Source organism: Amblyomma maculatum, chromosome 4 (assembly GCF_055883805.1).
Source record: "Amblyomma maculatum isolate TAMU_Amacu chromosome 4, ASM5588380v1, whole genome shotgun sequence".
NCBI classification, from domain to species: domain Eukaryota; kingdom Metazoa; phylum Arthropoda; class Arachnida; order Ixodida; family Ixodidae; genus Amblyomma; species Amblyomma maculatum.
Genome location: NC_139347.1, coordinates 163,051,936 through 163,162,065, shown reverse-complemented (window position 1 = coordinate 163,162,065; position 110,130 = coordinate 163,051,936). Strand labels below are relative to the sequence as shown.

At 46.2% G+C, this 110,130-nt stretch overlaps 1 protein-coding gene across 1 annotated transcript; it reads left to right on the top strand.

Moving 5' to 3' along the window:
* The first annotated feature begins 44,397 nt into the window (after positions 1–44,397).
* LOC146193392 (putative glutamate receptor) lies at positions 44,398–105,563 on the top strand. Its single transcript, XM_084600537.1, has 9 exons — positions 44,398–44,439; positions 45,662–45,762; positions 47,280–47,370; positions 48,808–48,966; positions 51,919–52,066; positions 80,067–80,284; positions 82,252–82,538; positions 104,581–104,803; positions 105,534–105,563. Exons 1-9 carry the CDS (start codon positions 44,398–44,400, stop codon positions 105,561–105,563), a joined length of 1,299 nt encoding a protein of 432 aa, XP_084456663.1.
* The last annotated feature ends 4,567 nt before the right edge of the window (positions 105,564–110,130 follow it).

Here is a 110,130-nt window from a genome sequence, read left to right as displayed (position 1 = left end):
ACACAAACGATCGTCTATTTCCGTTACAAAGGAACCTTTCACCACTTTGTTTAGGCTCGCATCGATGCACACGCACCAAGTGCGATGACCGCAGTACTATAACTTTCGTTCACAGCTATCGGTTTGAAAACCGTGTGTACCCACAACGTTTCGCGCATTTTAGAGAAGATCCGAAGTAACATAACATATGTGAATGTCAAAATCATCTCCACTTGGAAATTAGAGACGTTTTCGACACCCACGTATATTATGTTACTCTGAAACTTATCTCTGCCCATATGTGGTGTTTCGCGATGCCTGCCGCCAATACTATTGCACTATAACTGATTTTACTATTACAAGTGGTAATTCACTATCGTTAGTAGAAATAAAAAAATACTCTCTCGTTAAAAGAAGCGGCACACGGTCAGGCAAACAAATACCTCACATGAAATAAAAGACTGGTCTGTTTAAAGCTGACCCTAGTATGAAACTTCATCCTACTCAATTTCGTATTGAGGGGCATAAGATGCTGAGAGTATTCGCTTAGCAAAATAAAACTGGAATTTCGGGAATACTAGAAAATGACAGGGCATAAAGAAAAGATGACAAAGTTTAGTAGAGATTAAGCGCTGCGGCTCTAAGATTGATCAAAGAGTGATAGCCGGGCCCTTCAGAAGACAAATATGATATTTTACAAAAAATTTAAAAGCACTGCAGAATCTGCATTGAAGTAATGCGAAAGCACAGATGCTGCTGTTGATTGCTTCTAGTTGCTTAATTCACTTCTTGTATACCTATTTTAGTCTTTGGTACATTCAAATTGCGCACCAATTCATTACTATGCCCTTTTAGTGCATAGCACTACTAGCCGCAATTACAGATTTCGCCGATGTCTGTCCGAAGCCGCTCACTCTCTATCTCTCTCCTCGTGAACTTGAAGTGGAATAAAGAGAAGGTGACTACGTGCGCGTCTCGCGGCTTAGCATTGAGGAGGTGGAGCGGCCGCAGAGCAGTAGTAGAAGCTGCTCTCGCTCTGTCCATCCATCTCTCCATGAACGTGAAGAGGAGGAAGGCAAAGTGGCGACGCCCGCATCATGCAACTTAACAATGAGGGGGCGGAGCGACCGCATGGAGTAAGACAGTGGGAGAGGGACGTGTCAGTTGCGGACGTGGCGGCCGTCGCTGGGCAGCGTTATACGAGCGTGTGTGCGTTTGCTTCGCGTCGTAACGGATGAAGCCGGGATATCTGGCACTGCAGGGCAGGTTCGCCGTGATCGACGTGCTGAAGTACAACGGTTACGAAGGCATAACCGGAAAGCCGGAGGCCCATAAATCGACAGTTAACTTTGCGGGCTTTTCCCAGAAACTAAGTGTTCTCCGCGGGTCCTCTGTAACGGGGGAGATTCCGAAGGGGCCGCCAAGCTCAAGTGGCAGCTTGACGCGAGTTTATTTGTGACGGTCGCTCATGCGGCCGCTTTTCGGAAGTAGTATAGGCACACATGAAAACGGGTGACGCCGTCAGTTTGGTCCGTTCCGATTCTCAGAAAAGTCGCGCTTCGACCTTGCCGCGAAGGAGGCAAACCAGAGCAGTTAAAAAGAACAGCGTAAGCGCAGTAGTTCTTGGTTCGGCGCTAACTGCTCTGTCCCTCGGTTTGAGGGCAAAGGGCGCGGAGGCCATAAATCGCGGCCATAAACACGGGCTGGGAGAGTTCGCGGCAGAGGGAGCTGCTGTCGGTATCCTCTCGGGAATATGCGTGGGCATACGTCCCTTTGAAACCGCCGCCTCCCCAACTTATCAAGGGTAGCGATCGGAATGTTTCGGCCTTAGGTTTGTCTGTTGTGTGTTTTGGAAGCGCAACCGTCGGCGCTGTTTGTCTGTGACTGCTGGCCACCTCTTGCGTGAGCTGAGGGAAGATGTTGGAGAGTGTAAATCGCACATGTGTGGGGTAATGCATGAAAAGTATAACGGGGATAAGAGGTGCTACGCACCTACTTGGTATTTGACGAAATATTCAAATCGGCCATATTTTTCGGCTGCATGACGTTACACCCGCTACGTCACATTAATTCACTTCTTGTTTGCCCATTTTAGTCTGGTATTTTCAAATTGAGCGCCAATCTCTCCCTACGCCCTTTTATAACTGTATTTCCGGTTTCGTGACATAACATCCTTGACGTTACAATAATTCACTTCGTGTTTACCCATTTTAGTCTTCCGAACTTTCAAATTTCGCGCCAATACATTTTTATGCCCTTTTTCGGCTCTACGTCCGGTTGCGTGAGGCCACATTATTGACGTCACCCTTGACTGCCTTAATAACCTACTTTAGTCTTTGGTACTTTCAAATTGCGCCAATTCCTTCCGATGCCATTTTTGGCTCGAATTCAGGTTGCATGACATCACATCCTTGGCGTCACCTTAATGGACTGCACTAACTGACTATTTTAGTATATGATACAGTCAAATGTGGCGCCAAGCCATTGTCTAATGAGATGATTTTTGCCTTTACTTTTACATTTTTTGGCTCTAATTATTTACCTAATCACCTTATAGGCGTAATTATTTTTTCGGGCACAGCATTACGCCACCCTTAATCGAGTGACACCACTACCACTTCTCAATTACCTCTATTACTTCTCAATAACTCACAACTGCTGCGGACACGATATTGAGTGTTTTACCGCTACTTAATTACCTAATAACATATTGGCCTAATTAGCTTTTCTGGTACAACATTACGCCACTCTCTATCTATTGACACCACTCATTAACCTCTACCACTTCTCAATTACAACTGCTGCGGACACGATTTTGCTGATGCGGCCTGCCGCTTAATTACTGATTTATTAAACAATTTAGTACTTTATACATTCAAATGTGGCTCCAAAACATCGGCTAATGAAACCATTTTCGTCTTTTTTTACATTTTGTGCCTCTAATTATTCACCTAAAGTACCTATTAGCGTAATTAATTTTTTGGACAGGACATTAAGTCACCCTCTATCGAATGACACAACTCATTAACCCCTACCACTTCTCAATGCATCCCAACTGCTGCGGACACGATTTTGCGTTTAGCCTCTCAATATTACCGAATTAACCTATCGACCTAATAATTTTTTCGGACACAACAATAAGTCATCCTTTATCGATTGACACCACTTATTACCCTCTACTTCTTCTCAATTACCCGCAACTGCTACGGACAACTTTTACATTTTTTGCCTGTATATGATTTTCGAATTATCTTATGGCCTAATTATTTTTCCAGTAGCAACATTATGTCATCCTCTTTCGATTGACACCACTCATTAACCTGTACACATCTCAATTACTCACAACTGCTGCAGACACAATTTTGTGGATGGGGCCTGCGGATGGGGCTTGCGGACGCAGCGGACTGCGGATAGAAATCTGAACATAGCGAAGTAGTGCTCTGGCGATAATAAAGACTGAAGGTTCAAGTGGCACTAATTTCTTGTTCCATTTAACATCTCACTAAGCATTGCTGCTGTCATGCGAGTATGTGAAGGGATTTGAATATATGTAATTCACAGGGCAAAATGATCCAATGGGTACTTCTGCGTTTTCAGTCATTTATTTCCTTACGTTGAGAAAAGAAAACATATTTCAACTTTGAATTCGAAGCATTGAAAGCAACAAAAGTTGGATGACGCTTATGCTTCGGTTTTGAGAATTGAACGCGATAGCGTCTAAACCTCAATGCTTTGAAGAAGGTGGATTAATGTATAAGGCTTTGAATCGGGTGGTGGCTCTCGTCATCTGTTGCGGCAGCGCCGTACGATCGAAGAAAATTTCCAATCAGTGCAGGATCGTAGGTAAGCAAAGCAGAAATGACGCACTTAAAACTTAGCTGACAGTCACAAGGCAATGCATACAATACGTTCACCTTTATTCGGAGAGAAGCAATGCGGTTCAGCAGCGGAGAGGTTGCGTGCTCACCTCGCACTGCGCGAAGAAACCGCGGTCGACTCGGCGGGTTTTCGCGCAAGTCGCATTGTGTCCGTACTTTTTCTGATTTTTGCATCACAACCAAAACGCCGAAAGCGGCTTTCCTGCGACACGGGGTCCTAACGCTATCGAATTAAAACTTGGTCACACATGTGAAATCAGTTCTAGTTTCGCAGTTATTTGGGATGTTCAAACATTCTTCAAGGTTTCTTCGTCACAGTAATCAATAGAACCGAGACGATCGCACGCCTTCATTTAGAATTTTTAAAAGTGGTAATGATTTCAGCTAGTTTACCAAATATCAGTTTACAGTACCGGGTTAAGTGCAGAAATATGGGAGAGGCCTTCGCCCTGCAGTGGGTATAGTCAGTCTCACGAAGATGACCAAATATCAGCAGTGTTAGACGGTGCGAGTAAACCAAAAGGCAAAACTTCAAGCATGGATGTCACATTTCTACGACAAAAATAGCGCAGCAAAGGCTGGGCGGCGCACCTTGTCAGCCGAGCTTGGGACTACTGCCAGCCATAAAACGAGAAGGAGCAGCGCCATGGTGGATACCACGCGGAAACCGCTCTGCAAGCGCACGGAATCGCCAGAGCAGAGGTCCTGCGCCAGCCAAAAGCAATCCAGGTGCGACAGCAGGTCGACCAGCCGCTTGAGAACCTCCACGTCGGAAAGACGCTGCCGCATGTGTACCCAGCCTGTGTTTCCGTACGACGGCCGCGAGCTCGCCTCGCCATCTTTCGGAGCACTGTCCGTGCCGCCACGCGAAGGCGAGGCGCCTCCGTCGGCTGGTCTGGTCGGAGCGTCGTAGTTGGCGGAGACAAATGGAGCGAACGATGCCACAGCGCTGGCGGCAGCCAATAGCGTCGACCCGTGACGAGAGAGCGCGTCCGTGCTTCGCATCTCGAACGCTAGCAATAAAGCGTTAATGACATTGTCTTAAAAGATCGTCACGCTAAGTGAATTACAATGGTAAACACAAAGTCCTGCATCTGAACTTTTAAGGCGAAAGCCTTTAACGGCTCATATTGTTTACCAAAATTCTATCACACTTTTGTCATGCACTAACCGTCACATTATAACTAGTAAAGACCTTCAGGTTAGCGCTACCGCTAATCGCCACCTCCTACCGCTAGCGGTGCGCATGCTCAGATCACCCTAATGTTGACAGATGGCGCCATGTTCCCGACAAAAGCCTGTGGACTCGACACGCGGGGACAAATCGAGGCATGCTATGTTGGCGGCACGCGGTAGCGGTAGACGGCCGCGGTAAAATGTCGCTAATGTTGCGTCACACCTAGTTAGGCAGCAATTTCGAAAATTTAGTAGCAGGTGTGTGGTGGAACTGATGACGTCATCGACGTTACTCAATAATTTAGTAGTGATGATACCATAATATTTATTGGTTATTATTTAGTTATTAAAACCACATTGCACTAAGAATCGAACCTCCATTCCTCGGATACCCAGCTGAGCGCTTTCACCACTGCGCCGCGCCCGGGATTTTGAAACGCATGTCATTATTGTGTTTGTCTACCGTCACAATGTTAGGTAAAAATAAATAAATCCTGTCTCCACCGGGAATCAAAGCTCCATAGCACTGTGCCGCTCGGCCCGTAATTTTTTTTTTTTATTTTTGTGAAACACATAATTCTTCTTTTCCACCGTGAGGGTAATAGTGATTACAATTACACCGTAGTTGCACAGGTTGCACAAAGTGGGCTATGAAGGGGGGCCCCTGGTGGGTCCGATGTAGGCAATGCAGGACAGCCCCGATGGGCTCAAAGTGGGTGCTGCAAGAGGGGCCGACGTAGGCCTGAAGGGAGATGTCGACAAAGCCCCGATGGGCCCCACTAGGGACCGATGCAGGCAGCCCCGCATTGCTAAAAGGGCACATCCCGCCAACTCCCCACAATGGTCCTACTTTGGATATATCCGGGCTGCCGCTGTGGATGAGCATTTATGTTTTTATTTTGGTTAGCCCCTCAGATAGTGACATAGAACCGATACGGGCTCTATAGCGCAAGCCGCATTTGGACTTGCCCACATTATTTTCATAGGGGTCCGACGCAGGAAATTGATGGGAAGCCCCTACCCAAATTTTTCCAATAAATATTTATGCACATAACTAAGTAATTATTTTATGCATGGCTGCCCTTTTTAAACAGCAACAAAATAAATTTTACAATAATTCACAACATTAATCTAGCCTAGATGACTTCGTGTACATCTTGTTCAGGCTATGGAGATGTGTGTTCCGAACAGTAATATTGTGCTGAGTGTTGCAAGCTATCCACAGCAACCACATTAGGAGCAAGTTAACAATCAGTATGTTTTAGTAATTTGAGCGAATTTTGCACATGCGCGAGAACTAAAGCAACGTAATATTGCTAACCGACTAAACATGGCAACAACTGGTATACAAATCATCTATAATAATATTATGGGGCAACATCAAATGCAAATAAAGGTTGGAAAGAATCATTACACAATTGCACGCCGCCTTTTAGCCCCATTGCGGCCGATGTGGAACCTACAGCGGTTTTCTGTGGACAGAACCAATCGGGCTGGGCGTTGTTTTTGAACCTAAAGCCCACTTGCTGTTGCACGTGCCTTCAAATTCCCCACAAGGGACCGATTTTGATATCATGCGGTCCGGCCCACCTTCCAGCCCCATTACGGACCATGTGGGATATAAAGCAATTTTGTGCGGGCAGCCCCATTTGGGCTGGGTGTTGTTTTTTAACCCACCTGCGGTTGCACGTGCCTTCAAATTTCCCACAAGGGACCAATTTGGGTACAATGAGGGCACGCCCACTTTCCAGCCCCATTATAGCCTATGTGGGACCGCCCACTTTCCAGCCCCATTATAGCCTATGTGGGACCTACAGCGGTTTAGCTAAGGCTGTCTCATTTGGGCTTCATGAGGGCTTGCCCAAATCGAGCTCTTATTCATATTTCACCTACCCTCAAGTAACCTACAAGGGGCCGATTGGGGCAGCATGTGGGCATGTCCGTTTCTTTTGCCCCACAACGGCCGATGTAGGTTACACAAAAATTTTATGAGGGCAGCCTCATGTCGGATCTATGAGGGCATTCCCATAAAGAGCCCACATTTAGGTTGGATTGCCCTTAAATATCCAACAAAGGACCCTTGCGGTCTGGATGCAGGAATGTGCTCTGCATTAGCCCGAGCAACATCGCTATGGGACCCATGCAGAAGGGACATGGGCAAGCCCAAATGGGGCTTGTCCACATTTGCCCCATCGGGGACCGATGCAGGTTTTATGGTGGTTGCTCCAGCCCCACTTGCCTACATCAGACCTACTGGGGCCCCACATTCTGGGCTATCTGGGTAATGATAATGGCAATGATGACATTAGCAATTATACTGACGGTGCAGTTTAGTTGATAACTATAATGACAACAAACTTGACGAACGGTGCGTACCAGCAACGCTTCAGGCTTTCGGATTTCTGCAGTGTGGATTCTATAGTGCTCTCGAAATTTTATTCCAGAGAGGCGCACAGGCACGAAGATAAATAAGTTCGGTCATGACCTCTTTTAGAACTCTAAATGCCTGCTCAGGGTTCACACCTGGCATGTATTAATGATGTACAATTTTTGTTTGAGTGTATTGTTGTGTGTCTACCCCCAGTTGGTCTTTCTATGTATAACTAATATGAGCATAGGTACAGCAGCAGATTTCAATGGTTTCATGACAGTAATGTGACGCCGCAATGAGTTCTATTTACTATGGTGCGACATTCACAGTAAAATCCAACCCCACGCACCTTCGATGTCGGAGCTCGGCGACGCACAAGTCGGGAAACCAACCGAGTTGCAGGAAACATTTCGCAAGGAGTCGGCCATGCGCAAGGGCTCGCGCATGGCTACGCTAGACGCTGTGTTTCTCGGGGAGGACAACGTGGCGAGCATGGGAGTTTTTCCATGGTCACCTCCATCTGTGGTCTCGCGCGGGCTGTCAGCTGACGATTGGCAACTGGCGCTCGGCACGACCAACACGGCGGCATCCCTGCCTCTACCGTCGTAGAAAGGAGACTGCATGGCTATGGTGATGCCGGTGTCCAGCGCCGAGTTTGCCTGGCCAGCCGGCGGCTCGTAGACAACGGCTGTGGCTGAATCCCGATGCGAAGCATGCCTGATAAAACGTATTTCAGAATTTGGCCGCTCACACCAAATATAGTGCAACAGATCTCAGGTAAGCTCTATCCTTTCCGTAAGGTGTCCGCAAAAGAGCAGCATTGCTAACAACTTCTAATAAATGGTCGAGGTCATGTTTGAACTCGGTTCCCGCTAGTTAGGAAATCACGTCTCATACCCAGAATTGTTGTACAAATTTTGAAAATTACACGCTGAACCTAATCTTGTACATATTTTATAAGTTAAGCTTAACATTCAATATATCCGCCGTTTCTTTCTTAGCAGGCTCGTAAGTTCTGCTCCTCGCAAAAACCGCACCCCACTGTATTTCTATGACGCAAAAAAAGAACAGCGCTACAGACGTGGACGGAGGTGAAGAACAAACAGGACAGGCGCTAACTCGCAACTGAAGTTTACTGAAGAAAAACAGTATAAATAACCTAACCAAGCAGCACCAAACCACACATTAAACAAAAAACCAAATCATGATGACCCCACACACACACCACAGTCAAGAAACCCAACCTCATTATCTGTTAAAGCGATTGACGAATCACTAACACATTTTCCACCCAATTGCATGATATGCCTGGCCTCAATGATTTCCGGCTACTACGGCTACTCTTTCTCTCTTTTCACTTTCCCTCCCACCTTCCTCCCTTCCCTTACGGGGTGAATGGGGTGTCCACAAAAAACAAGTGAGGCAGTTAGCGCGCCTTTTTCTTCCTATAAATTAATCAATCTCTTCTGTCTGCACGAGGCAGCGGAGGTGGCTCAGCTACAGAGCCAGTAGCAGGCCCGTGCATTTTCTTTTCCTTCTTCCTACAGCCACAACACCAAGGCAGGCTACCTCGTCATAGGCAGCTCGCCCGACAGTTGCCTCGGAAACGAGGAGGGAATTGCGTGGAGAATATTACAAGAGGGAAATCATATAAGCCCCTTCTGGGCATACGTGACAATTTCTAAAGAGAAAGACCATTATTGTATAACATGCGGGGAGAGGGGCATTCTAGACAAAGTTATTTTCGAATGTGCTGGCCACCCGGGCACCGAGCAAAATATAGAGAAGCCTGGGAGACCTTGCTTCGAAGCGAGAACCGCGATGAATGGCAACAAGCCATCCGCCTGGCGACTGAGGCCATGAAGCAACAATGTGTCTTCCCCATACCTTAGATCGCGAGGCTCCTGAGTAGGGCTCCCTTAGACCTGAGGGCCGGTGGTCCAAAATAAGTCTAATTTCGGGGGAAATAAAACGTTTTGATGATGACGCTGATGATACCAGTTGTCCCTGTCAGGCCTCATGTTACCACCATGGCTTGCCTTTTTCTACTATCTTAAGCTTACGTATCAAACGAAACGCTCGTTCGGGTCCTGAGCTAGCATGGCAAAGCCCTGTCCATTACTGTGGTCCAGATGGGCTCCCGTAAGGGTGTTCTTAGTGGGACGAGGTATGTGCAGATGGAGGTGTCATCCACGTCACCAGTCCCCAACTACTTACGCGTCGCTGGCCATCGCGTTACCTTTGCCTACAGAGGTATGCAGCGTGTTTACCGGAGCTGTGGCTCCTCGGACCGCGTTAGGGCGCAGTGCTGAGCGCCTTTGTGTGGTCGCTGTGGTGTCCATGGTCACCAAGGTGAAGGCTGTGCCCTGCCCTGCCGACGCTGCAGTGATGACCACCCGACAGTGACGTGTCCGGTGCGCCGTTCCTACTCGGATGTAGCGGCAAGTGCGTTTCCTCCACTTACATCCATGAAGCCTACAGAGCCGGCCCCATCTGCCAAGCCATCTGAGTCGGCTAAAGGCAAGGAGGAACTACAATTAGACTCTGTTGAGGGCACGACATCAAAACCGTGGCCGAATTCGACTCCTGGTACACTGGTGGAAGGAACAGCCAGCAGTGAGGACGTGCCATTGAACAAGCATACGACTGGTCCATCCCAGCTTGAGATTGCTTGCGCGACCGCGGCTAACGCTGCGGTGTCCCCCGGATCATCCTGTGAACTTTATGCTATCTAAGCAGCTCCTGCCACATCGTCACCAGAACCTCCGTGCGCGTCTAAAATTTGCGGTGTTCAGGCCGAGCATGGAGTTCTCGGAAAGAAGGTGCAGTCGGCTTATAAGGCTTTGGCTCCTTTGTAAACGCGTGGTGACCACGGAACGCAGGCTGGTTTTATCATGAAGCTGGCGTTTCTAAAATTCGTGGAGCCTTGAAGAAGCAAACGGGACGTGTGAAGAAGCTGCAGGCCTTACGAAAAGACTTAAAGGAGTCATCTGAGGTTACAAAAACAGCATGTGTACGATTCCAGCAGCTCTTTCGCCTTGGTGTCTGACACTCCCCGTCGCTTCCTACGCTCCAACGCGGAGAGCTCCAACGAGAAGAGATTAAGCGCTGTGTTTCGTCGCCGACCTCAGGATCGGACATGGCACAAGATTGTCCGGAGGAACAGCCTCTCAAGAAGTCCTGTCCTTCTTCTGAATGGCCGAGAAACTCCGCTTAATGCGAGTGCAAACAACGTTCGTGATGCCACCTTAGAGTGCATCTGCCCTAATGGCTTTCCGACCTCAATACCTGGCATGGCATTAGGACTGAAAGTTTTCTTTAAACGCCCAGTGGTTTCGTAATACGGAAAAGCAAACGGAAAGAGCAGATTTGGCTTTCAGAAAAAACTGTGATTTCTTGTGTCTTCAGGAAAGAAAGTTTACTGCTATTTCTGATGTATTGGTCTTTAGGCGCGCTTTTCATTATGAGTGCTTCATTGCGTTCGCCGCTTCGCGCTCGAGTGGCGTAGGAATTGTGGTGCTAAAGAGATCGCTTTTACACGACCATCACTACACTTATGACGGGTTTAGGCATGGCGTTGCATTGCTTATTTTCGTCTGTGAGGTTGCGCATCTTGTGCATTTATGCTGCGGCGGACTCCAGCCTTAGTAATTACTTCTTTAAAGGATTGAATGTTTACATTTTAGACAGCCGCCATGTAATAACAGTGGATGATTTTAATTCCTTTATAGACTCTTGCGTAGATGTTCAAGGCCCTGGTCGAGGGCGACCAACTTGGAACCACGTGAACTGCAGCGCCTGGTTCAGCATTTTGCGCTTCTTTATGCGCACCAAATCATGCATGGGTCGCATGTCTGCTGCACATGGCGTCGTGGTTCATCTGCGAGCTGGCTAGACCACGCATATGTGCCTCAGCCCTTTTCAACGTGTGTCGGCTATGGATGTTGTAACCTTGCCTCAGACGCCCATTCATAATTCTGACCACCGGCTAGTCATGCTCAGTCTTTCCTCTCCTAGCGTTGGCTCATTTCTTCCGTGGCGTTTTGATGTGTGCGTACTACACGATTCGCGTTCGCGTGAGACCTTATCGCGAGCTTTACGCGTCACGCTTTCTGACAGTGCTGAAAATGAATGGGACACGCTCAAATCAATTTGGCGCATGCGCAGTTCGGTAGAGGGCCGTGCATTATGTCGTGGCGTGTCTCAGGATCTGGTAGACACGGCTCCGAAGATCCGCATCGCACACAGAGCGGGTTGGCATTCCCCTCTGATTGGCGCCTGGTGCGACGAGTTATATAACCGGTATCAGTGCCTTTCAGCGGCGACCTGGCGTGGAATACGTAGTCCATCTGCACATCCTGAGATGCTTCGATTTGCGCGAAGAACTTACATCCATAGCTCAGCGCTCAGCGGAGGTCCCCATTCTGCGTCCAATCAAACCAGGGATTGTATGCGTTTCTTGACGTACTCAATCCAACATTTTAGCTGGGTTGCCGCTGTCAGCCCGGAGATGCATGATGTGCTTTGTGCACTTCCCTCTTTAGAAGAGGTAAATACAGATTTAGAGTCAATGAAGAGTGGGTGGGCTTGATGGGCTTCCTGTGGAATTGGATTTGGTTTTCTGGGACGTTGCCGGTCCAGCACTGACCAATGTTCTTCGATAGTGTTTTGAGCATTTATAATTCCCGGCCGTTTTTCGGAGAGGAAGAATAATTTTCATACCAAAACGTTATACTGGGTCATCTTGTCCAGAAGAGTGGAGGCCGAGCACCCTTCTAAACGCAGACTACAAGGCTCTCGCAGCCATCGTGGTTCGGCGCTTGAGGGGTGTGATGGCCTCCTTAATTGGTTGCTACCAGGTGTGCTCTGTTCCTGGCAAGGAAATAGTTTTTCGTATGCCACTCGAGACATATAGATTACACACAGATGCTTAGCTAGTGGCATCCTTGTTTCTTAAAGCTGTTGACTGGCTAGAACATAGCTACATATTCGGCGTTCTGGATGCTTTTCGTTTTCCGCGAAATTTCATACGCCTAACTAAGAGCCTATATAATGGCATTCAAGGCACACTGGCAATGGATAGGTGGAAAAATGCCCCTTTCCCTGTGAGCCGCGGTGTCCGGCAAGGTTGTCCCATCTCGCCTCCTTTTTTTGCTCTCAATTTTGAGCCTTACTAAAGGGCGATAATTACAGAGCAAAGTATCCTTGGCCTCCCTCTTCAAGAATGTCGCTCGCTGCTTGTGACTGCTTACGCGGATAACATCACGTTGTATCTGCGTGATGAAGCGAGCCTGCGGCTCTTCCTTCATCTTTTTGACAGATACGGCAAGGTGTCTGCGGCTACTCTAAATTTCGAAAAAAGTAAAAGTAAAAATTTCGCAAAAAAGCAGGCCAGACGTGCGCCCTAATGGTGCCCTACCAGTTATGCACAGCGATGCGATCTGCGAACTTGAAATTGATTATGAGACACGTGGGATACCAGCTTCGGTGTGGACTTCCGTCTTAAACGAGGTGTGCAGCAAGGTGACTACAGCCAGTGCATTTGAACTACCCATGTTGGACAAGCGCTACCTTGTCCAGATTGTTTTCTGCGGGCGAATATGGTACCTCGCAATGTAATGTATCCACCTCTCAGTATTTTGCGTTTCCTTCAGTCTCTTGTAAGTTCATTTTTTTGGGCAGGTCACACGGAACTAGTATGTCGTGCGGCACTCGGCCAGCCACGTTCGAAGGGTGGGTTTACCTTCCCTTCTTTTTCTGCTGTCTGCTGCTGGCACTGCGCTACCTTCTTCGTTTGCTGCAGGGCGATGAGTGCCCAGTGCGGCTGCTTGCCTTCTATTGTTTTAGGCACAAGTGTGAGGCAGCTTGTCCCTGACCTACCACTCAACAGGGGCCCTCAGGCTTTCCGGATGTCTGTTTTTTATTCGTCTATGGTGGTATTTCGGCGCCACGTCCACCATGTCAGCCCGGAATTAGACATCTCGGCGAACAGAGTAGTGGAGTCAATGTGAACGTTACTACTTCTCCTGGTGTCTGCGGAACGTAGGCGAAGGGCGGATTCCACTTGTTGGTTACCAATCACAGCGTCGTTTCTGTCAGAACATTTACGTGACTTTATGTGGCTTTTGGAGTGGGAGATTTTGCCTACACGAGATCGGCTGCAGAGATGGGGCATTTTGCGGACCGCGCAGTGCCCCAACTGCCCACTTCAAGAATCCAATCGTCACATGGCCCAGCAATGCGTCGTTGCTCGTGTTTTTTGGAGGGCAGTTCATGCCGGTTTCAGAAGTCTAGGTATTAACCGATTTCAGATAAATGGTAGATGTCCTCGCGGTCGCTTTGCACGATTGTTGATTGCAGCTTGCGCTTTCGCGTTATGTCGTAATCGTTGTGAGGCTGTCGCATCCAGCCGGCGCCGACGTGCGCTTTCCCTTGCCCTGACGCGTCAACGAAACGAGACAGTAAGCTTTCCGGTTGAGGAACTTTTCTACCTTGGAAAGCGGGAGTTCGTTCGCCAATGGTCTTGCCCTTTTGTTTCAGGGTGGGATAGACATGTCCAGGTGGTTTTTGACCCACTTTGGTACCTGTTATATTATGTGATATTTGTCAACTCACTACTGTATACATCGCAACACACATGTGTTATACATACTGTGCATGCGACTGCTGTATATGTTTATATCTATTTTGTTTGGCAAATTATTTAAAATGTATATAACTTCATGTGCATTGCCATTCACAATTATATATATTGTAACGGATGAAATGGTTTTAATGCAGGTGAACGGACGCACACGGCTCAGAAAAACCCGGAAGAGTCTGCGCGCCTCGCTTCCTCCGCTTCTTCTTCTGCTCCTTCTGCTGCTTCTCAGTGCGGTGCTACACGGCGTAACAATTCCTCCCGGGCAATCGATTCTCGTCCTCGAGAAAATTAGGTAGATCGAAGATGGCAGCTCTTCATGCGAGCCACCTGAACAACGTGTGTCTTCCGGGATTGGCGGTTATCCGTCGTGGCTTTGGCGATAACGTAATTCACGTCATTCAGTTGGTCCAACACGACGAAGGGGCCACCGTCCTTGCAGAGGAACTTCTCATATAATCCTCGCTTGCAAATAGGCGTCCAAAGCCAGACGTAGTCTCCAGGGTAGTAAGCAACTTCACGATGATGCAGATCGTAGTGTCCTTTCGAATGATTTTGAGAAGCCAGTGTGCGTAAGCGGGCTACACGACGGGCTTCTTCGGCACGGTATACTATCTGGGAAACTTACGCATCGTTGTTGGGGGAAAAGGGAAGAAGGTGTCTAAGGAAACGTGGGGAGTTCTTGCATAGAGTAAATAGAAAGGAGAATAGCCGGTAACTTCGTGATTTTCATTGTTATAAGTGTACGTCACATACGGTAGCACTGAATCCCAGTTGCGATGGTCAGACGAGACGTGCAGGGTCGTCCACTTCTAGCTAGAACACGGTCACTGCTTTTAAAGCAACATTGTATCTGACGCAGGCAGATATCGATGCAAAGCGATGCAAGCACACAGAGACACGGATGTGCTGCTTCACATGGCCAGCCACTTTAGATCACTGCGTGGCCGGGTCGGATGCTATGACACCTTGAAAGCAGTGACCGTGTTATAGCTAGAAGTGGACGAGGCTGTACATGGACAGCATGGTTGTCAAGGTGCGGTTGGTGCGCTCGGTGAGACCGTTGGTCTGCGGATGATACGGTGTCGAGTGTCGGTAGTGTGAACCACAAAGTCGGAGCATTTCTTCCACGACATGAGCAGTGAATTGCCGACCACGATCACTTATAATAACACGGGGTGCGCCGTGGCGAAGAATAACGGAATGCAAAAAAAACGACGAGAAATCAGCAGCTTTTGCGGTAGCGAGAGCAGCGGTCTCCGCGTATCTGGTAAGATAGTCAACGCTGACGATAACCCAGCGGCAGCCCTCCACAGTCTTTGGAAAAGGACCGAGCAGGTCAATTTCAATCTTTTCAAAAGGTGAGGTAGGTAGCTGGACGGGTTGTAAAGGTCCTGCCAGCCTGGTGGTGCGTGCCTTAAGTCGCTGTAATTTTTCACATGTCGCAACGTATTGCTTGGTGGTCTTATAAATTTGTGGCCGATAAAAACTCAGGCGAATTTGGTGCAGGGTACGACAGAAGCCTAGGTGTCCAGAGCTAATATCTTGCATGGCATGCAAAACGTGTGCACGGAGATGTTTGGGACGACCAAAAGGAGGGCAGCACCGTCAACTGAGTAATTTTTGAACAAAACACCATCTTCGATAGTAAACTGCGTCGAGTCTGCTCTTCCTTCTGCCTCTTGTATAAGAGGCTGTAGGGAGGCTGTAGGCTGTAGGCTCCTAGCGGCTCGCCTAAAGGTCGCCATACTAGGAAACGTCGACGCGACAGAGGCTAAACACCCGTCGAAACCGTCTTCATCGTTAACGGAAGTCGCAAATGGGTGCCGTGACAAGCAGTCTGCATCACTGTGATGTCGTCCACTCTTGTACGCGACACCAAAGTAGTATTCTTGGAGGTGTAATGCCCAGCGCGCCAGGTGATCAGATGGATTGCGAAGTCCGGTGAGCCTGCATAGCGAATGGTGGTCGTAACTATGGTAAAGTAGCTTCCATATAGATATGATCGGAACTTGTGCACAGCGAACTCAACTGCGAGGCACTCCAATTCGGTAACTGTGTATTTCTGTTCACATTTTGTCAATGTGCGGTTGGCATATTGCCGCGAAGCCTTCAAGGCTGTATTTGTTGTTTTTTACCAGCCGCCGGCGCGTATCAGTCCCGTAATCTGTTTGTTAATGCTGGAGATCGCGAGTCACACCTTTATCAGTTTCGTTGTAGCGCAAGATGCACCGAGATCTGTCTCGAAGGTTCCGGCCACTCGGGTGTCTTTCCGCAATGTTCCAGCCCGTGTTCGTAGCTGTTTGCGACGTTATCTAGATTGTTCTGTGCAGCCTTTAAATTGAGCGTTGACGAGTGTGATGAGCATTCTTTGTCCGAAGACCGACGAGCACGTTTGTTGCTATCGCCGCCGCCGAGTTGCTTAGTTCGTTTGCGGGCGCAAGTCAGCCCAATAAAAAGTTTCTTCAGTGCAATTATCGACCCTTCATTTGTGTCGTCGACCTTGTCATCCCTACGTGACATCTGGTGGAGGTGCTGCCTTTGATCCTTCAAGCGAAGACCCAAGCCGTGTTCCTGTCGCCCTGGAAGACCAGCCTACAGGTCACCGAGCCAGCCGCCGTCTTCAAGGCCTACAACCCGAACACGGTCTGCTGCCTGACCCCATTCGACCTCGGAAGGCATCGACCGGTTGTTGTCGTCCAACCCTGTGAGCCCCCCTGCTTCCACGGACGACCGGATGAAGATGCTGGAGACTGATGGACCTTTTCGACCGTGTAGCAGAATTCAACGGCTGGAACGACGCTGCGAAACCCAGGCAGGTGTACTTTGCTCTTCAAGGACATGCCCGAATTTGGTTCGAAAATCATGAGGCAGCTATATGAATTGGGAGATTTTTAAGGAAGCGTTTTTGACTGCCTTTTCAAGCATCGTTAGAAAGGAAAGAGCCCAGGCCCTCCTTCAGTCAAGACTTCAACTTACTGACGAGCCTGTCCAGGCATACGTTGAGGAGATGAAGCGCCTCTTTCGCCGCGCCGACCCTAACATGACCGAAGGTGAGGGAGTCAAATTTTTAATGCGAGGCGTGAAAGAATCGCTTTTTGCAAGTCTTGTCCGAAATCCGCCAAAAACCGTGGCGGAATTTGAAACGGAGGCGTTTACTATCTTGGACACGTTGGCCACCCGGACGCGCCACTACGAGCGAGCACTTCAGCCGGACTGCTCAACCCACTACCCCAACGCATCTGCAAGCAGAGAGAACCTTCGGGACCTCATCCGGGAGATCGTGTGAGAGGAGCTCCGTCGAATGCTACCATCATCGCAACAACCCCAGGTGGCGACGCTCGCGGATGTCGTCCGTGAAGAAGTTCAGCAGGCGCTGGGCGTTCCTAAAGCGACGACTCGGATAGCTCCAGAGCATGAATCGGCAGCGAAAGACTATGCAGCTGCATTATGTCATCCTGCACCCCGACGCGACCTCCCAAGCCCTCGCCGCTACCATCCTGCTTCCGAATGCCGCCCCTTAGCCACCGCCCGCCAAGTCTACCAACGATCTCCAAGCCTCAGGAAATGCGACGCCTGGAGGACATCTACCAACTGACCGCTCTGTTTCCATTGTGGTGAGGCAGGACACAACCTCCGTCACTGCCCGTACAGGCGGAGCGGCCTCCGTGGTTTCGCTGTCGACGCTCCACGACCCCGTCCTGTCGACCGACCACAGGAAATCAATGACTTCCTGCGCAGTGGAGAGGACTCGTCGCCAAGGCGTCTGTCACGCTCCCCATCACCGTACAATGCCCGATTTGCGTCGCCGGGCCGCGGTTACGTGCAAGGACGGTCTCCTAGCCCCCGCAGGGGAAACTCAAGGCAGCAAACTTTGGATGTGAGGTTGCTCAACGGCGAAACGACGAAGAGCCTCCGCCGCCGACGATCTCTAACGACGATGCAACCATTTCATCGCCGCTCCACACGACGACATCGACGACAACACGACCATAGTGCAAGCAGACACCGCCGCCCAGCGAAGTAACAACGGTATGCATCGGCCATGACCTGAAGAAACGACGCAGCCGAGATCGGACACCAAGGCCCACATGCAATGCGAGGACGCGAACAAGCAACCTTGAAGTTGATGTCGACGGTCGCAGAGTCATTGCCCTAGTAGACACCGGAGCTGACTATTCAGTCATCAGTGGATCGTTGTTGCGTCGATACTTTGGGGAGTACAAAATCATTCGCCGCGTCGGACCACTGGACTATGAAGTCATTCCCGACGGAACGTCAGCATCACAACGGCGACGCGCACGCCCAGAAATTGTACATGTTTTACGACCGAAGTCATATTACGCGCGTTAACGAATCTGTGGCGTTTAAACTTTGCAGTGTTTATGTTTAAGTTGCTGTGTTTTGGATCATCGAGGCGATGTTTTTTTAAGGGGGGAGTAATGCCGCGAAGCCTTCAAGGATATATTTGTTGTTTTGTAACAGCCGCCGGCATACAGGCTTATCACTCTGATTCTGGACCGCGTATCAGTCCCGTAATCTTTGTTTGTTAATGCTCGATATCGCGAGTCACACCTTTATCAGTTTCGTTGTAGCGAAAGATGCACCGAGATCTGTCTCGAAGGTTCCGGCCACTCGGGTGTCTTTCCACAATGTTCCAGCCCGTGCTGGTAGCTATTTGCGACGTTATCTAGATTGTTCTGTGCAGCCTTTAAATTGAGCGTTGACGAGTGTGATGAGCATTCTTTGTCCGACGACCGACGAGCACGCTTGTTGCTATCGCCGCCGCCGAGTTGCTTAGTTCTTTTGCTGGCGCAAGTCAGCCCAATAAAGAGTTTCTTCAGTGCAATCATCGACCCTTCATTTGTGTCGTCGACCTTGTCACCCCTACGTGACAATATGCAACAACGTGTTCAGCCCCACTATGCAGCTGCAAAAGCACCGCCCCAAGACCGACGCCACTGGCCTCAGTGTGGGCCTCAAAGCAGAAGGGTCGAAGTGGCGCAGCAGTTGTGCTGAAGTTGGAGAAGACTTGAGCCGATTGAAACAGGATTCGCACTCTGGGGTCCACACAAATTGCGAATCCTTGTGGAGTAGAGAGGTAAGGGGGTGGTAAAGTTATGCAAAAGCAGCAATGAAGCAAAGTAAATAAAAAGATAGGCCAAGAAAGTTCCGAAGACTTTTCAGGGTGCGTGGAGTTTCGAAGTCGCGTACTGCAGCAATCTTCTGCGGATCCGGCCTGATACCATCCTCGTTGACGAGGAACCCAAGAACTAAAGTTTGTCGCTCTCCAAAATGGCACTTCTTTGAATTCAAAATGAGGCCCACTTTACCAATGTATTCAAGAACTTTATGGAGCCTCTCATTGTGTTCTTGGAAGGTCTTTCCAAAAATGATACCATCATTAAGGTCACACATGCATATTTTCCATTTGAGGCCACGAAGGATAGTTTCCATAAATCACTCTAACGTCGCGGGAGCGTTGCATAATCCAAAGGGCATTAAATTAAATTCGTACAAACCATCTTGTGTTACAAAAGCAGTCTTCTAACGGTCGAATGGATGTAGAGGAATTTGCCAATAACCAGATCGCAAATCAACAGAGGAGAAATATGACGCCAAATGCAGACAGTCGGCAACGTCATCAGTGCGAGGTAACGGGTATACGCCTTTCTTTGTTACCGCATTCAAACGACGGTAGTCTACAAAAAATCGCCAAGAATTGTCTTTTTCGTACCAGGGTCACAGGTGCGGCCCACGGACTGGAAGATTCTCGGATGGTTCCTTTGTGCAGCATTTCGTCCACCTGTTCTTGAATTATCTTGCGCTCTGCCGGGGAGACTCTAAGGTTTTTGGGGAATAGGAGGTGCGCTTCCTGTGTTAATTTTGTGCTGTAGCCGAGAAGCTGGGAAATGGCTACCCCATCCATTTGAGGCGAAGTCGAACACATGGGCATGAGTTGTCAAAATGTCTTGCAGAATACGACGTTCAATAGATGGGAGCGATTTGTAGACCATGCCCTCAAACTCAGCACAATATTCAGATTTGTCTTTCGCGGCTCCTCTGCAATCGGAAATAATTCCAACGGTATGAGTCACATAATTCTCAAATCTCGCGAGTGTCAAACCAGAAGGAAGAGGAACAGGCTCTTCAAACACGTTCACAGCCCAGAGGTATGCGCGACCATCCTCCGCCTCCACGACGGAGCGTGGGACCAAAATATTTTTTTCGCTCCATTTGAGACATCGGGCTCGACGAATATTGAATGTTTACCAATGAAGGATTCAGATGACTTCACGGGGAGAAACGTCGCCGTCATCGCAGGCAGCAGTATATCTTCCTTCAAGGCGAGAACTCCTTGATGACTTTGAGACATGTTGTCTACTAATGCGGGATAATGTTCGGCTGCAAACAAATTTCACCGGCACTAAAGTCTAAAGTCGCACCACACTCACGCAAAAAGTCAACACACAAGGTAACGTCATGCGTGGCACGTCTCAATACAACGCATTCTGTCCTATAGCACTCATCACCAATTGCAACTGAAACTTAGCACAGGCCAACCGGAACTAAAGTTTCACCCCCAACTCCACAAAACGTAGTATTTTTGTCCCACACAAACATAACTTTCTGTCGAAGGCGGTTCTTAAATGAAAGGCTCATAACTGGCACAGCGGCACCAGTGTCAACCAAAGCATCCGTTTTAACATTGTCTACACACATTGACACTTTGTTCTTTAGCATGACGGTAGGCAGAGGTATGCGTGAAATTGACCGTCCGGCGACCCTACCTCCATCGGTCGCACCACCTAGTTTCCCAGCGGTGCAGACACAAAGCGGCGACGTGAGGATGGCGAACGGGGTTGTCGCTGCGGTGGGGTATGCTGCGATCGGACACAGGGGAGTCATTCCGTGGGTGGCGTTGAAGGGATGAGGGCCGATAGAAGGTAGCGGGTGGCTGCTGCTCCCACTGGGCACCATTCGTGAAGCGCGTTGCTCGTTGGACAGGGGGTCGGGTAAATTCACGACGAAGGAAAAAGCGGAAGATATGTCTGCTGCCCCCAAGCCGTAACATACGGGTGGCTGGCGGCTCTTGTAGTTCACCTCAGGATCCCTTGGAGGCCGAGATGGGGCGACAGAAGGGTGACAAGGAGCAGCACGAGGCACTTATAAGGGTGCGATGTTGGTTGCATGGTCCGCTCCACGCCGTTGTAAGATGGTTGGCCGTTATTTTGTGCAGCCCATGGCGTGCGTTGTTCCCATACGGACCTCGATGTCGGGTGGTAGGGTGCATCCAAATGTGTACATTGCCGCTGAATATCCAGCTCCTCACGTATAATCCTCCTGACCATAGAAGCGATGTCTTCAGTCTCCGGAATGTCGATACCGGCAACAGTTGTCAGGTTTGAAAGACGGCCAAATTTGGGCGCTATGCGACGTGCCTTTAACTCCTGAAATGCTCGGCACTGCTTGGTGACATCTGCAACTGTGGCAAGGGTGTCCCGCGAAATAAGGAATTTGTACACATCCTCAGCAATCCCCTTGAGAAGGTGCCCTACCTTGTCTTCTGACATCGACCGGTTTACAATGTGACAATGTTTCAATATTTCTTCGATATAACGTGTGCACGTCTCACCGGGCAGCTGGGCCCTCTGGGAAAGCTGATGCTCAGCGCGCTCCTTCTTCGCAAGGGTATCTCCAGAGGACTTCGTAATGTCTTCAACAAATCGGTCCCAGGTCATCAGGATTTTGTCGTGGTTATTAAACCACGTCAGGGCCGTGCCAGCGAGGAAGAAGATAACATTGTACAGGCGTGCGATTGAATTCCAGCTGTTGTACTTGCTGCATCTTTCGTAATGTCGGAGCCATTTCTCAACGTCATCTTCGGGCTCACCGTGGAACGTACGCGGCTCTCGCTGGTGGGGAAAGACCGCCGTCTCTTCAGGTCGCTGTTCATGAGTCTGCGTCGTGCGGGTGGTAGCCATTGAAATGTACTGTCGAGGAGATAAAGGTGGCAAACCTGCTACACGATGGCTGCGACGAGGTATTGGCGGATTCAGAACGTTTTTACCCTGCGCCTAGCACCAAATGAAACGAATGAAATGGTTTTAATACAGGTGAACGGACGCACACGGCTCAGAAAAACCCGGAACAGTCTGCTCGCCTCGCTTCCTCCGCTTCTTCTTCTGCTCCTTCTGCTGCTTCTCAGTGCGCCGCTACGCGGCGTAACAATATCATAATCACGAACAGCTGAACTTTATTCTGTATGTAAATATGTATTTTATGTGTACTTTCCTTTGTTACTGTAATAATGCGGCTTTTCTGTTTTCGTTATTTGTCGCCGCTCATGTGAACGTCTAATGTGAATGCCCAATTTCTAATAAAACTTTTTTTAAACACAACTTTCCATATCAGTGTGTTTCATTTTTGCTTTGTTTTTTTGCACTGTTATTATTCAATAATGGAAGTTCTCACATTGCCCACAACGGAATAATAATTTGTTCAGAGGAATGGAAATGCGCCCTATATGTCACACTTGTTTCTGTTGAAACCTGACCCGCGCCGTAAGGGAAGAGCAGAAGGTAGGAGTGAAAGTGGACACAGAGAAAGAGGAGCCGTATGGTATTGGAGGGCTTCGAAGTAATTTCGACCACCTGGAGATCTTTAACGGGATCTTAGGTGGCACAGCACCCCAACGCCTCGTCGTTTCGCCTCCATAGAAACGCAGCCGCCGGCGGTCGGGTTCGAACTCAAGTACTACGGTTCAGTAGTCGAACATCTTAACCACTGGACCTCCACGGTGGGGCGGCCACAGTGATAATAATAATAATAATAATAATAATAATAATAATAATAATAATAATAATAATAATAATAATAATAATAATAATAATAATAATAATAAGAAGAAGAAGAAGAAGAAGAAGAAGAAGAAGAAGAATAAGGGCTTCACAGGAAGGGAAAGGCGCAGTATCTGTCACACTTGTAGCTGTGGACAACCTGAACCGCGCCGTAACGGAAGGGGGAAGGTGGGAGTGAAAGTGGATAGAGAGAAAGAGGAGCCGTAGTGGAGGGCTAAGGAGTAATTTCGACCACCTGGGGATCTTTAACGTGCGCTGACATCGCACAGCACACGGACGCCTCTTCGTTTCGCCTCAACAATGGGCAATCCTAAATTTGGAGAATGCCTATACAGATGCGTCCCGGACTGAGCAAAAAGCAACAATGAAATTTCTTACCCGGAACTATAAAATTGATTTTTTAGTTTTGTTTGCTTTGCGGTCTTTTCGGCCGCTTTTTGATCTCACTTTTTTCTGAAGAAAAATAGAGTTCTAAATCAAAAATACCGTGCTCTTTATTTCTTTCTGGCGCTTAGTCTTTGTTAAAGAGAGCTATTCGGACTGACAAATTATTTTATCAGCAATGATTACTCTAAAATTAAGCAATGATACAGTTCCGGCTAAACAAACAGAAATGAGTTTCAGCAGAAAAAGAGCCCAAATGAAATAACCTTTGATGACCACAGGAAATCGTATGGTCAAAACAGTTCACGTATGCGGATCATTGCTCAGATTTGCAAGTGCTAACCTTTCCATCTAACAAGGTCGTCATATTTTTCGTTTTACCTTTTTTTAGTGGCCAAGTAAGTGCACACTTGCAATGCGACTTTTTGGATGGATGTTGCCTTTATTTGATTCACAATTTATTTTTCATATTTTTGTCTTCCTTCGTTCCTGCAATTACAATATTTTAAATTTTCAAAAATGTATACCTTATATAAGGGAATCTTATACAGTACATCTAATCCATGGTGCAAGAAGGGCGCATTTACTTCCCCCTCCCAGTTATAATTCGACATTGGAAACCATGCGATATTCTGATTAATAATACTTGAAACCCGAATAGTAAATAAATTTATTGTGAAACTTTCAATGACGCTTAATAATATTCGCTGCGCACAGAAGAAGCCTCAGAGCAGCATGTCAGTGTCTCAGCAGCATGTCCGCAAGGGGATGGCAGCAATTAGCACTCTACCGCTCTAAGCAGCGAAGTTACTCTTTTTTCATTCGCGTTCGGCAACAAACGATAGTGAGTTTGACCTAATAGACGTCTGGCCATATAATTGACAACAGAATAAATAGAAAAGCTATGAGTAGAGCGCAGCTTTAGCAACGTTTCTAATGCACGCACCCCGCATCTTCAGCTCTTGGGTCCGAGGAACTTCCCTTGGCGCCTCCTGGCACGCCTGCCGATGGGCGCGTCACCGAGTCGTCCTTGGAATCGGCTGTTTGCAGCACGTTGCTGACATCTCTCCCGTTCATAGAGTGGGGCACACGGGGCGTCTGCTTGTCCGCGTAGCCACGATGGCGTCGGAAACGCGGAGGTTTGGAGCTCTAAAATGTTCGAAAAGCACAAACCTCCGTAAAGCGGTCAGTTGCGACAGAGTAACTGGCATGTAATGTTTTAAAGATCCTTTCGATTCCATCAAGCTGCTTTCAGACGCCGTGGCTACAGTAAAAGAGGCTTTGGACAACTGCTATCGGTTGGCATGATAGCTTACGTTACGCACGGAACTAAATCACACCAATGCGACAGGGGTACATCAAAGGCACAATGCATCTAGAAAATCGTTTCATCCAAATAGAATTTTCAAACCATGCTAACATCGTGAAGCACACTTATTTGGTTTTCCGTTCCCTCGAAATTAGGTTGTGTCCGAGGACAGGAATCGCTTCTGAGAGAGAATTACGCAAGGAGAGAATTACCTTCCGTAGGCTGAAAAAGAGAGGCTTATATATTTCCGGACATGTCCGCGGAAAACGTCGAGCTTTATTATTTTTTACTGGTCTTCAGAAAACTGATAACGTACGTGCGGTCTCGATTAAGTCTTCTTTCTCCCTAACTTGAAACCTGATAATAATATCGCAACAAAAATCCGAGTGGAATGCTAAAGCCTCTTGACGAGCCTTTTACTGACGTCATAGCTATTTACTGCACGCTTTATCCCTTAGTGTAATAAAAGGCTTCTTGTCAGCGACACTTTTTGAAAGTGGGCTTTCGGTTCCTAATAGCGGCCCCGCTGGGGTGGTGCAGTGGTAAGACGCCCGACTACCGTGCCGGAGTTCCCGGGATCGAATCCCGGCCTCGGCGGCTGCGTTTCAATGGAGGCGAAACGAAGTGGCGTCCATGTGCTGTGCGATGTCAGCGCACGTTAAAGATCCCCAGGTGGTCGAAATTACCCCGTAGCCCTCCACTACGGCCCCCTTTCTCTCTATCCACTTTCACTCCCACCTTCATCCCTTCCCTTACGGCGCTGTTAAGGTGTCCACATAGCAAGTGTGACAGATACTGCGCCTTTCCCTTCCTATGAACCAACCAACCAACCAACCATCCTAATAGCGTGAAAGGTTCACAGGATACGCAGAGCCAGCGAACTCTATACGCTATACGCATCATACCTTTACAATCCGAAAACGTAAATAAACGTTGGTTACCGGAGCAGAATTCACTGTCATTGAAAAGAGGGAGAAATAGAGAGGCTTATGAAACGTGACACTCATATACAGTGTGAAACACAACAAAATAACGACCTTGGCGGCCGCTTTTCGGCGGAGGCGAAAAGCAAGGCGCCCTTGTGATATGCGATGTCAGTGCAGGTTAAAGAACCCCAGGTGGTCGAAATTTACGGAGTCCTCCACTACGGCGTCTCTATAGCCTAAGTCGCTTTGGGAGGTTAAACCCCACAAACCAACTAACACAAAATAAATTAATGAAGATAAAAAGTGTGAAAGGATAGAACCAATGCTTCTAATATATTGTGGCACAGCACTTGTACAAAACGTCTGTTCTTTTCCAGAACCAGCTGGCACACAGCGCGCGACGCTCCGAGCAGCAGTAAGCAATGATGATGATCATAATGATGATGGATCTACACAGATGAAAGAGGTGAAAGTTCAAGCGCTGCGCTCACAAAAATCCCCCTGACAAGAGAGCAGCCACCGTGATCGCTGATTACAGGGATGAGGAACGACGGGCATAAGGCTTCATACGCGAGACGTGGACGATCTCTTCGGAGCGACGACTTCGATCTGCGACGGTGAGCGAGGGAATAACGCGATAGTTCACCGGAGACGTTTGTTGGAGTACTGTATAAGGACCGATGTAGCGATGGAGGAACTTCTCACACAGGCCAGGAATGCGGATTGTTGTCCACAGGAGAACTTCATCACCGGGCTAAAAGGAGGGAGTTCAATGGCGTTCGTCATACAGGGCTTTGCGCTCTTGTTTAGCATCTTGAGTGTTCAAACAGGCAAGTTGGCGACACTGGGCCATACGAGTGGCAAACTCTTCGCCCAGAGATTCAGATGTAGAAGGAGCAGAGAAGAAAGTAGTGCCGAATACTGTCGATGGTTGACGGCCATAAACTGAAAAGAAAGGGCTATAACCAGTAGTGCGCTAAACAGCGGAATGATAGGCGTAGGTGACGAAAGGTAAAACGTCCCAGTTCCGGTGATCAGGAGCGATATATGCATGGATATCATGTCGGACAAAGTGCGATGAAACCGCTCGAGGAGTCCGTTGGTCTGAGGGTGGTAGCAAGAAGTCTTATGGACGGTGTTGGCTGCACGCAGTACTTCCTCAAGGACTTGAGAAAGAAATGTCTTTCCACGGTCGCTAATGAGAATACGAGGAGCACCATGACGCAAAACTATCGCACGCAGGAAGAAGTCGGTGACATCAGAGGCGGCACCGGAGCGAAGAGGTGCGGTTTCAGCGTACCGCGTTAGTTGGTCAATGGCAATGACAACAAAATGATTGCCGTCTGACGTCAAAGGGAGAGGACCAAACAACTCAATGGCGACTGTGTCAAAAGGCACAGACGGGCAAGGTGGAGGTTGCAGTAGGCCAGCAGGAGGGGATGTTGAACGCTTGCGATGCTGGTACGATTGACATGATAAAATGTATTGGCGACGCTGGCAGAAAGCCCAGGCCAGAAGTAGCGGCTCTTGATACTGTCGCAAGTTTTAAAGTGGCCTAAATGTCCAGCAGTGGAGTCGTCGGGGTAAGCCTCCATAATTTTAAAACGAAGGGAGCGAGGGGCAACGAGTACCGAGCGTTGACCCATGGGGTGATAAACGTCGCAGTAAAGTATTCCATGGTGAAATCAGAACCGACGAAGCTGACGGCGCAAGCGACTGTTTGGGACAACTGATTCTCCACGGAGGTGAGCGATGATTGTGTGGCAGTAAGGGTCAGTCAACTGCAGGGAGGAGAAATCAGCATTGTTCTCGAGTGGAGGTATAGAGATGGGTGCAACCTTCAGGTGGCCAGCAGAAGGCTGACTCGGATGGCAGGAGGGAGAGGAGACCGTACGTGGGGCCGCGTCAGTAGGCATCAATGGACAGCGAGAGAGGACGTCAGCGTCGAGGGGTTTTCGCCCAGATTTGTGAAGGTGTATTCTTGAAGATTTAGTATGCAGCAACCCAGTCGACCCGATAAGTTCTTCAGCGATGACAGCCAACAGGGTGCGTGATGGTCTATGACAATGGTGAAGTGGCGGCCATACAAATGAGGTCGAAATGTTTGCACCGATTAAACAACGGCGAGGCACTCTTGCTCGGTAATAGTATAGGTACGCTCAGCTGCAGTAAGCGTACGACTGGCGTATGCGACGACTTGCTCTTCAGACACTGCGTTGCGTTGCAAGAGAACCGCGCCAAAACCGTGGCCACTGGCGTCTGTGTGAAGTATGGTGGGCGCGTCAGCGTCAAAATGGCGAAGCACAGGAGTGGAAGTGAGTGCCTGCTTGAGAGCTTTGAAGGCGTCTTCACATTCAGTGGACCAGGTGTAAAACGCTTGGGGAGACACGAGTTTGTGTAACGGGGCCGCAATTGTTGCAAAGTTCCGAATAAAACGGCGGAATTGTAGGAGGCTAACCAAGGAAGCTGCAAAGATCTTTCTGACGTTGGGGCGAGGAAAATTAACGACAGCCGCAATGTTTTCGGGATCAGGCTGGATTCCTGCCTTACTGACGACATGGCCGAGTACTTTGATGGTCTTACTGGCAAAGTGGCATTTCTTGGTATTCAGCTGAAGCCCCGCCTGGGCAAGGGACGTACGGATTTCAGTGAGACACTGTAAGTGCTGAGCGAAGTTTGATGAAAAGACAATGATGTCATCGAGATAACATAGGCATCTTTTCCATTTCATGCCGTGAAGCACAGTATCAATCATGCGCTCAAAGGTGGCCGGCGCATTGCAGAGTCCGAAAGGCATCACATTAAATTCGTAGAGACCGTCGGGGGTAGAAAAGGCAGTCTTTTCCTTGTCTGCATCGTGCATCGGAATTTGCCAGTATCCCGAGCGGAGGTCGAGACTGGAAAAATACTCAGCGCCTTGGAGACAGTATAATGCGTCACCAGTACGAGGCAAAAGGTAAACATACTTGCGCGTGATCTTGTTAAGTGACCGGTAATCCACGCAGAAGGGGACCGAGCCATCTCTTTTCGAACGAAAAACACACGCGAGGACCAAGAGCTCGTGGATGGCCGGATGACATTTCGAGCGAGCATGTAAGCAACTTGCTCCTCAATGACTTTGCGTTCTGCTGCTGAAACTCGATACGGCCGTCGTCGAACAATAGCAGAGCCGTCCGTCTCTATGCGAGGAGAGGTGACGGAGGTCTTCCCTAACGCTGAGGCGCACACATCAAAAGACTCTCGTTGCCGCAAGAAGACGTCTAGCAGAGCTGTGGACTGCTCGGATGTAAGGTCAGGGCTGATGGCGGCTGCGAGCGCAGAGGATATCGGAACTAGAGGCTTGGCAGCAGGCGGTAGTGCTCTGGAAATTGTGTTGAGGGGAACGGGATCGCAGTCAAAAATAAACCCAACTGTGGCTCCTCTGGGCAGTCAGTAAGAACGGCTGGAGAGTTGTATTGAGGGCCGCAACCACCGCGCAACCACGGGTGAAGGAGATGAGGCATGAGGCAAGAGCTAGGACGTCGGAGGTCCACCGAGGAGCGGGCATAACGAAGGCCTCGCCATCGAGAGGTTAGTCTAATGCCACGATGATCAGCTGCTCGAGTCCTGGAGGCAAAACGAAATCACCTGCTGCGAACACGTGTGGTGGTGAACAATCAGAGGTTGGTAATATACCGGGGTCCTCAAGATGAATAAGGCGCTCACGGCAAGAGAAGAGGGCGGACACCGACGATAAGAAATTCCATCCCAAGATCATGAGATGAACGCACGTGGGAGCACAATAAATTCAATATGATGCCGCTGGTTATCGAGATCTTCACCGCGAAGGCCAGCAAAGATTTGGGGATAACGCTGGCGGCTGGTGACTGGTCCAGGCAGGGGCAGCCGCAGTAGGAGCAGGAGACGCCTGGGATGAGCGAGCACCGTTGCCCTCATCCCTAGCACAGGACCATTGACGCAAGCGAAGGCCTGAACGGAGCTCCAGGGAGAACGGTAGGTGGGTCTAAAGCGAGAAATGGGGAATACGAATCGCACCTCCACCACTTGTGGGAGAGCACTTGCACAAAACGTCTGTCCTTTTCCAGAACTAGCTGGCCACAGCTCGCGACGCTCCGAGCAGCAGTCAGCGATGATGATGATGATGATGATGAGGATGGATCTCTGCAGATGAAAGAGGTAAAAGTTCGCGCGCTGCGCTCACAATATATTAATCTCCGCCTTTTTAAGTCATTTCCGAACGCAAGATGAAACTTAACATGAACATGCAGATAAAGAATGTTTTTCCTTTCAAAACTTGAGTTTTGTTGTTTTGTCGGTTTGAGCACCCGTTTTGATACGTATTGAGCACCCGTTAATTATATATATATAAAAAAACGGGTGCTGAAACCGAAAAAGTATTGAGCATCCGTTATATATAACTGCCCTGCCGGGGTGGTGCAGTGGTGAAACGCCCGACTACTGTGCCGGAGTACCCGGGTTCAAACCCGACCTCGGCGGCTGCGTTTCGCTGCAGGCGAAACGAAGTGGCGTCCGTGTGCTGTGCGATGTCAGCGCACATTAAAGATCCCCAGGTGGTCGAAATTACTCCGTGGCCCTCCACTACGGCTCCTCTTTCTCTCTTTCCACTTTCACTCCCACCTTCCTCCCTTCCCTTACGGCGCGGTTGTGGTGTCCACAGAAAACAAGTGAGACAGTTACTGCGCTTTTCCCTTCCTATAAATAAATAAATATATGAACCAAAACCAGAGTCTTTTTTGAGAATTCGTGAAAACTGTTGAAGCACCAGCGACGGCTATGAGAGGTGTTACATTCAACTTCTTTTTGACGGCGAGACGCGTAAATATCATAAATAATAATAATAATTATAAATGGTTCACAGGAAGGGAAACGCGCAGTATCTGTCACGCTTGCTATGTGGACACCTGAACCGCGCCGTAAGGGAAGGGATGAAGGTGGGAGAAAAAGTGGAAAGAGAGAAAGGGGAGCCGTAGAGGAGGGCTACGGAGTAATTTCGACCACCTGGGTATGGTGGCTAGAACCTGGGGATCTTGAGCTGACATCGCACAGCACACGGACGCCACTTCGTTTCGCCTCCATCGAAATGGAGCCGCCGTGGTCGGGTTCGAACCCGGGAACTCCGAACAGTAGTCGGACGTCCTACCACTGCACCACCCCGGCGGGGCGCAAATATCATGGCAGTGCCCGCAATTATGCTCAAGCATATAGCTAAGCTTATTTTTCCTGCAATTCCTACTTCTTCGCCTCACCTCCCAGAAAGCGGTAATTAACGCAATATTTTCATTGCTAATATCTTTCTTTCTCTGCGACGTTTTATAACTCTATTCCAGTTCCTATTTTCGGCCAAACATTATTCTTGTACAGAACACTTGTGTTCTGCACACAAGCAAATTGGTAGGAATATAAACAGCAATATACGTAAATACTCTTTTGAGTTAGCCTAATGCACCCACAAGCTTCAAGGTAATTATTGTGAGATCCTAAAACGTGTCCAAAACTCTGGCAACAAAGTCACAAAATACTACACCAGATTTAAAATTGTCTCCAAGTGTATCCGAAAGGAGCGAGAATATTGTGCGTGGTTGCACAGAGTGAAGAGTTAAATACAAGAAAAACTATTTCACATGGATCTGTGACATTAGGTGCCGTTATCAGCAACTGCACCAACAATCACTCTTTCCCACTGATGCACAACATCTACACCTGGAAACGTTCGAGCAAACGAACTAATACGAATCTAGAATGAGCTGATTATGCTTTATAAATGCTTCGAATCTTGTTCGCCTGTCTTTTATTAATCAAGACAACAAAGATTATGAGGAGAATGCTTCCCTTATCAAGGTGGCAGGCGCATCGGACAGAATCCAATCAAATTCTTCAGCTCGCCTTGGTCAGTAAGTTCCATGCACCCCACTCGTAATCAGATGTAAACCAACCAACAGTGCTCACACTGGCAACAGCATTAGGAAGACGTAGTAGAGTAACTAGAGAAAAAGCAGAGATATATTCTCAATCAATGTCTGGCATCTGGCACAAGGAACCAGTCAATAACGCAATAAAACGATACACAGGCTTCATGGAGCTCCTCGAAGCATATCAGAGTATCCAAAGACAAGGCCGAAGCATTCCATGGCATGGGCGCCATGTATCGAGAGGACCAACAGAGCGGTATGGAAGGTCACAAGACAAGGCCCAGCTTTAAACTTGAAGCAACAATGCGCGCTCACATTTGGTAAATCAATTGGTTTATTCGACGCGATGTCGTTTAACTGTTTTAACATCCGAAAATTTAGAGCGACACAATAGTAGGCGCAGTATAAGTTTCGACCATCTGGGATCATGCATATAAAACGGGTGCCTTGCTTTTCGGCGCCTTCGAAAAGCAGCTGCAGCGGCCGGGATTCTATCCCGCATTCTTGAGAATGGTATAGCAGAACGGACTGAGCCCTGCGGCCTACTCCTGATAGAGGCAGTCTAGAAAGTTTCCTTCCTTTTACGCCCTGGAGGTTGAGCCATGGCAGAATATTATTGCAATAGACACAGGTGATAAATTAATATGGTGCTCAATTATGCACATCGCTAACGATGGTGTGGCTCTCTGGGCGAGGAAATACCCGCCATAAATGTGGTGTACCTGACTGCTTTAGAGCTCAGTGCGTCGTCGCAAAGATTGTGGAAAGCCCCTTACCGAGTGTGAGCTGGACACTGAATTCTCTCTTCGGCCTTCCATGAAGAACGCTGGTCGATCCTAGCTTCGGCCTAGAGCTGATGACTCGTGCGAACGTGGTACTTCTTCTTTCTGGTCGACCAGACACAGCGGCACAATGAATGGAGCGAGTAATAACACCAAATTTAAGAATTGGGCGAAAAAAAAGGTGAAACAATGTGCGTTTAAAGAGCAATTTGGGTTTATTTTTTATGAAAGCGCATTATTGCGTCAGTTCCGGATGTAGGTTATTTCTCTAATCTCACTTCTTAAAGCACTTCTTCACTAAAGGCGCCACCACACACACACATAATCCTTTTCGTATAACTCTCAGACGGCTGAATTGCTGAGTGGCGGTCTGATTGCACCTGCTTGACGAGTTTGCTGCATGAAACCAGTACGTCATCAAAAGGTCATGTACGCTTGAGAGCCATCTCACCGAATCAGTAGATACCCGAAATCTAGTGGTCACGTGCCCAAACTGTCTCCTCGTCGATGCTCCCGTATCATTATATTGTACTGGAATGCAGTATACGATGTTAGCTGTTGGTATGACCGACGTTGCGCTTGCTGGTATAGCGGACACAAGCGATAAGCTGCGCTGGGTTTATTGGGCTGAACATAGCTTTGTAGATGCCACGGACAACAGCGTGCCCATGAAGCGCACAGCCGGTTAGGAGTCGCCTTTGTGTGCCGGTGGGTACAAAACAAGGCACGGAGGAGGTGAGAGACAGTACTGCAAAAAAAAAAAGAGACAATAATCGTACTTAAAACAGCCAAATTTCTGGAGTGTCGCCTTTCTTAAGAGAATGGCACTGTGCTCTACTAGCATAAAAGGCGGTGTACATCTATCATGTACCTACCCTTCATGCTAGAGGTATACGCAACAGACGGAGGAAATGTCAGTCGTTGCGTCACTTTTCAGAAATGTATCGTGTTTGATGGCGCGACTTTGAAAACTCAGTTTTATTGTGATTAAGATGCAGCTAATCCTGAACTATATTTTTCCTATCATAATGTCATCGTTAGCCTTTTTGGAGGCTTGAACGCATGGCGCGGCGTTTATTAAAAGAAAAAGAACACTGGCCATGGCTCGTCTCGTAGTGCGTACGTAAAGAACGAAGTGTGACTGATATTCTGCACATCTTTGCACATTTATTTAGCTCATCGCTACAACCAGATTCCACAGCTGGATTCGGTTAAATATCTAGGCGTTACGCATGATTCAACATTGCATTGGAGGTTCCATATTAAAAACAATGTGGTTAAAGGAGCACGAGCTCTTGGTCGGCTGATGCGAATCAGCAATAAAAAGGTTCGAAAGGGTAGCGACAGTTTATTGCTTCTCTACAAAGCTTGTGTAAGAACAACAGTTGAATTTCGTTGTATTCGCTTCTCTAGCAGTGCAAACTACAAACTTCATCCTTTAGTGTTATTGGAAAGGCGTGCACTATGTCTCTGTCTTGGTTTTCCAATATTCGTTATAAATGCTCTGCTTTATCTGGAGACCCGTATCCCCAGCTTAACCTCCCGCTTCCAACTACTCACGGTACAAACTTTCGTCAGGTCGCTAGACCCAGCCTCAGAAGTCATTCCTCCCATATTTGCACCCCAATCGACCTTTTCTTACCTGATCGTTGGCCATGCTATAAAGAACCACAAGTTATGGTAACGCAGCAACTTTTAGCACCAAGCAGTGTCGACCTGGGTTATTTGCAATGAATTGATGACACGCAGGGCGCAGTGGGCTTTCACTTGATGACATTTTCCTCTCCCATGCTAAAAATATGCGCCCAACCATTTCAAGCGGTCTTCTTTCTGATCACCTAGAAATCACCTATCACATTATTATCTCTACAGATGCCTCAGTCAACCAAGAAAAAGCTGCATTTGGCATATTTTAACAGCGTTAGACATGAAGTTATTCTGGCCGTATCCCGAATTATATTCCCATGTTTTTTGCGGAATCTTTAATTCTTAGATTGCCTCTTCACAAAATTTCATGCAATGTCACAAGTAATCATTCTTACCGATTGTTTACCTGTGTTAATCTCGCTTGAAACCTACCAAAAAAGAAAGATTTTTTGAGTCGATGCCTGCGCTTTTTGTTCCGTGTACATGTAAAGACGTCCATTTTGTCTGGATTCCTGATTTGCAGGTGTTCATTCAAATGAGGTGGTGGATTACATAGTGACATCGGCCCTTATTGCGCCTGTAGTATATCCCGTCCCTAAGTGTAGTATATTGGCAATTCCCAGGTTCAAGCGGTTCCAGCATATATCAGCGAGGCTGCAATCCCTTACTGCATACGACAGAATATCAGCATGTATCATTTAATCGGAATGTCCGTTTTTGTAAAACCAAGCAGTGCGATGTAACAATGACGCTGTTGCGGTGCAGGATACCGGACTTGAATTTACATCTGTGCAGAGGAGGGTGGACACCAACAAACCTATGTGCATCGTGCGGAGAAGTGGAATCCATAGAACTTTATTTCCTCTCATTCCGGTGGCTCAGACTTCAGAGAAGGACATACCTGCAGATCCCCTCTCTAGGGTAGGACCCTCCTTGTCACTACCCGTTTTGCAGTACTTCGGTGCGAGTGCCAAGGGATTTGCGTTCGATATTATGTGTGGAATTATACATGACTACACTATAGCAAATGGTATGCTAATCGGCTAACGTTTCTAGAAGTTCTTCCAGGTAAATTTTTCTATAAAAACTATTATGATTGTTTTTATTTTATAACCACAATTATTATAGCTCCATGGTTATCATTCTGTACATTCTCGCTTTGCGACAAGCCTGTAATTTACTTTGTGGACAACATCATACCTTCGCCAATCCGCCATGGTGGGTACGAGCATTTTTCAAGAGGTGACCAACAACAAAAGCAACAGTTATGCGACCTAGTAATTAAGCTGGGATGGTGGCGTGTTAATTTTGGAGATTCTTCTTTAAAATGGCCGAATACGCTGTTCTCTCTGTCAGTTTATAAACACATATGCATGAATCGAACAATTTAATAGTGGACTTCATTTGATTTTTGTCCACAAAATACCTAAGAATATTTCATGAGTGCACTGACCCCAGCGGTGCAGGTCTTAGCCGTGCAACCGGGCTTTTAATGTTGTAGTCTATAGTGGCAGCAGTAAAACTTTCACTCGTTTTCATCAATATTATAATAGATTTCGTCTAGACATAAGCCTCTAAATAGCCCGAAATTCCATCCTATTCATAAAAAACACAGCTACCTCTAACGCAGCTACTTCGTTCGAGAAGCTTCTGGTCTTTACCTTAATATTGACTAAACGATTAGGCCTGCTAGAGTGCGTGGTTTTTTGGAATCACTACTTTGTCCCATTTTTCATCATTTCAGACGAACATCTGCTCTTTTATTTTTAGTTTGTCGTATATGAACCTAACCTTTTTCTGTTATCTCTATTTGTTTTACATCTATTCAAAATTTTCTTTGGGTTGTTGTGTACTGTCATTGAAAAATCTTAACCTAGTGATGTATTCTCTCCCTTAAGCTTCCTGCCATTTTTCAGTATATTAGTTTTATATTTGAAGTTGAGAAGCTTGAATATAATTAATCGAGATTTACTGCCCTTCTTAGCCCTCAGTCTATGTAACCTTTCTATTCCAGAAATCGATACTCCAAGATCGTTTTATGTGTAGTCTCAGTTACCTTTTGGCCAGGTGTTTCATTATAGTGTTATGGTCCTCTTCCTCCATGCCATAAATAATGAGGTTTGATTGTCTGCTGCGGTTTTCAAGGTTGCCAACCTGCCGTAGCAGCTCAGTTAGGATACCCTCAAAGTCTTCAGTTGTTTCCTCGACATTTGCTACACGGCTTACGAGATTTGTCAGCGTGTCTAGTTCAACACAAATGGGTACCAGGGAGACATTCGTATTCCTGTTTTTCTCTCTAATTGCGCTGATGCCAGCCGTTACTTTGCAAATTTCAGCCATAGCCGCCTGCATATTAGGGCCTGGCTTAATTTATGTGTCGCCAGCAAGCAACAGCCGATCTTTCAAGAAATTCACTCAGTTAATGAATGTCGGACAGATTTGTCTTGGGCACTGCAGCGCCAACAAGTCACTACTCCGAAAACACTTGCAAACTGTTTTCTCGCCTAATACCAAAAGGGCGATGTTGAGCAGCATGTTCCCAATGGTGCAGCCGCACCCAATGCAGATGACCTGCGCTCTGCCGCATTTAAAACTGTTTGCCGTCGATGGTGTTGCTGATACCGGTCCGGCTGCACGAAATAAATGATCAGGCGATTGAATTGGCCGAACGCTGTGCCGATGTTCACGAGTTTTCTTCCATAGCTGTCGATATTTTGGCTTCAATAACAGCGCAGGTAGAAAGAAGGGACGGGATAGAGCACAAAAATATAGAGCGCTGAATTCTAACTATGTATTTCCCCAAGCATGCCATGTATATTGTTACGATGGTTGTTTGACGTCGGAGCGCTGCACAGTTCGAAGTGGCAGAGAACTCAGCTGGTCAACAGCTGGGCGTCCGGCAGGGGCACGAGAGTCTCCATGTCTTTCTCCCTGTCTTCTTCTATGCTGTTCCTCTTCTTCAGGATTGTTACAATATATACATCAGCAAGAGCTAAACCGTGAGAAAAAAGGGAAAAAGAGCAAAGGGAAAACAACACTCGTCATGATGCCAAGCATATCACCAGGAGCCTAATTCCAACCATCTAAAGATCTGAGTTCCCTCTGGCTCAAAACGACCGATGGAGTGCACAAAACACTTATCTCGCGCACGCGGCGCAATCTTCACCGCCTCGTTCATTTCTCTAACTCCCTGATCCTTATGTTTACTTTCAATAATGCATTGAATAAAAAACTGGCTCGCACGGCGTTTCCCATGCTGACGTCCACTTTTTTTGTTTTTGCTGCCATTAGGCAATGCAGGCTGAGGGGACCGTGGCTCCCTTCCGTTATTTTGTTATTTTGTTTTCTAAATCTTGTGTAAAAGCACCTGCTGTCTGTCCGATATATTTGTGGCCACAAGACAAACGCATGTGATATACTACACACTCTTGAGAATTGACGAAGTGGTTTTCATGATTAATATAGCAAGGGCTCTCCTTAGTTGCGAAATGGCTTGTTTTATTTTTATATTTTGGCTCAACGTCTGACTGCTTTTCAGTACTACCTGTCTGATTATTGGCTTGATTACTTCGGTTACTGTATAGATCAGTATGGAATTCGTCGGCCACTTTGAGTATTTTGTCCATATTCAAGATGACATTGCCCGCTTTGTTCCTTATCGCATGCATCTGATTTTTGTGTATGCCCAGTTTCCTCTTCACGGCTTTAAGCCTCTCCTGTTCTTAAGAGTAAGCTCGATTTTTAATGGATTCCTTGCCTTCGAGTGATAGGCTGACGCTATCATTTTCGTTTCTGTTTTCCCTTAGTGGGCCGGTCCAGGTGAAGACAACATTTGGGGGTGATTTTTTCCATTACGTCTGATATCTTGTCCCAGCAGGATGACACGTGACCATGACATGCAATCTCCTGACGCCCAACAAGCACCGAACAGTCAGTGCGTGGCCATGTTAGCTTCCAAATATAACCTGCCAGAGGAATTTCCTTGAGGATGACCGCGCAAAGAAGCAAACATCGACGCAGTGCGAGAGTGACGCTTTCAGTGCTGGCACACTAATTACTGTGATCTCTGATTGGCTTTAGCGACAACAACGCGGCAGCATTAGAACCTTATTTTTAGCTTCCACGTACAACCCTAATTGTTATGCACCACCACCCAACCAATGTTCTATATTCCTATAATGCATAATAGGTGAGGTTTTATATTATTAAAATTTTTCAAATTTGCATGCCAACCACTTTTCGTCTTTTTGTCCATATCCGGTCGACCAAATATCACTTGTGGTTAGCTCTGGTTAACTCTAGCTGAATAGAGAAAGCAATGGCGGAAGCTTCTTTTGCCTGCTACATGTACTACTCCCCTATCAAGCCCTATCAGTGTACGGTGCTACATTATTGGGGACACTTCAGCTTATCATTTAAGGGTAGGACGCGAGAGCGTAAGCTACCAGCCCACATATAATGTAACTTCAACCAAGCCGTATGGACGTGCCTGTGTGTCTTAGGGGTAAGGAGAATGCAAACAGTTCTGACAGGCTGATTCTGATATCGGCCTCCCATATTCAAGGAGCGACCCGATTTTTCAGCGCCTTCCCGTGGCCTAGGGGTAACGTGAATTCAAATGTCATGACAGTCTGATTTTTGTTGTGAGGATACCCTCTTCACAGCGTAGCTGCGGCCATTCGCGGTCTTGCTTTGGCTGTCCGAGTACTGCTTTCGCAATAATAAAGCACAAATTACCGTGCCACCTTTATGACAACAGCCAATCATTACAGGTGGAAGGTCGCAGGTGCTGCACTGTAACATCCTTGGGAGGTGATTGATATCAATAACAAAGGGAAAATACGTTACACTAGTATTTTCGATTTCATAGTGGCTGTCGCTGTATCACTAGGTGAAAATCCCTTAAGGGCCGTCCACCGTATCACGTGTTGATCTATTACTTCAGAGTACTTTAAATAGCCGCCGCTTAAATTAAATTCAGGGTTTGTTCCCATGATAATGCCTCTGTTACGTAACAACCGTTATGATATTTACGGAATACGCTAAGCGTTTAAAACCGCGTCATATATTAACACATTGAACACTGTGCGAGCCAACCTTGCCGCTATACCTCTCTTTTGTTCGGAATAAAAAGCATTTTCTTAGCGGGACGGTACAACTTCATTGACTCCGAAAATGAATTATATGTTCACATTCCGTAAGATAATCACTATCAGTGTGTCCTACATCACATGTCTTAGTACGAGGCTTCCTAGATGCTTCTGAGGCATCAGATTTAAGAAAATCGGCTACAATACCGCCACTGCTGTACGCAGGATTTTTTCACTAATGTCTATTTCCAACTGTTCAGACGTTTATGGACACGAAGGAGGAATTAAGGTTCCGTTCAGTTCAGTTGTTGAGTCGTGTCGTACTCTTCCTGACCCTACGGACCATATCACCACACGCTTTCCAGTCTCTCACTATCTTCCTAACATCACATAACTTCATCTGCAGCGCCTCGAGGATGCCATCTAACTACCGCGTTCGCTGCCTACCCCTTCTCCGGAGACCCTCAACCTTTCCCAACATCAAATCTTTCTCCAGCAACTCCTCTCTTCTAGTCAGATGACTGAAGTAGCTGAGCTTTAACTTTAGAATTTTACCCTCCAATAAGCATTCCGGGATTATGGTCGACAATATCTACTAGCTGTTTCGATCTTCTGGCAGTCCAAGGAACTCTCAAGAGTCTCCGCCAGCACTACAATTCAAACGCGTCAATTCTTCGGGGGTCAGCGTTCTTCACCGTCCAACTCTCGCATCCATACATCACACCTGGAAGCACCATAGCACGAGTTATACAGATCTTGGTTGGCAGTCTAATGTCTCTGCTCTTTACTAGGCGGTCAAGGCTAGCCATGGCTCTCTTTCCCAGAAGCAAGCGTCTCCTAATTTCATGGCTGCAGTCTCCTTACGGGGTAATCTTGGAGCCCAAGAAGAGAAAATCTGTCTAAGCTTCCACTTCTTGTCCCTTGATATGGCAAGATGCCGAGATCTTCTCTTTTAAATGTTCAGTTTACGCCCAAACTTCTCACTCTCTTCTTGTACGCGCATCAGAAGTCTCTTGGGTTCCATTTCACTTTCTGCCATTAAAGTGGTATCATCCGCATATCTGAGGTTGTTGATCCGTTTTCCAGCAATCTTCACTCCCGCTGAAGACTCGTCCAGACCGGCATTCCTCATGATGCACTTAGCATATAGGTTAAATAGGCAGGGAGACAGTATGAAGCCTGATCTTACTCCTTTCTCCATCAGAAACCAATCAGCAAGACCATGCCCAGTTCTGACTATGGTCTCTTGCCCTTCATACAGGTTCCTGAGGAGACAAATGAGGTGAATTGGAACTCCCATCTGTTGGAGAGCTTGTCTCAATTTGCAGTTATCTACGCAGTCAAACGCATTCGCATAATCAATAAAGCAGAAGTAGATGGGTTTCTGGAACTCTCTTGCTTTTTCCATAATCCAGCGAAGGTTGGCAGTCTGCTATCTAGTTTCTCTGCCCGTGCGAAACCCAGTGTGCACATCCGGAAGCTCCCGATCCACATACTGCTGCAGCTAGCTACCTTGGAGGATTTTCTACATCACCTGCTAGCATGCGCAATAAGCGCGATCGTGCGGCAGTTGGAACAAAATTTGGCACTGCTTTTTTTTGGAAAGGGGATCTAAACTGACCTCCTCCAATTCAGTGGCCACTGCAGGGTTGTCAAACTTTGCTGACATAATGTATACAGAACGTTAACAGCGTCATAATCGAGGTTTTGAAGCAACTCAGCTGGAATTCTATCAGTTCCGCTAGCTTTGTTCTTAGCAAGGCTGGCTAAGGCCCATTCAACTTCACTCTTCAGGACGACCGGCTCGAGATCAGCAGTCACAATCGTCTTATGTTAGGTTCCTTATTGTACAGTTCTTCTGTGAATTCCTGCCACCTCTTCTTTATCTCTGAGGCTACAGTGAGGTCCCTGCCTCGTGTGTCCTTTATCAGGCCCAGCTTAGCACAGAAGCTTCCTTTGATATCTTCGACTGTCTTATACAGAGCTCTTGTGTTCCTCAATCGGCTGTTGTCCTCACCTGCTCGGCACTGTATGTTCAGGAAGGCATTCGTATCTCTCCTTTCTATTTTCTAAAAATTCACATTGAGAACCTTGTATATTTCTATTTCCGTTTATAACTTTTTCCATCCTCCTTTCCTCAGCTATTTGCAAAGCCTCTTCAGATAACCAGTTTGCTTTCTTGCATTTCTTTTGCTTTGAAACTACCTTAGTAGCAACTTCTTGTATTAAATCAAGAACATCAGTCCACATCTCTTCAGGCTCTCTGTCTTCTAGATATAATTCTTGAAATCGATTCCTCACTTCCACAGCATAGTCTGATGGAATTTGATCCAGATCATACCTGAAAGGCCTTCTAGTTTTCTGCGTTTTCCTCAGTCGAAGCTAAAACTTTGCAACAAGAAGCTGATGATCGATGCCACAATCGGCCCCAGGCCTTGTTTTTACTGATTGTATGCGCTTCTCCATCTCTGCCGGCTAAGAATATACTCAATCTGATTCCCGTACAGACCGTCCGGTGAAGTCTATGTGTACAGGCGACTCTTGTGCTGTTGATAATGAGTATTCGCTATGGTCAGGTTGCTTTCTTGACAAACCCCTACTAGCCTCTCCCCAGCTTCATTTGGCTCATCGAGACGGAACTTGCCTGTAATTCCGGATATTTCTTCACTCCCCACCTTAGCATTCCAGTCTCCTATGAGGAAAAGGACGTCTGATGATGGAGTGCGGTCTAAAAGGCATTGCAGGTCCGCATAAAATCTCTCAACGTCAGCTTCTTCAGCAGTAGTGGTTGGTGCGTAGACTTGGATAACTGTTATGTTGAAAGGGTGACCTTGGATCCGAAGTGAAATCATTCGGTCGTTTTTGGGGTTGTACCCTAGTACTGCTGTGCCTATTCTTCTGTTTACTATGAAAGCGACCCGATTCCTTCTCCTGGATTCGTGCCCATATTAAAAGACATAATGGTCGCCGGAATTAAAATCTCCCATTTCGGTCCACTTGAGCTCGCTGATAACCAAGATATCAATGTTGAATCTGTCAATTTCTCGCTTGACGACATCCAGTTTACCTTGCGTCATAGATCTTACATTCCGTGTTGCTATGTGATATATCTCCTTGCAACATCGGACTTTCCGGTCTCTTCCCGACACATCCGCAACTGAGCGTCCTTTTGGCTTTAGCCCAGCCGCTTCATTCGTACTGCAGCTGCTAGGAATCACGCTTTGTGCATCCCCAGTAATATGTGGGACGCCTTCGAACCGGGGGGGCTAATCTTCTGGCGCGCTGTCATTAATGCTATTGTGACTGGCCGAAGGGTTTTCTTGGCAGGAAATACTGGTGTGGGTTGCCATTACCTTCTCCAGTGATTCAAATTTTGTCAGAACTCTCTGCCGTGACCTGTCTATCTTGCCCTACACAGCCGAGCTCACGACTTCATCGAGTTTCGCAAGCCCCTCCGCCACAACAAGGCAGTGATCCATCGGAATCAAGGTAGGCCCTTAATATTTAGCCTTTTTTAATTTAAACATGAAGACTGTGTACTTGCATTATCAATAAATATAGAGCTCTGCAGACTACCGCCGTGAGTGTAAACGTACATTAGGCTCGATCTAGTTACAGTTTCCGCTCTTGGAGCTGTAGACTCAGCCTATAACCTTACCGCTGAAAAACAGTCGAGCTATAACTAATATGCATGTCCAAATGTTAGTTAGGGCCAGCCGTGTTGCGACTGTGCCTGAAAAAGGGAACGTGAGATTGCACTCAGAGTGATTCCACCGTCGTTTTGTGCGCCATTATAGTGAAGGAAGTATTGATAGGCGAGAGAAGAAAATAATCACCCATAGGCGGTTGCACATGAAATGAGAGCGACATGAACATCAAAGAGAAGCACGAAATGCACTGCCACTCAAATGCAAAAGCCTGCTTACACATTCAGGTACTCTATGTACAGGGTCCGTAGACTCATGGCAGGTCCGAACAACAAAATACTTTTAACGCATTGTTTGTGGATGCGATCGAAGACTGGCCGGGGAAGATATAATGCTGCCCTTGGGCAGACAGAACGAGACTGGCTCTAAGAACTCGGACGACCTGCTCGTCGACCCGTGCGAAGGTAAGACAGCTTCTATAGTATAGCCGTCGGCGCACTGACTGTTTTTAATTACGAGCACTAATTGCGATGGTTTAGGGCTGCGTGTTCTAGACCCGCAGTGGAATAATAGTAATGTTTTTGTTATGTTTTGGCACTAAAATAGTTTTTGGAGATACCGCTATATTAAGGTATCTGGAATGATTACACTGGAGCCTACAAAATCGTCACTTAGAGCTTTATTCTGAAATAATCAAAGAAGTCATGAAGACTCAGATCACGGAGAAAACTCACATAAATGTATGTGAATGCACTTATGATTCCCAATGCGAGCCTGTCTAATAACTAGTGTTTAAAAGTTTTGAAATATTCAATTTCAATTGGTGTTATTTTCCATAAACCCTGGATGGGTCTCCTGGTCTAAACGCTGCTCAAGCAGCTAGGCAAAGGCATAAGAAAGCATTTTATTTAGTTGCTGCTCATCTTGCTCTGTTCATTCCTCATCCGTGAAAGCATATTTTATATTGGGTTATTATTTTATACGTTTAAAAACTCGCATTTAAAAACTGCTAAAGATTAGTCAAGGGGACCTTTGTGACTGAGTAGTCCCGTGAGGGGGACATGTCCGTGACATATGGTGACGATGAGATGAATAATAATGAAAGCGGCCAAATTAAGTATCTAAATATTTCGATTTTAAAAGGCTACAATACACTACAAAAGTAAAGGCCCTCAGCAGCAAAGATGAGCGCCGCTTTTAGTTTGCTCACTTTGGCAGTAACGTTCGAATTATAAGAAGTAAAAAAAAAGTTGACTTATGAGCTTCGCTCGGTTGTCTTCCAGCAAACCTTTCTAAAATAGCTCACATCACATTTCTTAATCATTAGATAAAGACTGCGCTTATGTTTTTAATGCTGTTGGGGACGTTAGCATTATTCTGGTGGCCACACCAGGCGTGATGACCTAATCATACAAATAAGAAATATATAAAACCCAAGTGAGCGAGATTAAATGCACGTATTTGACATTCGGTACGGAACTGCGCACTGCAGGTTATAAAAATTCAAAATCTGTGTTTGCTATTGATGACGACTGTCCTCAGTTCTACGAAGTGGTATTGCCCCAGAATCAAAAATAGAACATTCATTAGTTATTCTCAATTTACGTATGTTTCGTGCGGTCATGAAGCTGTAAACCAAGCTGCAAATACCGCATGGGCGTATCTTTCGTAGATCTTAAAATACAAATGCATAAATGATTGAAAGATTCACCCTGTATAGACGTTCTATGGTTATTTACACAATGCTTGGAATACCTAAATTCTTGCTTTTTTGCAGATGAATGTCAGACAGGAAGTGCTCAAAGTATCTGTAGTGCGGGTAAGTCATTCACGAACTTAACTAGTTTTTTATTTTTGCCCAGATTCAACAAAATTTTCTTCGTTTTCTGCTGCCACAAAATATCCAAAATTGCATCACTCATTCACCAAAGTATCAATGACTTACCTCCTTTATAAATTTTCTTTTCGATGCGTATGTTAAATTGTCTTGATAGGTGTAAGCTAAAATGTTATATTGCAAGTGTTTAAATAGTTTTTAGCAAGGATCTGTTTAAAATGCGGAGAAAAATGCTCTTCTTAACATGGCAGTTTCTCAAGTGTCCAAATGGTTTAGGCCAAGCGTTGATGAAAAAGCCACCAGTAAATAACCAAGGCGTATTCATAACTTGAAAAAGAGCGCTTTTGAATTACTACTTTATTAGAGTTTGTAGACAGCAGAAACGTTGTGGAAAATATTCGTTAGCAAAGCGGTTAAGCAAGTTCACATTGTCGCTCCGCGCTTGCAGGGGCACTGTTCTTTATGACTGCGCGAGAAACGGCCAACATTTGTTCAACCACTGCGACGGCAGTGATTGTATTTGCAGAATATTTGCAACAATGGACCTTACGAACGGCTGTCGTAAACCTACAATTCCTAATCGGTGCCTATCGGTAAAAATCAAAGATCCGAATGTAGTTAAAGAACTCATTCCTTTGAGTGAATCAAGTGTATCAGGGGCCTGTAAGACTGGCATAACGATGCCACAAAACGCGTCTTTTTGCTTACTTCAGGAACCGATTTTTTGGACATCGGATACGGTGTTTCCTTAAACGCGTGCTATTTTTTTAGGAGAATTTCAGCGTCGCATGCAAAAATAAAAAGTGTTTCTTGGCATACATCTTTAAACTTTCTGCCTCCTCCTTCTATCTGCGCTGCACTAGGTTTTTACACTTTTTTGTGCGGCTGGGAAGTTATTTCGGCCCTTAAAGGGGTATTGCAACGAAGATTCGAATTGAAAGCGACAATAACACATTTTTTAAAACTTTATTGTCATTCAAATGCCAGTTGCTTTACCTATAATTTCTACTGTAACCGTAGAACACACCCTAAGCGTGTTTAAACATTAAGAAGCCTTTCATCGTAATTAAATCGTGGCACATTCACGATGCGATCAACGCTAGCCTCTAAACAATAAAGGAAAGTTGAACGCTAGTGCATACTTGTTTATTGACTGATGCGGTGTTCCTTTCCTAAGCCAAACGTTTCGGCGGACCACATGCAGTGGCCCCCTTACGTGACCGTCACGTACCGCCACAGTGTACTAACCGTCATCGGGCCAATGGGCCAACTACTAGACGCTCTAACAACCAGCCTGAATATGACGTAAGTGAGTTGGCTGCATGTCATGTTTTTGCATGATTTGTCAAAACATTTTGGGGGACAAAAAGTTTAGAAAAGCCTTGTGGGGGTAGGAGGTTGAGAGCGAGGGTGCTAAGAATGGAATGTGTTCGATAAAGTTTTATCGCAGGAAGAAAAGCTCGTTATTTCTCGTTGTACAAAACTCTTAGCTCTTTCGTTACCTAGAAAATGACTGTTTTTCAGAGGTCACAGAACTTTATTTTTTTTTCAGTACACATAATACTGCAGAACACATTGCAGAATATAAAATTGCGCATAAGGCAATGCTCTTTCCAAAAACTAAAAAGAAAAACTTAGTTGCAAAAGAAAACAATTATTATAGAACACACAATAAATCTGACAATTGCCATTTTTGTGGCGAGTTGGCTAAAATATGTTAGAAAACGCACGGTATCTAGATACGTATTATTAGCAAAAAAATTCGGAATTTACATTTTGAATATCAAAATATAAATGACCAAGGAACGCAGTGTAAAAAAATAAACTATCTCTACGGCGCCGTTCCTCAGTTACATAAAGATAGCTATAAGTGGAAACAGCCTCATTTCTTATGCCATGCGGTGAGCCAGTTCCTGGTTTTCGTGAGGCTCCAAACCAAAACTGCTGCAAGGCTAGGACACATGTTGAAGCTGCGGCGGGCCTTCAGTAATGTATATTTGTGGACTAAGGCCACCCGAAATCACTCAAAGCTCGCTAGTGAATGGCTGAAGGCACTTTCCAGTCATTATCACCACTAAACGCCGAAAGATAACAAAGCCGACAATGTGATTGATATTTGACTTGCTGAATGTCTTTTGATCAAACATATTTGAATTTAATGCTGCATTACCACCAGTGGTAGCTTTTTTTTTTTCATTTTATTTTCAAGCGTGGCTGCGGCTCCCTCATTCGCAACAACACATGCGCAATAGTTGTCAATAAGGTCCATCAAAAATTATAACGTCCCCAGACAGGAAACATTTTAACTGGTTCGACAAGTGCATTGCCTAGACTAACCACTGGGTGACTCTAGCTGCACGAGAAAATATTATAACATGTCGAAATCGGCTATTTAAAGCATCGATCACCGGTCATCGATTTGGATTCGCGTCGTAACGAGAGAGTTAACTCTTGGCATATTTCAGGCGCGCCTATACCATATTAACGGACGTCTAATAAGCGCATCATTTTGCAATGAGGCAATCGGGAGCAGAATTCACATGGTTAACATCATTAGAACTCAATATACTTTATTTAGAGCGATAGCGTTAAAGGCTGCGTTGACCGAAAAGCGAGCCGCGGCGGCCGTTCGCTGGCATTGGCGTTGTGAGACACATTTCTGATGTTACAATACAGGTTATACTGTTTTGGTTTGTACCCGCAGGAGGTGTTTAGTAAATCAGTGCATCTGATAGGTTTTCACGCCGAAGTGTGCTTTTTGTTTTTCCAAAATGTGCAAGAGCCTTCTCAGTGGAAAGAAATAAATGAATTACTTTGAGCAGGTATCGAGCAACTCTCCCCGACGATGGTCAGGTGGGCGTCTGCCTTTCCAATGGCACATGGACCGGCATGGTTGGATTGGTGCAAAGGATGGTACGTTATGTGTTCCTCGCACCTCCTGTATAAGGACATTTAATCACGTTGCATGTGAGCATGAAGTTGACTAAGCTATCATATGGAGTCAAGCACTCTTATTTCTGTACGCGTGCTATCTATGCATAACATATATATATATATATATATATATATATATATATATATATATATATAGAGTGAAAGAAATTCTTAGATGTTCAGATTCGCTATTGTAACGTCCAGTATTTGTTTCGTTCACTACACTTGAATAATGAGTAAATAATAATTAGCTATTTTTTTTAATTATTGGCTTATGAGAGAACGTGTAAATGGCAAAAGTAGTAAATATTCTTGGAAAACAAATAGCTACGTTGTTTACATCAAACTAGCGTTTACGTAAAGCGATATGTTACTAGCCGAAAACGACAACTGACGCAATAAAGAAAAAAACTTCCTCGTGACTGCTGCGTCACTTTAAAGCCTCAAGATGCGTCCGAGATAACAAACCCGCTTTTCTGGGCCATGCTCATACAATGAAGCTGGTTGTACGCACTTGGCGAATGATTTAAAATAACAGCTCGTTACGTGATAGCATTTTTGAAGGCCTCTAAATAGGGCGGTGTAAATTGTACCATGATAAGAACAACAAAGGAAAAAGATAGCTGATAGATCAGCTATCCCTTTGTTTTGCATTCGGCTTCTGAGACAAAAAGGCGGAGAGAATGTTAGCGATAGAGATTAGGGACCTGCGAATCCGTCAAATACTCCTAAAGGTGAAAAATAAGAATAGCTCGGCATCCTTTTTATCTGTTTCTTCACCAACTGCAGCGACGAGCTCTCATTCCGACGCTGCAGAGATCCGTCTTTCTCACTCGCTACTGTACACAGCTTTAGCGCCAATTAAATTCTGACAGCTCTGCTTGGACGAAGAAGGCCAAAGAAGAAAGCTCTTGTAACTGGCATGCCTCACGTAACCCCCCCCCCCCCCCACCCTCCCGAGCCCAGCCCCACAGAATTGATGAATCTATGATACGCGACAATATCAACAAATAGAAATGATATGGGTAATATTGTAGCTGAAAAATTGATAAAGGTTTGACGCCTAAAAAACTTCATTTCAGTCAAATATAAAATGCTGATTTTTTTGAAATTCATTCTTTACAACTTCAGTGCTGCAGATTAACTTAGTTTGAGGTCTCACAGGTTAAATAAATAGAATCGTGCACTTGTGGTGTGCTAACATTTTTTCTCCGATGTTTCGAGGAGCAGAATCAGATTACCTTTCCTGCGAACTGAAACTGACCTAAATGAAGAATGACCTACATTGAGACAATGCAATAGGTATTTATACAGCAAACAAACAGTAAATGTACCTGAAGAATGACGTAAAGATGCTCGTTTAGTTTAGGGCTTGCCCGGACATACAAGTAACATTCCCTAACTCCTTGCTCCCAGGAAGTCGACATGACCATCATGCCGCTTATCCAGTCTTACAGCCGTTACGCGGTTGGAGAATACAGTCCTACCATTATCTATGTGCCATTTGGCATTCTCTCGGCCAGCGATGTCAGCACATCCAATGTGTTCGGGTACATACTCACCTTTGACTGGAAGGTAAGCACAGATGTTTGAAACTCTTGTGAAGAGCAGCAGGAGGGCACTGTGTGCGGCTGGTTATACAAAATAAAAAAATAGAGCATATTCAAGGAAAATATGATTGAAGAAACTCTACTAATGTTCAATGGAGAAACGTGGTTTTGGGTGCTGCGCGTCATTAGCGAGTTATTTTTAATGCCACACACCCTCGCTCTTTGGATCTTCGCGCGAAAAAAACTGACAAATTGAGTCAAGAAGAAAGAAAGCCCTTGCTGATAAAAGTTGAGAATACTGTGGTGATAAAAGATGCACATTAACTTATTAAAGTTTATATATTGCTTGGTACAATTTATGTAAGAGAGAAAGCATTTACTTTCAGCCACGTGTGTACACAGACCGGAGCCCCGGTACCCGCCTAGTCATCGGCGCGTTTTTTTTTTTTTTTTTGTTGCAAGCAAACAGTATCTCATTCTTTCTCTGTGTATGAACAGACTTTCTCATTTGCATTAGGTAGATGTACATTACTTGGTCATCAAGAAAATATTATCCAGTTACCTTTTATTTTGTAGTTCTTCAATAATTCATGTTCCACGCCGTCGACATTTCCGGATATGAAATAAATAAATGAATAAATAAATAAATAAATAAATAAATAATATATATATATATATATATATATATATATATATATATATATATATTTAATACGAAAAGAAATAAGGGAATAAAGTATGAACAAAAATAAAATAAAGGAAGGACGAGAGAAAGAATGAGAGAGAAGGAAACAAAAAAAGGAAGGTAGGAAGAAAGCGAAGAAGAAGAGTTGCCAAGAGGTGTAATTTTCTCGCGAGGCAGCACCTCAGATTAGTCGCAGGTAATACGGGTATTGCTTTCCCGTTGATACCAGCGGAGTTCATGAATGAAGCACCGCCTGAGCTTAAGACACTTTCATGCAAATTTGGTCGAACGTGTTTCGGACATGTCCACATGGGCCGGTTGTTGCATCCGAGTGGGTTCTAGTGCTCTTGAAACGATTGTTGACGCAGTCTAGGTGATCGCAGCAGCAACTAGTAACGTCCTGTTTCTAGATATATGTCGGCGTCACTTGATGTGAGAGAAAATTTTAAAAAAATTTGGAAAGAAGGGTGGAGACTGTGTAAACAGGATAAACATAACAAGGACAGTGCAAGTCGAGGTGGGGGGAGAGGTATGGAGAGACTGTAATGTAGTGCAGCGAGGGAGAGCGCAATGAACATGAGAGAGGAGGCGAAACGGCATGAATAGACAACGGATGAATAAAGTCAACTGAAAAGAGGCACGCATATTGATTGGTTGTGAACGTCGCATATGCACGCAACGCAGGAGATATGTCCTTTTTCCGAGGCTATACCTCAGGCATCCTTGTTACATCGAAGGTATGTCAGTCTCTATTATAAGTACTTTTGCTGAAGATCAATAAGTATCCACTATATCGGATACTTTGCCTTTTGCTTTTGCTGCAACAGCAGCGGTAGCATTTTGAAAATGCCGTCAAAATTAATACCCTGTAGCAAAGCTCTGTCTACCCGAAAACACCGTGCAAGTCATCGAAACGATGTCGACGCCCTCACAGCTTTTTGCGTGGCTGCAGAATAGCCAATCTGCCGAAAGATTTGGAATTGTTTCAGAAGAGAGGAAAGGTGCAGCATCTGTCACGTTTCTTCTGTGGACTCCTGAACCGGGGCCAAAAAAAGAAGGAAGGATGGTGGTAGAGAAAGCGGAGAGAGAGAAAGGGGTGCCGTAGCGGAGGGCTACAATGAGATGACCGTGTCATTTGAGCATGAATCCGAATAAAAATATAAAATACAAACAAAAAACCTCTGAGCGGCGTAACAGTTTCCAAACAGCAAATAATTTACCCACGAATCTCGACAACCTCTTCTTGTAGGGACACACATCTGGGCAGCTAATTTGTATGTTTTTTGACGCTGTAAAATGTTAACGAAACGAAAAAAAAGCTCGATACGGACAGCGACGCGCGAAGTACGTGGCGTTTCGTCTAGTTCTTAGCGCCTCAAAACGTAAAATGAACAACAACCTAAGCCAAGTTTTCCCTCTCTTAGCTAGTTTGTAGTTCGATATTGATCTCACTCGGCTACGTTCTGCGTGTCAGCTGGAGCTGAAACTCGCCTTACCCGAAATAGAGTAACCACATGAAAGCTATTTATTTGTAGGGACAGGGACGGAGGGAACCAAGACACGCATGACAGCTTTTGCGATACGCAGGCAAATGGTTTTCGCAGCTTCCACGCACGATGAGGTAATTCGCAACTACCCGTTGCAAAAGAGACATGTACCCCAGATGTGCATTGCTAATTAAAACGAAAGTGTATTAGCCCCCCTGACTTCAGATTCCACAGTAGACTTAGTAGCATCTCCGTCATCTCTTTGTTTTTGTCTCTGTTAAAATATAATATTATGTATAATATACCCCCCTCACAGATGTAGAAAATATGGACGGAAAATGAAAAGACCGTGCTTTATAGGGTAGAAAACATAGGGCTACCGAAACTTATGACACGCTGTGCTGATACTTCATAATATTCTTTGAGCAGCTTGTGACTGGACGAATTATTACGAAAGAGGAATGTGTGATCACAAAGTGTTACGTACAGTAAACGTTGAGGCAAATTGGCGCACTCGTGTCAGTTTCAGTGTACTTTTAACACTACATACTGGTCATTCGAATACGGTCACTGGAAAAAAAATATGAATATTGTGTTTGCGCAATGATTTACAGAAGAACATTTTAAACACCAAGCAGGTTTCTAACTCTCCATCGAATTCTTATTGCCGCACTCTTGCCAACTAAATCTTTGTGAATATTCTATGTAAGCCAGGAGATTTTTAGGCGCAGTACCGCTGAAATAGTCGGTAAATGTATGTGGCTAGTTTACTGGATAAACGATTGATTATCCTTCTGGGGTACAGGTGTGGGCTCTGCTTCTCAGCACCATTCCTATCCTTGCTCTCCTGATAAGCCTGTCGGAGTACGTGGTTCACAAAACGTCGTGGAAAAGGGTACTGCCCGAGGTGCACCAATGGGGCTGGGAACTTTTCGGGAATCTCCTCTACGAAAGTAAGTGTGCAGATATATTTAACTCTATTTTTTTTCTTGGCAATACACACTCGTTTTAGAGCACACCGTGTAAAAAGCTACGGCTCCAATGTTTACATTAATTTAAATTGAAATGAAGTTTGACTATCAATGACCTAATTCCTTTTTTAATAAAGCGTGCGAGTTACGGTCAAATGACTAGAACCTATCCACAAAACAAAAATGACTGGGTTCTACTTAAGTCTTGTTACACGCGGAAATTGGAAAGCTTTGGGGGCTCCATGCCTAGTTGCATTGATTATGAGCTCGTTCCGCGTTTCGTTGTTTTTAACGACGTGAAACATTAACTTTACTTTTTTTTACATACTGGTTTATTCAGTGATTTTCTCGTAATAATTTTTCTTTTATTATATTTTTTCTCGTTCTTTAATTAATTTTTGTTTTCATTTCCTATATTCTGCCTCTGCTGTCCTTTCCCTGTTATCGGCAAGTTCTCAAGAAGCCGACATAGGCTATGTCAGTGTGAATGTCAACGGTGTAATGACGCCAATGTACGTTATTAATGTATTTACTTCAATGAAGATGTTCCGTTTAGTAGAGAAGTGTATCTAGCCCAAAACGGGCTTGAGTAGGTAGGCATTCTTGGCGACTTGTTGCGCCCGAGGAAATTTAAAGATAATCGCGTATATTCTTTTTCTGGCGTGTCGATGGAATTGCAAAAACAGGTTTGGGGTGCGACCTGATTCCAGTGAACACCTCCGGCAACGCACTCCCTCACCAGAACAGGAGTTGGCCACCCTGGTGCAGTAATTGGCCGCAGCCTCTCATGATTACTTCCAAATTGGAGAAATATGGGAGAAGCCTTCGCCCTGCAGTGGGCATAGTCAGGCTGATGATGATGATGATTCTTTTGTGGTCTCGATGCATAGTGCGTACTGATCTCTATTTCTGTCGATCTAAGCATCTAAGCAGGTAATAAAGAAATAGAAATCGGTGCAGAGTAGAGGTCTGCGCGCTCAGCTGGTGAACAGAAAAATAGGTAGTTCGAGTCTTGGCGTTAATAGGGTTCACTTATTCTTAATTTTTATTGTGAGGACAAACTAGGGTGACAAGTCTTCTAAACGCCATTAATAAAACTGTGTTCCAAAGCGGTAAACTGCGTGAACTAGTTTCAGTTCTCGTGTCCCAACATACCCAAAGAATACCACAATACAGGCCAAGGTAAAAACAGAGTGATAAGAAGAATAAGAGGAAGAATTAAATATCAGATATTTAGGATGCGTTGCGAACCGGGTTTGGATATCAAGGCTCCCAGTCCATGAGATGAGAAGAGCAAAAGCCGTCTTTACTCATTATTCACAGTACATTATATAGAACAGCATCGGTACAGGGACATTAAGCTACTCGGTATACGCGACTTTCTGCCTACAGCAACGGCCACGAGGTTCCGCCACGTCCCCTATAGGCCAGCATCAATGCCCTCGACGAACGCTGTTGGCGGTCTTTATCGCCTAGAGGCAACGCTCTTCCTAATATGGGATAGCAAACCGTTTCCACTCAAACTGTCCAATCCGGAGGCATCACTAGGCGGCGGCCCGAGAGGTCCGATCAGTGAGCGCACAGGTCACTCACTTCGAATCCGCCGCCTGGCGAATCTGGCGGTGGCTTCGCCGCCGAGGCTCAGTCGCCACTTGGTCCAGGTGGAGTTCGGTTCTATTGGTCTTAGACGTTTCCTTTCAGTGCGCTGCTGTCATGCGGCGCAGCAGCATGACTCGCAAAGGGCGTCCGGACGCCACTCTCTGGCGCCAGTTCGGCTCCTGTCGCTGACCGTTGGAGGCTGAGGCTGATAAAACTTTATTCACAATTAGTGGGAGGAATAGGGGAAATCAGCTAGCGTGCCACAGGCGTGCAGACGTTTGGCAACGCCGGCAAATTCGACGGCCTTGAACTGAATGCCAGGGTCATCGCTGAACCTTAGCTTGTCCCAAGCTTCTTTAGAGGGATCAGGCAAGAGTTCTGAGGGAGGCTTATGGGCTTTGCACGCCCAGATCATATGTTCAAAGTTGTCTTTCTCCCCGCAAAACGAGCGGAAGGGGTTCATATCTTTATTTATTAAACCCGGCTGGAACGCTGGTCTGAACAGATATCATAGTAGCAAAGCTGCAAGTTATTACCTAAATGTAAGTGCGAGCGTCAATAAAACGCTTGTTAGAGAGCAAGTGAAGACTAAGGTGTAGGAAAGTTGAGCTACAGTTCAGGCCTCCCTTTCACCCAGGTTGTGGCTACATGCTTTTTATTAAACTGCAGCCCAAGTCCGCGGGACAGATTTACATCCTCGCGTCCGAGCGACGCAAAACAAGATATGCAAGAAATACTCATGCACTGTGCAATAGCAATGCGCGGTAAAGACTTCCAGGAGGTATAGTCAAATTTGCGGAGCCCTTTTCTACAGCGCCTTTCAATATGTACCTCGGCTTGAATAAGTACCGTTTCTTATTAAGGCACCAATACCCAATTTATTTTCACGAGAACATTCTGTATACGCGCGTGGCTTTTCATCGCAGCCTGTAGATGGACGTATTGAATAAAGAATGAAAACATCCTTGTAATATTTTCTTAAATTAATTTATTTCAGTTAGGTTTGAGAGTCATAATATCGATATGCCACAGTATTTAAAGCTAATCAGATATTGCAAGACACGGAAAAAAAGTTTGATTTTGGGAAAGGAGATCCTAAATGTAAGCTCTGTTTTTAAAATTAATGGACTTTATACGCCACCCGGAGTTCTATATGGCAGCAGAAGAACGCCAGAGATCGTTTTGTTTTCTAGAGTAGCTGTACCCTTCTCAAAGGTAAGCAAACCAGAGGATCAGTTCCGTTTAGTCGTTCAGTCGTGTCCGACTCTTCGTGACACTATGGACCATATCACGCCACGCTTTCCGGTCTCTCACTATCTTCCGAACATCACATAACGTCATCTGCAGCGCCTCGAGGATGCCATCTAACCATCGCGTTCGCTACCTACCCCTTCTCCGGTGACCCTCAACCTTTCCCAACATCAAATCTTTCTCCAGCGACTCCTCTCTTCTCATCAGATGACCAAAGTTGCTGAGCTTTAACTTTAGAATTTGACCCTCCGATGAGCAGTGAGGGTCTATGGTCGACAATATCGACTGATTTTATCTTGTGGCAGTCCAAGGAACTCTCAACAGTCTCCGCCAGTACCACAATTCAGACGCGTCAATTGTTCGGCGGTCAGCCTTCTTCAGAGTCCAACTCTCGCATCCATACATCACAATTGTAAAGACCATAGCACGAGTTATACGGATCTTGGTTGGCAGTCTAATGTCTCTGCTCTTTGCAAGGCGGTCAAGGCTAGCCATGGATCGCTTTCCCAGAAGCAGGCTTTTCCTAATTTCATGGCTCAGTCTACTTCCGGGGTAATGTTGGAGCTCAAGAAGAAAAAATCTGTCACAGCTTCTACGCGCTTGTCTTGTCTTCTTGTACGCACATCAGAAGTCTCTTGAGTTCCACTTCACTTTCTGCCATTAAAGTGGTATCATCCGCATATCTAAGGTTGTTGATACGTTTTCCAGCAATCTTCAGTCCAGCTGGAGACTCGTCCAGACCGGTCTTCCTCATGATGCACTCAGCATATCGGCTAAATAGGCAGGGCGACAGTATGCAGCCTTGTCTCACGCCTTTCTCAATCAGAAGCCAATCAGTAAGACCATGCCCAGTTCTGACTGTGGCCTCTTGCCCTTCATACAGGTTCCTGAGGAGACAGATGAGGTGAATTGGAACTCCCATCTCTTGGAGAGCTTGCCACAATCTGCTGTGATCTACGCAGTCAAACGCTTTCGCATAATCAATAAAGCAGAAGTCGATGGGTTTCTGGAACTCATTTGCTTTTTGTATGATCCAGCGAAAGTTGGCAATCTGGTCTCTGGTTCCTCTGCTCTTGCGAAACCTAGCTTGCACGTCCGGAAGCTCCCGATCCACATATTGCTGCAGTCTACCTTGGAGGATTTTCAACATCACCTTGCTAGCTTGCGAAATAAGCGCGATCGTGCCGTAGTTGCAACAATATTGCACTGCCTTTCTTTGGAATTGGGATGTAAACTGACTTGCTTACATTATGCTACATTATGTTAATGAGGTAACATATAAGACTGTTACAGAGTGCCGCCGAAAAATTTTTCACATTAAGCCATTCAGGTATCACGTTGGCTTCGATATTGAGCTGAAATCGTGCATTTCAGCTCATGCACAATTATGAGACATGTACGGTTCCTTTTTATTTCAGGACTCGACACTCCCTGGTTACCCCAGTGTAGGTCGTGTTTTCGGGTCCTTGTTCGCGTAGAAATATTTTGTTGGCCTGCTAAACTTTATTCCTTCACTTTCTACCTCTTAATTCACGCATACTGTATAGCATACAATAACGGGTAGCCATATTGGGGGAAAGCCATCCAACATATATATGAACGTTCGCTTCAAGTTTGCTCACTATCGTGCATGCGTGGCAGAGAGGTAGCACGGCTGACTGAGAAGTTAAGGGTCCCGGATCTGATTCGATTCCCATGTTACTATCCGCCCTCAGAGGAGCTGCTCGAGTTGGTAGTTGCTTTAAACTCAGTGTGATGAGCTCTCCTGACATGACACAGCCCGACGGCCAGTCAGTGCTCGTCACCTTCGAGCTACCACTGCCAGAGTCAAACTTCTGAGTACCAACGGCGGAGCTTCTGTGGAGCAGGGCATTTAACGTGCTGTCGCGTTATAACAAACTTGAAGTCCTACAAATTGTTAAGGGCTAGTTAATTATTATGTACTTTAAATTCCAACATAGTGGTAGAAACTTCTCCAGGCAACTGTGCCATTCCAGGATGCGAGTACAGCTGATGTTTAGGATGAGCTGACCTACGCCAGTGTGGCTTTATTCAAAGTAGCATACGCTTTCTAGGAGTGATCATTAAAAACTTATTATGGCATTCCTTACAAGCTGTCATGCAATTACACTGTCATGGCACCCTGGCGTGCATGCAACAGTGAGGAGCCGCCAACAGAACCGTACGTGTAGGCTCGACGCGGTTTTGCGATATCGCCTTCCATTTTGGTTGTTTGACGGGAAGAAAGCACATTCGAGTGAGATATGTTTCCATGTGCAGACAAAACGACCTACAGAAAAGCGGAATAAATGAAGCTAAAAGGTCTTGCACTATGACATTCAATAACAATTTGTCCCAATCTTTGGCAATGCCCTTTCAATAAACGAGGGAGCACTGCAAGCTATCACGGGTCATTAAAATCCTGAAATCTCTGCTAGAAAATTTTCTCAGCATTAGAATGAAACTATTTAATCGCTGGTGGCCACCCAAATCCGTCCTCACGTTTAGAATGTACAAGGAATGGAGAACTGTCTGATACACGCATAAGGACTTTAAATAGCTGTCACTGATGTCTGCGGGCCAAGCCTTGTGTATAGCGCGAACGGCCCCGTTCAGCGAAACAACCGGATGTTTTCGGCGTTTGTGTTGTCGGCAGTGTGAGCAGAAATAACGGCCAGGGATACGGCAGGTCTGCAGAGAACAAGAACGGATACAAGTTAGAGGTCGCCGTGTAGTGTGGCGGCAAATGGCTGCCAACTAGGGGTGCTGTTTTGCTTATCTTGATAACTGCAATGGAAAGACGATTGAAAAGACGACATGACCTCCTTTGAGACGGGAAACTCACAAATCTAACGCATTGGGATTCTTGATTCCCTTGTCAGATATATGAAAGCAATTCCCCGCGCTGTTTCGCTCACACGACTTCATTATTACGTGCTTTATATGTACGTTGAGTTGTTATCCGTAAATCTTCCCTTTTCAACTGATGCTAATCAGCGAGATTGAGATAATAGTGGTATGCATTAAGGGATTAGTGAGCGAGCGAGTATTGAAGTGCAAATAGGTGAACGAGACGCTAAGAGGAGCTGGAGACGAGGCTCATTAGGAATGTCCCTTGAAACCCGGCGGTGAAACTTGTCTCCCCAGAAGGTGTGGTTTTCCTCCTTGCATCAGTAGATATGCATGAGCTATATCATTGATATAGTGCAAGCTGCATCCCCATAACTGGTTTTTATGAATTGGACATTTGCTTTGAGATCCATCTCCGAAGTATCAGTAAATGATGTTAGTCGGCCAGAGAGCAAGGAGACTTCGTACCCAGAGCGATAAATCTACGTGAGGAATGAGAGCTACTTAGTGCGTTCGCGCACTTTTTAATTTTTCAGGTCATTTCTCTCCGCTCTTCGTAATAGGACCTAATCGGCCAACATTGACATTTCTCTTTAACACCTCTCCATACCCGCCCCTCCACATGTACTGGCAGAGCGCATTTATGCTACCGCTGCTTGACGTCTCAATTATTTATTTAAATAAAGTTTACTCTCTCTCCTTCTCAGTTAACAGTCGGCCATAAAGTGGTATGCAACTTCCTCCTCTACTAGAAAGAAAAAGATGCACTCAGAAGCAATACGCTACATGCCATATTAAACTTGAATGCTTGACACAGTTTAAGAAGATGATTGATGTTATTAACCTCCCTTGCAATTTCGGTTCTAGCATCACATTGTGTCTTCTGTTCGTAAGGAGACAGTTTTCCATGGCAGGTGTTTTGCCGTTTGACTCATGGATATTCAGCCATTTTTATCTGTGAATTCTCTGCGAGTTTGAGAAAAAGTTCTTGCGAAATTTTACAATCTTTTTCCTAGCCATGCATGTGTCAGTATGTTCTTTGTCTATGATGTCATTTCATACTTTAAGCGCAAAATCTAGCTTTTTAGAAATAACTTCAAAGTTTGTTACAAAAAAGATAAATATTGCGCATTTAATTTAGTTTTTTATTGGATTGCAAGGTATTCAAGATATCTGAAAACAATTCTAAGCACACGCAGTAGATTGCGACGCTTCTGGAAAATCTGCACTTCTTATTTCGTAACAATTAATTGTCCATAGCAGGCAGTGACCCTTTTAGATGGAGATGTGCTTTTGTACTATCCGGTTCACATCAAAGGCTGCAGCTGTTCAGTCGACACCGAAAACCTTTTCCGCTAACATCCAAACATAAATGAATTTGGCGTCTGCTGAAGCGGGGAAAATTAGCACTAGTTTGGAGAAAATAGAATACGTGCTTCTGAAGAATCGCCTGTTCAGTCGTTCTATTTCCACCTGCTGTAAACAGAATAAGTAATTATCTTCTTTTTCGGTGTAGACTATGTTTATTAAACACCAGGAAAATGATAGCAGACACACCCGATCGTGTAATATATCGTTCTGAGGTAGCAACAATATGCGACTAAAGGTATCGCATCTATCAAGCTAGATACAAATAGTATCCAGCTCTAGCGCAAGAGGCAAATCAGTCTATCGCTACTGCTTTACTTTCTTGTCGTTGGGCAAATGGCGGCAAAGCAGAAACACGGGAACGCCATTCTCAATTCTTAGTAGGCACGTATCCTGAAAGAAAATAGAAAACAGATCAGCAGACTGATATACACCCCGTTAATGAGAAATACGACCTTCACATTGAATGGCATGGCGTTGTCACGATATTACAGGGTGGACAAACAATGCCTATCAGAAACAGACTGCAGCTTATATATTTAAAAGCGAAAAGGCATATTGCGCAGAATATTCCTCAGAAAAGGCATACTGCGCAGAAAATCAATATGGAAGGTATAAACACACTCAACGGCCATCATCGTTATCCAGGGATCGCTGCTGTTCTCTTTTAGACCACCCTTTTCTTCCTTCAGGTTTGTCCAGCTCTGCAAGGAAAGCAAAGAGCAGCGGCATCGTATGAACCAGCCATTTAGGGCACGGTAGCGATCCACAAAAGCAAAACATGTTTGCGCACTAATGATGTTTTGTTGCCGTCTGCTCGGTATCAGATGAGGTAGAAATGCCGCAATGCAAATAGCGGGATCGGTTCAGCTCTACGAAACCCCATTGAAATTTGTGTCCTTAGACACTGCGGTAGCTAGAGCTTGCTGCTGTTTATTTTACATGTAGTATGCAGAAAATCAGTTGTAATTTCTTCTCAAAACGTGGCTATTCAACAGTTTCAATTTTGGGGCTGAACGAATGTTCTCCACGAGGATTTAGTGATTGAATAAGGCAATATATATATTGTTACGGGGATGTATTAGGTAGAACGTGCGCTGCGAGGGGCAGAACTCGGCGCATAGACTTCAAGAGCCATTGAGCATTCACACTGTCTGCGTCATCGCCTTCTGGAACAGCCTTTCGTCTTTCACGCGCTGCTCAATGGTCGTCGTCGTCGTCTCCAAATAACGTAATCCAAATAACATAAACAAGTCGTCCACTTAAGCCACGCAGTAAGGCGTCCATCATCCGTTCAAACGTTGCAAGGGCGTTACAAAGTCCAAACGGCATGACCTTAAATTGGTAAAGTCCATCTGGTGTTATGAACGCTGTCTTCTCGCGGTCTTTTTCGTCTACTGCAATTTACCAGTGGGCGCTGCTACGCAGGTCCATGGAGGAAAAGTAGCGGGCTCCATGTAAACAATCCAAGGCGTCGTCTCTTCTAGAAAGCGGGTATACATCCTTCTTAGTGATCTTGTTCAGATGTCGGTAGTTGACCGAAAACCGCCAATTGAAAAATCTTTCTTTTTAACAAGCACGACAGGAGATACCCAGGGGCTATTCGAAGGTTCGATGATATCGTTGGCCAACATCTTGTCGACCTCCCTCTGGATTACGGCGCTCAGAAAGGGACACGCGATAAGCACACGATAACGCCTGGCATCGCCGGTGTCAATGCGGTGATTCACGACTGATGTTTGACCCAGAGGACCGGTGGCAAAAAAAAATATCAGTGAAGGACAACAAAATGTTGTGAAGGTACTGAGCGTTCTCGGGGCTCAGGTCTGAGGCAATCATCGTGGAAACAGGGTCTGTAATGCTGGTGGACAATGCGGGTGTTTCGAGAACGCTGGAGGAGGGGGCCAGGCGTGAGAGCAGAGATGGTGCATTCTGTGAGAGGGGACAAGATAGCAAGGGATATTATTCGGGGAGAACTTCGGGCGACAGACTGAAGTTCAGGAAAGGAAGGTAGGCGCTATTCTGGGTGACACGGACGATGAGATGTGGAAGAATGACATTGTGGTGGAGAGAGACCTCTGTGATGGGGCAAGCAACATAGTCACCGTCAGGCACAGGGGGGAAAGGTGACAGAGGTAGGTAAACAGCAGTGTCGTGGGCAGACGAGCGACCTCGGTGGAGCGAAGGCGGGGTGTAGATTGAGGATCTTCTGCGCAGACAGGGAGGTCCAAACGAAGAAGGCCACTGGAGCAGTCGATAAGGGCAGAGTGCGCCGTTAAAAAGTCAAGACCGAGGATCACATTGTGAGAACACTGGTTGAGGACGGTGAACAAAACAGGGATGTGATGACCGGGAAGCGTGACTCGGGCAGTGCACACGCCAGTGACAGGAGCTGTATTGCCATCGGCAACACGAACGGTGGGAGAAGCGGCGGCGGTCTGCACTTTTTGAGGCGGCGGCAAAAAGATGCGCTCATGATCGATACTTGGGCGCCAGTGTCAGTGAGGGCAGGTACAGGATAAAGCCCCTCAATAAACTAAAAGTAGCGCCATCTCCTCTCTCCTCCTCCGGCGACGCCGCTCCTCCTCTCGCAGTTCGACCGTGGCTCCACCTACGGGGTGCGCGACTAGCGCGCGCTCTCCGGAGCAGGCGCCCTTCACAGCCGTCTCGATCAGCGCCGCGCGCGCGCCGATCGAGGCGGTCGTGCGCCGGGTCTCACCAGAGCCTTGCATTTTGTCGCAATGTGTTGAGGTTAAAATATTACTCACTGCTGAAACATAATTACCGAATGTTGACAGGGATTTCCCGCCAGAATAGTTTCAGCTGTGAGTGTCATACACCACATATACGCGATTTCGGCGTTGGTTCAACTCGCCGTCATCTCCGTGTGTCCGTAGTTCGTCACATTTGGCCGCTCAGCGGCATGCTTTATAAAATTTGTAACTAGGCGGCGGACAGGAACAATTTTGGAACAGTCTGTGTATGGTTTCTTTGCAGCGTTGACTGGATTGCGAGCTGCTGGTAAACTTGAGAAGTGTGGCAGCAGCTGTCTTCCATGTATTTTCAACTTCAGCTGCAGATCAAATTAACTATAGGCGGCGGAAGCTGCAGTCTGTGTGGAGTCTTTGCAGCTTTGATTGACTTGTGAGCGACCGGTAAACTTGGGGAGGGAGGTAGCAGTTATTTTTTTTTTATATTTGGCATTGAGACGGTGCCGTGTTCAGCTGCCATGGTGTGTCACCATACGTACACGATTTTGGCGTCGATTTAACTCGCCTTCACCTCCTTGAATCCGTCAGCCGTTGACAAAAGTGCGCAACATGCCTCAAAAAAAATTAACTAGGCTGCGGAAGCTGCAGTCTGTGTGGTTTCTTTGCAGGTTGGACTGAATTGTAACCTACCGTGAAACTTGAGAAGGGTGGTAGCAGTTTTTTTTATATTTTGCGCTGAAACGGTTCCGTTTTCAACTGTCAGTGCGTGACACCATTTGTACGCGATGTCTGCGTTGGTTGAACTCGCCTTCACCACCGTGCTTCTATCAGCCGCCGGCCAAAGAGCGCAACATGCTTGAAAAAAAAAATTAAATAGCCAGCGGGAACGATTTAGTAGCAGTCCGCGTGGCATCAAAACACACGGCGATATATGTGCCGCGCGCGCGCCGCCCGCCCCGCTGGAAAGGAGGAAGCTGCAGGCCCAGCAAAAAAAAAAAGCGCGCGCGCGCACGTGACGGCGCTCGGCCAATGAGTGGGTCGAACGACGACGGAGAGCGCAGGAGAGGAGGCGGGCGGCAAACTTCACATGTTGGCGCTACTTTTAGTTTATTGAGGGGTTTTAGTACAGGAGCACCATCCTCAAACAGAAAGAGGAGGTTATAGGGCGAAGAAATTGGCAGTAGACGATTTCCAGGTCGGGGTACCAATGCAGCGTCACCTCCGGGAGCTGCATTAGCTAGTTTCTCGTGAAGCGGCCGGCAGAGGACGGTGAGGAACTGCGGCGAAGAAGAGGTGAACAAGATCGGCGGGCTGGCGGGGAGGAGAGCGACTGGTCACAGGTGGAGGCGGAGTGGTCTCGGTGCGGGGCGGCTCATAACGAGGCGAGAAACGGCGGTGGCCGTAGTCGGAGTAGCGGTCGACCTAATTGAAACGCCGAGGTGGTGAAGACCAGAGGCTGCGGCAGTGGCGACAGATGTGACCAGTGCGCGAGCACGTGAAACAGACCGGCCTATCGTCAGGGGTGCGCCACTCTTAAGAATTGCGGTATCGGTAGCGTGGCGTGTAGATGTTGCGGTATGTAGTGGAGTATATATATATATATATATATATATATATATATATATATATATATATATATATATATATATATATATATATATATATATATATATATATATATATATATATATATATATTTATATATATATATATATGTGTATATATATATATATATATATATATATATATATATATATATATATATATATATATATATATATATATAAGGTTAAGAAATCTTTATTCATAGCTACCAAGAGACCACTAATGCTTATACAATAGGATTTTGAATAGACCCCATATTCTCTACGAATACTCAATAGCCTAGCGTCGGCAATTCCTTACTTTTTACCGCTTCACTCTGCTGTTGCCGCTTTGAATATATAATAATGCGTTACTCACATATCCAGACTGCACTTTTTAGTTTCCTTCATTTATTCTTCTCTGCTCTCGGTTTGCGTTTATTGAATGTTTTATGCAACAACGATGCCGCTATGTAATGGATTGCCTTCAGGAGATAATAAATACGTGATAATAGAGCTAGAAGAATACTTAAGATTCCTAACGCTTGAAAATGCAGCATATATATGATTCATTTTCTGAAGTCTATGCTCCTGCCGACCAATCTATTTTACCTGGCGTTCAGCACAGGTTTATCTTCTTAAAACCCTGTAAGAGGATTATGTGCAGTGATCGCAGCTTTGTTTTGGGTAATGGTGGGCATTATATGCGTGACAGCGTGTAGGAGCAGACGAAAATAAATATGTTTATCTCCTCCATTAGGTAATTTCGGCTTACGTGCATATGACTTTAGCTCAAACCACAATACTGTGACGTGGAAAAATGAACCCAGTTTTTTAAATTTCATAATGGGCACTGTGATATGCAGTATCTAAGGCATTACGAATGGTCTTGTAAGTTCTTGGAGTTTGCTATCTTACATTTCATTTCAATGAAATAAAGCGTAGTTTAATTCTGGATGCTGAAGGTACCGTTTACGAAATTTCCGGGGCAATACCGACAGAGATTATTTAGGCAAATATGCTGTGCAGTAACGCCACCTTAGTTTGCTCTCGAAACGTGCTTTCACATTCAATATATTGAAGTACGATTACGGTCGGGTCGAGAACGGTTATAAATTGGACTCACGTTTTTTTTACAAGCATTAGGTTTTCAATAGAACCCTTTGTCAATATATGAAAGTCAGTATTTAAGACGATGAATAACTGAAATTTATTTATTGTTATCTTTTGCGCACCAGCGCGCAAAGAATGGCAGCCTTGCCTTGAAATAGGCTTCATCAAATGCCGCCGCAGTATACCTTTCTCGATAAATAAATATGGTTTTTAAAAGTTAAAATCTTTGCTTACACCTAGACGTTTCGCCCACAGGGACGTAGATAAGTAAACTCACAACAGTAATATTCTAAGTTTTACGAAGGGGAAGGACTTGGGATATGGCGGTTGAAGCAGGCGGACACGCGTCACTTCGGCTCCGCAAATTTTGACCGATTTCACCGGACCAACGCTTTTTCGCCACCGGATTTCATTCGGAACTGGAAGACATCAAGTGCTGGATCCCCTAGATGCCATATTTCAAGCGGTAGGACCATTTTTTGGGATCTTTACCGGACTTGAAAGTTCAAAAGCGGGCGCCAGCCCGCTAACCCTGACGGGACGCCCAGCACGACATCGGGAGAGCATGGGACGCTAGGCGTATTGACGACGGCGGCGCCTAGCACCGACGCTTCTTCAAAGAGAGACCATATGGCAGGGCCAAGCCAAGCCCCAAGTGCGTCGCCACAACCACCAAATGCCCTCCTTGACGAATTCCAAGGGATGGATGAAGACGACTTTGGAGACGCCGAGTCAGGAAGCGAAGACGGAATCCCGTCAGATTCCTCATCGGAGCGCGTCGGGTACAACAACGATGCCAGTTGGGAGCTTGTTCAATCCAAGCGCCAGAAAAAAAAAAAAAAAACTTCAGAGACAAGGACAACGGAAAGGCACGGGAACCGGCCCGGACGCCCAACCTCATGATGGAAAATCACTAGTTAATGCGACCGGCTGCAACAAGACCGGACAGGTGGAGCAGAGGAGGCCTAGGCGAAGACTGCCGCCACTCCCCAAAAATGACATCAAAATAAATTTCGACCAAAGAAAGGACTCATGGTGAAATCACTCACCACACACCAAGTCGCGCACGCCGTTATCATGGCGTGCGGCCAACAATGCAAGGACGAAGACATACTTGTAAGGCTTCGTACAGGATCAAATATCATTATCGTTAGCACCCCACATGAAGAAACGGCTCACCTGGTGCGGCGCATTACCCGTCTTAAATTCGCCGGAAAGTCGTACGAGGTCAACGCTTACGTGGCAGCTCCGGAGGACGTCTTTCGCGGCGTAATACACGGTGTTGACCCAGGTACGTCTCCCGAAGAGCTGAAAGCACACCTACGAGTCAGAACTCAAGGAGTAACCATTCTCCAGGCAAGGATGCTTGGAAAAACCAAGACCGCAGTGATCACGTTCGACGGCCCGATCTTGCCGAAATTCGTAATATACTACGGAGGTGAACTACCGTGCTACCAGTACCGCCCCACGAGGCAAGTGTGCAACGTCTGTTTCCAGCAAGGACACCGCTCCGACATGTGCTCCACACCGGACATTATTGTGTGCGGACTGTGCGGGGATAAAAATCCGACGAAAGGCCATGTGTGCGAGCTCAAGTGCCTAATATGCGGTGAGGCATATCGCACCGGATCCAAAGAGTGCCCCGAGAGACTGAAAAAAGCAAGATCAAAGCCCAGCGGGGAAAGAGGGCGCAGTGGCCAACGCGGGCGACTACGCAAGCGATGGTTCAGCTCAGAAGGAAAGACCTCGAGGAGCCGGTCAATGTCCAATTCCTTCCCACCTCTGTCGCCGGCCGATTCACAGGAGGGGAACAAACAAGAAAAGCAGAAGGAGAAGCTTTCCCAGAAAGGCGGCAGCAAGGTAAGCTGGGCATCTACCATTGATCCGCACTCGGTAGAAAATAGTAACACAAACAATACAAACAACAAAAATATTCCTGTCAAAGAAGCTAAAGACGCGAGCAGTGATGAACTCAGACGCGAGCTTGAACTCGCTCGACTCAAACAAAATGAGCTCGAACGCAAGGTCGAGGAACTAACAAAAGCACTAAAGGCACAACAGCGGGAGCATGAAATCACTAGAGCCTTTCCAAAACAGCCACAAGCATCCAACAATGGAGAACTTGAAACACGAATGCAACAGATGATGCAGCAGATGATGCAGGATATGATGCGGCAAATCCAATCTCGAATGCAACAGATGCAAGCACAATTTCAGGGGCAGATCTCAGAAATCAAAAGTGCTTTTCGAAAACAAAGACATAACGAAAACATTAGGGAAAGAGCGTACAACCGTCCAGCGTTAACGGCGTTCGCTGTCGAACAAGGCAACAGCACGAACACGTAAACATGACCAAGACGCGTCAGCAAGACCAAGAAAACTTAGAAATTTGGCAATGGAACTGCAGAGGCTACCGCAAAAAGCAGGCCCTACTAAAACAATACATAAACACACAGCTTACACCCCCCGATGTGATTGCGCTCCAAGAGACTGGAACCAGGCCCTCTTTACAGGGGTACGATGTTTACGAGGGCCAAAACGGAGGTAAAGCAGCCGTTCCACTCATCAAAGCCATCACCGCAATCAGGCACGATACCATCGCCGACACGGACATCGAGCACGCGCTTGTCGAAATCATTCCGAAAAAGCGAAAGAGAAGGAGCACATTCGTACTGAACGTGTACAGCCCGCCAAGACAAAGAAAAGCCAAATTCTTCGAACTCTTCCACGGAGCGCACAAGCTGGCCAAAGAAAATGTACTCATTTTCGTGGGAGATTTCAACGCCATGGACACGAGTTGGGGATACCGGAAACAAGATATCAAGGGAAGAACATTAGCGGACGTAACCGAATATTTTGGCTGTAAGCTAATCACAGATCCCGCGACCCCCACGAGAATCGGTAATAGTGTGAGCACGGACACTTGCCCGGACCTCACGTTCGTAAGGAAGAGCAAGGAGTCACAGTGGGAAAACATGAACCTCATGAAACATGAAAGTTTATCCTCCGAACGCGAATAGCATCGGAAAGGATAAGATGCCGGATCGGACAAGCAAAACTCACGGACTGGAACGCGTTCCGCGGGGCTTGCAAAAAATCTGAAGGCGGCATTCAATCACTAGAAGACTGGAGCGGCATGTTGACAGAAACGGGAGGCAAATGCACAATAAGTGTAAGACGAACAACAACAACGCCCGAAGTAGACGGGCACCTTCTGCGCCTATGGGAAGCCAGACGCAGTCTCACCAAAAGATGGCGGAAGCAAAAACACAACAGGAAACTAAAACTAAAGATAGCAGAAGTTACGGCAAAAGCTGAAGAATACGCAGCGCAACTCGCGATACAAAATTGGAACAATTCAGCGACTCGCTTAAGGGACCTGGTACGGCCAGAACCTGGAATCTCCTAAGAGCACTAATCGATCCGACCAAAACAAAATCAGAAAACAATAAAAGCATCCACAGATTCATCCACTCCTTCGAGGGTTCGGACACCGACCTTTTAGAGAAGGCGCGAAAAAAATGTTTCGGTGATCGCAACCCCTCACGATACCAAGGAACCTATCGCGGAGCCGAAAACGAGAGACTCGACCGCCCAATAACTGTGGAAGAAGTTTATGCGGCCATAAGGAATACGACCAGAAACACGGCAGCAGGGGCCGACAGAATCGACAATGCCCTGATCCAAAACCTGAGTGACGACCTCATACAAGAGCTCGTAAGCTTTCTAAACAAACACTGGGAGGCGGAGACGGTTCCCGAAGACTGGAAACACGCCGAAGTAATTATGATACCTAAACCTAGCAAACAGCTCCAAATTGAAACTCTCAGGCCCATCTCGCTCACGTCGTGCCTCGGCAAGCTTTACGAGCGGTTGGTGATGCTCAGACTGCAAAATTTCATGGAAGATAATGAACATGTACCCCATACCATGTTCGGCTTCAGAGCAAAACTCTCGACGCAGGACGTGCTGCTTCAAATACAAGAAGATGTGCTCCGCAACGTACCCCGAACAGGTGAAAATGTCATAATGGCCCTTGACATCAAGGGAGCATTTGATAACGTCAGTCACGAAGCGATCCTTAGAGGCCTAGACGACCTGGACTGCGGACGCAGAATCCACGGGTACGTCAAAGCCTTCCTGCCAGATAGAACTGCCACCATCGGCATGGGAGACCTTCGATCGAACAAAATTCACGCGCCAAACAAAGGAACACCACAAGGATCAGTCATCTCACCTATCCTCTTCAATATAGCTATGATAGGTCTAGCACGAAAACTAGAGAAAATCGAAGTGATCAGGCACGCCATGTATGCAGACGACATAACAGTCTGGACGAACACCAGTTCCCTCGGGGAGAAGGAAGAAAAACTACAAGAAGCGGCCTCCTGTGTACAGAAATATCTCGGAGAAAGAGGACTCGCATGCTCTACCGAGAAATCGGAACTGCTTCAAGTGTGGAGAGGCAAAGAAAACCAGACCGTCCCAACCAGTGAGAACCTGAAACTCAACATCTACCTGGAAGGAATGCCCATCCCTGAAAAGAATATTAGGTATGTGGGTTCAATCGAACCAACGTAGTAGTCACACTTCGACCAAGCTCAAAACAACAACGCTACAAGTGACACGCATGATCACCCGCATCACCAACAGGCGGCATGGCATGCGCGAAGAGGACACACTAAAACTAGTTAGAAACCTGGTAGTGAGCCTAATTATGTACAGCCTGCCCTACCAGTGCCTCAACAAGAGTGAAATACAACAAGCGGATACCCTGCTACGCAAAGCGTATAAGACGACGCTCCGATTACCGCGCAACACGTCTACAGAAAAGCTCATGGCGCTTGGATTGCAAAACACATTCGAAGAACTACGCGAGGCGCAGCTTGAGTCGCAAAAACTCAGGCTGCTGCAGACAACGACTGGAAGAGCGCTCTTACAGAAACTCGGATATTGTGAGCAGATGCGAGAAATAGCGAGGACGGTAACGATCCCCGACTAACTTCGCAAGTCACTCAAGGTAGCTCCAATCCCAAGAAACATGGACCCTAACCTCCACCAAGGTAGAAGAGAAGCAAGGGCCGATTTTATTCAAAAAACATACGCTCCTCAAGACACGACTGTGTATGCAGACGCGTCCTCGAGAGGAGGACACAACAAAATTGCAGTGGCCACGGTGACCAATTCGTCTCTACGCGAAGTGACCAGCGCGTCTATCCGACACTGCACAGTAGCAGAGGCCGAGGAAGTAGCCATTTCTCTAGCGGTGGCGGAGGGCTATAGAGCTGGGCGGTCGCTAACGATACTCACGGACTCTCAAACAGCCTGTCGAAATTTCATGAATGGTAGGATTGGTCGTCACGCGCTCCGTATACTCCTCAAAGCAAGCGACAGAATTAACAACTACAAAGAAAACAAGACCAGACACAAAATTATATGGGTACCGGGGCACATGGGGGTGGCAGGGAACCTAGAGGCTGACAGGATAGCTCGAGCATACACTACTTTCCGAGCATCCGACGAGTCCGCGGAACTTTTGCCAGCACCCAAGTTATACTCGGCCATACTAGAAAACTATAGAGGAAGAAGAATGCGATATCCCCCACCGCACAGTTCTCTCACCAGAGAGGAAACTGTCATATGGAGACAATTAAAGACGCGTTCATACCCAAACCTGCACATACTAAACAAAATGCACCCTACCATATACGCTGACAGATATCCGTGGTGCGATGAAAAACCAACACTATATCACATCACATGGACATGTCAAGACATAGATGTGGTCCCCAAAATTCGAAACCCGAGTGCGGAGCAATGGGAGACTCTGCTGTCCAGTTACCGCTGCGAAGACCAGCAAGGTCTGGTACAGCGAGCACAACGGGCGGCAGCAGCCAGCGGAGCCCTGGACTGAGGGCAACCAACCATTGTGAAAAAGGGACGAAGTCGAAGGAGCAGACTCTTGTGGATACAACAAGCAGGCATCTCTGAAGGCGTCTAAAACCGCCAAATAATATAGGGCTAAATAAAGTTTTTTTCCTCCTCCTCCTCCTTACGAAGTGGAAAACTTCAGATGTTTGTTGAATATATTGTCACGCGCCTTCGTAGGACGTCGACGGAAGATGAAGAAGAGCGGTCGGGTAGATCGGTGAAGAAGAAAGAAGAGCAAGGGCAGAGGAACGTTTGTACGCTTCGCCGCAGTCCTGTTTGTACCGATCCCTGTAAATAAACCCCCCGTGCGTACAAAGCACGTAACATCTTGGTGAGAGGTGCTTGGGTAGCGACCACGGACCGTTTCATCTACCGAAGAAGCCGTAGACTTGCTGACCTACCACCAATGCCATCAGACAGGGCTGAAGACGGCAGTACCGAGCAGCCAGGACCATCCACGGCGAACAACTGGCCCCATTATCGAGAGCCGCGTACTTTTTCCGGAAAACCTGAGGAGGACGTTGATGAGTGGCTGAAGCACTACGAAAGAGTGAGTAAATACAATCACTGGACCGCCGCTACTAAGCTGGCTAATGTGGTGTTCTTCCTTGCCGCCACTGCCTTTGACTGGTTCGATAATCACGAGGATTCATTAAGTACATAGGTTATCTTTACAAGCGAAATCAAGAAAAATTTTGGGGATGAACCTGCAAAGAAGCGCGCTGAACAAACTTTATTTCATCGGGCGCAAGTACCCGGAGAAACTTGTACTGCATATATCGAAGCCATCTTAAAGCTATGCAAACTCGTCAACCCCACTATGCTTGAAGAAGACAAAGTCGGTCACCTCCTGAAAGGAATAGCGGAAGACGTTTATAATTTTCTTATTAGCAAAGAGAACCAGAGCACCACCGCTGATGTTATAAAGAATTGTAAAACATTTGAGACTCTCAAGCTGCGACGAATTACACCTAAATTCGGAAGACTGGCCAATGTCACCTCTGTAGCCAGTGTTGAAGCCTGTCTTTCAGTTTCCATGGCTGATATGATATGAGAGATTGTATGCGAGGAATTGTCAAGATCTAGGGACGCCATCTGTAGTGAAGAATATGTGCGGCAGAGTGGTGCATCGCAGGCAAATGTTGCCGCCCTGTCCACTCCGTGGGTTCAACCTAGCGGCGCTTCGCATATGGACGATCAGCGCAGCTGTACTCAACGTTATGACCACCAGCCGATGGAAAAGAGGCCCGCCTACTCTGAAAATGTGGTTCGTCCGCAGCGAGAGCCTCGCTACAACCAACGTCGCGACTTTGTTAGTGAGGACTCTTATGCTGATCGCTGGCGCCCTCAACCTGTGTGCTACAGGTGTGGCATTGCGGGGCATATCGCTAGATACTGCCGCCGTCGTTTTCCAACTGTCCAAGATTACCAACCCCACGCGAACATTCACGGACGGCTGCACACCGAACAACACCGATCCCCGACTATGCCTACTGGCGACTCACACCATTCGACATATTTGCGGAATTCATCTCCTGCATCTGATCGTAGTGTGACGCCGCCACCCCAGCGCCCGCGCAGCTCACCTTCCCCTCGACTTCGTTCTACCCCTCCGCCTCAGAGAAACTAGGGGGCGCGGCCGATGGAGGTGAGACCGCCGGCGAGTCGATGACGTCCATACCTCTGCCCGTGTTTATGTTAAAGAACAAATTGGAAATGTTTGTTGATGGTGTGAAAACAATGGCTCTTGTGGACACTGGTGCTACAGTATCTGTTATGAGTTTGAGTTTTAAGAACCGTTTAGGTAGAAAAGTAATATTCAGTGGTGACCGTGCAGTGTTATTCCGTGGTGTCGGTGGTGAACTTTAGTTGCTCTTGGTGTGTGCTTCGGATGTTGCTATTGGCGGCCTCAAGTTTAGAGTAGAATTTGCAGTACTGCCTCGGTCTAAGCATGATGTGATTCTTGGGATTGATTTTCTGCAGGAGTGTGGTGCAACTTTAGACTGTGGTACGGGAGAGATTGCTTTGAATCCTTCACTACTTTTGGTTCTTGTGGATGACTCGACACCTGAATTTGGAGCATTTACTGTGGAAGAAGACACAATTGTGCCAGCGTTATCTGCGGCATTCGTGCGAGTTTTCTCTATTCGGAACCAGTGCGAATCTTTTGAGGCTATAGTAGAACCTACGAGATTCACCTGCTCTAAGAAGAGTATCCTTGTGCCTCTTTACGTCATCCCGTGACTAGAGGCCGCACTGAGCTATGAACAGTGAACCACTCCGAAGAGCCAACGGTGTTGCCTCGGGGCCTAAAACTCGCCCGTTTCGAGGAAGGCATATCCGGTTCCGTCGCGGCGTTAAACAGCTCTGTCACTGAGCAGCAGGTGCGACCAGGCATGGAGACCCAAGTTACGGCTATGATTAGTAAGTCTCTTTCTACAACTGAGCGTCGTATTCTAGTGGAACTACTACTGAAACACGTGACAGTGTTCGACTTTGCCAAGGATGACTCAATGCCACTGCCTACCAGTCGTATTCATCACACGATCAACACTGGGTCCGCCCCTCCAATACGCCAGAAGCCCTATCGAGTCTCAGCAACTGAACGGAAGGTAATAGATGAGTAAGTTCAAGACATCCTAAAGCACGGCATTATTCGAGAGTCCTGTAGTCCTTGGGCAGCTCCAGTTGTCCTTGTTAAAAAGAAAGATGGCACATGGAGGTTTTGTGTTGACTACCGCCGTTTAAATTCAGTCACGAAGAAAGATGTCTACCCGCTTCTACGTATAGATGACGCAATTGACTGTCTGCACTCAGCTTCATACTTTTCTTCTATTGACTTGAGATCTGGTTACTGGCAAATCCCCATGCACATTGCAGATAAAGAAAAAAACGGCATTCGTAACACCAGACGGACTTTACGAATTTAACGTTATGCCTTTTGGATTATGTAATGCACCTGCCACATTCGAGTGGTTCATGGATACAATTCTACATGGACTAAAGTGGCAAATTTATGTTATTTGGACGACGTAGTAATTTTTGGCAAAACATTTAGTGAGCACAACAGCCGTCTGGATATCGTACTTAATTGCATGGAACGAGCTGGTCTTGTACTGAATGCAAAGAAATGTCATTTTGGCGATCTTGAAACAATTGTACTCGGTCACTTAGTTGACAAACGTGTTCTACCAGATCCCAAGAAAACTGAAGCCGTCAAAAGTTTTACCGTGCCCAAATCAGTAAAATAGCTGCAGAGCTTTTTGTGGCTATGCTCGTACTTTCGACGCTTAGAAATTTCTCCAACCAACACTTTTATTTTATAAAACCCGACGTTTCGGAGCCTGCTCGGCTCCTTCTTCAGGGGTGCATGACGCGGGGCTGCGTGCAGCTATAAGTAAAGGAATGGTCGAGGGGGAGAAGAAGGTAGGGGGGGGAGAATGGGAAGGGGGTGAGATGTGTGTGAAAGAAATGAGAAGAAGGAGGGGGGTATAGACGAGTGAGGGTGCCGCAGGTGCAGGTGTGCTCGCTGGCGACTTTTTTCTTTTCTTCTGTGAAGTGGCCAGGAGAGAGCGAAGACCTTGCAAGTATGCAGCAGGGAGGTTGCCTATTGTCCGGTTGATGTTATTTGCGGTCGACTGCATGTGCCATGACTCGAGGAGGCCTCTTTTGCGCTAATTAGTCTCGGTCTTTATGATGAATGTTTCTTCGAAATTTGTTCTGTGGTCGGAATTTTCTGAATGTTCAGCTTCGGGGTTGCGTTCTCTTGAAAAATTTCGTACATCGTTCTTGTGTTGCCGAATTCTTTCTTTTAGGTTTTTTGTTTCGCCAATGTAGCTAGCGTTACAGTCGGCGCAGGGAATTTTGTAGATAATGCTTTGGGCTCTTTCTCTTGGTGGTCGATCTTTGGGCAAGGGTAGCAGGCTGCCCAAAGTGTTTGAAGGCTTGTGCGCCACTCGAATTCCCTCTTTTCTTAGAATGCGGGCGATGGTTTCGCTGGCGCCTCGGACATAGGGGACAGTGACGTACTTTTGAGATGTAGTTGTTTGCTGCTGGTTATTTTCTTCCCGGGGCCTGTCGTCGCGTTTTTGGCGGCGAATGATTTTCCGGATAAATTTTTTTGGGTAGCCGTTCATGGTTAGTTCCTTGAATATTAAGCGTTTTTCGTTTGCTTTGTCGGGCTCTGTGGTGCAATGTGTTTCCACTCTTTGTAATAAGGTCTTCACAACTGACGCTTTATGGCTTGTCGGGTGGTTCGAAGTGAAATGCAGATATCGCCCTGTGTGGGTGGGTTTTCGGTATACGGAGAATCGCAGACGGTTGTTTTTTCGGGTCACCAGAGCGTCCAAAAACGGCAGAGCGCCTCGCTTCTCTATTTCCAGGGTGAACTGAATCTCCGGTTGTATGGAATTTAGATGAGAGAAAAATAACCAGCAGCAAACAACTACATCTCAAAAGTACGTCACTGTCCCCTATGTCCGAGGCGCCAGCGAAACCATCGCCCGCATTCTAAGAAAAGAGGGAATTCGAGTGACGCACAAGCCTTCAAACACTTTGGGCAGCCTGCTACCCTTCCCCAAAGATCGACCACCAAGAGAAAGAGCCCGAGGCATTGTCTACAAAATTACTTGCGCCGACTGTGATGCTAGCTACATTGGCGGAACAAAAAACATAAAAGAAAGAATTCGGCAACACAAGAACGATGTACGAAATTTTTCAAGAGAACGCAACCCCGTGCCTGAACATTCAGAAGATTCCAACCACAGAATAAATTTCGAAGAAACATTCATCCTGGAGACCGAGACCAATTACCGCAAAAGACGCCTCCTCGAGTCATGGCACATACAGTCGACCGCAAATAACATCAACCGGACAATAGGCAACCACCCTGCTGTATACTTGCAAAGTCTTCGCTCTCTCCTGGCCACTTCACAGATGAAAAGAAAAAAGTCGCCAGCGAGCACACCTGCACCTGCGGCACCCTCACTCGTCTAAACCCCCCTCCTTCCTTCTCATTTCTTTCACACACATCTCACCCCCTCCCCATTCTCCCCCCCCCCCCCCACCTTCTCCCCCTCGACCATTCCTTTACTTATAGCTGCACGCAGCCCCGCGTCATGCACCCCTGAAGAAGGAGCCGAGCCGGCTCCGAGACGTCAGGTTTTATAAAATAAAAGTGTTGGTTGAAGAAATTTCAAGTTTTATTTAGTTATCAACCCAACCAGACAGGCAAATCTGTCGAAATGTTCAGCTTTCGACGCTTTATCCCAAGGTTTGCAGACATCGCTTACCCAGTTACGAGTCTACTGCATAAAGATACACCATTCAATTGGACCAGAGAATGTGACTCAGCTTTCCGTCATCTGAAGTTTCTTTTCACCTCGGGCCCAATCCTCCGCCACTCATGCCCATCAGCTCTAATTGAAGTACACACTGACGCAAGTGGTATCGGTATCGGCGCTGTACTTATACAACGCCATGGACGCGATCAGCACGTGATAGCGTATGCCAGCCGCTCGTTGAGTAAATGTGAAAATACACGGTTACGGAGCAAGAATGTCTAGCCGTTGTTTTCGCTGTACAGCGCTTTCGTTCCTATCTGTACGGGAATGCTTTCACGATTGTGACCGACCACCAGTCCCTTTGCTGGCTCGTGAGTCTTCGTGACCCCTGTGGGCGGCTCGCTCGATGGGCTTTACGCCTACAAGAGTTTAATTTTACTGTGGTGCATAAAAGCGGCCATAAACACTCAGATGCTGACTGTATTTCGCGTTTGCCGCTTCAAACGACTGATAATGACTCAGACAATTTCGATGAATATTTGGCTCCAATTTCACAAACCTTCCCCGATCTCCGAGTTTTCGGAACCGAGCAACGCAAAGACAAAACATTAACTTCACTGTTTGATTCCGCCAACGATCCTATGAAGAACACATTTAGCATTCGCGAAGGAGTGCTTTACAAGAAAAATTTCGCCTCTGGGGGAGCACGTATGCTTCTTGTCGTTCCGGAAAGCCTACGTATCACAGTTCTAGAAATGACGCATGATGACGCCACGTCTGGTCACCTGGGAGTGACCCGAACACTCCACCGCACACAGCAGCGATTTTACTGGCCGAAGACGCGTTCAACGATCAAGCGATATGTAGCCAGCTGTGTGCAATGCCAACGCTTTAAGCTGTCGACTTCAAGCCCACATGGAAAACTGCAGCCAGTCACACCTCCAACAGCCCCGTTTGAGCAAGTTGGCATTGACCTTCTTGGACCTTTTCCACGGTCCTCTAAAGGAAACCGATGGATTCTTGTGTGCGTTGATCATTTAACCCGCTACTGTGAGACAGCCGCGATACCATCCGCTACTGCGTCTGAAGTATCAAATTTCTTACTTCGACTCGTCATTCTTCGGCACGGCCCTCCTGCAGTCATCATTAGTGACCGTGGACGCCAATTCACAGCGGACATTGTCGAAGAACTTCTTCGCCTCAGCGCCTGCAGTTTTCGCCACTCCACGCCATATCATCCCCAAACGAACGGTGTGGTAGAACGAACTAATAGGACGCTTACCACCATGTTGGCTATGTACGTCGCTGCACACCATAAGGACTAGGATGATGTTCTACCGTTCATTACGCATGCATATAACACAGCGCAGCATGAGACAACAGGCTACAGTGCCTTCTACCTCTATGCTCGCACGCCTCGCTGTGCCCTCGACACCATACTACCATTTTTCATTCATGACGAACCTTCTCTTGCTACCACACTCTACAGAGCTGAAGAGGCCCGCCAGCTGGCCAGAGTACGAATTTTATCTCCACAAGAACGTTCTAAGAACCGCTACGACGCCCGACACCAACAAGTTTCCTATGCTCCTGGTGACTATGTGTGGTTGTGGACACTTCTCCGTAAGCGTGGTCTTTGTCAAAAACTGCTGTCACACTACACCGGACCGTTTGTTGTGTTAGAACGCATCAGTGACCTGAATTACGTCATAGCACGCATAACGGCAAATGGTCGACGGTCACGCCAGTCGCAGGTGGTGCATGTAGCCCGCCTCAAGCGATTTCATTCCAGAGGATCTAACTCGCCGGACGGGCTTCGTCTGCGAGGAGGGAAATGTCACGCACCTTCGTAGGACGTCGACGGAAGATGAAGAAGAGCGGTCGGGTAGATCGGTGAAGAAAGAAGAGCAAGGGCAGAGGAACGTTTGTACGCTTCGCCGCAGTCCTGTTTGTACCGACCCCTGTAAATAAACCCCCCGTGCGTACAAAGCACGTAACAATATAGTAGGTGCTTAAGTTTGAAAGCACATATTACACTTTCTAATGTCTGAATAGGACATCCATTTCATCTTCCATCACTCATAGGTGTGAAAGTTATATCATGCGGATTGAGGATGCTCATTTTCATAGGCAACATGGCAGTCAGAAATAATTTTCCGCCATGGAGACAAACTCACCCAAGACTTCACTGTGACAATGAATAGCAATGCTTGCAACAAGACACCTTGTGTCACGCCAAACACAACAGAAAATATGTCTGTCCTGGGACCATTAATAAGGACAGGTTCACATCTGATCGAATTTTATGTCGACTGATTAATAACAATAGAGTTAATATTTTGTGATAATGTTAATTTGCCGATCAAGAACTTGCGTTGTTAAACTCTTAGTTTTTTTTTTCAAAACAGAAATATACTCTTAAGAAATAAATTTGCAACAGTGCGCCGTCGTCGCACGTCACATATTCCTGTAATCGCATGCAGGACTGTAATCGTCGTCGCATACACGCAGATGTCTTTTGACAGTGAGACCGGAATTTTTCATGTGTTATCACTGATTATATACCTCTACTGTTTGACTATTAATACGTTCTGTAATGTTATTAGAAGTGACGGGCCGCGGAACATGGTATTTATTTGTTTATTTACAGATACTGCTGTCTCAGACTTGAGACATTCGGAATGAATAGTAAGTGTGCAGTGAATACACGGCATTTTTCAATCCGCAGAAAACAAGGCCAGACACTGACAATCAGGCACGTTGTGTGCCTCCCTGAGGGCATGTGCTATAGCAGGAGCTACCTATTTGTACAGTTGCTCCCAGGTGAAAGGGCGAGATGGTGGCGGAACTTCCCTAAGGCATTGGATCTCTCTAGTCAGACTCGCTTCTCCTAGGCCAAGGAGGCAGTCAGATAGCACAATTAGGCTGGGGTTTAGATTTGTGTCGTGTTGTCTTTGAGAAAATATAGTACCTTACAAAACATATCTGATAGAGTATCTGTGATAGAGAGACTTGGGATGTCAGAGAAGAGGGCAGTAAAAAGTAGATAAAAGCAATGCATGAATGGAATCAAATGTCACAGCCCTACTCCAACGCTGCAGCCATACGATCTCAAGATGTAAATGTCTCTGTGAGTAAATAAGAAAACCGCAACTAGGCCAGCTGACGCAGTTTGTCAAATCGCCAAATGCGAGTGCCATAGCTGTTTTATTGAATGTCACACTCTAGCTGGCACCATTTCAAAACTGGAGGTGCTTGTTTTTAATGGGTCTGTGGTAAGCTTTTACTAAAATTGGAAAATGCACGCGACCAATATTTTTCCCGTCAATGCTGTCCGCAACCGTTGCTAATGTAGGTAACTAAAATATTTTAGTTACCTAGATTAGCATTCAACATATATGAGATCCAGAATGATGCTCATCCTCTACCCCTCAACTGAGCGCACGCAGGCGCGCAACAAAACATGAAAGAAACAAGTCTCGACGAGTTATCACCACGACCCTTCCTGCCGGCGACGGCTGGAGGTGCCCATTTAGTGTGCGCACCGAGGAGACCCTGGCGACTTCATCAGGGAGGGAGCGCACGGCGCGGTGTTGCCCTGATCGCTGGCGAGGGGTCGACAGGAGCGCATTTTAAAATTATTTTAAAATTACAGGCTCCACGCAAGGCCTTTAAATTTGAATCGAATACTGAAAAAGAAAAACCTCTACGAATTTATTGCTTTAGAATATTACCGCAACTGCCGTTTCGGCGACCCTTTAAATCTAATTTGCGATATCTCAACCTGAAGAAACCATTCGGTTGCATAAAAATGCGGGCGTTATAGGTCATTATAGAAAGACAACTTGATATATTTTGATATATGTGTTTTTGTCAGTGGTATTCGCACACTTCTATAAATTTAATCTTTGCAGAACTGCTTCCTATCTTCGGTTTTTGTATAAGAAAACTGATCTTCTGCATCGAGGCGTAGAAAAACAATTTAGCCTCTCTTAAATGTTTCCCCGTCCGATACACGAAAATTACAGCCCCCCAAAAAATTACAGCTGTACACAAACTTCAGTTCCAGAGTAGTTTCAGTTTACAGTTTCTGCAGCCTCGTCTTTTCTTGATATTCGTTTTTTTCATCAGACAGCCTCTTTAAGAAACCACCTATGATACTTTATTAATACGTGCTGTAAAGAGTGCTCTAACGCTCGAGTGAAGCTAAATGAATTATAACACCCATGGCCACACAGGACACTAGCACATTCATTAAATTTCGTAGCATCCAGGAGGTCTATCATTCTTCCAGGCACACCCCGCAGTCCTTCGCAGACAACTGGACGCGTCTGTACTACCGTGTGGTTGCTGGGAGTGCTGGTGATTGCCAACTCTTTCGCGGGCCACCTGAAGTCCAGCATGGCTGTGAAGAACGAGCCACCTCAAATAGACCGCGTGGAAGACGTGGTGGCCAGGCATGACCTACGGCCTATCATCTGGAAGGGATCTCACTACGAAGCCTTTATTTCGGTATGTCAACGAACAGCACTTGGACATCGGGACATCTGCCGAGACATCCGCAGAACGGGCCCAAATTTATATGTACACTTTTAGCAATATCTCGACGTTACCGAGTGTCTTGTCTTAAGTAATCTAATAGTCCCACGTCCCGCGGCGGTTTTCATATTCAGCCAGGTTTCTGGGGAGGCTGTAGATTAACATGAAGTTTACCCATACTTAGCCCGTTAGCTTTGTATAGTAGTACGTCTTTCAAATATCATTATCCTTTTCACCCTTTTCCTTTTCTGTTATACAAATCATATTTCAGATGAAATCAAAATTTTTGACAAATGCTAGCAGTCCTACATTATATGGCACCCAGTGGTTTGTTACGCAAGTTTAAAAATTTTAGTCGGTCCTGTTTTAGAAAGGCCGCGCGTTCACCACAAACTAATCAAAACTGGAAACAAAGCAATGAACCTTATTGCACTAAAATAGAAAGTGACCTCAAGAACTGGCGAGGGCTCCTGTAAAGGCTAGCTTCAACCGGTCATTCGAAAGAACACACAACCCGCCCCTGAGGTCAACACAGAAAGCGGGAAAATGGCAGACGCGAGCACCGTCCCCGCGGAAGACGGCGCATTGTAGGAGTGGTACCGAGCAACGTAGCGTTGGTACCGAGTCCCTTAATAGGAAGGGGTGCCCCATCAGGGTGGCGTTCCAAGAAGGGTGCCAGCGGTGTAGCATGCGAGAAGGCGCCGCAATGGCCAGATAGGTTAGAACTGAAAAGGCGCGGGAGCGCGGTCATCGTAATTAAGTCCCACGGGATCGGTTACTACGAATCTGAAAAAAATAAAAAAAAGCTGCATTGGTCGCCTGTCTGCGTTGTTTTCAGTGCGGAAACTGTGCTGCGGACAGCTGTGACTAGGTACGGGGCGAGGGTCAATCTTCTTGGCCCAATCACGCCGCTTGGGGTGAGTGGTAGGACAGTTCAGACCAAGGGGAGGAAAACCGTCTGTAAACGGAAGGGGCGGAAGGATAATTGATTGTTCCGGCTCCGATCCCGTCGTAGGTTGCTGCCCTGCACCATCGGCTCTGACGAAGTGGGAGTCTCCCCCAGGAAAGAAGACGGCCCAGCATTGCCAGTGTTTATTTTGACTTGTACAACCTTGTGTAAATATCATTTGTAAATAAGTTTCTATATAAAAGTCGGACGTTTTTCATCAAGACCCTTCTGTCTCGAACAAAAACACCATCACTGACGGAGGAGCATCTCAGGTGTAACGGGCCCCTGCCGGGGCAAGGAACCAGTTCTTGCTGACCTTTGTTGGTGGAATGTGGGTTGAAATTTATAGCACCATTATCCAGAAGTCATTTGGCTGTGGCTGAACTTGCGGCCGGTCCGCTACTTTTAGCTAGTATTCCAGAATAACTACTACGGATGAACAACTTCTCAGATTTCATATGAGAAGTTTGTTAATGCGACTAGTGTCTAGATTTGGTACATTTAGCTGGAAGGTATGGCGAGATATTGTTTTATTCTCGGTAACACAGTGCTCTGTTGCTTTGTTCTTCGAATAAATGTAGCCAAAAAACTGCTGGCGCCTAACTGTAATAAATAAAAGACGACGAGAAAATTTCAATATTGCATTAGGCTTGCAATTCTCCGTGTCGCTACATGTACAGGGTATGCGCGCATCGAACACCTAAAGGGGCGTCTACTTAACGTTCATCATATATACCGGCAAATGTAGATTATTAAACGGAGCCTTGATAAGAAAGCGGCTGCAGCCACAGATCCAATAATGGTGTGTGTAACCGTGACGTAGCAGAAGCTCCTCAACGCGGTAACACCAAACCCAAGAAATCGCTCAAACCTTTTACTGCGCTTTTCGCAGGAAAGCGTATGACGACAGGTTGCAACAGGTTCCGAAGAAAGTAACCTTATACGAAACGATCCTGATTACACCGTCATTGTCAAGGCCTTCCCTACGCAGGGTTCCCAGTCTGCTGTGCTGAAACAGCTATGGCGCATGGTCGTGCGCACCAACGGGTCGCAGCTTGGTCGCATTATGTACCGGGACGAGAACCTGCGGGAAGTGGTGGAGCGTCGGGCAGTGTTCATGGTGGACCACAATTCGATGCAGTACCACATGGCGGCCTTCTGCAGGCGTGAGGTGGTGCCAAGTTTTCACTTCGCCCGAGAGATCATCGACGAGCACCGGCTGTCATTCCTCATGTCAAGGTTCATGCCGAGGGATCTTCACCGCCGCATTTATACCAGGTAGGGCACAGACTGCGTAGCATAGGGAAAACCTAGCCCTCCACTTTTGTATCCATATCGCGGGCAGAATGAGAGGCGGAATAACGTTTGTAAAAATTGCAAGTAATGATCGCGAAAGCTTGCGGGGAAGCAATCATTAAGGATGAATTTATTACCCTAGAAGCGCTAACATTATAGTGCTCTGAATTCATGGAATACGAATCAATCAAATGCGAACACAAATAACACAATGTTTGTAGTGTGGAGTTTAATTTTGTTTACATGAAATATCGTATTATTTTAAATATTTATAACGAAGACTCTGGAAGTAAACACACAATGGCTACAACTGATGGCCTCTCACATTCTCAACTTCCGCAATGATGACGAATGAAGTAATCAATCACGTGTTGGAAAGATGTGCGTGAAATTAGTGCAACTGCTTGAATCAAAGTGAGTATAGTTACAATTGAAGATTTAATAAAAACAAGGCAGAATAAAACTTTAGCTGCTAATTATATAAATATAACATTTTGCATTTTTGGCATAATATAGGAAATAGTTATGCTCTTCTTGTGTCACATTTTCATACAGCGTAGCTTTATTTTGTCAGACACAGAACATAGAGTGTTGGATTGAATTTTGTTTATCGCATTAAATAGACATGAATTACGATATCTAAATGCATATAGTGGGTAAAGTTCGCGCTAAGGAAGTATAGCTTTTCTTGTGGAGATACATTACATTGTAAACGCACACGTGAAGACCACATTTGATTGTAGGCAAGGACTCTACTCACTATATAATCAGTTCTTAGCTTTTGCTGCATACAATAAACAGTTGAATAAAAGAGCTATCCAAACTGCCGAGCTGCCCCTTATCGAATTTCATTAAAGCATAAGCTGAATAGGTTGAATGGCTGGATTTTCTTCAAGTAGAGCAATGACGGTTGGATGAATATAATTATTAATGTCAGCGCGTAAATCACAAAGAATCAAGCAGGTTTTCGGAAACAGCACTCTAATATCGATCATATTCATACCACCAACAAGATGATAAAAAAAAATGCTCGGAATATAACCAACCCTTTTACATAGCATTCATTGATTAAGAAAAAGCATTTGACTCAGTAGAAAACTTCGGCTGTGATGCAGGCATTGTGAATTCTGGGAAGACGAGCCGTACGTGAAAGTGCTGGAAGATATATATGGCTGCACAGCAACCATAGTTCTGCAGAAAGAAAGTAATAAAATTCTCGTAAAGAAAGATGTTAGGCAAGGAGACACGATCTCCCCAGTACTAGTCACAGCTTGCTTAGAGAAAGTATTCAGAGACTTGGAATGGGAGCAGTTAGGGATAAGGGTAGGTGAAGAATACCTCAGTAATCTGCGATTTGCTGATATCATTGCCTTGTTGAGTAACTCAGGAGGTGAAACGCAAATAATGATTGGTGACCTAGACAGAAAAAGTAGAAAGGTAGGCTTGAAAATCGATATGCAGAAGACTGAGGTAATGTTCGGGCAGCGATGGCGGCGAATGGCGTCACGGAATAGGGTCTGCCACTCAGCTCCATAACCGCCCTTCTCAAATCATTTCGTTGATAATAAATGCTTTATCCTCCTCCTGAACAGCCTCGGGAAGGAAAAACAGTTTACATTAGTTAGCGAAGCATTGGAAGTAGTAGGCTAATATGTGTACTTAGGACATGTAGTAACCGCAGATCCGGACCATGAAAAAGAAATAACAAGAGGAATAGGATTGGGATGGAGAGCATTTGGCAAGCACTCGCAGATTATGACTAGCAGCTTACCGGTATCGCTCGAGGGGAAAGAATAAAACAGTTGCATCTTACCTGTGCTCACCTATGGGGCTGAAACGTGAAGGCTAACCCAGAGGGTTCTATTTGGAGTTGAGGACAACACAGAGGGCTATGGAACTAAAAATGGTAGGGGTAACATTAAGATATAGGAAGCGTGCAGAGTGGGTCGGAGAAATAACTCGAGTTACTGACATTCTAGTGGAAATCAAGAAGAAATGGGCATGGGCAGGACATGTAGTGCGAAGAGAGGATAACCGATGGTGTTGCTTAGGGTAACAAACTGGATTCCAAGGGAAGCAAAGCGTAGCATGGGGCGGCAGAAAGTTATGTGGGCGGATGAGGTTAAGCAGTTCCCAGGGGTCAAGTGGATGCAGCAAGCACAGAACCGGGTTAATTGGCGAAATATGGGAGAGGCCTTCGCCTTGCAGTAGGTATAGTCAGGCTGATTATGATGATGAGCGCGAAGCGCCAACTTTCTCTTCTTTCACCTGCGTATTCCCGTCATTGTCATCACTCGCCTCAAGGAGCTTCAAGTTGCCCTGAAATTAAGTTCCTTCAAGTGTTGGCCCAGAAGTGGCGAAAGTGCCCTTCGTATTCCCAAAGTCTCGCTCTGGAGATCTATTCCTGGAGTTCTATTCAGGGATGTTTGCGCTCAAGGCACTGCGCTATGCATGATGGCAAAGGAAATCGCTCACCAGCAGCTTCAGCACCTGCCGCCGCTCCTATGCCTCTCTTGACCGTCCGCTGCCACCTGCCCAGTCCCAAAACACTTTGCGGCTTCGTGCTGAAGGTGTCTACGACAGGCTGGACAATTAAACCAGGGCCAGCGCCTTCTATCCTTGGGATTACCCTAAAAACTGCTGAACATCGTCTTTGACTTTCATGACGTCGCAAAAACGTGGTTCGGACAACATGAAGACGACATTTATGACTGGCCAGCGTTCACGTAGCAGCTGAGGAAAATTTTGAGCATGCCATCCGCTCGATCTGAACTGACAGAAACGAAACTCGCCCCCTGTCTGCAGCAGCCAGGCGAGAAATTCTTTTTCGGTTGAGGAGTGCTCGCAATTTGCCGCCGTGCCAGTAAAATTTTGTCACAGCAGGAGCGTGTTCCCCATATTCCCAAAGGCTTAGGCGCCGCAGCTTTGAACATCTTGCTCGCTCAGAATCGTTATACAGTGTCTGAATTAACTCCATCTGTCAGTGCCTAGATAGGGTTAGGCCGTACCGCCGGCGACAAGATCCCAGTGATGGCTGTGCCCTCATTGATAGAACCATACGTTTCATTATACGTGTTATGAACTTATGATACTTGAAAAGTTTCACGGGCAGGCCAGCCAAGCCCCTTGAACCTCGAATCTCCCTTTAGGTACCCGGAATTTACTCAGCATGATCAACGGCGAATTGGCCGCTTTGACCTGCGCCGGTGGCCCCCGCAACGTATAAACAAACGTCTCTCGCTCGCCTCCCTATGTCGAGCGTTCTTCGCAAACACTTGTCCTCACACGCTCGTCTGGTCCAGCCTGTGGTCACGTGGCTGCTGTGGCACCATATTATCAAGTGCACCGCTATGTTTCAGGCTGGTGCCCATCCCGCCATGTATGGTACTACTGTTGTTACGCAGCCACATTTCACGCGCATGCTTCTGCCTAAGCAAGAAGAGCAACGAGGTTATGCTCCCTTCGAGAGTTTGTTAATGCCACATAATGTGGATTCTGCTGCATCATACTTCTCCTTTTCTCGTTGCTCTTCCTCGCTTCCAGAGCCCCACAATGTCCTATAATCAACACCGCTCCTCTTCGCCTTTCGCGGACAGTCACCGCTTTGTCCCGCCTTTTAGTATTTCAGCATGCGATACCTAAGAAATAGAAGAAGCCTTCTTCTTTTAGTTTGCAGGCTAGGGGTAAAAGGTGAAAATTAAAAGTAAATGCAAAATAAAGTATGTTGCCCTCGTGGCCCTGCACAACATGCGTACGAATCGCTGACCAATAGCGCCATATAGAATTTGTTTTGCTCCTTATGTCTATTCATCAGCTGAGGTTAGATAAATGTAATGTTTTATATAAAAATATTGAATGTTTGCTGAAATGTTTCTATTGCGCCAGCAATCATAACTCTGAAACAGGAGGCGCGATTCAAAGCCCACTTTGATCATGCATGCAGAGGTAAATAATGTGTGGAATCAACCATAATAACTGTCCTATCTCTAAGCTAAAGTATATTATCATAAAACACTGACAAAGGTACAACTGGCACAGTAGGAAGAGAGAAAGATGGTTACAAAGTATGAAAGAGCATTGAACAAGAGTTGAGGGGGAGCCTCAGGTCGCAAACCGAGCCAACGTGTCGACAAGGGGACTTGTATTCGTCTGGGCCACCCAGACGAAGAGAAGTCCCCTTGTCGACAGGTTGGCTTGGCTTGCGACCTGAGGCTCCTCCTCAACCTTTGCCTAGTGCTTTTTCAAATTGGCAGAAGGGTTTTCATATAATCACTTATAACACAAAACTTTACCGGTAGTTTTCAGTCATTCTGCTTCATTCCACATACTAAGGTATAATAATGATCATGCAGAGTTTTATGCCAAAATGTTTATTGGAAACTAAGTTATCACTGCTTCCTTAACTTTGTGTAGCAGAAAAGCATGTTTTCAGAAATATCCCTTGAAATAATTGAAACTGTCTAGGTAAGAAACAAAAAGCACACAATACGCCTAAAAGGCAATAGCTTGGGCCCTCCTAGTAATAGCTCCTTTTGTGCGAACTTAAGTTCGCTTTTACTTGTGCCCTAAATGCGTACCTAGCCGAATTACGTGCTGCGTTCCATGCGTCAAAAAAAGAAAGAAAGGGCTGCGCGATCAGCCTCTTCTTAAGACTGTAATGTAGATGCATAGCTTCAGAAATCACCGGTAACGCCATACGTAAAGCTTAAACCACAGTGAATGAGTTCCTCTAGTTCTAGTGAAGTTTTATTGCATTCTGGAGATACAAAACATCAAGCAATGGCGGAAGAAATGTCTTGGTTTATGATTCTGTTACCTTGGATAGATGAATAAAAAGTCGGATATCACTGTCATATTCCACATCGCGTAGTTTTGCAGCAGTCGCTGAAACAGTAGGGTCCACAAGCGGCACGCCGCGTCCATACATGTTGTGTTGGTCACCTTAAAATTTACGTTGACAACGACTTTTTACCCTGATCTTAGCCATAGTTCCAGGATTGCTGCAACCGTTTGCTAAAAATTCCAACTTCTTCTCTTGCGAGCACGTAAGGAATCACGAAGTACCATAGAGAAGTTTCAAAGCAAAGACGATCAACGTAAGCAAGAGAAGGCCGGATGGCTCTGCGGCCCTGCGGTGGAACGTTTAACTAAAGTAAATAATATGTCAGATTCCGTAAAATGCTCCTCTAATCTCTCAGGCCATACTTGAACAAATTAATATAATATAATAGGTATACGCAGCAATTTATGAAATGGAAGCGCACATATTGTGAAGCCAGAAACGTTCAGTTTCGGTTTCGGATGCGTGCCGGAGGGGTTCTGAAAATGTTAATAGCTTTTGAATGGTTCAAGATAAAAGAATATTTTCCTAAATATTCTAAGCAGGCAACTTTAAAATGTAAACAAAGAAAGCAGCCATGTTTCTTACAAAAGATGAATTCTTGAATATGATGACATACCTTAAACGTACAGCAGGCATGCAAATTTTCTAGTTAAAATGGAAAATATGTTGTTTGCAGACCAAATCATCAATTAAATGGCGCAAAAATATGTCTTTTAGTGCAAATAATGAATTTTGCGGTGAAACCTTCCATGCTTCCGTCGCGGGTTTCCATTTTTTAGCTGTGAACACTTGCATATACCGCTAGGTATATGCAAGTGTAGCGGTTTGTAGCGGATGTCTCACGAGTGAATGGTGCGCTAGAGGCAATACAGTGAAGGAGCCCTGCCGCAGGGCTACGTGTCGTGCATGCCGTTGTTCCATTCACCGCTTCAGTGGCTCAAAAGGGCATGTGTGAGAGCATCTGCAGCAACCTGTCAGGCAAAAACTAATTTTGCTGAGCGCTTTCACCCTAAAACTCTCCAGATTGCAAAGTACAAACAATAAAAAAGCTAGTCGAACAAAGTAGCCCGATTCTGGCAAAGGATGCTCAAAAGGTGCATTCATAATGAAAATATTGTACATATGTAGAGAGATAGATGCATTTATTGAATGCAAATGGAGAGAACTCGACCGGAAAGTTTAATATCTGGCCTGCTAATCTGCATTGGAGAAGAAGAAAAGATGAAAGAGGGTCTTGATGATGGACTGTGTGATAAGAAGAGGTATGAAATACACAGGTACACTAACTTGCCTCACAAGCGTGAGTCCAATCAATAGCCGTTCAAGAAACGGCAGAGAGCCCGATCGCCTAACGAGTTTTAAAGGCGAAAGCCTTTAATGACTCTTAGTGTCGGCTTCCATGCGGTTACACTGTAGCTGTTATGTGGTTCGCTTTTTTGAAGCATTTATTTGCACAGCACAAATTGTTTAAACTGTACATGCCAATCTAAACTAATGGACACGGTACAGTGCAGATCTAGGTTTGGAAAATAGCTTGCTAGCTTGCTTTTAAGGCAAAAGCATTAAGTGATTCATATTGTCGGCGTCTGTCCGGTCACACTATAGCTATCAATTAAATGACGCCATATGACGTATTCAGAAAAAAAAAATCTGGACTCCACCGGGGATCGAACCTCAATCCCTCGGTACCCCAGCGTGAGCTTTAACCTACTACGCCATGCCGGGATCGTAATAATCGTATTATACTTCTACTTGTGTACCGTGAAAATGATAGTAGTGATGACAATAACGCTGCATTTAGTGATAGTGACAATGATGACAGTAGCGACGATAACGACGGTGCAGTTATTTGATAATCGTAATGAGAACATGATGCTCCCTGTGCAGCAGCAACGCTCAGGTTTTCGCATTTCTGCTTTGAGCATTCAATGGTGCTCTCAGAATTTTTTTATTTGTCTGGCCCAGCGCCTATAGTATTAAATCCTCTGAGATAGCTTGCTGTACGAATGCTCCAGTCAAGCATCTAGCGTTATGGTTTTAACGTAGCAAACCAAGCAGGCCACGCACACCTTTTCGCCCAAATAGAAGTGATGGAGACGACGGGTCGAGACTGTGTCGAAGTCTGAAGACGGGGCGACTGCCTACGGAGATAGCTATGACTTCCCGTACATGCATCCGATGAGATAACTATCGATTCGAATGCGCTCCGCTCTGATGGTTCTATTTTCGTTCATATGCAGCATATGCAATGCAATCCATATTATTTCAGGCTAGGGTTTACTTTGCAATGGTTTTTTTTTGTGATAGTATTTCAGGCTAGGGTTTACTTTGGGATGGTTTTTTTTTTGTGATAGATTTTGGTACCAAATGCATCGACTATTTACCTTGGTCAAAAAAAGAAGTTTAACATTTTTTTCATATTCAGACTCAAAAAACGCAAACTCGCTTCCGAGACATTATAAGCTAGAGGGACTGCTGGCATGCACTTGTTAGCACAGTCCTGCATAGACATCGGAGCTTGCTTGTGCTAGGCGACCCTTTCTGGCTTGACAGTCCCGATAGCTTTGTAAAGCACTTCATGACGACTTTGGTAAAATCCTACTGTAGGTTTTCTGTGGACATACGCGGACTTTCTAATAGGCGTCGCACGGGTATTTTTCAGTGTTCCTCAAGGAGCAGTGCATTGAATAGGCTGATGCTATGGCTTTTCAAAACAAGTGTAGTGCTTCAGTGAATGTGTTTTTAGGGTTATTGAGCACGTAATTGAAATAAATGATCATTAGGTTTTAAAATGGATGTTATATGCAGAAACTGGGAACTTGTATTGGACCTTTTGTTGCCCGAATTTTGTCTCTAATATTTGTAGCCGAATTGGACCGAACCTTTAAGCATGATCTTGAAGCACAATTACTATACTAGCATCTTTAGATTTGTCGATGATATTCTATCCATCCAACATCGTCATTTGATAGATACCTTTCTGTTATCAACTTTTGTCTTGGACAAACTTTTTGTATGCCCGAAGACTGATTTTACCCTTGATTTACCACAGGACAATATCTACAATTTCTAGGCTTAGAAGTGATTTTTACTAGTGGCAACCAACTGCTTTAGGCCGATATGCACGTTCGAAAAATATGCTTTTACCCTATGATTTAGGAGCACTTTACGATTCTTTATGATTCTTCTCAATTCAGGCCCAAAACATGGCATTGCGCATTTTTGTCAAACATCAGCCCTTTTGAAGTTGTACAATCACAGGGTCCAATGCAGTTTTGATCAGCAGCTTGAAGAGTTAGAGCAAGATGGGTTTCTGTGTTCGATAGTCTGTTTTCGTGGCATAGAAGCTGTCCAAACAGAGCCGAAGGCTTAAAAGGCCCGCTGATGTTCCTTTTCTCACACCTGTTTAAGAAAAATTGCCTTTTCAAGTCTTTCTATATGTGCTCAAGCTATCGCAGCGTCAAAACGGTGCACAACAAATTTTGCACGGACGCTGCTTTTACAGCTATCTTGAAATTTACCCACCTGTGGCCAACACCAGCAGGTGCGTGTGCAAAAAAAAAAAAAAAAAAAACATATGTGGCATAAACCCAAATACTCAGTTTGCTGCATGCATTGTAGTTGTAGTGTATACGATTCCCCTTGGCTGAAGAGCTGTTTGCTTAGAACAGGCCGGGCGCTGTCTCAATGAAAGGCTGAAGCAGCGTGTCAATTCACGGAAAGGCTCAAAGAGCATTGTTGAGCCCCGCACAAGTTTCGGTTTCGTCTATCATCAACACGCTTCTTCCTCTTCTTTCGAAACCTCTCGATCACACACTCTGTCGTAAACAGCGTGCCCTGAGTTGCTGTCTGTGCCTGTTCGTCCCCTCCATCCTGATACAGGACACCACAAAATGGCGACAAGGACTCAAGCATACTTTTTCGTTCCGAGAACTGCACTTTAACTGTACTTTCAGAACCATATCAGGTAGATCGTTGCCGCCCCCCCCCCCCCCGTTTCTGCCCACGCCAGGTGAACCTGCAGTACCGTGGCATCAGTGGAAGCTGGTCTTCCTGAATTTCATGGAAGCGGTCGGAGGCGACGAGCTACAGCCCAAGCGTCGGAAGGCAATAATTCTTAATTCCCTGGAGTCGAAGGCCGATGTGTGTACCACAGCCTCGGGGCAACGTAGACTACCGCAGATCCTTGGGCAAATGTCACGTCACGTTCTGACGAAGACCCCCTCAATGCTTCAAAAGCCCACTTCTTAACGGCAACAAATGACTTGTTGGACCGTCACCGGTTCCGTCAGCGCCAGCGGGTACCCGGTGAGAACGTTCAAGCTTACGTCATCGATCTTGGAGAACTTTCTGCAACACACAATATCAAAAAAGCAACAGACAGCATATTCCGCGACCGATTACTTGAGGGAACAACTTCCCGAAAGATACAAGAGCGTTTACTCTACTAGGGATCGTCTCTCACTCTTCAACGCATAGTTGACACTCGAAACCAGCACGAGCAAGCAGAAATACAATTAGAAGAATTGAACGTCAGGGCTTCCGTGAACCGCGTTCGAGAAACAAAAGCGGAATCGTTCAACCCATCGCATGGTACCTGCTGCCGTTGTTGTTGGGTTTCTCATGTCGTAAATTCCTCTGCATGTTCAGCAAAAGCCAGATTTTGCCGTGGAAAGATTGGACACTTTGCAGTCGTCTGCTAGTCAAAGAAAAAGAAAGCTTCTAAAAGAAGAGCGCCGTGCCCGATAGCTGAGACAGCCCAAACCATCACAATCTTAGACGTCAACGATAAGGATGGCCCACGGAAAAAAAATTGTACCACAGTTACCACAGGGCCCCGTCCTTTTTTTTTGGCGCTACACTCTCTCTGCTGAGCTAAGAACATTACCGCATATTCTCCGCGAAAGTCTATGCATTGTGCTCGCCTGCTATCACCCTCCACAACTACTCCAGATAATAGATAAACATCGTACAATGCTTTGTGGCCGACGGGACTCATGGCAAAACCACAGCTGGTGTGCTGTTCCACATCACAACCAAAGGCGCCTATCTGCTGGGGCACGACGTCATACACAGTCTAGGCATAATCATCGTCGGCTCAACTTTCACCTGCCGCCGCGTCGCACACGCACTCTACCCTCTCGTTCCCCGCCTCTGCAGGATTAGTTTTCGCACCTTTTCACGACCGGCTTTTTCTCGTAAAGAACTCCGTGCACCACATCCAGCGCCATTCGTCCTTGTCGCGGGATTCTGCAAAACTACGGTGCCTGCCTTTGACTCTGCGAGAGCAAGTTTTCAAGGAACTGTGCCGTCTGCAGCCGTGGGGTAATAGAACCCGTGTCCGAGTTGGAATGGTTCTCCCATTGTCATCGAGCGAAAGAAATATGTCTCGCTGCGGTTGTGCGTGGACCTCCGTGAGGCTAACAAAGCGGTCTTCGCCGACGTGTTTCCTCTTCCGCACATGGACGAACTCCAACGTCAACTAGAAGGTGGGACGTGTTTTTCGAAGCTTGACTTGGCGTCTGCGTATCACAAGGTTGAAATTACACCGGAAAGTCGCGACCTAACAACTTTTATCACGCATGATGGGTTGTTTCGATTTAAAAGAGTATGTTTTGGCATAGCCTCTGCTCTGTCGTGATCCAGGTTGCGTGCTCTAGGCCCGGTTGGTTGTCGAAGCAGGACCAAGGACGAGACACTGGAAACCGGACTTTGAAGTGAGATGGGAGAACTTTTATGTACAATATTTGCTGATTGGGCACTCATCACCAGACGGTCCTCCCCCGCTGTGGCTTGAGAGGGCAGCTCCCCTGATCACAATAGAGGGGTAAGTTAATTAATCCTATTAATTAATCCTAACCTATTAATCCTAACCTCACGCCGCACCAACGCCAAGTACTGCTGACATTGCTTCGACACCACCAAGCCATTTTTGATGCCACTTCCCCACCACTGGGACGGACTAGTGTTGCGCACCATCGCATCATTACTGAAGGTAACTCTATCGTTCGCCGACGGCCTTATCGGGTTTCCCTCTCTGAACGAAAAGTAATTGAAGAAAATGTAAATGACATGCTCCATCGCAATATTATTCGTACCTCGACAAGCCCATGGTCCTCCCCAGTAGTGTTAGTTAAAAAAAAGGACGGCTCGGTACGCTCTTGTGTTGATTACCGGGCACTCAACAAAATTACCCGCAAAGATGTATACCCAATGCCAAGAATTGATGACGCCCTTGACTCTCTCCAAGGCGCCGAATATTTCTCGACTTTGGACCTCCGCTCAGGTTATTGGCAAATACCTATGCACGAGGACAATAAAGAAAAAACCGCTTTCTCAACTCCCGATGGCCTTTACGAATTTAATGTTATGCCTTTCGGACTTTGTAACGCACCAGCGACATTTGAAAGAATGATCGATACTGTGCTTCGTGGCCTAAAATGGAGAACCTGTTTATGTTACTTGGATGACATTGTCATCTTTTCGTCAACTTTTAACGACCATCTCACGCGCCTGAATGAGGTCCTCACGTGTCTCGCTTCAACGGGCCTTCAGCTCAACACCAAGAAGTGCCACTTTGCACAGAAGGAAATTAAAATATTGGGACATCTAGTCAGCCATGACGGCATTCGTCCAGACCCTGAAAAAATCATCGCGGTCTTGAACTTTGCTCGTCCACAACGGATTACAGAATTACGCAGTTTTCTCGGCCTGGCGTCTTATTTCCGGCGTTTTATAAGGCATTTTGCAAGCATTGCTGCTCCACTTCATGAACTACTTAAAACACGCAGCCCTTTCGTGTGGACTGAACAGTGCGAAGCCGCTTTTAATAATCTTAAGCACGCCCTCACATCCGACCCTGTTCTTGGCCACTTCAGTGATAGCGCTCCAACCATCCTGCACACTGATGCCAGTGGTGTCGGTCTTGGAGCTGTACTTCTGCAGCGCGATGCAACTTCGCGTGAGAAAGTGATTGCCTTCGCCAGTCGGACTATGACTCCAGCTGAGAAAAACTACACCATTACCGAGCAGGAGTGCCTTGCTGTCGTCTGCGCTGTCCAAAAATTTCGCCCTTACCTATATGGTGGCCATTTCACAGTTGTGACCGATCACCATGCTCTTTGCTGGTTGTCTTCGCTCAAAAATTTGACAGGCCGACTTGGCCGTTGGATTCTACGCCTGCAAGAATACAATTTCGACGTCACTTATAAATCGGGTCGCCAGCACCAAGACGCCGACGCTCTTTCTCGCTGTCCACTTTCGGAATCGGCTTGCTGTTTTTCTTCCCAGTGCATTTCCACCTATGACCACAGCCGACCATCTCTTTCCCCAACGTATATCACAACAGTTTCATTTGACGACTCTGAGAACAAACACGCTCTCCGCTCACAGCAATTAGCCGATGCCTACTGCCGACCCATCATCGACCGCCTTATTGGCGCTTCGGACCCACCCAATGCTCGGCTTCGCCGACAAGTTCGCAATTTTAAGCTCGAAGATGGCATCCTACTCCGCTTCGTATATTGCCCTGGTGGAACTCGCTGGATCCCAGTCGTGCCGCGTGTACTTCGCCCACGTATACTGGCGGCTTTCCACGATGACGCTACTGCAGGTCACCTTGGTGTTGACAAAACCTACGACCGCGTGAAAAAAACGATTCTTTTGGTCTGGCCTATCTTCCTGCGTTGCCAAATACGTCGCATCCTGCCCTCTGTGCCAACGTCGCAAACGGCCGACGTCTTCGCCCGCTGGCCTTCTACAACCTGTTCCCAGTCCCGCCACGCCATTAGACGTAGTCGGCATCGACTTATATGGTCCTCTACCTCTCTCCGATGGGGGTAACCATTGGATCATAACAGCTGTCGAGCACCTTACACGCTACGCTGAGACAGCACCTGTACCGACCGGTTCCGCTCAAGAAGTAGCAAATTTCTTTTTGCGATCAATTGTATTGCGTCATGGCGCTCCTCGGGTGCCCCTAAGTGACCGCGGGACGGCCTTCTTATCGGCAGCCGTTGCCGAAGTTCTTCACGCGTCATCCACCCTTCATAAGACAACCTCAAGCTACCATCCCCAGACTAACGGGCTGACTGAGCGATTTCACCGCACCTTATCGGATATGATCTCCATGTACATCACACCGGACCATCGAAATTGGGACACTATTCTACCATTCGTCACTTTCGCCTATAACACAACAGTACAGAGGACTACCGGTTATTCTCCATTTTTCCTCGTTTATGGCCGTCCTCCCACTACAATTCTCGACGCTTCCTTGTTCTCTACGCCCGACTACTCCACATCAGTACCTACCCAGTTCTTATCTCGTGTGGCCAGATGCCGTCATCTTGCCCGCCTAAACACAGCAGCGTGCCAGGAAGACCGCAAGTGTCTCTACGATTCTACGCATCGCGTGGTCTCTTATCGTCCCGGTGACGAAGTAATGCTTTATACACCACTGCGCACCCCTGGCCTTAGTGACAAATTCCACCACCGCTACCTTGGTCCCTACGAGATCATCAGCCAAACTTCTCCAGTTAACTACACAGTCACGCCTGTTGATCCCCCAGCCGATCGACGCCACCGTGGAACTGAAATTGTTCATGTTTCTCGCTTGAAACCGTTTGTGCGCCGCGGTGCATCGGTTAATTAGGAGCGGCCAGGCAGGCCTCTTCCGACCCCCCGGACAGATTGTGTGAGCCTTCTGTGGACCTTCTTTCATTTGTACATGCCATGATCTTCTTCTTTCATTTGTACATACCATCATCATCGTCCCGCGGCGCCGGCTCCGGCGCGCGCCTGGGTTCGTGATCGGATTAAAACGCTAGACAAGGCTTCGCTGTCTTTGCCGTCACGACCTCGCCGTCTCTACCTAGCCTTATTTTACAATATTATCGATTTTTATGAAACTCCCTCTCAAGAATCCACAGTACCTAATTAATATTACAGCTTGAAGAAGGGTTGCATTACATTGTTTAACATTATAAGAAAAGTTCAAAATTTAGCACTGGTTTTGAAGCTTGTTAATATTCAACCCTACATTCTGGCACAACTAAACAATGTGTTGCCACTAAAACTCTTTCTGCACATTATCCTGGCCTAGTTCTCTATTTCTCAAAAAATTGGAAGTACTAGACTTGCTCGTTCTTCCTCCATATTATCTTGCAATTGGCAAAAATTTGAAACTACAAAAAATGAACAAAAAAAACACAACTGTGACTTGAATTTAAAAAACTACAGTATCACTTTTTCATTGAACTCCCATAAAAACAATCCTTAGTACTTTATGAACATCTGGTACTAAAATGTGTTCCGCTATGTAAGCGAAAGTTATAAAAATAAATACAAACCTGAACGCATGTTGTCTCTGTAGAAATGCTTATGGCTTCCTCTTAAGCAGTAGGAGTCAAAAGTTCAATTTATTATTTGCTGAATTTAGTTTCATTCTAACATATGCAATATCCAAAGCCTTCTCAACGCCTATAAAGTCACTTTCTGCTTGTTGGCAGTGTTGGTTGCTTAAAATGGATTAAATTCGTTATTGCTTAAAATTTCATGGCAGAACGCCAGAACGGTTTAACTTGGTTTAACTTTTTTTCTATATCATATTTTATTTGAAGAGCTCCCAATTTTGCATGAAATTAGGGAAATAAGCAAAGAATCCGAATAATAAACAGAAAAACATTTTAATGCTAACGACATAATACATCATGCCCATATATAAGTTTGAAAATTGACTTTTTTGTAGCGCGCTGTTTCTGGAGTAATGTTTGCGATCTTTTACTAACTCAAGTGCAACAGAAAAGCAGATTTTTAATCATTCTCATAGAGATAAAGGTTGCATAGATTCAGTGGGTAAAAAGGGGTGGATGACAAAATTTCTGTACGCTAGCAGCAGGTCTCCAAAGTTGCAACTTTCTGAAAGGGAAAAAATGGCACTTTCCACCTGTAGTGACTCACGATTTTTTTTTTCCACAGAAAACTACACCATATTATGCAAAACTAATGTTAATTTTCTTGTATCGAGACATTTGCCCGCCACATATAAAGATTTCATTGAAGACAAAAAATGGCCATGGGACCTTGATTACCGTTCTTATCTGAACACACCCTTATCCTCATCATATGTGAAGCATTTCCTATGCTTCTCATCAGTGTGCAGAATGAAACAGGTATTAAATTTGCCCAGCCCTTTTTAGTGCGCCAGCACAAAATGGCCAACAGCCAAATGTACCATCAATGTTTCATACAGCAGGAAATAAGAGTGAGTTAAGCGAGGATTTTGTGTTCTGTAAGTTCCAACTACAATAAAGCTTTTCAGATAAATTGTACGGAATGCAGGCAGGCTGCTATGTGTGGTCTAGGGTTTAGTTCCACGTCTCCTGATAGGCCATGTAGGTGAATGAATTATGCTAATCAGCAACATTTGTCAAAGGAGGTGATATATGAAAATTAAGAATTGTTTACCAGTCTCGTAACTAACCTGAGTTGAAAACGTGACAGCATTACTCCATTCTCTCTAGTTGCAGGCGGGTGATGGCTTGAATAAATACACCAGAGCTCAAAGGGCGTGCAACAGGGCAGTCGACAGGCAAGAAATGGTCTGAAGCTGGATCCACAGAATGCACTGCAGCTTGAGCCACCTTGTCCTTGTCAGTGATGAGTGGTGACATAGAAGAGGGTTCCAAAGTAGCTGCAGGTAAAGACAAGCCTGTATTAAAAAAGACTGATCAGCAGTAATAATGGCATTGGCATGCCCTAAGGTTCAATCAGATTTGTCAAAAAACTATTTTGAAAAATGTAAAAGTAAGTTACATATTCAGTTATATAACCACTGACAGAAATGTACTCCACAAGAGTGCGGAAAGAAACTGGAGCATATTATGCAAATTTTGATGCACAATTCTGCACAATATTGCTCCCTTTACTAAAATATTGCAAGCGATAGCTTTTTGATTCCCAGAAAAAAAATCAGAAATAGTATTGGTCAGAAATTCTGCTAACTTTTAGCAGGCATTTTGCAGCTACATGAGTGCCAGTACAACAGAGGCATTTCCAGAGTTCTAAAACACGCAGATCTTTGTATACTGGCCCACAGAAGGAATGAAAAAAAAAAGCCGAATGAATAAATGGTGTTTAAGAAAGTTGTTTTTAAATATCTTGGCAGAAACTGTGGAAGGAAACCAATTGATGAGATGTCATCCATTCGGTTCAAAAAACAATGACAGCATAAAATTCAAATGTGAAACCTTACTTTTGGCACCAAAAAAAAAATGGAGATGTGAATATCGGACGGTATGAATGTGATCCAAAGGAAATTTAGCAAGGGCCACTTATCAATGGGGCTTGGTATATTTCCTTTAGGAATCCGGTGTGTACCTATTTTTGGAAAAAATCGTTCTTTATTGCAAGTCATACTATCACACAAAAGGAAGAAAAAAGAATGCGAGCCATAAAACCGAGGAGGTTAAGTTTTCAAAATTTATGGAGTAAACAAAAATGAAAAAAATCTAGAGAATATGCATTCCATTTTTTCTGCTTCTAGAGCGGTTTGTCAATCTTAATCTCAATTTGCTTGCAAGACTCATAAAGCGATGTTTTACTTACTACGAAATCCGCAGCTTGTGTCGTGCAAGGACAGCTCCAGGAAGAGGCCAATTTGAAGCCATGACTGCGATCGATCGGCCTGTGCCCAAAGCAAGCACAGTACGAAAACAAAACGAAAAGAAAATGCTGATTCAAAACCAAACGCAGAAACTGGAAACAAAGAAACTAGCTGGCCTACATAATGGCTATTGTAACAGGCAAATAGAACTGCTCCAAAAAGTAGATTTAAGGAAAAGAGCGAAGAAAGTGAACATTTGGTTAGAACAAAAAACATAGCAACACTGTCGCAGAAACTTACTGCATGCTTTTTGGCCTAGAATCCAAGCTGTCAGCTTCTGCTTGAATGCAGAAGAATCACCTGCAAATATCCATTCATTGTAATGCCCACTACTGACAACACAAAATATAAAGGACTGTAGGAAGCAAGTGTAAAAACCATAAGAAAAGCATCACAACCCAAAAGCAAGACTTTACTCTCCAGGCAAGCGGATACAAGACCCTCACAATAAAATCAGCTCATATTGCGATTAAAAATGTAAATCCTGTTGGGGAAAAATAACAGCGGTTGGGCATAGTAGCCACTCAAAATGGTGCTTTGTAAATTATCGTCCCGCAGAGGCAAATGGGATATGACCATAAAGGATGGCTAAAGAATATTTTTAGACCTCAGTAAATCCGCTACACGCACTCACAAGGCACCATACCACGCGCGTCTCTATTTCACCTCTATTTAACCTGCTACCTAGGGATGATCAGCGGAGCGGAAAAGCCGCGATGACGGATGGGAAAGTGGTTGTAATTCCTACGTCCGCAAAGTGCTAGCGTTATCTGGAAAGTCAGCTAAACATTTTATGTACCAACATAGTGCGTTTCCTTTAATTTGCCCCATAACGAGAATTAGCACTAATAGAAATGAGTAGAACGAGGCCGAGGCTTAGACAAATCAGCGCTCATCACACAACTTCCGTTCGTGAACCTCCTGCGCGTAAGGCAAGAAAGCCCAGCACGTGTATTTTTTTTTTTAAGGAAGGAGTCCTATTTTCTAGCAGCAAATCTGCGAAAATAATCACCGCTACATCCAACTTCATGAGCATTATTTTTGCAGCCAGCTGAATTCAAGCGCGTTCCGTTCCAGCCCGTTATGTCACGTTGCCAAACAAACGACAAACAGTGTAGCATTTCAGTAGGCCATTGTTACTGTTCCCGCACTGCCCGCCTCGGGATGTGATTGAGTATGCTTACCTTTACGGACGATCGCGTAAGCCGTCCAAAAAGTTGTTCGCCTTCGCACCACCGGTGCGGAATCAACAAGTGGGTTCAGTTGGTCACGCAGAAAAACATTTTCACGCATTCTTCCTTCGAACTTCTCAAACTTGACACGATGAGCGAACCAATACACTTGAGCAAAGCAAAGAGCACGAACGCTGAAAACTAGCCGGCACTATTAATGCCCGTTTGCCCGAAACATCATCTATCGACGGCACTTCACAGGCGTACACACTTCTGCAACAATTATGCACGCGAAACGCAGCACATTTCACGACGATTCGCAATCGATGCTGCAGATTAACGATCGTCGAAACGTGGTCAAGTCCGCAGCGTGCAAGCAGCCATGTTGGCGAGAGGAAGGTAGCCTGGGTTTTGGGTAGCTACTGGCGGCCGCCTGGCGGTGAAAAGGTGAAAGCATAGAGTATAGTTCGTTTCTGTTTCAGTTTCATTACAAAAATGAAGCTTGAGTGTTTTCTGTTTTTTTAGTGTTATTTCTAGTGCCTTATTTTGGCATAAAGGCATATTGACGGCTGCAGAAATCGGAGAAATACCGAGGAAATTGCCAGTTGGGGGCAATGGGAAATAACGACCTGTTCCTTGCTTTGCATTGAGTTTGAAAAGTGCACGTGCCAGTTCAGATGGCATCATTAATACGATTCTCATTTTCCGGTGGTGGATCAGCGAAGCCGAACCAAGTGCACATGAAATTTTGTTGTAGAAAATCAGTAGTTTCGAAAACGAGGCAACTGTCTAAAATATATAATCGGCAGCACAGCAACTGAAGCAGCAGAATTGGAACGCGAGTAGGAAGTTTGTTGCCTATTGTGCACAGAAGTGTCTCGCTATGCGTGCAGATAATACGGTGCTGAACAAAGCTGCCTGGTAGATGTGCCGACAAAGATCAGACGACGCAGATAACTTTCTCTTTTTCTCCTTTCTAATTAGTGCTGCGCGTCGTTTCCTACGTGTTTTAAAGGAGTATAGACACTTCATTTTTTGAATTCGTGTTTTATCATTTGTAATAATGCGTAAGACATTACTGTATATGAATCGTCTTATGATGTTCGCTTACGCTCGCTGTATAATTTATAATCGAATTTCGTTTATCAACAGTTTTGGTTTCGCTTTCAACAGTCGATTGATTGATTGATTAAAACTTTAATTTCCATCGATTTAGGAGGCCCCCTACTCCCCGCTCCTGGCACGCAGGCCTGAGGAACGGTGGCTGGAACCTCCGCGACTAAGGACTAAGGCGTCGAGCTATGGCTATGACGTCACAGTCAAGTCTAGGTCACGTGAGGCATGAACAAAGCAGCGATAAAATCGCTCCAGTGTTGTTTTAATTCAGCAGAAAACTAAAGCCGTCTTTCTTGGAGGACAAGAATTACAAAATATGAAGAGTCTGCAATTATATTGCTGTTTTTTCAGGCCGAGCGTCGCGTAGATTTGATTGTGATATCACAGCCATCTCTCAGCTGCTGAAACCAAAACTAGCAAGAAAAGCAAAAAAAAAAAAATACTGAGTGGCCGTAGGCAAAAGCCGATTGGTAATCCATATATAGGAATATCTTGTGCACATTAACAAAAAGAAAAATGCCAACAACATTTATTGTCTATTGTCCTTTAAAAGTGCTTTATTCGATGTGGTGTAAGGAAATCAAATGCAGCCTTTTTAAAACATCTATGCAGTACGTAATTCGAAGAGGTGCCGTACTAAGGTGTAAAGGCTGCAAACTCTTCACGTGTACGCAGTCAATGTGTTGATGAAATGTAGGCATTCTCGGCGGCGAACGTGTGTTACCGATAACTTCGCAGAATGCCCATACTCAGTTGAATCTCTGCAATATAAAACCATGTTTGGAAATGGGGGCTCGGTGCTCACATTCGCTTGACAGCTTCAACAGAAAACGCACAAACACGTAATTATACAGAATGTTCAGTCAGCTGACTTAGTTTTAAGAGTACCTTCACCCATTATGTCGCCTCACCCTCCAAGATTTGGTTCATTCATTGTTCATTGTCATCCAACTCTAACAACCCAAAAATCCCAAATTTTCTTGCATGAACCCAGCATCCCTCCAATATGCCTTAATATTTGTATTCTCCCAAACAAATTTCCCACACTGCCATCAATTTTACAATCATTAAAATTTTTCATGCACTCTCTAAACCAGTACAGATTGTATTTTGCTGATGCAAAGGTCATGTGAGTGATATGTGCATGCTAACTGCAATACATTTGAAAAAAAAAAAAAAGAAATTGAACTAATCAACTTTCCTGACAGATTATATATCGTATACAAACGTTAATATTTTCTGTGGTTACTGTCGCTCAATTCCACTTTATTTTTTCGTGATACATATTAACAACGACGCTTTGTGACGTGTACACCATTCGAATATATACTGTACTTGCAGCACGCATTTGTTGCCGCTCCCTTTCAGCGCCGTCGTTTGCACCCTTTTGGAAAATGTCCCATTCTGCACCCTTAATATAGGACGCATCGGCCAAAATAAGGTGTAATTTTTAGCGCACCCTTTTTCTCACTCTTAAAGGTGAGATAATGCCAAAACGGGTGTTTCAAGGGTGCACTATGGGGTGCAAATACGCGGCGCACCCTTTTTTCCACCCTGAAGGGTCAGAAATTGTTTAGTGTGTATTTAGCGGATTTCTTGTACTTGCCCTTTCTGAAATGGGTCACGATCACAATGACAATCTTAAGACAGCCCTGACTACTACCCGGGGTCGTTACCAAGGGAAGGTTTGCAAAGTATTCAGGAGTAGAAGGGCATCATCCATGACAAAACCAAAGCACTTAGTCCACTTCGCTTTACTGGTGGTAGTTTCACTGGACTCTGACGCAACGCAGAGCTTTGGCTATACTTTCATAAATTCTGGTGAATACGGTCAAGTCGTCTGCGTATGCGAGCAACTTTACTTTCGTCACCAGTAGCTTAAAACCTTTATCAGACTAGTTTTTATGTTTAAGCATAGCGCCTCTATATGCATGCAAAATAACAGCTGAGGAGGCAGCCCTCGAGCACAGAAAGTTGCACACTAATGGGTACCCATACACTTCTTATTCTCAACTTCGTAGTGCAGTTCCGGTACTCCAGGGCTACTCCCTCTCGTATAACGCAACCTACATTCGCGTGTTCCAAAATACAAAACAAGATTTTATGAGGAATTTTTATTATAAGAAACTCTCCACAAATCGGTTGGTGGGTGGCTTGCGAGTGCTTTTCTCAATGTTTTGTTAGATTTGTCAAAAACTGGCAATAAATACAAAACGTGGTATATTGGTTTGGACTAATAAAGAAAAATGTGTAGTGATTTGCACGGCACGCTGGAGCTCAAATGTACAGTGGTTCGATTCCAGGGAGACACATTTTTTTTTCTCTGTCAGTATAGTTTTTGCTTTTAGCCCCATTTCGAATCAAATGTAGTGCATAGTGTTTGGTACAACCACAATTAGTCCTCTGGATCACTGAACGTCAAAATGATCCGCGGAGGACCTTGGTACGAGTTGGGTAGTGAAGCTTTAGCTTTAAAAGAACGCATATTGGCGCGCGTTCCTCCGTTCAACAGTTGATATCTGGCGTTTATCTGATAGGCTTGTCAGGAAGATTGCGGAAGCTTTCCTGATGAGGAAGGCGGATGCTTGCGTGAGTAATTCATCGGGAACCTTTGTTAAGAATGAAGGTCTATTCCTTAAAGATGAATACCAGCCGCTGTTTCAGTGCTTCTCATTGTCGTTGTTGTTAGTTATCTCCGTCGGACGGCACTGCCACTTGATGTTTGTGGTTATCGTTCTTCCTGTGTTTTTAATATAGCTTTGGTCCAACCGGTGTCTACACCTCTGTCCCTAGTAGCTGTAAAATTGCGCTTATTTTTTCTCATGGCAGTTTTGGGTTCTGAAAATAGTTGCCAATCAGCACTCGTGTGTGTGTGCGCGTTTGTTCCTTTTGTCCTGACTAGTTTTGTGTAATGCTTTCTTGAGTATCAAGGCGTGTAGAACAACAACACTATTGAATATCGCACCATTGCCTGTCTATAACTCACCCTCCAGAAAAAGGTGGCTTGAAATATTCATGTACCTGTTTAATTGGGTTTCGCAAGCTGCACTTCGCCAATTAAAATGGTGTATTAGTATCTCAATGCCCCCCAGTGTGGAGGGTGTGAGTCACTGTCATGAAATGCACCTTTAAGCATGCGAATTTACTTTACAGTACCCTTTGAATCATTCTTACAAAGAAAGCCGCGTGGCTTGCCTGAGTAGTGCTACAATGTTCTGCTATGCATAGGATTACCTGGATGTACGAGAGCGGCCTTGTGAGCAAGTGGATGGCTGACGAGTTGGGAGGGTGGCAACGTTGCGTTCGACAGACGGGAGGACACACGGCCGAGGACCTCACCATCAACGACACATTGGCCACTTTCGTACTTTGGGCTATAGTGATGGCTATAGCCACTGTGGCGCTCCTAATGGAAATGATGCAACCTCGTGCTGATTCTGCCTCTGTAAAGGTAGAGGACGCTTGGCCAATGCGTGTACGACCGCGTAGGTCACGTCTTCTATGCCATGGCCACCGTCGGCCTCTCAGACGTGCGGCACCGATTGTTTACTAAAACAACTTTTACGCCGACGTTTATGAATCAGGGATTAGATTCTCGTATTTTGAGTAGCAGGATAGCGTATAGGGAGGTTTATGCCGACCCTTAGTACGCGAACAAAGCTAATAGGAAGGATGAGGACACCATAAAGTTTGCAGGCCGACTGTAGACTAGCGTCCCTGTAGGCTGATTTGTGTGTGAACTAGCTTTCATCATTATGCTGTTTAGCGTGCACAGCAAAACTTCGAACGATAAACTAATGAAATAAACTGATTTGTGAGCTTAATGGGACTTGTGTGTTTTTCTAAAAGGATTATGTTTTTGAGTTGCGGGGCTCCGCAGCACACTTAAGTGTTTTACACCGGCGGCGAAAAGACGAAAGTGTTTTAGCGGCGAAAAGACGAGGATAGACACGCGCGTCGCAATGCCCCGGCAGGGAGAAGAGCGCGGGGCGTTCAGTGCGCATTACGGGCCAGCGGGGTGTGCACGGACGACGGAAAGAGGACCGGCGACACGAAGATGGAAGGAGTGCCTGCAGAAACGGCCTATGCGTATTCGCGTGAGTTGCTCCCGCGCGAGGAGCAATGTTTGTTGTTCCGCAGCTAGTGCACTGACCCTATCGCTCGCTGTGTTCGCGCTGCAGTGTGTTCTGTTTGCCGCGGTGAAGCCCTGACGCCCGTTAGGTTTTATCCTTGGCAGTGTATTGTCCTGCTCGTCGAGAGCATGTCTCCAGCCCTGTGGTGTTTTTTTTGTTTGTTATTCAGCTGTTATTGAATTTTGAGTTTATCCGGAAATAAACTGATGTTTCTAAAAGAGACTGGAAATAATTGTCACTCGTCGGGCGAGACCATGGCTCGCGGACCCCTTTCCTGAAGGCGAGGCCTTCGGAGTATATTGTTACGTACTCAGTACGTAACGGGGGTGTTTATTGGTAGTCTAAAACGCTGCGAGTCACCCAAGGAACACCAGCCCACACCACTGTGTCTTCCGTTTCTTCGTCTTCTCTCTAGCCTCTTCTTCCTTTCCTGACGCCCAGAAGCACGTGACACTTCCCCCCTCGCAGACGAAGCCCCAGGACAAGCAGTTTAAGAAAGGTGCCGGGGATGGAACCTTTTTAGTCGAGCGACATGCACCACCTGGGTCCGGCGTGAGCATCGGCCACTTTCGGTGCGGCGTGAAATTACGTAGTTCACGTCACTCAGGCGCTCTAAAATGACAAAAGGGCCGCTATAACGAAGCAGCAGCTTTTGGGCTAAACCACGCTTGCGCAGCGGCGTCCACAGCAACAATAAATCACCGGGCACATAAGAGACATGTGGGTGTCGGTTGTCATAACGCTCCTTCGAACGTTCCTGTGAGTCTAAGATGCGGAGGCGGGCAACGCGGCGAGCTTCTTCGGCTCGACATAAAGTAGTGGCAATAGAAGGCTCGTTGTGGAGGGAAAAAGGAAGGATGGTATCAAAACTGCTGCGGGGAACTCGAGCATACAGGAGGTAAAACGGACTGTAGCCAGTCGTCTCATGCTGTGCAGTGTTATAAGCGAATGTAATAAAAGGGAGGATTTCATCCCAGTTCTTGTGATCAGAGTCCACGTACATCGCCAACATAGTGGTCAGAGTCCGGTTGGTCCGTTCAACAAGTCCATTCGATTGCGGGTGATACGGTGTTGTATGACGGTAATCGCAGGTGCATAGACGAAGCAGTTCTTCAATAACTTCAGCACTAAATTGGCTCCCACGGTCACTGATCAGAACTCGAGGAGGGCCATTGCGCAGGACGAGAAATTGCAGAAGAAATATGGATGCTTCGTAAGCAGTGGCTGATGGTATTGCGGCTGTTTCTGAATATCGAGTGAGATGGTCAACACATACCACTATCCACCGGTTACCGTTAGAAGATCGCGGAAAAGGACCCAAGAGGTCGATGCCCACCTGCTCAAGGGTGTGGTCGGAGGCGCAATAGGGTGCAGCGGTCCAGGTGGACGGGAAGTAGGGAGCTTGTACTGCTGGCACTTGACACAACTGGCTACATAGCGCTGAATGACTTGACGCATTTTCGACCAGTAAAAGCGTTCCTGTGTGCGATGAAGGGTCCGGGCGACACCCAAGTGGCCCGACGTGGTATCGTCGTGCATCATTTCAAGAACGGGAATGCGGAGGTTTTCCGGCACGACGAGGAGAAAACGTGCACCTCAGGGGTTGAAATTCTTCTTGTAAAGTCGGCCAGCACGAAAGCAGAAACGCGCATCTCTTGAATCATGAGCGGCAGAGAAGAGCGGTGCCAAAGTCTGATCGTTGCGTTGTTCTGTCTGGAACAGTTGAGGGTCAGGAAACGTTGCCGAGATAGGCGCCAGGTAGTCATCAAAGTTGTCATCATCACTACCAGTTGATGAAAGCGGCAAGTGTGACAGACAGTCAGCGTCAGCATGTTGGCGGCCGCTTTTGTATGCCACAGTGAAGTTATATTCTTGCAACCGCAATGCCCATCGAGCGAGCCGGCCGCAAGGGTCACGAAGATTTACGAGCCAACAGAGCGAATGGTGGTCAGTGACGATGGTAAAAACATTGCCATATAGGTAGGAACGGAATCGTTGCTCCGCAAAAACCACTGCGAGGCACTCTTGTTCAGTAACGGTGTAGTTGCGCTCCGCCTTGCTCAACGAACGACTAGCATAAGCTATCACGTGCTGATCGGTGCCATGACGCTGGATGAGCACAGCACCAACGCCTACGCCACTAGCGTAGGTGTGAACCTCGATGGGGGCAGAAGGACAGAAGTGATGTAGGATAGGTCCTGATGTCAGAAGGAATTTGAGGTGGCGGAAGGCAGAGTCGCAGTCAGTAGTCCAATTGAACGGTGCATCTTTGTGCAAAAGGCACGTGAGCGGGTATGCGATGTCAGCGAATCTGGGCACAAAACGACGAAAATAGGAGCATAGTCCTAAAAAGCTCCGAAGCTGCTTCACTGATTTCGGGGCTGTAAAGCTGGTTACAGCCGCAATCTTCTGAGGATCCGGCCGAACACCATCCTTATCGACCAAGTAACCAAGAACAATTGTTTGGCGTTCGCCAAAGTGGCACTTCTGAGAGTTGAGGACGAGGCCTGCTCTCTCAATGGAATCGAGAACGATGGCGAGGCGGCTATTGTGTTCCTGAAAGGTCTTGCCGAAGATCACAACGTCGTCCAAATAGCACAAACAAATTTTCCACTTGAGTCCGCGCAGAATGGTGTCCATGAATCGTTCGAACGTGGCAGGCGCATTGCACAATCCAAAGGGCATTACGTTGAACTCATAGAGACCATTGGGGGTCACAAATGCCGTCTTTTCTTTGTCACTTGGGTTCACCGGTATCTGCCAGTACCCCGATCTCAAGTCTACCGAGGAGAAGTATGACGCCGAATGAAGACAGTCGATTGCATCGTCAATACGTGGAAGTGGATATACATCTTTTTTGGTGACGGCGTTAAGGCGACGACAGTCCACACAGAAACGCCATGTGTTGTCTTTCTTTTTAACGAGAATAACTGGAGCCGCCCGAGGACTTGAAGATTCCTGGATAACGCCACGTTGGAGCATCTCATGAACTTGATCGTCAATAAGCTGACGTTCGGCCGGAGACACACGATAGGGCTTCTGTCTGATCGGGCGAGAAATTCCAGTATCAATCGAATGATGGATGCGAGAATTTGGAATCGGTGGCTGATGATCTCTGGCGAAGTCGAAAACCGAAACATGCTTGGAGAGCAGGTCTGTCAAAATTCGGCGCTCCTGTGCGCCCAACGCTGTGTTTATCATTGCCTGGATTCGAGACTCTGCAAAATGAGATGTTTTCTCTTCAGGAGCACGGTTACTTAGTGCCGCCACGTAATTCGACACACCTTCCTCGTAATGAGCGAGCCTCATGCCACGAGGCAAGACGGCTGGCTCGTCTGAATAGTTTACAGTCCACAACAAGGTGTGGCCTCTGGTGACTGAAACTATGCAACGAGGCACCAAGACACTCTTCTTTGCGCAGGCCAGCGTTGTAGGTTCCACTACGGCGTCGAAATTCTCGCTCAGATTCGTAGATGAAATAACTTGAATGAATTCTCCGGACATCGCAGGTACAACTGTATCTTCAGACACAGAAAACGCTCCTAAATCGAGTGACGAGGTTTCTACAAGGGCCGACATCAACGCAGCATTAAGCGAGATCTGTCCACTACGGCAGTCTAACGTTGCACCACACTGTTGCAAAAAGTCTATACCTAGAATTACTTCATGCGTGGAACGAGGCAACACTGTGAATTCGGTTCGAAACGCTTGGCCACCAATCACAACTTTCGCATAGCACACACCCAGAGGCACAAATGATTCACCGCCAACACCACGGAATACCACAGCTTGATTCACGCTAAACATCACTTTATGTCCTAATCGATTCTTGAATGCTAAACTCATAACAGAGACTGTTGCGCGAGTGTCAATTAGTGCCATGGTCGGGATGCCGTCAATGGATACTTCGAGTTTGTTCTTTAACATAAACACAGGCAGAGGTATTGGGAACGTTGATTTTCCGGCGACGTCACCCCCATCGGCCGCGTCTTCTAGTTTCCCGAAGGGGAAGAACGGCGCCGAGGAGACGGAGATTGTCGCTGTCTTTGGGTTGGCGGCGTCAAGCTGCGGTTCGAAGCAGGCGATCCGTTTCGCATCTGTGCCGTGCGGTATGTATCCAGAGTCTGTGTCGGATGAAATTCAGTGCCGAAATCATTAGAAACGTTGGGCAGCGGTCGGTGATCTTGTGGTAGTAGGCCCCGCCGACGGCAATACCGGGAGATGTGTCCGGTCATGCCACAGCTATAGCACACGGGTTGCTGGCGCCACCGGTCCGAGTAAATGCGGGCGGAAACTGGTTCTGGTTGGCGGTAGTAATCGGGTCGGTATTGCTGACGAGATACCTGGCGTGTGAAGATGGTTCTTCGGCCCATCCGTGGCTGAGAAGTGCTTAAATCGTTCTGTTGTCTGCCCCTGCCAAAGCGTGATGCATTTAAAGCCGGAATCCAGGAAGTTGATGGGGTGGCGGGTTCTGCTTGCAGCGCGCAACCGTCATACTGGTGTTCGTCCCGGCACGCAGAGTCTTTGTCACGCAACAATTCTTCCCGCACAATCCGGCGTATCAGATCAGCCATGGACTCCGGAGCACTGACATCAACGCTCGCAACAGATGTGACGTTGGCCAGTCGTCCAAATTTAGGAGTAA

What these genes read in the sequence shown, in the direction of transcription:
- LOC146193392 (XM_084600537.1), top strand. Translation starts at nt 44,398, where the DNA reads ATGAATGTCAGACAGGAAGTGCTCAAAGTATCTGTAGTGCGG. An exon ending in TCAAAGTATCTGTAGTGCGG is followed by an intron (nt 44,440 to 45,661) that starts GTAAGTCATTCA and finishes GACCACATGCAG; the next exon opens with TGGCCCCCTTACGTGACCGT. An exon ending in TTGGATTGGTGCAAAGGATG is followed by an intron (nt 47,371 to 48,807) that starts GTACGTTATGTG and finishes CCTTGCTCCCAG; the next exon opens with GAAGTCGACATGACCATCAT.